This window comes from Lissotriton vulgaris, chromosome 1_1 (assembly GCF_964263255.1).
Source record: "Lissotriton vulgaris chromosome 1_1, aLisVul1.2, whole genome shotgun sequence".
Lineage (NCBI taxonomy): Eukaryota > Metazoa > Chordata > Amphibia > Caudata > Salamandridae > Lissotriton > Lissotriton vulgaris.
In genome coordinates this window covers 1,848,815,463-1,848,959,641 of record NC_141685.1, presented here as the reverse complement: position 1 = coordinate 1,848,959,641, position 144,179 = coordinate 1,848,815,463, and the positions used below count along the sequence as shown (strand labels likewise).

The following is a 144,179-nucleotide window of genomic DNA, read 5'->3' as shown; positions in this document are numbered from 1 at the left end:
CAAGTACCTGAAAAAAATCCAACAGTTTCATCACAAAAGAATGTTCATCAATTGTGCATACTTCACAATGAATAAAGCCCATGTAACAATTATGGACTCTTCTGTACAGGGCACACAATTATGCAACAGAAAGATATTCCATACGTGTGTAAACTTAATTAAATCCTTTTATTTTGATGAGAACTTTAAGTTGCACTGCAATGCCAATCAAGTGAGCTATTTTTGCAGGCTTCACATACACATTCTAATCATCCAAGTTTTCCACAGCAATCCAACTAAAAACATGTTACAGGCACTATAAATGTGCATATAAATTAAAGCTTTTCGCATTTCAAATTCTTTGCTAAGCCATTCTGCCTTGCTGCACAGGACTGACTTGAGCGCTGGTGGCTCCTGGTGCGACAATGTTTGTTGGAACCTCCCCATCCATGGTAGAGGTAGTGACTACCTCCACCACACATTCCCTCACTACCAACCTTAGCACAGCCGCTCAAGTCTTTATAACCACTCTCTTTCAGATGCATTTTATTATATAACTTCACTCATACCAGTGCAGGGTATCAGAGCACTTTGCATCACACACACATCTTACAAAAAGACAATCAATCATGCTAATCAGCATATAGGAAATGTTACCTAAGCCGGAGATATACAAGGTGTAGAAGGGACATGTCATCCATACTAGTAGGCAGTACATTTTGAGTGCTTGGTATGGAGAAGTACAAACTAAGAATTAAAAACGGAACACCATAGTGTGAAGTTGTCTTTAATAATCAGAATTGATTGCTACCCAAATGAACCCTTTTCGCAACATCAATCTATGCTCTAATCTATACTTTGCAGTGTGCATGCAGTTTTTTATGCCATTTAATAACTCACTGTTCTATATTAGGATTTTTAATTTATAAACTGCAAGTATCAAAAGGATGTCTCTAAGAAAAGCAGCAACCCACTGACCTATTTACAATATATGCACTTTGTGATCTGGATGGTACACATTTTTTGCAGCAGGCATTTTAATCGTATGTGCTATTTTATGATCCGGCAAAACCTCCCCTATACAAAACTCTGATCTTTCTCCAGGAAGAACATTAATCAACTGACTTAATTTGACATTTTTACTGTGCCTGGAAATTGCTGGACGCAAGGAATGTGGCACCCAGTGCCTTTAAAACCAAAAATAAACTTGCAAAAACTCCCTCAATACAAACTGAGATTTATTAATCTCTTGGAGGGCCGCTCAGTGCATTGAAAATTCCACAGCAAACCAACAACTTACAGGCAAAGAAGTCCGATCAAGACAAGAGATAGAGATATTAGTGATTTTGAAAGCGAGATAACAGCTCCATCTCACAGAATGACGGATGCTTTCATGATCACTAATGCATTTAAAAAGCCGCACAAGCCCCCGCAGCTGCGCTCCTATTACGGATAGGAATGCAGCAAGTGGTATGTGCAGGAACCACTTGCTGATTTCTGTGGAAGAGGAAGGCTTACTTTCAGCTCCACCGACATCGCTATTACCGCTGCTCCCCCTCAACAAGCATATGACAATTCTTGCGCCGCTCGATTTTTAAAAGTCCGGCGCGAAAATGGTCTCTGACGTCCAATGAAGTGTGTGCGTGCTTCACACAAATCACTTCCTGCTAAAGATAACATGGGTTGAGCATGCACCTTACAGGGAACACTGGTGGTGGGTATCATGTAAAGTATCCACATCGCAACTATATGCAACAAAGTAATCCACTATGGAATCCTCAGATGTTCACCCCACGTGGTGCAAAGAAACACCACACTCGTTTCTCCAAATGGCAAGTTTGTAAACTACAGCGCATGCAAACATATTTTCAACAGTAAGAAAAGAGAAAGCTAAACGTGAATGCCCCTATTTACAGATAGGCTACTTTAATGGTCATTTCCTGTATGGGATAATAGCAGGAGTGGCTCCTCAATAATGGCGGAGGAGCGACGCCCCACTGGTGTGTCATGTGGTACCCTGCAAACAAAGGGGTACTCGTAGATCTGCAGGGTAAACCTAGGGGGGGGGGGGGGGGGGTAACTCGGGGCACCCACCACAATGTAGATTAGAGATACAGCGGAACAGCATAAGAGGCACAACCACTTGTGTACTCTGTGTCATCGGTCACATGCCCTGACGTCACCCTTTATTAAATATTCCCCAGTCCATGCCCGGCCCAGGGAGTTGCGTGTACACAATGTATTGCAGTGGCCGGGTGGCTCACCACATCCCATCCAACCTCAGGATTTGAAAAAAATAAAAAAACACAAACAAAAATTGTTCACCCAACAAACACAGTCTCAGTCTTTCAACACGTCCCCACTCAGCTCAAGTACCTTCCGTCGGATGCTTCCCTGGCCATGCTTTCTCAGCCAAGTGCTTGGAGTAGGGTTGTTGCGGAAATCATAGCGATGGTGTCGGCCACGATCCTCTCCACTCTCGGCAATCGTTGGTCACTGGTGCAGCTGGAGGTAGACCCTCCTTGCCCAGTAACCCCACTCGGTCCATCTCTGTCCAGTGTCGCCTCCGCTGGGTGGCTACCTTCTCCAGATACCCCTGCTGCGTCATCTTCCCAGAGGCTCCTTTCAGGCTCCATGGCGGCCTCGCTAGGCCTCGGACATTTCTTGAACCAGGACATGTTGCGAGCCATGTGCTGAGTCCCTTTTTGGCCACCACAAGAGTTCCTTGGATTCTCACCACCTTCCACGGATCAGGTTCAAACGGTGTACGAAACTTGAATACAGGGTGTCTGTCTTTCCCCACCACATAATCTCCCACCTGGATGTCTACCAGCCTGACTCCTCTTTTCTGGCTGGCCCGATCGTTGTTCTTCTGTCGGCGGGCTTGAGACTGCTCCCCATCCAGACGGCAGGGGTCCAGGCACCACTACTTGGTATGCCCTCACGAACAGCTCGTTTCAGTAAAAGACTGTGTGGCGCACACTTAGTTGTGAAAAGAGGTGTTTCCCAGTAAGCTCTCAGAAACTGGTGCACTCCATTTTCCAGATTGGCCCCCTGAGCTTCTCCAATTCGCAGGGCTTTGTTCAGTATCCTCATAAATCGTTCTACATCACTGTTTGCTTGCGGCTACTGCTGCATTATCTTCCAATGCTTTACACCATACTGCTCTAGAAATTCATGAAACTCTTACCCCTGGAATGGCGGCCTGTTGTCCATCCGGAGTTCCCCCGGCAGCCCCGCAAAGGCAAAAGTATTTTCCAGGGCCAGTTGCAGGTGTTCAAAAGCTGTCAACGACACTAACTCCACTACGGGGAATTTCGAATGGCTGTCCACCAACACCGCCATTTGTCTGCCGTCCGAGAAGCTCCCAAAGTCCAAGCTTACTCGCTCCCACGGCGACATGCAGGGTCCATCCGTGATGATAGGTGCTTCTGGGGGGTCAGCCCCTGTTTTGATACACGCCAGGCACTTCCTCACTTTGTCTTCCACGAGCCTGTCCATCGCCAAGAACCATACCTTTGTCCTCAGGTGTACTTTGGTCTTCTATATTCCCTGGGGCCCTTCCTGCAACTTTTTCACAAAGCCTTCAGAGCCGTCATCTACTTCCGACCCTTGAACTCCGCTCGGAGCCATCGGGAGCCGCGAAAAATAGTCGGCAGGGTTACTCGCTCCTGGACGATACACCATCTCAAACCGGTACTCCTGGATCTGAACAGCCCACCTCTCAATTTGCGGGGGCCTATTCCTTGCCGTTCCCGCAAATAGGGGTACCAGTGGCTTGTGGTCCGTCACTACGGTGGATGAGTGCCCACATAGATATATATGAAAATGTTGACATGCCCAGCTGATGGCCAGGGCCTCCCTCTCCATCTGCTCAAATCGGGTCTCCACCGCTGTGAGCGCCCTGCTGGCATAGGCGATGGGCATCCACTCATCCTGGTCAGATCGCTGTAGGAGTACAGCCCCCAACCATACCGGGCTGGCATCCACAATCAGTTCCGTCGCTGCCCGCTCCCGGCTGAAAATGCGCCACCGTGGTCCCTTTTAGCAAAGCTCTTTTGACGTCAGCAAATGATTGAGCCTCCTTGTCTGTCCACTGCCACCCCGTGTCCTTCTTGGTGAGTTGCCTTAGTGGTTCCGAGATGGTAGCTAGCCATGGAATAAATCGGCCACAGTAGTTAGCCATTTCCAAAAAGCTCCTCACTTCAGATGGCGTCTGAGGGACTGCGGCTGTTCTGATCGCCTCCACCTTGGCTGGATCCACCTGCAGCCCTCGGGCGGAGAAGGGATATCCAAAGAACTCGACCTCTGTGGTGTAGAAGTCACATTTTGTCTGATGCAGCGTGAGACCTTGCTCTACCAGTCGCTGGAGAGTCGCCCTCAACCTCACGTGGTGTTCTTCCAACGACTTATAAAAGATGAGAATGTCATTGCTGATATTGATAACTCCCACCAGGCCAGACAGTGCCTCCTGCACAGCCTCTTGGAATACTTCTGCCGCCGAGGACACCCCAAAGCTTAATCATTTGAAACGTCACAATCCCACATGGTTAGAGAAAGTGGTTATGTACCTACTCTCTACCGCCAGCCTCAGTTGTTGGTATCTGGAATTCAAGTCCACTTTCGAGAACCACTGCGCCTCATTCAAGTCCGTCACAATCTCATCGATGGTTGGTGTTATATGTCTTTCTTGCCGGATGGCCTTGTTCGGGAGCCTCATGTCCAAGCACAGCCTAATGGCACCAGGTTGCTTCGGCTTGGTTCAAGTTCAAGTTCCAAAATTTGTATAGCGCACTACTCACCCAGAGGGTCTCAAGGCGCTTGAGGGAGGGGGGTGCTTTACTGATCGAAAATCCAAGTTTTTAGTTGCTTTCTGAAGGAGAGGTGGTTCTGTGTAAGGAGGAGGTGGGTTGGGAGAGAATTCCAGGTTTTGGCCGCTAAGTAGGAGAAGGATCTTCCCCCCAGGGCGGATCTATGGATGCGCGGAATTGCGGCGAGGGCTTGATTGGACGATCGTAGTTGGGAGGAGGGGGTGTAGAAGGACAGTCGCGTGTTGAGGCATTCGGGTCCTAGGTCGTAGAGGGCTTTATGTGCGTGGGTGAGGAGACAGAACATTATTCTCTTGTTGACGGGAAGCCAATGGAGGTCTTTCAGGTGGCCGGAAATGTGAGCTTGCCGAGGGATGTCTAATATAAGTCTGGCTGAGGCGTTTTGGATGCGTTGGAGTTTTTTCTGTAGTTTGGCTGTGGTTCCGGCGTAGAGGGTGTTTCCGTAATCCAGTCGGCTGGTGATCTGTGCGTGAGTGACCTTCTTTCTTGTTTTTTTTGAGCATGCGTAGGATGTTGAAGCAAGATGATGAGACGGCGTTGACTTGTCTGGTCATTGAAAGGGAGGAGTCCAGGAAGAAGCCCAGGTCACGTGCGTGATCCGTAGGTATGGGTGCGGTTCCCAGGGCCGGTGGCCACCATGAGTTGTCCCAGGCAGAGGGGGATGACCCTAAGATGGAGAGAGTATCCGTGAGTGCCTTGGGGCTGTTTTTAAATGGTTCCAGCTTAACAGCCTCAAGTGCAACTCAGACAAATCTGAGGTACTCTTCTTCGGTTGTCCATCTGATCCGGGTTGGCAGGAATGGAGGCCTGTCAATATGTTCCCCCATCGTGCTCGTCCCAGCTAGCTAAGAACTTGGGGATCAAGATGGATAATGGTCTGATGTTAAGATCTCAGATCCTTGGTCTCACGGGAACATGTTTTGGCCTCCTCAAGTTGCTCCGTAAGTTCCTACCTCTGCTCTCAGAGGAGCATAGGAAGACGACGGTACAGGCCTTAATTGGTTCAAGACTGGACTATTCCAACGTCCTCTACTTGGGCCTGCCGGAATATCTTTTGCAGCGGTTGCAGGTGGTCCAGAACTCGGCCGCACGGGCCATATATGGCCTGAAAAGGCGAGCCAGAGTTTCTGGCCTTCTGCAGTCGCTCCACTGGCTGCCTATCCGGAAGCAGATAGTTTTCAAGGCCTTGACCTTGGCCCACAAGGCTCTTCACGCCGTGGGAGCAAACTATCTCCAAAGGAGACTTGCCTTTTACCACCCGGCTCGATCTTTAAGATCTGAATCACTATTCCTTGCGGTGGTCCTGCGAGTAAAAAGGGCCCGCATTGGAGGCCGCTCCTTTAGGCTGTTAGCGCCACAGCTTTGGAATACTCTGCCTTTGGCATTACGTAGCACCGCCAATTTGCTAACCTTTAGGAAGGGCCTTAAAACTTGGCTTTTCGTCCTTTAGGCTGCTTTTCCTGTTTCTTTGTTTCTGCTGATCCGTTTTTATATCACTGTGTTGTGTTATTCTGCTACAGGTTTTTAATAAAAGCGCCGGGACACTCTTTGGAGTAGCCGCGCGCTATAAAAGACAAAATTAACATAACATAACATAACATAAGATGAGGACTTCCGTTTTGTCCGAGTTTAGTTTTAAACGGCTGTTCTTCATCTACTCGGCTACTTCTTTCATTCCTTCGTGTAAGTTGGTTTTGGCGGTGTTTGGGTCTTTGGTGAGGGAGAGGATCAGCTGGGTGTTGTCTGCGTAGGAGATGATGTTGAGGTTGTGTTGGCGCGCGATGGATGCGAGGGGACTCATGTATACATTGAAGAGGGTAGGACTGAGTGATGATCCTTGTGGTACGCCGCAGATGACTTTGGTGGCTTCTGATCTAAAAGGGGGAAGGCGGACTCTTTGGGTTCTTCCGGCGAGGAACGAGATGATCCAGTCCAATGCTTTTCCTTGTATTCCGACGTTGCTAAGGCATTGTATGAGGGTGCTATGACAGACTGTGTCGAAGGCTGCGGAGAGGTCAAGTAGGATGAGGGCGGCTGTTTCTCCGTTGTCCAGTAGAATTCGAATGTCGTCTGTTGCTGCGATGAGGGCAGTTTCGGTGCTGTGTTTGGCTCGGAAGCCGGATTGTGAGGGGTCGAGGGATTTATTGGATTCAAGGAAGGCGGCGAGCTGACTATTGACGGCTTTCTCAATGACTTTGACAGGGAAAGGGAGGAGCGAGATGGGGCGGTAGTTCGTAAGTTCAGTGGGGTCTGCTGTGGGTTTCTTCAGGAGGGCGCTGAGTTCGGCATGTTTCCAGCTTTCCGGGAAGGTAGCGGAGTTGAAGGAACAGTTGATGACATCGCGGAGATGGGGTGCGATGATGGAGTCTGCTTTGTTGAAAATGTGGTGGGGACATGGGTCGGTTGGCGATCCTGAGTGGATGGAGTTCATCAGGCGGATGGTGTCTTCGGTGGTGATTGGGTTCCAGGCGCAAAGGTTGTTAAAGTGTGGTTTTGGTTCGGAGGTGGGTGGAGTGGACTGGTCTTCGGACTGGTTTTCAAAGCTGTTATGTATTTTGGCGATTTTGTTGTGGAAGAATGAGGATAGAGAGTCGCAGAGGTCTTGGGAGGGAGTGATGTCGTTGGTGCCGGCGGTGCGGTTGGTAAATTCTTTGACGATGTTGAATAGTTCCTTGCTGTTATGGGCGTTGTTGTCAAGTCGATCCTTGAATGCAGATTTCTTGGTGGATCGGATCAGTTGGTGGTGTTTGCGGGTGGCGTTCTTGAAGGTGGCCAGGTTGTCAGTGGTTGGGTTTTTTCTCCAGGCTTTCTCGAGAGTACGACAGAACTTCTTGGATTTCTTAAGGTCATCGTTGAACCAGGGGGCTTTTTTGCTACCTTGCTTGATTAGATGGTTTTTCAAGGGTGCTACTTCATCGGCTCTGTGGGTGATCCATTGTGTGAGGTTGGTGGCTGCTTGGTTTGGGTCCGATGATTTGGCAGGGGGGTTTTGGTGAAGCGAAGTGAAGAGCTGGTCGGTGGGGATTTTGTTCCAATTTCTTCGAAGAATAGGTTGTGGGAGGTTGTGGGTCCTGGTCTTTTTGTCGTTGAAGTGAATGACCATGGGAGACACCCACGGCGTAGGGCCAGACACTTTCTCAATCACCCCCTCTTGTTCCAGCCGGTCCAGCTCCGCTTCCACCAAAGGTCTCAGATGGAACGGTACCCTTCGGTGACTAAGCTCAACAGGCTGGACGGACTCATCAATGGCAGCCGGACTTCCACTTTTTTTAGGCACCCCAGTCCTTGAAACAGCTGAGGGAACTCTTGAAGAATCCTGTCCGCCTGTGACGGATGTATATGCTTTGCAAACATCACCAATCCTAGGTCTTCGGCAGTGTGACAGCTGAGCAACAAACCTGCTTGTTCACAGGTGACATAGAACCCTGTCGCGGTAACTCTGTCTTTGTACTTCCCCTCTGCATGGATGACCCCCTGTAGTGAAATCTGAGTCGTACCACCAAACGTAAGAATTTTCGGCCCCATCAGCATCAGCCACGGCCTGGGGTTGAGTCTCTTGTACTGACTAGCATCCAGTATGTTGACTGATGCCCTTCTGTCAATTAGGGCTCATATACATGCCTTCCCTATCCACACTTGACAGTTTGGCGGTGGTCTTTTGGCAGTGTTCACCCCTCGGATGTGGGAGATTATAAAAAACATTCTCCTCATCGTCTGTGTCAGACGGTGGTTGCCCCCCGTTGTCCGCTTCTTCCTCCGCCGGCACCGTCTTGGCCGCATTCACGACCTTTTGTCCTGGGGGCTTGCTTCCACCTTGTTTCCCCCCACTCTGACATACCTTGGCAAAATGTCCATACTTATTGCATTTTAGGCACTGCCTCCCTTGTGCTGGACATACCCTTGGGGCATGTGCCCCATGCCGCAGTTCTAGCATTCACACCTCCAGCGCCAGTCCGCCTGCTTGGCACCGTTTCCATTTCCTCAGCCATACGACTTCTTGATCGCCTCGACCCTTTCCTCCTTGATCGGAGTTGGAAATACTGTCTGCCTCCACTCCACCCCCCCCGACTTCTTCTCCAGCGCCATCTCCATTTCGCCAGCCCGTGCATCTGCCAGCTCATGTGATCTCCCCAGAATTAAGATTTCACCCAACGTGATCCCTGGCTGGTGAAGGATTAACTTGCGCAACTCCGAGGACTTACAACCCGCAATCAACTGGTCTCTGGTCTCAAATGCCCGATCAGGCACGGTAAAGGTACTGGCTAGCTTTCGCAGCCTCGCGTAGTACATATCAATCGATTCCTCCTTCCATTGCTTCACTTGCTGCAGTTGGAAATGTTCATAATCCCGGTTAACTTGCGGATCAAAGTAGCGATTTAGGGCCTGTATCGCTTTGTCATAATTACTACTGTCCCCAGTGTCTGGCAGATCTTGGAATAGATCATACAGCTCATCGCCACCCATCAGCAACAGCAATGACCTCTTGACGGTGTTGTCCGTTTCCCGGGTGGCGACAAAGTAATTCTCCAGCTGCCCCAACCACTTATTCCAGCACGGTGCTGCCGTCGTGGGATCTGCTAACTGTCTGAACTCCGGAAGGTTCTTCATCGCCATGCGGCTCGGCCTCCCTCCTGTTGCCCCAGCCGCAGCTGTTCTCTCTGGCGAGTCAGGCATGGCTTCCGCCTCTCACACGCCACGCCTCCGAAATTGCTACTATGCCTCGATCTGCCACTATTCCTGCTAGGCCAGGCAGCTCCTCTTCTCTCGAGCACTCACACCCGTTGACCCCCTGCGGGTGCTATTCCCCGTGATCCAGGGTCCCTGTCGACCTCCATGCACCCCCCGGCTTCTTCCGCTCAGAGTGATCTTCAGCCACCAACTCCAACAAGGCCCGCCCACACGCAGGCCTTGAGATTGCTTGCGGAGTCTGATTCAACCCTGGTCGCCAATGTGGTACCCTGCTAACAGAGTAGTACTCTTAGATCTGCAGGGTAAAGCTGGGGGGGTAACTCGGGTGACCCACCACAATATAGACTAGAGATACAGCAGAACAGCATGAGAGGCACAACCACTTGTGTACTCTGTTTGTGCCATCTGTCACGTGCCCCGACGTCACCCTTTTTAAATACTCCCCGGTCCGCGCCCGGCCCAGGGAGTTGCGGTTACACAATGTATTGCAGTGGCCAGGTGGCTCACCACAAGTCAGTCAGCAGTCCAGCAAATGACTGTTGACTGACCAAACGAATGCCAGCAGTGTACGGCGGGCGGAGCATGGCACAGCAGGGTGGAGTGGTTAAGTGCAGTGTAAGTGCGCATGTTTGTTTGGCCGGCTGTCTTTGGCTGGCCAAACAGACATGCTTAGTTATGTTTCTCCAAACCAGCGGTGTTACACAGCAAGGTTGGAGAAACGTTACAGGCACATGGGCATGCCGCTCAGACCAAGCCTGGCGCTGATCTCATAGCAAAACAGCAGCGTCAGGAATGGGTGCAGAGTCTTGCCCCAGTGCATTCTAGGTCTATAGGAGAGCCAGAGAAAAGGACTGAGGCAACCGCTGCGTACTCAGGTAAGTTTCTTTTATGTAATTATTATTCCTACGTACTGCTCCCCACTTCACACACTCCTGCTTCAGTACTGCAGCAGCCACCACTGGTTGATGCAAAATGTAGTGCGTAAAGATGGTACGATAAATAAACATTAAGCAAAGAGGCTGCAAATATGCGCCTCCGTATTTCAGATGGGGAAAAGAGCTTTGGAATAATTATTTCCCAAAACATATACCGGGAACAGGAACTGAATCACTTTGCTGCAAAAGACAGCAGAAAGACCTTCCAATTGGAGTTTGATTCACCTACAAGTCATCGCCGATCACAGCCTGGTTTTACCCGTTAAGTTACCCTCCTTGGCCCACTATTAGCAGACAGCTGTCTGGGACTGAACAAAGAAAACATCCCTCTTTGCTTCATTGAAGGAGTCAGGATTATCGTACAACAACACATACAGATGATTGTAACACACTGTATTGGCTCTCTGGAACTGGTAGGTAACTTCAAGGCCTAGGTAAGCTACTATTGTCTGGCAAGCATGTAAGGGTCCAGTTTATATCATTCAATTCTTCTTGCTCCAGCTGAAGCCCTTTCCTGTGGCTAGAAAAATGCAGAATATCCAGAAAATGAAAGAAGCTGTTGCTCTTGCTGCAGAATATCAATGAACTAGATTCAACTGGGCAGTCAGTCAGTCAGTCAAAAATCTTTATTCGGCTAAATGACAGCCATAAAAGAACAAATACAATGTTAACAGTAATACACATAACATTTTAACTGACTCAGATGTAACCCAGGAATTCATTTTCCAACAATATTACAAAGTCGAACTGCAGCAGAGATATACTTATAAACCATGAGGCAAGTAAATTCATTGTTTAAAAGAAGTAAATGGCATAATGCAGGTTGACACTTTCTAATATTTAAAAATCTTTAAAGATACGTCTGGGGTTAAAATACAATTTACAAAAAAACAAAGTGCAAGGTGCTTTGTGCAGAAGTTGAGTTACATGGGCACAGGTCTAATTTGGCATCACAATATACATCGCGTTGGTATAAGACCAATAAATGAACGATACAAATCCTGAACCTGATCAGATAAAACATATTTGCTTGGTTAAAATGGAAATAAAGATAGGATTGAATTTGTGGGGAGCTAATTAACAATGAATGCTCCAAAACTCTTTTTTTACCAACTGTAGACTGTTCTTTCATGCTTCAAAAGTAGAAGAAAATCACTTTTAAGCTTAGCCTTAGGAATTACCGATATGTTTCCCGGGCGTTTAAAACAATCCTTTAATTCCAGCTTCTCCAATTGATCTTGCAGGTTAGAGAGCAAGGGGATTTTTTTAGCATGGTCCAATTTCAAGCAATCTAAAATTATGTCACGATTCAGAGCTGGTTCTTCTTGTACCCAAATGCTTCGCCAAAGCATCAATGGGGCTAATTGTATGCGAAAAGATAGTGGAGTGATGCCTAATTCATTATGACTCATAGTCGCAGGGGTGCTTTTGGGTAATGTCAGCACACGCTTTAGTGTTAAGTTCTCTACTCTTTGGAGGTCCGATATGTTTGAACAGCCCCAAAATCCAGCGCCATATGGTGTCACAGCGCAGGTTCGTGCATTATAAATGTCAACAATTACTTTTATGGGATGAGAGCCTAATTGTTTTATAAACCTAAAAATGGCCTCCATATTTTTGTTAAAACCCCCAATCCTGGCATTGACTAGGTGAAACCATGTATTTTTTACTTCATGTAAAAGGTTTTCATCCTAGGGGTGGAACCTTTCCTGCTACCAAGACATGTGACTTGCCACCATTTGTTTTTAGCCCAAGATCGCTCATAAATTCATTAAAACTGGTGAAAAGCCTTTGTAAACCCACCCTAGTTCTCGACATTAGGACACAATCATCCGCATATAGCAAGGCTGGTAAAATCCTGTGGCCTATTGTGGGGGGGGGGGTCAACATTTCCAATTCTGATGTGACTTTCTAGATCATTTATATATAAGCAGGATAGGAAGGGAAGGAGTACACATCCCTGTCGGACCCCACAGTCCATCTTTATGGGTCCAGTAAGCTTGTCAGTTGCTCCATACCCTGATGCATTGCAGCTAAAAAGTAGACGATTGAAGGGTTAATGCCCACAAGGAGCATTTTTTCCCAGTTTCCCCCTCAGCACCCAGTCAAAGACGGATATCAGGTCCATAAATCCCAAGTATAGGGACCCTGACTTGGCCATGGTGTATTTACAGATGACCAGGTGCAGGTTAAGGCACTGTTCTACAGTGCCCAGGCCTTTCCTGAACCCATACTGAACAGTGGAGAACTTCCCATTTTCTGTAACCAAAGTCTCCAGTCTCTCCAGTATTACTCGTCCCATATCTTGCAGGTGCTGTTGATTAAAGAAATTGTTCGATAGCATTTTGGGTCAGATCTGTCACCCTTTTGGAATATGGGAACTATTGTAACTGATCTCCATGACTCTGGTGGGCCCTGAGCTGCATGACATTGTAATATATTTGTTAATAGCGGGAGCCACAGGGGGATATTTGCTAAAAATAGGTTGGCAGGTATGCAGTCCGGCCCAGGGGCCTTATTCTTTACAGTTTGGCAAAGTGCCCTATTTACCTCATCTAGATTTGGGGGTTCCAAAGGGCAAACCTCATGTTGGAAGTGGGCAGCACAATATGTCTCCGTGCTGGTGCTATAGAGGCCGGAATAGTGTTTTACCAACAGTTCGGGCATCTTTACTCTGGGATGCCACATATAATTTGCCCCATGCCTCTTGCCTCATTTCCTTCTAACGTTTCTCCAGTGCGCATTTATAATCCATGCGCGCCTGTCTCACTCCCACCCTATCTCGTGGTTTGATTTTTAAAATCTTGATTAGTTTACTATGTAGTGCATTTGTCGTCTCAGTTATTGCATTATAAGATCTGATCATGGATGTAACACTGACTTTTTCATCCAGACAGTCCAGTACTTGCGCGAGATTACTCTTTATAATCTCTTCCAGAATGATATCAGGTTTGACAGTGGACCACTTCCGAGTTAACCCCTTATTTTTAGTATAGGATAAGGGTACTACCTTGACTGATGTGGTGGGAGGATCTAGTAGGATCGATATTGTAGTGTTAGTGGGTAATGATCACTAAAATGATTTTTGGATATGTTAAAAGCCATAGTTTCAGACTTAAAATGATAGACTCATATATGGATTTATCTTCTAAGGGTTTGGTTGCTCAATATCCATTTGATTCGGCTATGTGAATGTTGTCCTTCTGTATGAATGTAGCTCCCCAGAAGATCTTTTCCTTCTTCTTCTTCCTCTTCTTTCCCTACTCTTCTTCCTCTCTTTTTCTTTAACCTCCTTTCTGTTTCTCCTTCTTTTCTTCCTTTTTCTATCTTTTTCTCTCTGCTTTCTTCTTTTTCTCTATATTTTTCTTTCTTTGATAACCTATGGTGATGCCATTGTTTTGGTTCCCGGTTTTTTAGATTTCATTTTATATTTTATCTCAGATATCAACTTATGATGTATTCATACTTTTTATTTTCTCTTATGTATCACCTCTATACTATTCAAATGTTTATATACTCTTTTAAATTCTAATAAACTTATTGAACAGAAAAAAAATGATCTGACAAAATAATAAAATCAATCAGCGTTCCCTGACCTCATCCAACATATGTTACCACATCGGAGTTTAAAGGCTCAATGAAATCTAAGGTCAAGAAAAGTGAAAACTTTGACAATAAAAAATTGAAAGTGTTCCCACAAGTAGTGTGCTCAAAGTGATAACCGCCCACCATATCCCCTGTTAGATAATGGCAAGCCTCACGTTTAGACAATGATAACAATTTACAGTTAAAATCCCCCCCCCCCAAAATAGTACATAGTCCGTTGTTAACTTCTCAATGTGTTTCATAAGTGCAATTACGAATTCCTGGGTAATTGTAATATTTGCGCTGTTAAAATTATTATGATAAAAATGAATAACCACAAGGGTTAGGTTTCTCTTCAATATAATGTTTATGATCTGGAAATGTGGAGAATCCAGCTGTACTTTCCTAGCTCTGCCATTTAATGTTGTGGAAATCAGAGTTAGTAGGATGCCTTTATCATGTCCACCTACAGATGGTCTAGCCGATGTGTGAACAGAGTAAAAAGCATGTATGTAAGCTGATTCACGTATCCAGGTCTACTGTAAACAAATTATGCTAAATTTAGTAACAAACTCTACCCAGTCATTAATGCCTAATTTGTTTGACAACCCCGCCACATTCCAGAAGAGACTACCATATGTAGATGTAATGATATGTAAGGTACTTTTATTCTCTACACAGCCGGTATCTATTGCACAACCTTCTACTGTCATCATGTTAGTTATTACGGTAGGGTTCGCAGTACCAACTGGCTCAACAACAGGACATATTGGCACAGCATCGTATGTTCCATCATTAAACGGATTAGGGGAAATGGGCCTGAGTAGTATGTCGGGTTCAATACACATTCCTGATCGGGATGATATAAATTATTTAAGATTTGAACATTGGGGAAGGACTATGAGCTACTTGAGGGTACAAGACGAATATCTCTTCCCATGTCAGTTAAGGCTTGCAAGAGGGTTATATCTTGATCACCAGGCTCCCTAGGCAACTGACCATACAGTCAGTCCACTTGTTCTAGAGGACGAAAAGGAGTAAAAGTTGAAATCTTGAATGGGGGAAATATTTTAGTTTGGGAGTGTGCCTGGCTAATGCCCACATTTGACAACGGCCTGTAAAAGTAGCCTAGTGATACAGCTTTGATAGTTCCCCCCATGTTATTGATCCAAGAAAGTTTGTCCGTGAGCCAATGCACAAAGTCTTTATCACTGAAATTTAAGATAATGCAATCACCCATTTCCATTTTCGCCTGAGAGCCCAACCATGACACACGTTCTACATTGTTAATATTGCCATTTAAAATGTCGCAGCCTGGCCAGTCTAAAGTCTTCGCCAACCAGTACACCGTTTTGTTTTTAAGCTGTTTCCAATCTCTGTCTTATTGCGAGACAGAGGTGGGACTTTTTTAAGAACAACGACATAAGGTGCAGCTTCCGGGGGTAGATGGAGTGTTCTTAGACTCTTATTCACACCAGCTGAGAAAGTATTATGATTTCTGCCAGTGGGATTCGTATCGCTTCGTTCCATGTTTACTGATACAACTGGGCATTTCCATTGGCTGCTCTTGGAAAAGCGCTCCCCCATTCTATGGAGATTGAATAAGGAAGCGACTGCTGCAACAAAGTCCAATTAACAAGTTCAACCTGAACATTTTGCCATTTTACAGAAAAGGAAATTAAAGGAGGCCTTCTGCAATTTGAAAGTAAGGAATGGCATTGGGAAACTTTTCCTGAAGGTCTGCAGACCATTTACATCAACATAACAAAGTTACAGTATATTTTTAAGAAATAATTTATAGAGGCACAGGACAGGGTGCTAAGCATTTTCAAATAATCCAACAGAATAGGCCCCGATTCACAAAAGGAGTAAGTGAAGTTTTACTCCAGTAATACTACTTCATGTACTAAAAAATACAATTCATGAACATATGTCCAGAGATCTACAACTCATCTTTTCTGTATAGATATCTCTGCATTCAAGTGTAGAATGTACGAGCATATGTGGGAGGGACAAGAGTGGTACACAAATGGGGAATAATTACAAAACCTTCAAACATGCAAACAGTCACCCAAAGTCACAGATCTGGGTTTAATTAATCTTTTTTTTTTACTCACTATGCCACCCCAGTTTGCACCCTGCCATGCGCAAATCAGTGTTGACCCTATATGTCTGGTCCAAATTAAAATGGCCTGGTGAGCAAAAGAAACAATGAATTTAGGCCCAGGTCTCTGAAGTGAGGGTGGTTGTTTGACATTGTTCGGCATTCCGTTCATCAATTGTTATGTTTACATTTGTCATATGAGTGGGACGGGTATGCACAGACGTGGGCCCCATGCTCACCATGCCACTGGGGTCCAGCTAGACTGGCTGATGAGGGGTGCTACCCCAAAACCGGTCCAAGGAGGTTTGCTTCTGGTCCAGGGAGGACACCTGATCTGCCAGTTCGGGATGGACTGTTCTCATAGGGAGCAGTCAAGACTCATTTGCTTATGGCTGGGTCCAAACTTGAATGACATGGTGAGCAAAAAACAATAGATTTAGGCCCAGAACTCTGTACTGGGGGTGAATGCTTGACATTGTTCAGCATTTCGTCTATCAATTGTTCTTTTTGCTTTTAACTGTTGTGCATCCAAAAACTGGGGTGTTCTTGACATTCATAATGATATTGTGTTGAATATTCATATTGCAGTCTAAAACCGAAAGAATCTAATGCAAGGGTGGCTAGCCATGAAAAGGATTCACACCTTTTGGCAAAAAGATCACTCTGGTCCTCAACACCAGTCTGGAAATAAGGTGATGTAGGATGATTGCACAGAAGAGGCCTGTCGTTCACTTATGCAGTGGGCTGAAGTAACCATGATGAGGAAGAGAGTCTTTAGAGTCAGGAGACACAACAAGCAACTGTGCATCAGGTCGAAAGCACACAAGGAAAGTAAGGACTAACCTGAGATGGCATTGTGGTATCACAAATGGTTTGGGAAGAAACATATCAAACCATTTAATAGCATCATCACAACAGGTGATTTAAACAAAGACGGTGGGTCCAGTAAACATAGATATGCAGAAAGGGCTAACAGATAACATTTAATGGTGCCCACTGCATGTCCTTGCTGGGCCAATGGAAAGCAAAATAATCAAAGTTTAACCTGCAATGGCTCTATGTTGTTGTCACCATACTAGGCCACAAACTTAAAATCATTATTCAAGAGGGGAAAACGCAGCAAGGATAATATCCACAGCCTCCGGAAGTAGCTTGAACGTAGTCAGCTGCTGATGATCTATCTCCATGCAAAGAGGTCTAGATTACGCAGGCTCAGGTGCAGAATACTGCTTTGCTGCTGCAACTGAAGGTCCGGGTCCCACACTCTTCTTGCCCATTCCGGAGCAATGAGGATAACGTTGGCCCTGTTATTCCTGATCTTCTTCCTAACTCGATACAAGGGTAGACAGCGTATAATAGTACCAAGCTACACTCTAACTTGACTGGACCTCCGAGAGCGAGATTTCAAAGGAAGTTCATCACGCAAAAGTTGTGACACCTCACATTCTCGATTGTGGTGAAACGATCTAAGCAGGGTTCTCTCCATAGTTGGAAGATGTCATGTGCAATTTCAGGTTGTAGTCACCTTCATGATTCACCAGGCATCGTCATCTGTCATCAGAAGATCCTGCCAGGTGGGCCCTGACCAGTGATCTGCCTTAATAGTCCAGCCATCTTGTTCAAGTACCATGTAGCAGTGGTCTTGTCCATGATAACTTGCACCAGCCTCTCCTTGATGATGGCAGGAAGGGCTTCACCACCAGGAGTATGGCCCATAATCCCAACAGAATGATGTGGAGTTGGCTTTCCACTTATAGACCAGAGTCCTTTGATCTCCACCTCTGCCAGATGACCTCCCCAACCCAGCAACATAGAATCTGATTGCACAGTCAACTCTGGGTTTGGGAGAGGGGTCTGCCATTGGAAATGCAGTCATGCAGTCACCACAGCAGACCTCTTGCAGTTTCCACTGAAACCTGGATGGAATCCAACAGGTTCCCTTGGAGCTGTGCCCACTGAGACTTCAGAGCCCACTGAGACTACAGATAAAACTGCAGAGCACTCATGTCTCACCTGCAGTCGACATGCAGGATTAGGAAGTCAGAGTCACCCTCACTGAGACCCAGGACCGAGCCTGAAACCTGATAACCTAAATGTCCAGAACTTGTTATGACAAAAGGAACTGCCCAATAGAGCTTCTGCAAAGGAGTCAGGTGTGGCTTTGGCACATGATAATGAAACCCAACAATGTCAGGAGGTTCACAGTCATCTGCAGAGGGTCCATGACTGGCTGTGTCGAGAAAAACTTAAACAGCCAGTCACTGAGGTAGAGGAAAACCGCAATCACTGATCTCTGAAGATGTGCTTCGACCCCCATCAACACTTTTGTGAACACCCAAGGGGCACTGGAAAGGGTAAAGGAGAGCACAGCAAATTGGAAATGTGTCTGGCCTACCTTGAACTGTAGATAACGTCTGTGGGACTGCAGGCTGGGAATATGAAAATATGTATCCTGCAGGTCAAGAGCTACCATACAGTTGCCTGGATCCAAGGTAAACAAAACCTGAGCATCTTGAATTTGCCCTTCCAGAGGATGGCATTTAGAGGACGAAAACTTAAAATTAGGAAGGTGTGTGTTGCATCTGCCAACGTTCAAGGCACAGATCTTGGTGAGCTTAGAGGGCTAGAGCCATCAAAGGCCAGGTGCCATCCACCCAGGCATTAAGTCGATCGATCATGATCGGAGCCATGGAGTTATAGCTAGACTAGAAGTCTCTGAAATAAAACATGTCAGCCTCTGAGCCATAACTAAATGTATCCAAACCCGGTGCTGGGAAAAACAATCTAAGGTGGGGTCAGTGCCAATGCACATAGTGGACTAAGAGAGGAGTCACAATATACCATGGATCAAACATCCTTGAAGAAAAAAACTTGTAATGTCAAAAAGCAACATTAACTAGCAAGAGTATGAAAAGCATGTGTATGTACAGTCACACATGCTACAAACAAGGGAGTTGTTCAGTGTCTTACAATTCTTTAAGACACTATAATTTAGCTAGATGCCACACTTCATGGTACAGTAGATGAGTATCTTGTGTCAAGGATCCCACATCGTCTCAACACTTTGAGTCTCTTCCTTCCGGGAGAGAGCAGACTGAATGAGGATGCTATCGGTTATTAGTACATCTGTGTGGATAACATGCCATTGACCAAAACTAGCTGTTGAGGGTCCAGATGTTTTCTAGAGAGACTCTTTCCTTTGACACTGCGTTCTCCCACTCCTCTTGATGGTTGGAGATATTATTTTGGGAAGCAGATTGGGAGACCCTTTATTCTTTCCTATCCTCTCCCTTCATTGATTTTTCCAGTTCAGGAGAATTCAGTGCACATCATTATGCAAAACATGGCATTGAAACTGAATGCACCTGCAGAAGCGATCACAGATGACAATAGAAACAAAAAAGGTACATTTGGCCAGGACATAAAAAAGAGAAAACAGGTTACCGTTAGGACACTGCAGAGAATGGTGATTCTCCAATTACCTTACAGAGAGAATCTTGATTTCATTAAAGACAACCAAAGCTAACCTTTCATTGCTGCCCCACCATGCAGCGCTTTAAAAAATATACACTACAACATAAATAAAATATTTCATTCAAGAACTTTCAGACACAGTATATAACTCCATAACAACTAGATATCTTCCTCTTGAAGCTGCAATGAAAAACAACAAATTGGCTTGCTTTGGAAAACTTTATTGGTCTTTAAAAAAATGTATTAAGGTATTTTCCCCTTTTTTTGTACAGTGCACAACAAGTCATTAATAGAATACAGAATTAATAAAGAAAACAAAATATAATAAAGAACACAAAATATAATAAAGAAAACAAAATATAAACAAAGAAAATAAGACAGTGTTTGGACCAGAATACATAACTGTAGATGTACCTTGACATACATAAACCGAGGCAATTTGTAAGAGAAAAAGAACCACTTTTCTAAAAGTCTTAACCACACAGATTTGTTCCATTTTGCATTCAAATGAAAACACTATCTAGGATCGCCTTCCTTCCATCTTTTTATGGGTTCCCATATTTGTAGTCCTAGTTTCCTTCCCCTTTTGCCCCTCCTTGCATAGATTGCTTTCTTAAGGTTATCGGCCGATAGTAGTTTAGTCAGCCATTGGTGAATGGTCGGTGGTAGTCGATCAAGCCATGCCGATGTGATGCATAGCCGCAGAACTGCCATAGCTACAAAGATGAAATAGCCGTATTGTGCCTGCCTATCAACATAATTTACTCCAAGCATGATTATTGATGGTGTTAGAGTAATTTCTATTCTCAATGACCTTTTGAGAAATAACTCCATATCATCTTGTGTTGTTTGTAAATGAGTGCATGTAGCGAAGATGTGCACTATATCAGCCTCAAGGCTGTCACATCTGGGGCAGTTAATACCAGTTGTCCCTCCCCATTGCGCAATCCTTGCAGGCGTATAATATAATGAGTATTGTGTTTTATAATGCTGTGCCTGGAGGGCCGCTGAACATAGAATTTTCTGCCCCAGATCTAGTGACAGATGGAAACCTTCCTTCCCTATACCTAATGTAGGTGCCCATTTATCTTCCTATTTCTCCAGGTCATCTTGCTTATATTCAATCAATTTGTTATAGAATCTTTTTATTGTACAGTCTACTCCACCATGAATAATTTCCAAAATTGAATTCTTTCCAAACCCCGCCGGCCCTCCCTTTTTTGCCGCCATGAAACTTCTTATTTGTAAGAATTTTAAAAAGTGCCTTGAGTCTAAACAGTACACTGTCCGGATCTCAGAGAATTACATCATTCCCTGTGCCCCCATCATGTCTCCCAGCTTCAATATTCCTGGTCTCCCCCATTCGGGAAACAGAGCATCTGAAAATATATCCTGAAGAAGTGTAGGATTATTGATCAATCTGGTATACGCATTGAACCTACCCAGGCCAAACTTTTTTGTAAAGGCCTTCCAAATATTATGTGCTGCAATCACAGTTTTGAAATGAGTCCTTTTGAAGTAGCTAGGATCGGTGTATTTCAAAAAGGCGTTCTCTGCCTCAGCACCCAAAACCAGAGCATAAATGGCTATTGTTCCTAACTCATCCTGTCCTTCCACCTCCGCTCCCCCCCAGTAAGCATGCCATATATTGTAGGGCAGCTGCCGAATAGTACAGTTTTAAGTCAGGTAAGGCCCACCCTCCTCTCTCCCTAGGAAGTGCCATAAACTTCAGTGCTCTTCTAGTCTTACCATGTGCCCAAACAAATCTATTTATCATGTGTTCTAAGGTATTAAACCACTTTGCTTCGAACATCAACGGGATTGCCCTAAATAAGTAAAGAAATTTTGGGAAGAGGATCATCTTAACAATATTGGTATGCCCTACTATGGAGAGGTGAAAATGGAGGAGCCTGTCCAGATCTTTCTTGGCCTTGGTGATTATTGATATTATATTTACTTCCACTACGCTATCTCACTCCGTGGTGATCGTTACCCCTAGATATACTCCTGTTTGAGCCACACGGGGGTCGGAGCATTCTACGTTACCATTCTTAATGATTTGTGTCTTGGAGGTGTTCAAGGCATTTTTCCTGAGACCTGACCAAAATGCAGGGCTTCTATCTCCACCTCTCTTATAGCCTCTGTGGGATCTGGGGTGACGATCGCCACGTCATCAGCATATACCAAAATTTTGCAATGCCCCCTATTGGTATCTAATGGGGGGATATTATCATTCAGCTCCATTCTTCGTATTAGAGGGTCCATATACATGGCAAATAGAAGTGGAGAGCATGGACATCCCTGCCTTGTTCCTCGCTTGATCTGAAGTGGCAATGTGTATCCTGCATTTACTCGTATACGAGCTGTCGGGGCTGTATACAATACTTGCATTGCTTTGACGAAAACCTCCCCAATGCCGGCTCTTCTTAAAATAAACCACAGAAAGTCCCAGGAGACCCGATCAAAAGCCTTCTCCGCATCTAGCAGCATCACTGCCATCGGTCTACACCCATAGTTCTCAATAAGGTAGCCACCCGCTGTCTTTTGAGGCGATCATTCAGTCCACACCCGTTAAGCGTAACTATTCGAGTACCCATTTAGAAAACATCGGGTGACTGCCCTAACCAGTTTTCCAAACAAAATTTATTGATGTTTTTCCCTTCCTTAAATACTTCAATCGAGTGCGGTTCAGCACAAGAAGTGCTCTGTGTCCTCTAATTTGTGCCTCTTCACTGTATACCCAAGTGTTGTTCCGTTGTGCAGTGCCCTGTACCCATCCCCTCCCCTAACAACCCCCCTGAACCCCCTCCCTCATGACCCCCCCCCCCTTTACAGGCAAATAGGTCAATCCTGACCTATATGTGGCAGCTACAGCCCCAGGTAGTCCCACTCCCCTCCCTGATGCATCCTAGTACTATGCTGGTGCTGCTGCCAGTGCTTGACCGAATAACAGAACAATCATACTTGTTTATTTTAGTTCATTTCTCCTTATCACTACTGGTGAGCCTTTTGGCTTGTCTGCCTCAAAGCAACTGTCATGTTGTTTTGGCCCCTTTTTTCCTTTAACTCAGTTAAGTATGCCTGGGCCTTAATTTCAGAGAGAAAAACCCTAAACTACCCATTTACCACCAATTTAAGACAACATGGAAAGATTAGGAAGGCCTCGAACCCAAGTTCTGAAAAGGGGATATTAATTGCCTCATTCGCTGCCACCTCTCAACTGTGGTGTGGCAAAAGTCTGGGCGGGCAAAGAATGTTGTACCATTATAAGAACGTCTGGCCTCAGGTTTAGCCTAGTCCATGATGTCTTGTCTCACTAAGTAATTTCCCACATATACCAAAATAGCCCTAGGCTTGTCAGCTGTATACCCTTTCTTCTGAACAAGGGGAAACCGGTGGGCGCGCTATATTTCATTCTCCCAATTCCATACTGTTAACTCCGGAAAAGCCCCCCTAAGCAGAGCGATAACATATGCCTGCACATCCTGTCCTTCCTTCCCCTCTGCGACGCCACGCAGTCTAATGTCGTTCTGTCTTTGATGGTTCTCGAAGTCTTCGAGTTTCCATTGCACGTCAGCCGATATCTTTTCCTGATCTTGTTTAAATTCCTGCCACGAAACTTCATCTTCCAGTTTCCCTGTCCTTTCTTCCACCTCTGTGACTCTGGTTTTGTAGCGTAGTTCCTATTTTCCCATAGGCCCTGCGCATTGGAATAACATAAACAGTAGTATCGACGTAGAAGTGTGGATCTTCCAGGCCTCTACTGACTATGCTAAACTTAATTGGGTTTGTTACCAACTAGCTCAGAGGTCACTGGAAACTTTCTTGACTGAAATAGGAAGTGATCAGCTTCCCTGGCACAGACAAGAAGGGATTCAGTTTTCCAACAACCGTGCAACATGACAACTTTGCTCCTCAGATCAAGAGTCAATCTCTAGGGTCGTGTGAAACAATAGACAGTTATTTTACTCAGTCAGGTTGCTGCAGTTTACTTTCACAATATGTAGAGAACAGAGAGACGGGCGTTTGTCAATAAAGGGTTAACATTTATTGAACAGTCTTTCTTCTCGTACAAGAGAAATGTATTGCCACAATTGCAAGACTTGTTATTATAAAAAGTATGTACAGTAAGATAAGTATTGCGAAATAATACTGTAAAAGCATTGATATGGTTTCTTAGCCATACAATGGTTTAAAAGTAATAAAACATATAAACATTCATATATACATGAGGCTAAAATACTCAACTGGTGCTTCTAACTACGCCTACCCCAGTGTACCTGACCTAAGCCTAATACTTGGGAGGGGAGTAAGTAAGTAGCTTTAAGTTAAGTTGGTTTTGCCAAGGTTTGCTTCAAGAATTCTCTCTCAAGGGTTTAGTGAACACCATACCTCTGGAATAGAATGATGGAGGTCTGGTATCTCCCTCGGGACTCGATATCCCAGTCACCCGCAAGGGTAGACCAGAAACGCCAGAGCTGGATTTCTCTGCAGGAGAAAGGCAGCGTCTCTTCTTCAGCGTGTCGAGGAGGAGAAGGAGGGGGGACAGCGTCCGCGGGCAGCTTGCGTCTGCTGGTCTCTTTGCAGGGGACGGCTGTTCAGCTCCTAAGTTCACCACACCATCGTTCGCTAGTTAGCAGCGATAGCAATAGCGATAGCAGCTATGGTATCATCAGCATGACAGCTTCTTCAGCAGCAGCGAAGATAGCAGCGATGGCATTGAGGCAGCTAGCGTTTGCTTAAGGCAACGTTGGTAATATTTATACCTGAAAGGTGCCTTGTTTGACGTAATTTTGCTGGACATAAGACGTCAATAAAGATGTCACTTAGGAAGTTATCGTCTATCAGTGCTCATTAGAGTTCTATTACTAATCAAAACACAGCAAGCAGGGATTTCCAGGTTTGCTGAGTTTTTATCTTGTTGAAGAACTCAGAGTGTTAATCTAGGAATCTCAGATAGTGACTTCTGCTCTTTCATTGCACTAATTGGTTGCAAAGGAAGTGGCAGAGAAAGCTATCCTGGAATGTGGCTCTGTTCGTGTGAGGCCAGAGATGAGTTACTGAATATTGCACTCGAATGGTTATGCCAATATAGGGAATAAATGGATTTATAGCCGAATAGGGGCATAAGGTCACAGTATCGATCAGGATCCTAGATAAGCACGCAACACCCACTCCACGGATTCATGTCCATCAATATTACTAAAACTAGAGCAATAAGATGCATGTGTAACATTGCCCACCCCGAAATACATAAATGCATTCGAAATAGGCATATATTGTAATACGTGAAAATAAAGGTACTGTACGTTTTTGAAGCATAGAAATCATTCAAAAATTATTGCATATGAAATCAATGAACGATTATGCAAAAAGAATTACACATGAAATATCTCTGAAACAGAAGAAGGGCAAGATAAATCATCACATATAAATGCATTGCAATAAATGTGTGCTAGAGGCTTGTGTACGTTTTTTATGTCTCTAGATGTGTGTAGAAATAGAAGTTTGAAGCTTCTGTTCTCTAAGAATAGTTTTTACCTTAAGCAAAGAATTTTTCGTGCCAAAAAGGGTGAATATTAAAAAGTGTTCAATTCAAAAGAATTATTGCTTGAACGGGGAAAATAGAGTTCTAACGCTTTTTAGCAGTTTTTGTTGTTCAAAACTGAAGGCCGAATTCAGAGTTCATGGGAACGCTGTGTGTTGGAAAGCTTCTCCAAAGTTATTATTTCTGTTCCGGTGAGAACATCATATCAGACAGGCTCTCAAAGAATTGGTCTACAAAATCAGGTGACAGTTCGACCAAATTCGATAGTGCTGTAACTTGGCAAGTGTGAGAATGATTGCTGTCATCATAGTTGGGATCAGCAATGCTCACAGATGGTCGTACCTGGTTGATGTTGCTTTTGTCACTCCCTCCACTGTTACCACCTAGCCGTAGCACATGAGTCTCAACGAATGCCGTCATCAGGATTGGTAGCCGCTGGGGACAACACAATGCGTGAGCCGTTATCGGACTGAGCAAAGTATCGACGTCCATTGGTACTGCTGATGGAAGTGAAAGACAGATGTCCAGCACGCACTCATCTCCGCATAGCATACATCGAAGTACTGGTAAGATACAGTTCTGCCATATAGGTCTGAATGAAAGGAACCAGGTCATGTTTAGATCTCTCAGGGGGCGTGGCTTGGACGCCGATCGGGATGGCGGCGTGAGCCTGCAGCTCCGCGCAGGGTCCCGCTAATTCTCCTGAAATCAGCACCCGGAGCGACCCCTGGTCGGTGTGACTGGCCTACGAAGAGTTGGGGAGCCGCTGGGGAGCGGCGGAAAGCACTTTGGGGTTCGCTGGCCCCGTGGAGACCTCGTAAGACGACGGCCGAGGTGTTGCCTGGAGTGTGAAGAAAATGGCGGCGGCGCGGGCCGATGGCCTCGGAAACCGAAACTGAGCGGAATTGGCATCGACTGGCGGGGTGGCCCGCTTCTGCGAGATCGAAGCTGTGGGAGCTGTAGATGCGGTCCTGAAGGCGGGGAGTTTGGTGCCCAGCATTTGATCGGGTATTGGGGGCGACTGCTCATCTCTACTCCTTCTCCCCCTCCCCCTCCCTTCGGACCTGGCGGCAGTGAGGTGGACGGCGCTGGTCCTTCTGATCCTTGGAGTTGCGGGCATTGTGGTGGCACTCTGTCGCGATCATTGCTGAGACGTACGTCCCACTAGACAGTGGTTGTTGGGACTTGGCGAGGCCCTCTGCCCGTGACGGAGCAACCTAAGATGGCGGCTGCAGGGGGAGTGACCACCATGGAGCAGGGCCAGGAGGATGTGGCTGCACTATCCCAGGTTGGCGAGGTCCCCCCGCCGATGATGGACCAGGAGCAGAGGCTACATCGGCGCTTGGATGCCATACTGGATGCTATCACCTCGATCAAGGAGGCATTGCAGCAGGACATTGCGCAGGTCGCTACGGGGCTGGGGCTCCTGCGAGCGGATCATGCCAAGTTGGCGGATAAGGTTAAGGACCATGAACAGCTCTTATTGGACCTGAAACCGGCGGTGGTGACCGCCGAACACAAGATAACGGACATCCTGACCCGGCCGGACATGTTGGAACGACGAGCGGAGGATGCCGAAAGCCGCAACAGAAGGATCAACGTGCGGGTCGTAGGCCTGCCGGAGCGAATTGAGGGGGAGGATGCGGTGGCCTACATGGAGGAATGGTTCCGGACTGTGGTGGCACCGGAGGGACTTACTTCCTTCTTTACATTGGAACGAGCTCACAGGGTGCCGGCTCGCCCGCCAGCGCTTGGCCGCCCCCCCCGACCGATGGTGGTGAGGCTCCTTCATTATAAGGACCGGGACCTCCTAATCCAGAGAGCTCGGGCTTCGGGCCCATATGAGGTGGAAAACAGCAGGGTCACGATCTTCCCGGATTACACTCAGGCAGTCCAGAAGAATAGGGCATCGTTTCTGGCAGTGAAAAAAGAACTGAGGGAGGAGGGCATCCAGTACTCCTTGCTCTTCCCGGCCAAGCTGCGGATAATCCTGGATGGGGCCACGCACTTTTTTCAGACCCCGGATGAGACATGGCTGTGGTTGGAATCGTACCGAGCTGGCACGGACAGGAATCACAAAAGTCGGCGAGATCGGCCTAAACCGCCTCAGGTCCGGCAGTCGCAAAGGATCCGCTCCCGCAATAGGCGTCAGCGGGAGAAACGGGAGGCTCAAATGGCTGCAGACAAGAGAGAGGCGCTTGCAGCGACGGCGGCCATTACGAGATCGCAGCCGGAGAGTGAACTGGCAGAGACGGACTCTGGCGACGACGGCGGCAGGACCGGAGAGGAACTTTCGGAGGCGGAGAGCTCGAAGGGGCCGGTGGTCACCCCCCAGACGTCTGATGGGATTTTTCATGGCTGATTCTTTATTGGGACTTGGACACGATTTTTGGTAGGGTGGCATCCTGTTGGAGCTGGGTGGGTCGCCGGGTAGGGTGCCGCGTTGGCATGGCGGGATGGAGAGCGCGGGGCGCGGGCTCCGCTTGCCGGGGTCGGCGATAACTCACCCCCCCAGGGCCCTTAAGGCCTTCTGTGGTGGCGACCACAGGTTAGTCGGATGTGTGTTTGGTTTAAGGTTTGGATCGGGGCTGACACCAGGTTTGTGGGCTCTGTCCTGGGGAGAGAGGTTCGGGGAGTTTTCTTTTCAATAGTTTGTTTTGGGGGGGACAACTGCTATGGTGTGGGTATTGACTGGCTGCATTTGAACCGGATCGCTCTATGCTGGTATGGGGACGTTACCTAACTTGAAATGCCTGACGTGGAATGTCCGAGGGCTGCGAACTATGGTCAAACGCCACAAAGTGCATGCGTATTTGGTGAGGAGGGGGGTTCAGGTTGCCATGTTGCAGGAGACTCATTTAACGAAACAGGAATGTACCGCACTACAGAAGAGATGGCGGGGTCAGGTTTTTGGCACCACTTACTCAGCGTTTGCTAGAGGGGTACTGAAATGGGTGAGAGTGGGGATACCATTTCAGGTGCCGAATCAATTGGTGGATCCTGAGGGCAGATATGTGGCGGTGGAGGGGAGGTTATATGGTCGGGATGTGGTTCTCAGCTGTGTGTATGCTCCAAATATTGATCAGGCCCGCTTTTTCGATGGTTTATCCGGGTCCTTGGCCTCCTTCCTAGCGGGTCCGGTGATACTGGGGGGGGACTTTAATTCGATCACGGATGTGGCCTTAGACAGATCTCACCCTCCACTTGTCGACTCCCCGGTACGTAAGCTAGCCATGCATAGGAAGGATTGGCAAGATAGGTGGGGGCTGATGGATGTATGGCGGGAACACCACAGGGATGTTAGGGACTACTCCTTCTCAGCACTCCATGCTCTACATATTAGAATTGATTCGGTACTGTGTAGCGGGTCCCTGGCCCCACTGGTCTCTCATACGGAGTATCTGGCCAGAACCATCTCGGATCACAATCCTCTGCTGGTGCATGTCCAATGGCAGCGGGAGCGTTCCGCGATTCCAACATGGCGGCTCTGGCCCGACACGCTGGAGGACTCGGTGTTCAGTGAGGCAGTCCAACAGGGCATCGATCAGTATTTTAGTGAGAATGAGGGCACAGCTACATGCAGGTCCACTGAATGGGATGCGATGAAAGTGGTGGTGAGTGGTGTATGCTTGGGTAGGTTTTCGAATGCTCGATTGTCGGTGCTGAATGCGCTTGCCAGTGCGGAGGAGAAACTGAGGGAACTGGAGCGGCGTAGGCCGACCCGACCAGACTTACAGGCCCGGTTGCTGGAGGCAAAGGAGGTGGTAGCCACCGAAACGGAACGGTTACGGAGCTATGACTACAGACAATACGCCATTAGAGCGCATGCCAAAAGGGATAAGGTGGGAACGCTCCTGGCCAGGCTTGCTAATCCTGAACTTAGAGGCTGCCCGGTCCTAAGCATCAAAAATGCACTGGGGGAAATGGTGTATTCCCAATCGGCGGTGCTGAAGTGCTTTCGGGCCTACTATGCGGAGCTGTACGAGAGTCAGTTGGGAGTAGAGGCCCACGAAATCGCGGCGTATCTGGAGTCAAGGCAGCTTCCGGTCCTTGACGATGACGATGCAAAAAACTTAGATGGGCCTATCACGCTGGCCGAGATCAGGACGGCCATTAAGCACATGGCGCGGAATAAAACGCCCGGGGTGGAGGGTCTACCGATAGAGTTCTATCAGAAGTACGTTGATAGTTTAGCGCCCAGACTGCTGGTGGTGTATACGGAGGCTTACAGGTTGGGGGGTCTGCCCGGATCAATGAGGGAAGCACTGATAGTGCCGTTGCTAAAACCCGGCAGGGAAGCGACTGATGTGAGGTCCTACAGGCCATTTTCCATGCTGACGGTGGACTACAAGATATTGAGCCGGATCTTGGCCACCAGGTTGGCCCCACACATGACTGGCCTGGAGCACAGGGACCAGGCGGGGTTTATCCCCACGAGGAGCACGGCGTTAAATATTCGTCGCCTGGCTGGAATACTGGATGGTGCAGTGGATACGGACGGTGCCCAGGCGGTGTTGTCTGTAGACATTGAGAAGGCTTTTGGAATGGGTCTATCTGGATGAAGTGCTAGTGAGGTTTGGTATTGGTGAAGGGTTCCGCAGGTGGACGAAGGTGCTGTATTCTTCGGCAACGGCGCGAGTACGCCTGGGCAATTTGGTGTCCGCGGCTTATCCAGTTGGTAGGGGAACGCGACAGGGGTGCTCCCTTTCCCCTCTTTTGTTCGCACTGGCGATGGAACCCTTGGCGGTGCGTGCCAGGTCGGGAGACGGGTATGCAGGGATTGCAAGCGGTGGGCAGCTGCACCACATCTCACTGTACGCGGATGATCTGCTGCTATATATGGAGGACACGGAACGGGCTCTGGAAGGGGCGATGGAAATGCTGTCTGAGTTTGGCCGGTTGTCGGGCCTCAGGGTTAACTGGGTGAAGACCTGTGTCTTTCCGCTTCGAGCAGATGCGCCCTGCCCCGCACGTGACTTGGGGGTGGTCTGAGAGCCATCTTGCTTTACTTATTCGGGAGTCCGTATCTACCACGAGGCCGCAGACCTATTAGAGGGCAATATTGGACGGTGCGTACGGGCGCTGAGAGGTTGTATATCCTTTTGGGCATCCCTTCCCCTGACGGTGTTGGGTAGGATTGCTCTGTTGAAAATGGTAGCGCTTCCACGACTCCTGTATTATTTTCGGACGCTGCCCATTTGGATTCCTCAGAGGATCTTTAGGGACTTGCGGACGATGGTTATTGACTTCCTTTGGGGGCATGGCCGCCGTCGAGTGGCACTGAACACGTTGCTTCGCCCCAAGATTGAGGGGGGGGATGGCCGTCCCTGACTTTGAGTTGTATTACTTGGCGCAGCTTCAGGTTCTTACACAGCATGTGGCTAGGGTGTTCAGGGGGCCGGAGTGCGACCGAGAGTTGGGGATACAACGCCATGTACTTGCCTATATCGTTATGCAGCAGAAACTGGAGTTGCGAGGCCTCACTATGGAGGAGCGGACGCTCAGGTTATGCTGGCAGAGGAGTCTGAGGAGGGCGAAGGCGACGCGACCGTATGCACCGGAGATACCGATCGGCATGTTGACAGCACTACCGCATGGGGGCGATTGGTCTCCATTGTTGGAATGGGAGGAGTTGGGACTGCAAGTGGTAGGGGACCTGTATGTTGATGGGACCTTGGTGCCCTTCGGGGTACTACAGGAACAGTTTGGGCTGCCGGAGGGGGGCTTCCTCTTGCATGCGGCCGTGGTGGCGGCCATTCAGAAGCACTGGAGAGGGCGGCTCATCGAGCCGGACACGACCATGGCATGCCAGTACGTAGTGATGGCCGCCGGCACCTTTAAGGCGGTGACCTACCTCCATAATAGGATGCTGCATGAGGGGCTGGAACCGCTCCTGGGGCTGAAAGCGAAATGGGAGGCGAGCATAGGTAGGCCCATTCCGGACACGGTGTGGAGCCATATTCTTAAGCGTACGTGGAAGGGCACAAGGAACGCGCGCTTCCAGCAGGTGCATTTCTTTGTATTACATAGGGCCTACTTGACTCCGGAGAAGATCAGACGGTACTTCCAGGTGCAGGAAGCACGGTGTCCGGGGTGCTTGGCGACGGAGGCGGATATGGATCACCTGCTCTGGGGCTGTCCGAAATTGGAGGCTTACTGGGCGGAGGTAGGGGAACTTCTCAATGCAGTGACCGACAGGGAGGTGGAGTTTGATATGGCGGCGTGTTTGTTGCTCTGGTTCCCACACACCAAACACACTAAGGTGACGAGTAAGTTTATTGACCTAGGGCTGATACTGGCGCAGAGAGAGATAACCTGGCACTGGAAGTCCAGGGAGGGACCGTCTGTGAGGAGGTGGACGAATGACTTGCTGAGGTGGTCCGAGTGCGAGAGTGTGCTCCGAATGAGGCAGGCTGTCAAGCTTGATAATGAGAATCAGCGCGTGCATGGGAATTGATAGTGCAGGCCCTGCCTGATTCATTAGTGGAGGATGAGGACTGAATGGATAGGACTCGAGGACAACGCGAGGCTTACGAGTACAGAGGTATCATCGGATCTGTAGCGGGACCCATGCAAGAGTCAGGAATATGGCACACACCATTAGCGGTTGCTGGGGGGGTGGGACTGGGGGTCGTTTAGGGGCTGTTGAGGGGTGGGCTAGGTGCCGGGAGGCAGATTGGTTACGGCAGCGATTCTGGATTGGGACTGCTTACTGGGTCTGTGTAGCGTGGGTGGATAGCGGGAGGCGGCAGGGGCGCATGGGACGGACATGCTGAGGCCCTCGTAGGGAACAGGGAACGGGACAGCAGCGGCTTTGTAGCACTGGAATGTTAGACTAGGATGGCTGATGTTGGGGACAGGTTAGGGGTTGGGGGGTAAAATGCAGATACGTAAAGAGATTTCGACCATTGTCCCTCAGGGACGCTCACCATGATGTCTTGCTACTAATTGGGACGCTGTGCCGCCCGGCCTCCGGGATGCGGGCTGAATGGCTGTGTATGATCTGTGTTCTTACGATCGATGCGGGGGGACACCATGAGTGTACTGGTTGAGCAATTGTATGCAATGGTTTCTAATTCTGCAATAAAAACAAATTAAAAAAAATGTTTAGATCTCTCAGCCTGGCCAATCCAAGGACTCTAGTTATTCTGTCCCGGTAGCGCATTGCTAGGATTGTCTCCTCCATTCCCATGGGAGCTATGTCTGAGCTTTGGCTTGCCATAACGAAGCAGAAGGGTCAAAAATAAAATCCCTGCTACAAGTCCCAAAAATAGGGGTATGCCGCCAAAAACAGAGTGGACAAAATTTGGAACGATTCCCAGAATTGCTTGGAATGGTGTTAGCAGTCCCGTAAAAATCGTCTTAAATATGCCTGGGATGCCTGTGGCACTAGACATGTTAAGGAGTTGGCTAAGCATTTCTACGAAATGCACGGGGCAATTTGTTGATAAAAGTTCATGAACCTCCGTAGCTGTCCTTGCAACTAGAAGATCATACGTCTCTTTTGATGACGTTATGGGCACTGTTGTCTGCAAAAGCACAGACTTCATTTTGCTTAAAGTATCAATTCGTATAGAATAGAGATTCAGACGAGGCCAGTGGGAGTCTCTGTGTCTACAGACCCGCTCGGAAACAATGCTTGCATACAGCATTTGACCATGGATGTTACTCTTACTAGATAACTTTTCCCTGGCACAAGGCCACAACATCTGTGATCCGTTCTAAGAATGTAACTCCCGTTAGCAAGTTGCATAAAGAAGGGCTCTATCTGAGTTGCAGGTGTGACTAGCTGGTGGCATGAAAGGCTGTTAGAATTTCCTTCACAGGCTCCGTATAAATTAATACCCTGGCACAAAAGTATACCGCTTAGTGAATGTTTACAATTTTCACCACTAAGAAATACATTTTTGTCGCTGTCACTGTAGCATGAATGTGTGTATGGTAATTTCCATTCTGATTTTACATATCCTTTACCCAATCGTTCATACTGGCCAGTAGGTATGTATTCAAGGCACTTTTTAAATCGGAAAGTTGTTATCGGAATAGTGATAATTCCGTGTATTATCCATTCAATGACAGGACTCTCTGACATTGTCAATGGTAATCTCTCAAGTTTTTCGATGCTCAGGATTGTATAGTCTGCTCCTTTCTGTGCCAAACTGATTTGTTTATCAGTAAGGTTAAAAATGGAAAACAATGACGTTGTGTTGATTAAACGCCAAGGCACATAGCCTGAACGGAGATTTTGCAGTGTCCAGCCTAATTGTACAATAGAACGTAATTGAGATTGGCCATGCTGTAATATTAGCAAGTCCCTGTCTATTATGTCACAGGCAAAAGATACAATATTATCCAACGAATATATTCTGGAGGACAGAGTCATTAACCCATTGTCCACTACAGAAAGTGATTTTTCCAAATTAATACGATCAATTTCTCGTATTTTTTCTGCTGTTTCAATTTGTGTGACTTTCCAAGCCTCGTTGTACGCAGCATAGATACTGGTCGCTATGAAACGCTTTTGACGCTGTTTGCGTGGTCCAAGAATGAAATCGCGCAAATCAGCACCATCTTTTAGTAAAGACAAGTGTTGCTTAATTTCAGCCAGTGTGGATGTTCCTAGCCATTCTAGGCAGAGTTTCCCTACACTGTATGTCGTTACTATCCCTGGATGTTGTCTCTGGGAGTATCTAGGGTCTTGTCTGGTCATTTTTAACCCCTGTGTTTTATTCAGGAATCTATCTTGACAGTTGGTTGTGTCAGTAGGCCGGATTAACCACTTTTTCCAATCAGGATGTGTTCTGTTAAAATGTAAAATTTTAGTTACGTCTATCTCAATATCTGTTGTTACATTTTCAGGTATTGGTTTTGGAATAAACAGTTTGTTTAGGTCTTTGATCCTGCTAGGCCAAGACAGGATGTTTGGTGAATTGTGTCATTTAAAAACATAATTTGTTCTGGTATCATGCAGGTTCTGAATAGTGCTTCAAGGCCTTGTACCTGCCAATCTTTTGTACCCCAAATGGTTTTTGTTTCAATGTTATTTTTCTAATAATCAAAACCAAATGTCATCATTTTTTCATAAAATGCTTCTGAATATATCAATTTAGAATTTGTCAGCATTGTTTTCATTCCTGTTTTATCTAACAGTTTGTAATAAAACGTTTCTGCATCACTGGTGTTAAACCCTGAGAAGTATTTGAATTTCTCAAAAAATGCTTTAGAACTGCTTTTAGGTGGTGTAGCACAATGTTCCCATTGATTATACTTAAAAACATTTGTAGGCTGTGCAGATTTGTGCAAATAATGATCGCCATAATATGTGTAGCAGAATAATTGCTCATAACTAGATGAACCTTGTAAATAATCATGTTCTGTGAATCTAGCTGACATTACTAAATCAGACATCATGTCATTAATACTGTTAAAGTCCCAATCATCAGAGAATGTACTAACTTTTACAAAGTCACTTAAGGAAACCTTCAGTTGATGAGGATACTTCAGGATCTCGACCGGACCATAGATCTCATAGTCAGTTTTCTCCCATACTACCCCACCAGGTATTGGAATCGCTGTGACATTTACTATTGACAGTTCTCTTTTCTTCACATGGGATGATCTGTGTGGTTTGAGGACTAGGTTGATGTTCTGACTTGCTGTGTCCATTGTACTATATTTTCCCTCAATGAATTTTCCCAAACAAAGTACCATGATGAGCCAAAGCAGGAGGAAAAATACACCTAGACCGAACCAGAACTCTAACCAAGGGGAAATAAGGTAGATTTCCTTCAGTTGATGAAAGAGTTCCGTTGCTTTTTCTTTAAAAGTCATTTTTGTTTCTGGCATCACTTCGGGGTCGTTTTGATCTTCAGAGAAGTTGTCGAACTTGATGAAATAACCAGAGGCAGTTCTGTCAATTGTTGGGATTGTTCTTTCTGTCTCTCGGTAGCATTTTCTGATGCCACATTATTGTAGACTGGTGTTTCTTGACGAACTGTTTCAATCTGTGTCTCAAGAGGCACGAGTTCCATGGCATTATTGCATAGTCCTTCTCTGTGCACTGCAGGCTGATCGAATGTGATTAGTCTTTCAGTTTGAACCTCTTGGATTGTTGTAAGTTTGGGTATTCTGTTGTTTCTTGGGAGTCCACTGGGCCTACTGTTGATTATAGGCCACATGGTTGTGGTTTTACCAGGTCGATAGACACGACTCTGTTCTCCTTTTTACCAGCAAGGGGCGGTAGTACAACTGATCTTGTTCCGGTGACTGCCAAGACAGGTACTCCTTTTCTGTAAGAAGGCCCAAATTCCTTCTTCACCGCAATTTTTTCTCTGACTAGATCCCCAATCTTTGGAATCCAGACAGGCCTTGCTGGGGCTGTTGCTTGTGGTGCCTCGTCAGTGGTATCAGGCTGTTGCTTTAACTTTATGTTGCTTAAGGATTTTCTTGTTTCATTCAGTTCCTGTAAAACAGCCAAACGATCTTTGATGTCAAAGTCTGTTGTTTTATCTTGTACCACTGATACCTGACTATCTAAGTCCTGAATTGTCATTCTAATTCCGAACAATAGTTTTAGAGATTTTCTTGGCAAATTGTTAAGACTGGACTGGACACTTATTAGATGTTTGACCCACCCAGCGCCTGAACCTAATACCTTCGCTGTTATAGATCGCTTTATGTCTCGGTTTTTTCTTTCTACCACACTATTCCCTTCGGGGTGCTAGCCATGGCCTAATTATAAGCTCGAGAGCTGAAAGCAGGACCCTGGTCAGAATGGAACGTGGTAATTGCGTATGTGCCGATAAAGACTCGCAAATCTTTTATAACCGTTCCAGCGTCAGCCGAGCGCTGGAGACCTCATTTTTAAGTGTGTTTAGTCTTAACTTTTAATAGGACGCAGGATGACTTGCGGACATCATTACCCTTTCTATAAATGGTAACTGTGCAACAGGCAGGACCGGTTCATTACTGCGATCCCTATCACAGTCCGGACAGTTCTTTACATATATCTGATGTTGCACGCTCATCCCCGGCCACCAGTATACTGATTGCAATTCAGTCAGAGATTCCCTCATCTGAATGTGCCTTGGACCTTCACCCATGTGTGCGTCTGCTATTAATAATATTCTCCTGTTCATGTTTGGAATTACCCTATCCCCCACTCCAGGAATTCGTGCAAAAGGAACGGAGTTTGCATCGATTATGTATGCATAATTGAGTGGATAGTTCACGGGTAGTGCTGCACAGTCGCCTTTTACTGTTGTTTTTACAGCCAGCATGGTTTCCCCATCTATGTATTTTTCTGTACGCTTTTTTGTGGCTACGGAAGCCGGTTTAGTTGCTTCCGCTATGGCTGTATTAGCCAATGAATTCCCTGCAACGTGAACGCCATCACGTTGAAGACTCTGTGCGTGAATCACGTGAGTCTTTTGTAGTTCTTTGTGTAAAAGAGCTACCTGTTTCCAGAGCAATTTATGCTTTATTGTGGCACCTGTGTCATCTTTGTAGTCGTTTTCAATCCACCTCTGCAGTTTATTATTGTAAGAGTTGACGCAAAAATGAGAATCGCACACGATAAGTGTCGGGAATTCACGTTCTGCATTTTCGAGCGCCATCTTTAAAGACCTGATTTCAGCTCTTCGAACGAACAGTTTCTCAATGATTCAGTTTTTGTTACTTTCGGTCTGAATTAAGCATGGGCGAATTTTGCGGATCTCGCGTTCGCGAATTTTGCGGATTTGCGAACTCGCAATCCGCAAAATCCGCGAATTCCCGCGAATTTGCGGATTTTTTTTTTTGTGTTCGCCCGTGTTTCTGCCAGTTCGCGAGGGTTTTTACAATTTCGCAATTTGCGAACTTACCTGTTGGGTCGCAAGTTTTGCGAACTTGTTGTTTCTACGTGTCCAGCCTGTTTGGGACACTCTTCTTCATCACTGCCACTCTCTGTCACCACTGCCACTCTCTGACTACTCATGCCACCCTCTGGCCCACCCATGCCACCCTCTGTTTCATCACCACACCCTCTGGTTGTCCAGTGTACATTATTTTCGGCAAAGCAAAGCACACCTTCCCTGCCTCAAGTGACCTGAATTAATTTGGGGCTGATTAATGTGTCACAGAATATTTTTTTAGCTGGCACCTGCTTCCTTAGTGCGCCCTGATTAGTGATCTTTTGCACTTGCTAAGTGCTTTCATTGTTGCAAAATTAGTTACAACACCTGCCCTGCCCCAACTGACAATAATGAATTAGGGGCTGATTAATGGATTTTAACTTCCAGCCTGGCTCCTGCTTGTCTCCCTTAGCTGTAATTCAGGACCTTTGTGGCATATGTGTAACTATTCTGAGGTTCAGAGCAGGGTCACATAATAGTTGCAACTGGCAACTGAACTCTGGAGGGGCCCCTCAGGAAGCACTACAGGAAATGGCTACTAATGATGAGCCTGAACTTTTGAACCTGGCAAGTAGTTTCAGTTTTGCTAAGATCGTATTTCTGCAATTTAGCACTTATTCGCGGGGCGCGAAGTTGTACTGGGAAGCCGCGAACTCACGCGAACAGTGCGAGCAGTGCGAGCAAAATCCGCTGCTCGCGGATTTGCGGATTTTGCGGGAGATTCGCGAATCTCGCAGATTGCGGATTTCCCGAAAATCCGCAAAATCCGCGAGCGGAACGGATTTTCCGCCCATACCTAGTCTGAATTTACCGCACAGCCAACGACCTTTAACAATCGCACATGCTGCATCGTAGGATTTGCTCTCTACGTTGAACTGCTGTACAAATCTATCTGTATAGATTATACAGGCATATTGTGGGAGAGGCAGAAGTTCGATTGGCAGAGGATATTCTTCTTCATATTCTAAATCATTCAGTTCTTCGAATTGCGGGGCGAAATAGTATTTCACGTCTTCCGCTCCTAGAGAATCTACACACTGTATCCATTTCGGATCCAGTGACACTGTAGGCAGGTTTACTGGGCTGAATAGCACCTCGAAGGCGGATTCCGCTGTGAGGATATTAATCAGTTTGCCGTGTGCTAGTTCTCTTTCATTTGCTAATGCAATTTGCACTGCTTTCACAGTTCTTTCTGTGGGACTGAATGTTTTTTCTGCTTGTGTGTACAAGTGAGATTTGATTGAAATTGGTACCTGAATCCGCATCCTCCTGGGATGACTCGGATTACAAGATTGCGTGTGTTGTCACGTGTATCTAATTTAGTTTTAGCTAACATGTCTGTTTGCAGTGATCTCAAAATTTCTGTGTGTTTTTGAGTCCAATTGATTTGTTTAAAATCAGGTTTAATTAGTTCGTAGAGAGGTTTAACCCTCTCCGCGTAATTTAGAATGTAAGTTCTTCCGAAATTCAGAAAACCTAGTACGGATCGTAAATTCTTCAGCGTTTTTAGAGCTTGGAGTACAGCGCACTTCTCTAAGAAGTTGTCCGCTAGGCTTTTTCCTTCACTTGATAATTCGTATCCTAAAAATAATACTGTCAGATGGGCAAATCGAGACTTTTTAAAGTTGAATTTGTAACCCTCTGCTGCGAACCCAAGTATAATGGTGTTCACTCTTTTCAAGTGAGTATCCAAGTCGTCGTCTGTGAGATAGATATCATCTACGTAAGATAATGCCTCATCATCATATATTTGTAGTAACTCTGTTACCCTAGCTGAGAATAGTCCTGGGCTGTTCTTGAACCCCTGTGGGAGTCGACAGAATTTTTTCTGCGACCCAAATGCTGAGAAAGCGGTCAAATATCTGCTTTCTGGTGCAATGTTTTGACAAAAGAAACCATTAGATATGTCTAATGTTGTTTTATATTTTTTCCTAACTATGTTATTCATTAGGGCTGCACTATGCGAGTTTTGTACTGCAAATGTTTTACAACATGCATTAAGGTGTCTGTAGTCCAAAACTAGACGATATGAATTGTCTGGATTGGAGACAGGAAACAAAGGATTGTTCATTTGAGAGGTGCATGTTTCAATCACCCCCTGGTATTCAAGTTGATCTAAGATCTCCCTGACCTGTTTTTTAGCTTCTTGCTTAATGGGATACTGCCGTTGGGCAGTTGGTTCACTTTTTAATTGGATTTTGTGAGGAGGTGAGTCCTCATCCCATCCTACATGATTTTTATATAATGCCGGTGCCTGGGCCACTGCCCATTTCCTTGCATAAGTATATTTTTTGTGAATCGGAATGTGATTCGAGAAGGCAGGCATAATCACTTCTTCGCCACGAGGGCACTCCCTGACAAACTCTGGGGGCCAATCTTTTTCAGCTAACAGAATATCATAGCCTTTTGAGAGTTTATCCCAAAATAGACCCTTTATTTTCCTAGTCTTATCACCCTCTATACGCAATGGTATTTCGTATATTTTATGGGGCTCGCTAAGTCTGGAGTCGGCAGTTTCAACCTGAATGTATTCATTCGTGTCCACTGTCTCCAGATGACTCATCAGGATCTTGCGGGCTATACTGATTTCTGCTGCACTGTCCAACATTGTCAATGCCCACTCCCCGTTTTTCAACTGTGTCCTCAGTATTCTCGGCATGGTTGATTACTTTAATACTGGCTACCTTCTTTTTTGGAAATTGAGATTTTTTACTCTGAGCAGGTTCCTTGTCTTTGGACTTGGTGTGCTCTCCTGGGTCTGACCGTCCTCTTCTTTCCGATTTCTGCGAAAAAGATCGAGAGGGACGTGTATCAATACTTTGGTATCTATCAGGCTTTTTCAAATTATCCCTATTTCTAAGGTTATATCTTTTCTCAGAGGGCTCCCTCTGGGGAGACTGGTGTTCTCGAGTCGGAGTTCTTTCCCTCCGTCGAGGAGACCTTCCTCTGGACTGGAAAACTTTTTCCATGGGAGTGTATTGTTTATTTCCATCCCAGCTCTTTTTAGGAGTGTTTGAATTATTTTTAATAAATAATTTTTCAGGATTTTCGAGCAGTTGGGGCTTTACTGGTTTCCCACCCAAGCTGTCTCTACCTAATTCTTCATAGCATTTCTCTAGGATTCTGGCAAGCTCAACTGGCTGATCTGTTATATCTGTTTCCTTCAACTTCTGGCGGATCGCCACAGATGCTGCTTCTCCCTTTATGTTGGCTAATAATATAGCCGAGACCTGCTTGAAGTCTTTCAGTAATTTCATACCAAGAGTTAAAGCGGGCTCTGGACCGTATTCATTCTGAATCTGTTTTAGCACATCCAGTATTACCGCCATAGACGGAACACCGTGTGTTTTTGTGTAAATGGAAGCAAAGACTGTACCCCAAGTGTCGCAGTCCTCTATGTGTGGTGCGATTCCCATAGGAAGGCAGATGGTCAAGATTTTGTGTTTCTCAATAGGGGTAGTATCAGGAAATACTGCCTCTATTTGAGTGATTTTCTGTGCTAACCAGAAAGGAATTTGTTCCCGTTTTACGGGTGTTTTACCAAGACATGGCTGTATGTTCTGTGGTGTGATTTTATTAGTGTTCCCCTGATGAGGGGTCAGCTGTGGTACATTAACAGCTGGTTGGACTGTTGCAGTCCGCATTACATATTGGACTAATTGCCTATGTATTTTTATTAATGTTTTTAGCTGTACCAACAGCTCTTCTCTAGACATTTTTGCAATGTCCGGATGTGGTGTGTAGCTGGCTAGAACCGGCCACGTTGCTCCTGGTCTACCTAGTGGAGCGAGCCTGGTTATGTGATCATTGTGTTTTAGGGCGCCATTAAACCAGAGCAGGTGCTCTTGGAATTTTAGTGGGATTTCAGTCTCCTCGAAAGGAGCGTGCTCTTCCGGAGGTTTCTCTATTTTGTAATAGTGAAACTCTTTTGTTCTAGCGTTTGCCGCTGGAAAGTTTATCCATGAATAGAATACCTCTGTCTGCCGATACTCGTGAGCCTCTATCACGAAAATTACTGTACCACCTTGTGGTGTCAGTCCGTTTTCTATAAGTTTTAAAGTTATAGACTTTCTTAAGTGGACCGGGATGTCGATAGCATCCGGGTCAGTCTGTAGGAGACTCGAGTCTTCCTCTATTAGTAGGGTTGCCAGCCTAGCTGCTTCCCTTTCTTCTTCACTGTCTGACATTTTATAAATGCAGGCTTTGCAGAGTAGGTCTCCAAGGAGACAAAGATTAGGTGCACAATATTTTGGAACACTGTATCCTTCAACGTTTAATAAACCAGAGCTTTACATAGGAATCTCTTCCTACTAAGGTCGGGCGGATTTTAACCTTTCACCCACTCCAGACGTCTATTGGAGTATTTACGGGAGAAAGGGGTCTGTGTGAAATATGCACGACTGAGTTACTCTAATGTCTTGCGTTAGTTTATCGCCTTACCAAATGTTGGGCGCCATGTAGCGTAGTTCCTATTTTCCCAATAGGCCCGGCGCATTGGAATAACATAAACAGTAGTATCGACGTAGAAGTGCGGATCTTCCAGGCCTCTACTGACTATGCGAAACTTAATTGGGTTTGTTACCAACTAGCTCAGAGGTCACTGGAAGCTTTCTTGACTGAAATAGGAAGTGATCAGCTTCCCTGACACAGACAAGAAGGGATTCAGTTTTCCAACAACCGTACAACATGACAACTTTGCTCCTCAGATCAAGAGTCAATCTCTAGGGTCGTGTGAAACAATAGACAGTTATTTTACTCAGTCAGGTTGGTGCAGTTTACTTTCACAATATGTAGAGAACAGAAAGACGGGCGTTTGTCAATAAAGGGTTAACATTTATTGAACAGTCTCTCTTCTCGTACAAGAGAAATGTATTGCCACAATTGCAAGACTTGTTATTATAAAAAGTACGTACAGTAAGATAAGTATTGCGAAATAATACTGTAAAAGCATTGATATGGTTTCTTAGCCATACAATGGTTTAAAAGTAATAAAACATATATACATTCATATATACATTAGGCTAAAATATTCAACTGGTGCTTCTAACTACGCCTACCCCAGTGTACCTGACCTAAGCCTAATACTTGGGAGGGGAGTAAGTAAGTAGCTTTAAGTTAAGTTGGTTTTACCAAGGTTTGCTTCAAGTATTCTCTCTCAAGGGTTTAGTCAACACCATACCTCTGGAATAGAATGATGGAGGTCTGGTATCTCCCTCGGGACTCGATATCCCAGTCACCTGCAAGGGTAGACCAGAAACGCCGGAGCTGGATTTCTCTGCAGGAGAAAGGCAGCGTCTCTTCTTCAGCGCGTCGAGGAGAAGGAGGGAGGACAGCGTCCGCGGGCAGCTTGCATCTGCTGGGCTCTTTGCAGGGGACGGCTGTTCAGCTCCTAATTTCACCACACCATCGTTCGCTAGTTAGCAGCAATAGCGATAGCAGCTATGGTATCATAAGCATGACAGCTTCTTCAGCAGCAGCGAAGATAGCAGCGATGGCATTGAGGCAGCTAGCGTTTGCTTAAGGCAACGTTGGTAATATTTATACCTGAAAGGTGCCTTGTTTGACGTAGGTTTGCTGGACATAAGACGTCAATAAAGATGTCACTTAGGAAGTGATCGTCTATCAGTGCTCATTAGAGTTCTATTACTAATCAAAACACAGCAAGCGGGGATTTCCAGGTTTGCTGAGTTTTTATCTTGTTGAAGAACTCAGAGTGTTAACCTAGGAATCTCAGATAGTGACTTCTGCTCTGTCATTGCACTAATTGGTTGCAAAGGAAGTGGCAGAGAAAGCTATCCTGGAATGTGGCTCTGTTCGTGTGAGGCCAGAGATGAGTTACTGAATATTGCACTCAAACGGTTATGCCAATATAGGGAATAAATGGATTTATAGCCGAATAGGGGCATAAGATCACAGTATCTATCAGGATCCTAGATAAGCACGCAACAGTTTATTCACTTTCCTTAGTGATCCTTGTATTTTTTGGTTTGCTTGCTTGGCCCTCCGGCTTTCAGATCTGGCCTCCCTTTGCATTTGCTTTAACGTAGAATACAACAAGTCCATAGTGGTGGTCTGTGTTGGACTAGTGGAGTGGGAGTGATGTAAATTACTTCCTCCCCCTCCTGATACAACTGAGAGGTAGCAGAGTAGTTCCAGTCTAGCTTTTTAGCAACCTCTGGGTGTGACGGGCTCACTGTCACTTTTGACTTAGTGCGAGATCTACTTTTAGTATTTTTAGATTTTCGGTGAGTGTATGCTTTATGGACTGCTGTGCTTTCTACAGCAGATGAATCAGATTCCAGCACCAAGTCTCCTGTATAGCTCTTCTGCTGTCGACAGCGAGCCTGACTCGTCCTCACCATCGTCATCGTTTACTGAAAACAAACAGTCATCGCTAGGGGATCCCGGTATTATAGCTGCATGATCCGCTCTTTGCACGGGAGCTATATATTTAATATGAACCGCGAGGTTTTGCCTGTGGTTTTGACTATGGCTGTATTAGCCGTATTATCCTTTGGTCGTGTTGTTTGTTCCATATTTTTGGCCTCGCGAATATTAAACATCCCCTTAGCCTGCGTGGCTACACCTGTCTCAGAGATACTGTTCAATACCCCGGCTGTCCTATGAAGATCCTGCCCTTTGGAGCCCAGGCTGCTTGCATCCTGATTTGTCATAGTGCTGGGATCACAGATAATATCCTGGCCAGCACTGCTCGGGAGGTAACCTGAGCTCTGACCCCCCCACGCCCCCCCCCCACCGATGTTCTCCTTACCGCGTGTGCTAGTCTCGGCAGGGGGGGGGGGTGCAATTGCTAGTCCGGGCCCGCCCCAGGAGTTGCCATCACCCAGTGCCTGCGAGGCCTGCAGAGCCTCATGAATCTGCTGATCTAGCAGGGGATCTGCCAACCCGTCACACTGTGCTGCAGGCCGCTCCGCAGAGGAAACCACCAGCCGCGAGGTTCCCTCATCTGTCATCCTTACATCGGAATCCGTGTCAGTGGCCTGGATCTCTGTCTGGTCATCTGCGCTGCAATTGCTCGGGTCTCCTAGCCTACCAGAATTCCTGTGCGGGATGCAGATATTCCCAGAGACAGAGAGACAACACTGGATTCGGCGAGGGTGTAGCAGGAAAATACTCGTACAAGGTAGGCTGCCGCAGGGTATTTTCTTTAGCCGAATCTTCCCAGTTCTGGCGCGTCTTAGTACATTTTTTTCCGTTGGAGCCCTTATCCTTTTTCTCCTATGGTTTCTCAGTGTTGATACCTTCTCTGGCCTCATCGGAGTTTTTTCCAATGTATATCCGGGTTTGTACCGTTGATCTCAGATTAGTATTAAGAGCTGGCACACCGGGATCACTGAGTACAGCATTGTCTTTGTCTTTATCTTTTTGATCCTTCTGCAGCTTTGGGTGGGTGTTTAATTTGTCAGGATATTATGCTTCACGGAGCATGAAATGCTTCAGTTGCAAACCTATTGTGTGACTTGAAAGGGTCCTCTGCTGCACGGTGTTCAAACTTCTCTCAAACGGGAGCTATTTGATGTTGACTGTTCAAGGCTGTTGTGGGATGCGGTCAGGCATCGCATATATGATCACAGTAAGTTCCAGGGTTACTTGTTGTATGCAAGTATTGTTTCCACCGACCCACAGTCAGGGAGGCGCGGCTATGGCCTTCATTGAATGTTTCCCTTATACAGTTTCATTCTCTGAGCAGACTGAGAGCCATGCTTTTACAGAACAATGGGACGTTAACCTCAGCCCGCAAGACTTTTGATCTCCAGGGTACAAGGTCTCCAGCTGAGATACAGGCATTAGTCTGAACAAACTTCCCGCTCCATTTCGTGGAAATTGTTTATCGTATCTTTAACATGTCTGATACGAGTGGGATAGTGCACCTACTTAAGGGCATAGGCTCTGGACTATTGAGCACCTTTCAGACGATTTTTGGAGTAATTCCAAAATGTATACACTCTGTGTTGGAAAGCGTTTTTGGAAGGCTTCCGCTGGTCCTACTACTCATAGTGGGTATCCTGGTTTTAATTTTCCTGCTACACAATGGATGTCCCAGTTCCCACACAGATGGAAAAAGCACTCCTGGTGCGACAATGCTGTAAACACATGGTACTCTATCTGGGCACACCTGTGCTTCAGGAGCTAAGCGAGCATTGGTTCCGGTCAGATCAGTCTGCATCAGCCTGCACTGGCAAGATGCAGTCTGCATCAGACTGCATGTTGCCTGTGCTTCACTGCCTATTCTGTGGATATGGAGTGTTGGACATATGTCTAACACTTCCAACAGTTGCGCCACAAGACGTAGACTTACTGCTGGACCCCTCAACGTCCCACTTATTACAGTGTCCTCAGCGTATTCTCATGTTGATGTTGGCATTCTTAGAGCCACAGCTGGATGCTTCAGCTCCTGGTGGAATGGACACCGGCTCTGCGACAGGCTCACAGGTGTCAAGTGCTTCCGCAGAGACGGCTCTGGGAACCGGAAACAATAACATTTGCCCCACTGACCTGATCCGAGAGGTGTTACAGGGACTGTCGTCTGCGAAGGCAAGCAACAGTGATGTTGCGTCTTCCACACAAGACACAAACATCTGGCTCTCTGTGTGATGGGAACAATTCGGCCTTTTTCCTAAACAAGCCAAATTGGAATTCGGAAACATCATTTTGTTTTATTTTTCTCCTTGCTCTCACTGAGCATCATGGCTTTCGATGTGCTCAGTTGGTCTAAACAGTATATTGACTTTCTAGAGCTTTCTTTGAACATTTTTTTTATATATACCATGTTTTAAGATCTTTTTTACATTTAAGGTTTTTAATGGTTTTATGCTTCAGACAGTCATATTTTATCATTCATTTATCTTATCATCCTTCGGACAAGGAGTGGGTGTTATAAGCCGCAATATAGGCCTAGGTAGTTACACAACCTTTTACTTACATTTATACTACCTTACTCTACATAACAGTTCTGGCGCTGACCTTTTACTAGTTATGTGCCGAATATTTTTCGATTATTTCCTTTTCTATTGATCCATCAGCTATTGACAAGCCCCCTCTGCCTAAAAACGTCTGAGCACTGAATTGGAATCGGGTGGACCTCAACACTCTTCACTCCTCCTTGGCTGCCTCTCTCCCTGATTTATCTGACCTCCCTCTAGATCATCAAACTGAAGCCATTAACTCCTGGCTGTCTTCTTCCTGTGACCTGGTCGCCCCCTCAAGAGGGTTAAGGCTTGTCGCCTCCACAAAGCCAACAAATGGTTTTCTAGTGATCTTAAAGCCCTCAAACTGGCCCTCCGACAGTCAGAGTGCCAGTGGAGGCGCAACTCCTGCCCCCTTTTGAGGGACCGATATAGGTCTCTCCTTAACAGCTATAAAAGAGCTATTCTCTCAGCCAAATTGGAATATTTCTCGGCGAAAATTCTATTAGCGGCTAACAAATCTAAGGAGATCTTCTCCATTGTCCAGAACTTGGCTGCATCTGACAGTTAATCATAACCCTGCCCTTCCCAAGCTCTCTGCCTTTCTTTGAACAACTTCTTTCTTGAGAAGATAGCTAATATTAAACGGAACATTCCCCCACCATCTTCTCTCCCTCGCTCTGCCCCCATCCCCCCCTCTGCTCTCCTCCCTCAATTATTTTCCTCCCATTTCGAAGGAATCTTTCCTGTCTTTGCTCAGGAAGGTCAAGTCAGGTTCCCCTGCTGACTGTGGACCGGCTTGCATATTAAGGGAGCTACTTTCTGGTTGTCCCGACCCTCCTCTATCCCTTCTTAATGCATCCATCTCCCAGGGCATAGTTCGGTCCCGGTTCGAATCAGCCATAGTCATTCCTATTCTAGAAAAGTTTGAGTTATTGGCATTGTATATGACAATGCCAATAGTTATAACTTTTGCAAATGTGACACCTATAGCATTTGTAACGCAATATGTGTTGTACTTACGTGACTTAGATTTATTGATATTACCAATAATAATGGCTGTTAATATTTTTAATAATTAATACTTAAATAAAAGTTATTGCAATTGATTCGGTGGAAAGGTGAAGTGGGTCGTGTCCCCGAGTGATGTTGTGGTGTAATGACAATGCCTTATTTGGCAGTATTTGTTTCTTCAGTAATGAACCATTACCTCAGAAGCTACTGCTGTTTCTGTGCACACCTTAGGGACAGGGAGCTCGAACCAGGGCCTACTGCAGCTTACCCAACTCCTGACAATGGCCCAGACACCCCTCCCTCTGCACTTCCTCATTCCCCTGCAGCCACAAACTTCTTGCCAATTGGGGGACACCAGAGTCGCCGTTCTTTGGCTTTCTGTTTTCAAAGTAGTCAGACTGTCATCACCAGTTTTGATGCACTATCACCAGCTCTGCACGGCCCGCTCCTTTGGTACTCTGCCCGGTCACTCCCGGTATATTAGTGCCCGCTCTGACCACACTGTGCCGGTCCGGGCTTACCTTACGTCAGAATCCACAGTCCAAAGAACTCTCTCCATGTCCCCAAGTAGCCCGGCTCGCTGTCTTGACAACTTGCACCCACTAACCCGGCGTCATTGAAACATTTCCCAGAGCAACCGGCTCATGCCAGGGAGCAACTGCTGCCTTTAACCACGTGATGCGCGTGCACTGACGCGCATCACCAGTGATGGCGGGACGGGCCATAGCAAAGCAACTTCCACACACAGCAGCGAGCCCAAGGGATCACGAGCCCAAAACACACAGCATTAGTTTCAAATCGCAGTGTCGGAGGGGTGGTCGCTAAGCCTCACCTAGCAGTCTCTGGGCAGCTGAGACCTCGGGTGGCTGCGGTCTCCTCTCTGGGCTCCGGCAGAGGTCGGCTCCTTGTTTTGGCCGTGGGTGTGGTGAAGCAGCTGTCAGCCTGCGGGTGTCCCCAGCCCTCGTGGTCCGCTATTTGCTGGTCCGCCCGCTCTGGAGTCTGTTTGTCCTTTTCCCCGGGCGGACGCTGCACCGGGGGCGGGACCTGGCGGCGGAGTCCCGCCCTACACGGACTCCGAGAAAAGCCGGTCCTAAAGCTGCTGCCACTACGGGCCCCGACGATGAGAGAACCCTGAACCGCAACTTCCCCAAGCTCCGCTCCCCACCCCGCGGATAATTAGAACAAGCACGGAACTGCACCACAGAGGAGCCGGCGCGCGCACCAGAGGAGCGGGGGCAAGGGAGCGAGAAGACACCCTGAAATGAGGTAGGAGATGTGTGTGTAAGCGCCGGGGGCTCTGTGTGTGCGTGTGTGTATGCGCAGCATGGGGGTGGGTGTTTTGTATGTGTGTGTATGCGCGGCGGGGGGGTGGGCTGTATGATTTGATTTATCTATTTCTAGAGCGCACGAATGCCCGAAGGCGTCTTGGCGCTATGACATGCCCGTAGTCCTGAGCTGGTCTTAGGTTTATGCCGTGAACAACCATGTTTTGATTTGCTTTCTGAACAAGTCCAAAGATGGGCTGTTTTTTATATCTAATGGTAGTTGATTCCATGTCCTTGCTGCGTGAACGAGGAAACTTCTGCCCCCCCAGTTCGCTCGTTTGAACTTGGGAATTGCTATCAGTTTTTGTTGGCCAGATCTAAGTAGTCTGGATGGTTCGTATTTCCTCAACTGCGTCTTTATGAAAAGAGGTCCTTTGCCCTGCAGGGCCTTATAGGTCAAACATAGTGATTTAAATTTGACTCTTTTGGCGACTGGAAGCCAATGAAGTGATGCTAATTTATGGCTGACGGACTGAAACTTTGGTATGTCCAGGATCAGTCTTGCTGCTGCATTTTGAAGGCGCTGCATCTTATCTATGATTTTTGTTCTAGCTCCTGCATACAGTGCATTTCCGTAGTGTGTTGTGCATGTGTTGTGAAGAGCCTGCCGGAATCGGAGCGCGTGTTCATGCGCGCGACCTGATCCGATTCCGGCAGGCTGCGTGCGGGTAACAGTCTCTTGTCCGCTTTGCCTAGTCCTTGAAAGCAAAAAGGACTGAAAAGATTACAATAGACTCGCTCTCGCAATTGCAATTGCAGGCGCGAGACCTAAAAACCTGGCTCTAACCCTACTCCATTGCTAACTTTAGGCCCATCTCCCTGCTCCCCTACCTAAGCAATATCTTGGAGAGCCATATTACTACATGCCTATCGGCCTACATTGAGGACAACCATCTCTTGGCCTCTCATCAAGCGGGCTTTCGCCCGGTTCACTCGACCAAATCTGTGGTCCTCTCTGTTCTTGACGAGCTGAAGAGCAAGGCAGACTCTAACTCTCCTCAAGCCTTGGTGCTCCTTGACTTGTCCGCTGCGTTTGACATGGTCGACCATTCCATCCTTCTCAACCGTGTCAGGGCAGCGGGCATTCAGGGCACCACCATTTCCTGGCTCTCCTCATTCCTCCAAGACAGGACGCAGGCCGTCCGTCTTTCTGGTTTCTCTGCCCCTCCCCGTGTGGTACCCTGCGGGGTCCCCCAAGGTTCCTCCCTTTCCCCTCTTCTCTTTAATCTTTACATCTATCCCCTCATTATTTCTCTGCTTAGCATGAAGGTCTCAGTGTACAATTACGCCGATGACCTTCAGCTCGTTTTTGATCTTTCCCCCGCTCCCGATTCTCTTAATAAATTTCAATCCACACTTATTTTTATTTCTGAATGGATGAACCAAAACCACCTTAAGCTCAATCCGGACAAAACGGAGTTAGTCCTGACTGGTGGGGCCAATAGTCCTTGGACCTCTGCCTTTTGGTCTTCCACCTTCGTGCCCCCCCCCCCCGGTTCCCTCTGCATCAGCTAAAACCCTGGGCATCAAAATCAGCCAGGACCTTTCCATGCGTCCCCAGGTTAGCTCTGTTGTATCATCCTGCTTTCTGTCCCTTAGGATTATCCGTAAGATTTCTTGTTTCTTCTCCTCTGATGCCCTTAAAATTATTGTTTTGGCTATGATTCTCTCACGGCTGGACTATGGGAATTACTTGTACGTGGGCATCCCTGCCTACGAGCTGCGGCGCCTTCAGACCATACATAACCAGGCTGCCTGCCTTATCCATCGGCTTCCTAAGTCCCACCATATCACCCCCCTTCTCAAGTCCCTTCACTGGCTTCCCATTCTCCAGCGCACCCTCTTCAAGATGGGATGTTTAGTTTTTATGGCCCGTGCTTGTACCGCCCCTATCTTCATTAATTCATTGATTACCCACTACCTCCCCTGTCGCAATCTCCGCTCCTCCAGCCAGGCACTTCTCAATGTCCCCCGCTTCCGCAAGTCCAGAGTTGGTGGCACCAGGTTCTCCACTCTCGCCCCCCGCTTCTGGAACAGTCTCCCACCTACCATCAGGTCCATCACCGTTTATCTGCACTTCCGTAAGGCACTTAAAACCCACCTGTTTGCCCAAGCCTTCTCAACCCATTAATTCACTGGCGCCCCCATGCATCTGTCACTGTCAATCTCCTAGCGCCAGGAAGCCGCTTGGCCACAGTGCGCTTTACAAATAATTTCAACTTCAACTTATACTACCTTACTCTACATAACAGTTCTGGCGCTGACCTTTTACTAGTTATGTGCCGAATAAATGTTGTGTGGTTTTCTTCGAAAACTGGCCTCATTTATTATTCATGAGAATTCTTAGTATCACACCGCAGGATTACCTATCTTCTGTATAATAACTCTGTACAAAAGTCACCACTATCATCATCCTTTAACGACATGCCCACAGTACCATTTTAGGTAGACCCCCTGAGGGTACCTTTTGGGTATATAAGCATCACATCTTCACTGGGCAAACCAGAGGAGAAATATTCATGCTCACACGAGACACTGGAGTCTCTACACACAGAGCCCCCAGCACTCGGTGGTCTGACATCCCTTGCGGGGTGTCCAACTCAAGACCAAGACGGTGTCTTTCGTTCTTTCCCATTAGGTAATGGGGTAGGCTCTTTCCTTGGGAGATTCTTGGTTTCACACCTACAAACATGCTAGGTACACTTAGCTAGGGTTCACATCTTAGGAGTATGTTTGATTATTGCCATGTATCTATATGCCTGCATATATTCAGTTTTGCACCACAGTAGAATTCTCCCTTTTATTTACTCGGTTGGTACTTGCAATTATATATATCCGTTTCTGTCTAATGGTCGTCGTAGCACATGTATTTTATACTAGAATGGCGCTGATTCAATAAATGCTTATTGAAAACGTTCCCATTGTTTATTCTGAATATCTCTCTGAGATGTGAGCAAAAAGCACTGTACTGTTTCCACGATCCCTGAAGGATCAAGGGTTGTCATGTCCGATAGTTGCCAAGAACTACTTGCTCCTTGGTAAGGTTGAGGTGCTTACAATGGCACTGTGAGCTAGCTGGTCTAAAGGCTAACATATCCTCTGGGGGTGTCTGGAATCTGTCTGGAAACAAATCCCTTAGTTTATGTTGTCTAAACGCGCCAATCCTATGTATTTTTAGTAACTACAAGACACTAAAATTTCTGAATTTAAAGAGTAAAATTAACTAATTGAATGTCATACACCATAATGCAGTTCGCGGATCAGTGTAACAAATCCGACAGCATGTAAACCACCCTTGTAAAATGTTAAAGAGCTTTTCCCAGCAGAGGGGCTGTCAATCATTGTCTGAGCCTAAGGGGATTGCCCAAATCTTTCTTTGGTACTTAACTACTGCTACTAACGAGCAACATGTAAGCATCTCAGGGAATATTCTTCTCTGACAGGGGAAACTCATGCAACATATTTCTAGCACTGGCTGAGCAAGTACTTATAAGCTAAAACTTTAGAAATTGGAGGTGAATACGTGAATGAACTGCAAATAGCTTGATGCATTAAAGGGACATGTGTAATCTGCCCAGCAAATCTGCCCAGCCTACAGGACTCACATACATTAAGTTTGAACTTTCTTCCAGCATGTTGAACTTTTTTCAGTTTTACCTGCTCAAAGGTATCACAAAAGTGCATGATCTGTTGAAAAAGCGCAAGAGAATATTTGTCATCTTTGACCACAAAACAATGGCACTACAGGTTCATAGCAGTGTCTTTCATAAAGTATTAGATTTTGCAAGTGAACATAATGACTTCCAAGACTAAATGTGTATCAACGGAAATCAATTTCTCAAAAATTAGCACAATCTTTCCCAAATAGACATTATGTTTACAAATTAAACTGACAAATAGCTATTAGTGTAAAACCTCATTATGAGGCAACATTTTATTATTTGCTAAGCATAATAGCCACTTGGAAATAATTTCACACTGTGCAATTCTGCAAAGGCTCTTTACCTGGAAGCTCGTGGCTGAACACCACATTATCAATTTTGGCACGGTTTGGGTACGTTTCAAACAGGACTATTAACTCAAATGATGCAAGTTTAAAATATTGACTAGGAATCATGGTTAATAATACCTTCAAGATTAATTTACTTTTGTCAAAAAAGTAAATAGTCAGGACAATAAATTGATCAGTCTGATGCATATAGTTAATATAAGGTCAACTGATATAAAGTGGTAGCAATCCTATTTCAATGATGGACTAAATAATGAACAAATGTAATTCTTATTCCATGGCGAAAATCATATTCACTCCTCTAGTGGTTAGTCATTCATATTTGACATTCGCCAAACAAATGAAACACTTGCAAAAAGTAGCACAATATGCACTCTGGTGCACAGCACAAAAATGTGAATACCATCCTGCAATTTGAATACTTTGAAAAAGGGCTCCTCTTGATTTAATCGTTTGTTTCTTGCATCTAACTCGTGTGGTATAAAATGCACGGTATTTATAAAAATATATCATGAATGTTCTTTAGAAAGGAGCTAAACATTTGCAAAAGAAACTGTTTTTGCAACAGAAATGAACTGTGAATTCTTAAGAAAAATATACATCATCTTATATCGTTGGCAGCTTTTTAGAATGACCTCTATCACGTTCATCTGCACAATTTATAGCAGTGCACAAACTACAAACTTCTTAAGAGGTAAAAAAAAATTGCAGGAGCGTGGTTACTTTGGTAAGAAGGACACCAACTGTAACAACTTGACTTCTGATCTGCAATACAATATTACACTAGTCTGAAATGTACTCGAACAGCACACACAGAAATTGAACTATGCATTAGCGCTCAATGCACAGTAGCAAACATTAAAGGAGCACCTTTTCTGGAAAATGTTATCATTACATACAGTATTCTAGGAAACTGCTCCGTATAACAGGCTCTATGGTGATATTTGATCGGACAGTATTTGAGCTTTTTACAAGGTTAAACTTTAAATTGTACAGGCAGCAAAAAAACAGCAAATTTCAAGTTTCACAATTCCCTAAGCATAACTAAAGTTCATCTACTGATATGTTAAGTAGGAGAATTTGTTTGGCAATATAGTAGTTCAGGCTTCGTGAATAATTAAACCAATTTCAACTAAAAAGTAATATAGGATCTTCAAGCTCATAAAAAGGTACTGAGCTAGCTTGGCTTTCTCCCGAATCAGAATCATACGGAGTGTCTGGTAGCTCCATGAAAGTGTAAGCTAGCTGTTCATCTTCCATGTCCGATCGGGAGTAGCAGGGCATTTCACTATATGCTTCATCTTCAATGTTGTTGAAGTCCTGAGGGATATACAACATCTCTGGATAGTTCCTACTGACCAAATCACTAATGGTTTTCAAGGATACTTTTCTAAATGCCAATAAATGCATATGAGAAAATTTCGAATATTTGAGACGCTTAAATCCAAGGGACTCTATTGCAATCTTCCAGCTTTTCATCATCATTGCATGGCGGTTCTGGTTGGCGGAATCAGGAGTTATTATAAGTAGCAATCCGTTAAGTGCAAGAAGTTCATGTGCTTTTTTACAGCAAATCCAACGTTGGTAAGGTGCTGGAAAGTAAGAAAGAAGCAAGGAAAACACAACCACATGAAAAAGTTCTCCAGGAAGGGAATCAATGGGATTTTTCAATTGTTTGAGAAAAGCATCGACAGCATCTTGTGCAAGTTGAAGAGGCTGCTGCAGCTGCAGATTTAGGAAATCGCATTTGTAGACGCTCTAGGAAAAAAGAAGAAAAAAACTTTAGCCACTGTCCTAATTAGAATTCTTATGCATTTAATCAGCCCAAAAATAAATGGTGCTGCCATCAGCTACCTAAACCCAATCTAGCTAAGTTACTTAACTCATAAAGTAACAGTTACTCGCCACAGCAACTTTAACTCCTAGCGCAAAAATCCTGCTTTTCCAGAGTAATTTGACACCCTCCGAGCAAAAGTGCAACTTCAAAACAAGAAAAGAAAACCCTATGCACACATCTAAAATCAGATAATTCGTATATTGTAGGATATGGATAAGTTACTTACCTGTAATCCTAGTACTCTTCCAGGGGTATCCTCAACAAAGTCCTAAGCACTGAATATTCCTGCCCATGTGCGGGACCCCGGAAATATACAAAAATATATATGTAAAAACACATATCTAGCTCCAAATATATGTACGTACATATATTATTTTTCTCATACCAATGCAGCCCCAAACAGAGGCTAACACAATGTAAAACCTTGTACATGTACTGCAATTATAAAGGAAACAAAGAACAAATTAAATCAAATATCCTTTGAATTTTGTGTTTTAATGAGTAAAACCACTCATAACTCCTGAAAATTGCTCATAAAAAGACATTGTTAGCCTCAGGCTGCTTTGAAAAGCAATAACTATAATTGATGCATTTTCAACAAAAACTGGCACTGTGCCTTTAAGGCAGCCCTGACCCCAGGCTTCCCATCATGCCTCAGGGGTGACAGTTAGGTCGGTTGGTCTTTGCATAACCCTGATGTCAGGGCTAAATACGAATATAAAAACGTACAGCTCTCATTTACCTGGGGAGGCGGGTTGGTTGCTTATGACTTTGATGAGGATACTCCTGGAAGAGAACTAGGATTACAGGTAAGTAACTTATCCTTCTCTTCCAGGGGATCCTCATCAATAGTTATAAGCACCGAATAGAATAGCAAGCCCAACAACCACCTGCAGGTAAATGAGAAGTACATCTTCTACCTCAAAAGACCAAACATCACAGCCCAGACTGGCTGTTAAACAGATTCCGCAAGGAGGCTTCGCCTACTTGGGTATCTGCTCCCGTGTCAGAATCAAGACAATAATGTTTGGTAAATGTATGGACGGACAGCCAGGTTGCCGCCTTACAGATCTCAGACATGGGCACATTATTGAGAAAAGCCGCAGTCGCAACTCTTCCCCTGGTGGAATGCGCCTTGGGAGAAAACCCCAGGGGCTTTTGCGCTAGCTGGTAAGCAAGTTTAATACATGAAACGATCCATCTGGAAATGGAACGTTTTGTGGCAGCATGGCCTGTCCTGATCGATCCATAGTTAACGAAAAGATGATCAGAATGACGAATCACTTTAGACCTGTCAAGATAGAATTTTAAAACCCTTTTCAGGTCTAAAGAATGCAGAGCCCTCTCAGCTGGAGTAGAGGGGTTTGGAAAAAAAGGGGGCAGAGAAATGGTCTGATTTACATTAAAATCTGACACCACTTTAGGCAGAAAAAATGGATGCGTCCGCAGCACCACCCTATTCAAATGGAACACCGTGTAGGGTTCTGAGGCACAGAGGGCTTGAATCTCGCTCACTTTGCGAGCTGACGTGATAGCCACCAAAAAAGCCGCTTTCCATGAATGATGTTGTAAAGTAGCTTTGTGAATGGGTTCAAAAGGAGGACCCATTAACTTTGATAGCGCCAGGTTCAACACCCAGGGTGGAGAAGGAGGACGCACTGGAGGGTATACTTTTTTCAACCCTTGCAGGAAGTCCTTGACAGATGTTAGCTGGAAAAAAAGAGGTTTGAGAAGGTGACCGCCTATAAGCCGTTATGGCTGCTAGGTGCACCTTGATGGAATTAAATTTTAAACCTGCTTTAGCCAGATCAACAAATAAGGAAGAACTTCGTCTTCTTGACATTTTATCGGATCATGACTATTCTGTATACACCACATATAGAATCTCTTCAACTTCAGTTTCATCGCTTGCGCGAATCTTCAGGGCTAGGAATAACAAAACAGTCTCTTATATAATGGAGTATCTCAGACTTAACAAAGAGTGGGTGTACATTGTAATGAGATGCTCTATAAATGCTGACAAGTTCTTACAAAAATAGTACCCAGAGACACACAATGAACGCTCCGTGGCTCGCCAGTGTGCCCCAAATAATGAGTAAGGTGTCAGATCACTCTATAAGGTTAAAAACACCATGGTGTCTATTTAGACATGATCCGAAATCTTTCTATACTAACGTGCTCATATACTAAGAGAAATTCACAATTGTGAAGACAGTGGCTCTGTGTTCAGAAAAGTGAAGAAATCGCCTTAGGCGTGATCGAAGTATAAAAACAGTGGTGTGACAAGCAGTGACACGAGCATGTGGAGTGGCAAATCTGACCTGTAGTCTATCCGACACATACCTCAAACAACTACTGTATAAACTTTGAAGGTCTAAGGGGACAAAAGTGAAAAAAGATAGTAGAGAAAAGAGGAGGGAAAAAAAAACTTCAAAACACTTGGGAAGCCAAGCGTGTGCAATGCAGTTACTGCTCTCCAGCCACTATCATATGTCTGCCAGCTTTCTATTAGGTCAACGCCTCTCATCTCCATCTACTTAACTGCACAGAAAGAGAAACTGGGGCGAGAAAGGGAGCTAGTGATCCTTACCCCAAGGTAGTTGAAGGTGGAACCCGACTGCAAAGGCGTTTGGCCGAGGGTAAGTAGGTACCTAATATTTCTATTAGTTCTGAAAGCAATCAGCTTGGTCTTTTGCGTGCTAATTTCCGAACCCCTTGACATACAGAAGTCCTCGAATATGGTTAGAACAATTTGGAGGCCAAATGAAGTACTAGCGAGAAGGAGGAGGGTGTAATCCACGAAGAGGAGTGCAGGGATCTTAATTCCGCTCAGCTTTGGGACATCTGCCCTCTCAACATCGAGATAGTAGACAACCCATAGATGAATAAAGAGAACTGAGTGGGTGCGAGTACGCACCCATGGTACACGCCCCTTCTAATGGGAATATTATCTGTCAGTTTGCACTCAGGGCCCCATCTCAGGGCCTCACAAAGTTTGTTTGGTGAAGTCTGATAACAATGTTTAAGATATCAGAGGGAACGCCTAAATCACCAAGGACCACCCAGAGAGTAAACCTGGGGACCAGATCAAACAGCTTTAAGGTCTTCGTTTTTTAATATGGGGTTAACATGTCCCCTGGTCCAATTTGAAGGTCAGCCCCTTTAAGAATTTCCTTTGATAAGGAGTTGAATAGGGATCCAAACGTCGACACCGGATTTAAATAAATTGGATGGAATGGCATCATGTTCGGGCCTTCCCTCGTGGTAAATTATTAAATGCCAGAATTGAGTCAGGCAGAGAAAAGGACAGGTATTTACACGCCAAGGGAACAACCTGTAAAGAAACAAGAGCATGGTCATTAAGGGGATCAGAATAAATGGTTGAGAGGTGCTCTGTCTAGACTGTTGATGGTATGAAATGATCGGTCTGGGTGGTAGAACCAACATGACCATGCACAATTATCCGCCAGATTAACGCATCTTGCGTACCCTGGGCAGCATCAAGGAGGTCTTACCAAACCTATTCATCCAATTTGAATTGTTTAGCTTTGAGGATCCTCTAGTAGGATTGGAGAGCAGCAAGGACAGCAACTAGGCTTTGATCTTTAATCGTTCTTAACGGGGATGTCTTAGCATTACGGCAGTCCTTTTCATACAAACGAGACAATGTAGAAGGTTTATTCTGGAGGGATTTGGATAGTTTAAAAACAATCAAATCTTTAAGCGACTGATAAAAGAAAAATGAATAGCTAGAATCACTGTTAGGACAAGATAGAAAGTCATCATTAGCAAACTTGGCCAAGATAAGGAGTACACATTCCGGCAAAAGGTTGGAGTTGTTACGATAGTGGGAAATTTAAAGGCCCTCCTGGTATTAGAAACAGTTAGAAAAGGTGAAGACTGAGCTGAAGGGAGTGAAAGATCGCAAAGGAAGTCACTAGTCAGTATTAGTTCTAGGGCGTTGTGGTCACTCATCTCTAGGCGGAACTTTGAAATCACTAAGAGTCTGGTGTCAATGACAAGGAAATCAATATGTTATTTCATATTACCCTCCTTCAAGGTAAAAGCTTGAGCTTTATCAAACCCAAATATTCTGTTGTAAGCTCTAAGCCCATAAGAGAATGTCAAAGAAGCTAACCGTAGGGCTGCAGTAGACCAAACTTTTAGGGGGCCTGCTTCCAGAGATGGAATTCCCAAGGCTTCATCTTTGATTTCAATAATTAATGTTACAAATGTATAGGCTCGAAAGTGGTATTGACATTTCCCAATTAGAACGTAAACTCAGAATTAGGTTGCGAAGAGAGTAAGTTATCCACAATGACAAGAGTTGGCGATACCTTAATATTAGGGGTTGTATGATTACAGATATTCAATCATTGATAGAATGCCCTTTACAGGGCTATTAAGGCCTAAAAAATTAAGAGATAATATGTTAAACCTTTTGCATTGATAATGGAGCGAAATTTGTATCCATATAATCAATCCTTCCGAGAGCCTACCTTTGGAAGATAGTAAGACGTTATTACATAAGGAGAACCTCTTCTATGAAGTGGAGATGCCGCACAAAATTCCTGGATTAGGATGAAGTGAAAAGAATCCAAAAAAACATTCCAAGCAGGGTCCATGATTTTATAAGCGAACCCAACTACTTTACAAGAGAGCACTTGAATCGGTTTAATCAAGATCTGTACATCAAATGTTAACATTTCATAAGGAAGAATCAACAATAGTTTCAAGTGGAGTGGAGAAAAAACAAACTGAGTGTGAAGAGGGTTTAGTTTGAGGTAGTCAATCTATGGAATTAAAGGAACCGTTTGGGTTTGAGGAGATCAGAGGTCGCTTGACAATGACTGATCATTTTATGATGCTGATTAAATGTTTGGACATTGAGATGTGATTAAGTGGTTAAACAAGGTGCCAGAGTATAGAGGGCCCCAGCTGGAAACCACAGTGAAAACGAACAACTAGAAGTCAAGGGGAGTGGTTGGTGATCTAACCTAGCATTATGGGAAATGTTCAAGCTTGAATTGTATTAAGGATCCCATGGGAACTATTGATTGGGAGTCCATGCTAATCAAGGCTAGATAAGACATTCACTGCCAAGACCCAGGCAACTGCAATCCAGGGAAGAGTTTCTCATTGGCATCCTGTGCGCCCTAATGATGTCTGGGCAAATAACAGAAAGACTGGGTATAAAGCCAATAAATTACCTTATTAATAAGCACATTGTTGTTTTCAAAGGACCTTGGGCCCCGCTTTGGCACGTTGATCATGTACCATATGTCCTGGGCAGTTCTGCTGGGTTGGATTAGGTTTATGCGTCAATGGACAATGATCGCGCATGTGAAAAGAAGAGTGGGGCTTCACAACAAATGGCCTAACCAGTGGTACATCCAGGTTGGACTGAGAAAAGGGTAGGTCAGATTGCAAATAATTCTTTACTGGCAGGCCTATGAACTCTGGGGAGTGAAAAGCTCTAGCTACTATGCTGCAGATTTGGTAATCTAGTAGGACAAGCTTGAGGTAAAGTTATGTAAACTAATTCAGTTGTAGAAGTGTAACGTAACTGGTGCTAAGTAAAGCGCTCTGATACCCGATTTGGGTCAAGTTTGCACTATATAAAACTCCTGTAAAATAAAAAATAAAAAAGTAGGCTGTGGCAAACAAGTAGCCAGAGATGACCGACAGGAAGTATGGTTAGACATGACAACACCATTCATTCGAAGCAAGCCTAATGGATTTGACCTGGTCTGTCGCGAGTAATCTCAAAACCATAGATTTTAGGTTCGATATCTTTAAACATCTGCATGGTGTCTAGATGTTTTTGTACTGAGAAATGGTCAACAATAAGGAGTGCAAGATTACTGTCAGATTCAGGGGGGATTTAGGTGGTCTGTACCGTGGTCAACATCTAGCTCTTGATAAGCTGCGTATCTGTTGATGCATATGACTGGAGAACTGATAAGTGCAGGCCTGCATTAATTACAGGAGTTGAGGCAGTAGGAGCCAATGCACTATCAAGAGTACCTTTTGGGGGAGGAAGCAATGTACATATGGAAGGTAAAGCTGAGAAAGAGCCTTCATCAGACTTATAAAAAAAGCGGGAAATATCGGGAGATGCTTTTTACCATTTGCTCTCTCTAAAGAGAGATTCCACCTCATCAATCAAGGAGCAGAAAACACAAGAGAGGTAGTGGTGGATACAGGGTCGCACCTCACAATTGCTGGGTGTTGCAAAGTAACCTACACACAAACAAGTAGGTTTGGTGCCACTCAGGGTAAGATACCCCACTACCTAAAGTATCGATGATACAAGAAACAAAAGTGACTTGTGAAACGTTTGCAAAGAGACCCTGGCACTCACAATATTTAAAATTAGATTGAAAACAATAATTTGTCCATCTAACGAAAAGCACAAGGAGAAGAGATTCCTCCTAATACAGGAAATGCAGAAGATACTATCAACTAATCATTCATGAATTTATTTCATAATACAAAAAGTTGCAAGGACTAGAACATGACAGTTTATTATCACACTCATATATGTTTTTTTCATGATGTGAGTTGTATTCCAGTCCTTCTTGTGAAGAACACACAAAACAGCCAACGCGCGTTTCATCACCAAGTGACTTTCTGAAGGCTCCAAGTTTTCAAAATTTACACTAGGAAGTTGGACAGCTTAACTGACCTAATCGAAGAGATCCCTGTAAATCAGCATTCAGAGTTTAGCTGTGATAATGTCTTATTTCTCTTCGATCTCCGTTCCAGCTAATTATTTCAAAAAGACCTATACTCAAAAAGGATCGTATACAAGGGCTATGTAAAAAGCAAAATTCCTAGTGACTTTGTCAATAGTCAGTATGGCATCTAGGGCACTATGATACGATAGCAGAGACGGGAGGTGACGGTTTCTTTGGACGACAGATCAGCAAAAAATTAGGGACTTATCATAGTGCCCTAAATGCCGTACTGACTATCAACAACACGACTAGACATGTGGCTTTTGTGACAACACAAGTACGAAGGGGGTTCCCTGGCTCTTTCGGGCACAAGACGGCACCAGGCTTTGGCTATGCACGTCCTGCATCGCGGGTCAGAGTAACACGCCACATACGCTCAACTAGCAACAGCTGTCAGCAATGGAACGGGGCTCCTTCACCTGCCCCTGAGTGTTCTGGGACCTGGAGTCCCCCAGCTACAGTAACCAGCTGCTCAGTAAATATCACACAGGGTGGCCATCTTGGAATGGAATTGTGCATAGTACATCATTGTTGTTCAAATCCAAGATCGCTAACATGTTGCTACTAAACCTGGAGGCCACAGAGGAATGGAAAAACAATGAAACAGTATGAGCAATACCATTCCAAGATTGATACCTGGTTTAGAAACAAACTGCATGTGATGCAGTGCACTGCAGATTATGTGAGGAGCAAGCAAGTGACCTGGTAGCATCCTCGTGGAATCTGCTGGTGATCCATTAAAACAAAATTAAAAGAAGGGAAAGGGCACCTGCAAAAGGAGTACAACTAAAACTACACGAGTTGTGCGCCAGGACTAGCACTGAAGCACACTCAATTTTAGGTCGATGGAGGCATGCTATTAGGCTAAATGTGGTCACTTAAACAGCAAGAGAACCAATGGTTGAAGTGGGCTAACACTGCCCTATTCACATTCTACTTCACCCATAGTTTGTGAAAGGGGAAGACGAAAGTCAAATCTCTTGCCTCCTTATGGTAATTTGGGAACTTCTATAGAACAAAATAACTTTCAAAACGCAGTGTACTAACAATTCACTCCTAAAGGCCTATTGGCTTTAACATATGATTTTCACAAGAAAAAGGTCAGGTTTACTGACTTGGTCATAACGTTTCATGACAAACAAATCAGGCCTGTGGCATCTAATATAACTCTGATCAATGAAACAATTAGGCTTATAGCCTTTATCACTACCTTGTCACAGTTAAAACTCAAAACACACTGAGTTGAGCATGAGCGTTCCCACAAGGAATCCACCAAGAATACACAGTCATACAACTACAATTTTTTATGAAGTTACAGTTAGCAAAATAATACACAGACCCTCACAGGGATAATCAAAGTGCACATCTGCCAATGGGGTTAGGCAGTGGGAAGTAATCAACAAAACACCCCTGACTTCTACAGACATCTGTGAAATTCAGAGTAAAAAATTCCTGTCTACAGCAGGGACGTGTTATTATTTTAAAATCTGCTTGCCCAAAGGGAAACATGATTCAGAAATCTACATGCCCTTTAGAGAAATCCACTTGCCCTACTTAACACCTAAACCTTAATTGGGCCACAACAGACAAGTTCATAGCTTTTTAAAATCATTTTTAATTGCAAAAACATGTCTAGAGTTCGGACAGCTTGAGGTGGTCTGGGGGTGTGAAATGATACAATTTTGAACGTTCATTTATTTTTCAAGTTCACTCATTTTTACCCCTTTGCCCTGATACAGAGCTTCTATAGGCAGTGCAGAGGTGGAATGGAGCTACTTTATTAGAACTGGGACATTAACACACTTTTATAAAGGAAGAGGATTGAAACTTGGGACCAATAAATTACAAATAATCTCTGCATGTGGTGCAGTAACCCCTTTAAATACCACGCTAGCGCTGGAATTAGTGACCTTCATGAAAATACGTGGATCCGTCTAGTAGCTCTGAATTTGGTTCAAATAGTGGTACCACTCAAAAGCATATTACCTCTATAACTCTTGAAAGGTCACAGTCACAAGGCATCTAAATCACATTTTAACACACAATATGCAATTCAACTTTTTGAAATTTATCAATGTTTTGGGGGTGCAGTGAGGTAAAACCATAAAATATGTAGCTTATTTTGCCAGCAGAGATGACCAGGAAGTCAGGAGAAGGAATTTCTATAAGGAAGAAAGGTTCAGTCTCAGGAGATGTGCATTTCTTCTACACATACCTTTCCACTCGTATTAGCGGGAAGAAAGGAAGGCCAGTAGACATGGTAGATTAGTCTAGTCCAGTAAGCAAAGACACAATATTGAGTATCTCAAGTCTGCTCTATTTACAACCACCTGTTAGATCTTGTAAGACATATGGGATTCTTGACCAGTTGGTGCATATACGAGACATTCAAAGTACATGATGTAGGAGAAGAAACCTGCTTTCATGGTGAGGGGTCGACTGGCATATCTGAAAGAAATTGGGATTCTGGTTTTGGAGATCTACCTTCTCTCAGTCCTCATTTGCCTTGAATGAGAGAGCGATGTTGCTCCTAGATGCTTGGAGGTGCCCTACACCTAATGTTTTCATATCTCCGGAGTTATATGAATAGCTGGCAGTAAAGCTTTGCTCAAGGATGGAGCATGAAGGGAAGACAAATTTAGTGGAAGACCAAAAATACCAGCTCAGGGCGTGGCCAAGCACCGATCGAAGATGGCCACGTAAAGTGAGGGTCCGATACTCATCCCATCCCCACGTCTATCCGGAGGTAAAATCTGCCCCGTCTGAAATCGGCCCCGTGTGGTGGAAGAGTAGCGGTTCTCTACCAGCCCAACCTGGCTCGCCTCGCAAGTCGGACAAAAAAGATACAGTCCCCGGAGAGCTGCGGCCTGCTGCCGGATCGAATGCTGGGACGCATAGTGACTGGGGACGCCGGAAGAGAGACCCAACTGCACGGACGTTCTCCCGCAGTGGCGCCGTGTCCTGAAGGTGCTGCTGCGATTTAACCTGGTGCAGCGCTGCGGGGCAACGACTGAGGCCCAGATATTGCATCAGTGACCGGAGGCCCAAGAGACAGGTCCGGTGAGACAGGAGGGCACAGTTGTTAAAGCGGGCCCAAAGCACGACCGCCGTGAGTCTGCAAATGGCTGCGGCGTGCTACTAACATCGGCAAGTTCCGCTCTGCTCCCCTCGTCGGTAGCTGTTTATGCTGCATACGTTGGGCAGCATCGGCCTTGCGTGGCCCATTTATTGCTCACAAGTGACTTGGAGTGATCCCCTGAAGGCCCTGGGAGGGCTGTGAGATGGTTGATGGCCTTCCGTGACACACCCTGGGACCAATGCAGCTCCAAGCCGGCGAAGGGGTAAAAGATCTCCCAGGGGATCGGTGGAGGGTGCGCTGCGGATCACGATCGCTGATAACGCCCTCGGGGTCTGGATATACCTTGACGGCTTGTCCCAGGCTTTACCGCTGCCCTAGAGTACTAATTTGAGGGGCACCTCTCCCTGGTGGGTACCTGAATTGGTGCTGAATCGCCCAGTACCAGAGCTTTGAAATTGGTGCCCGTATCGGCTGGCTCCACTGTGTTGAGCTGAGAGAGTGGCACTTCACCCTGCCCAGAGTACACCGGGTCAGCTGGGAACATACACTGGCCATTACAATGGAGCGTGCCAAGGGATCGGGGGCCCGTGGGACGAAACTGGTGCAGGCCAACAAACTAGACAGATACACGGTTTCAAAAGACTCGAAGCAGAACCGGCTGTCTAGGGATGCCAACAAAGGGAGCCTGGGGGAAGAGGAGCACAAACTCTCGCTCCAGGATGTTATGGAGGCTATTACTGAAGCTAAAACCTTGTTGGAGCACAAAATGGGCACTATGGCGATCGGCATTAACCTTATTAGGGCCGATCTTGGGAAGCTCAATGAAAAGGTTAAATAGGTGGAAAACACGAGTTCCAGTCTGGTCGGCGATGTCACGCAGCTACAAACGGAAGTCCGCGAGATCCAAGAGTCTCGCAATCTCACGAACCTAAAGTTGGACGACTACAAAGGCCGTCTTCTGCGTAGTAACCTCCGCATTCTGGGTGTTCCGGAGATATCGGAGGGACAATCCCCTGATCTATTTGTTGAAGACCTCGTTCTTAATCAATCTGCAATCCAAAGGCCTCAGCAAATTCTTTGTTATCAAACGAGCTCACAGGGTCCCAGGTGCCTGTCCCAAACCGGGAGCTCCCCCGCGGCCCATGCTGGCTCGAGTCTTGAACTTTCGTGACAGAGATGTAATTCTCCAGAACTCTAGATCGAGAGCTCCCCTTCGTTAGGAAAATGCTGACATCTCCTTTTTTCTGGACTTCACACAGAGAGTGCAGAGGCAAAGGAGGTCATTCCTTCCTGTGAAGCGCGACCTCAGAAAGAGGGGTCTGAAATACTCTATGCTGTTCCAATCGCGCCTCCTAGTCGAGGGGGAGGGCAGAGCGTGGTTCTTCGATCAACCTGAAGCTGCAGCAAAATGACTTGAATATCGTGGAAGAAAGAGTCCGACCGATCACAGTGAAAGGGAGAGTACGGACATCCGACCTGCTTGAGAAGGGTGACTTGGCAGATAGCAGCATATGAACTGAGTAACAGGACTCTGAAGTGGGGTGGGCATGGGAGGGTGGTGTTTTTGTTTCTGACTGCTGGGGCCTGTGAAACCATATGGTTTCAGTTACTTGCCTTCAGGGGGCCCTACATGCGACATGGTCGGGGGTGGGGACACAGAGCACTTGACTTCCCCCTTTTTCTTCTTCTTTGAATTCTTTCCAGGGTCGACAGGCACTCTGCAAGTTTTTGATGGGCAGTTCTAGGCCCGGAGAGCAGGGCAGCAGGGTGGGGGGGTTGTTGAGAGGGGGTGTTCCGTTGTGCTTTTTCTTTGGTTTTGGGTATATTCATTGTACCAGCAACATTTATAGTTGTTTCCCTCGGAGGAGGTTGGTATACACAATGCTGCTCCTCATGGCTACACAGGGAGACGTAGGGATTAAAGTGTTAAGTTGGAATGTCAATGGGCTAGGGGACAAAAGTAAGCGTAGTGTTGTTCTTCAGTATATCAAGCGCCAGGACCCGTATGTCAAATTGCTTCAGGAAACCCATCTCATTGGTAACGCATGCAAAGACCTACATAGAGGGGGCTAACAATGTTGGATCATGCTGGGTTCACCTCCAGTTCGAGGAGGGTGGGTGTTATGGTGAGGAAATCCCTTCCCCTGGTGGTGCGGTCAACCTGGATAGATGATCAGGGATAGTATTTTGGGGTCTGGGGCACATGGGAGGGACGCCACATCACACTCATATCGGTTTATGTGAGGCCTGGTCTACAGGCCACCACCTTTAGGGATTTAGGGACCATATTGCTTACTATTCTGGAGAGTTTGTTGATACTGGGAGGAGCCCTCAACTCAGTAGTCTCGGGGGAGTTGGATCGACATCCCCACCCCTTACTTAGATATAGTATACCTATATCTATATATACATATAGACACATATACACCTACAAGTCACTCCTATGGCAGGCCTTAACAATCCTGGAGGGAGAGTGCTTGGTTTTATGTGAGAGGGTGCCCTAGCATGAGCTGAGCCCCTCTGCAGCTTTCGGAACCATCTCCTTATAGCTGTTCTATGATATAGCCACAACATATACTCTTAAGAGCATTATACTCCTCGCTCGTGATTAATGCCAACTTTGGTTTGGCTTTATCAAAACATGCTGTGTAAGGTGTCAAACACTTAGGAATACTACCCCCCCCCCCGCCAGTCCTGGCCGCGGGAGTAGCATTCCACCCTTCCAGAGGGAGAAGACATGTAGTTACTGGTTTACCCTGTTAAAGTTAAACAGAGCCTCAGCATCACAAAATGGATGCTGCTGCCACAGACACAAGTCTGGCCTCCTGTTGCTGGACGAAACTCCAGCAGGGGATGCCTGCACAATAGGTTTCCTGTCCAGGGAGGTGCCAGCACCTCCCCAGACAGGCTTTTGTGTATTGGGGCAGGGAGGGCTGCATTCAGTGAATGCTTTCCAGACACTGCCTGGGGCACACTAGGTGCTCCATGCATTTTCCAGTTCAAACCGTTTGCTGGGGCACTGTGCCCCAGCTCTGGTGCAAAACTGGACAAAGGGAAAGGGGTGTAACCACCCCCTTCCCAGGTCCCCCCATAGGAGGGACCTTAAGGGTAATCCAGTCCCTAAACTCAGTATAAGCATAGGAGCTGTGTCCTTAGGACTTTAGATTACCCTGGACGAAACTTTGAAACATAAATCCTGGACCTTCGACATTCCATTTCGACTGGAAGACAGCAGACTTCTCCCTTGTGGTCAAGAAGTGACCACCGTGTTTAAACAGGCACCAACAGCAACTTTGCCGGTCTGCATTTTCGAGGCTTCTGCCGGATCCCAAAGAATCTGCGACACAGGACACGGATTTCCAGACATCTGACCCCGACTTTCGATGCCAGCAAAGCTGAGACCCGTGGCAGACACGAGAGACGTGGGACCGGAGCTCCTGGACATCCTGCATTTTGCTGACTGCATCGACTCCCGAGGTAGCTCAGTTATGCATTGGGCTACGAGAAGCCCCAGACCCGAGCACCATTTGCACCGAAGCTCAGGCCTCCACGAGTGTCCCGCTCTTGCATTTCAGCTCGATGCGTCTTCCCGGGTCCTAGTCCGTTGGCTAGTGAGCCCCCTGAAGATTTCTTTTACAACTAACTTGCTTTCCTGGTTGCTCCAGGCTTGCTCCAACTTCCCTCCAAAGGAGAAGTTCCCCAGACCTTGCTGGTCTGCACCGAAGCCATTTTCGACATCCTGCGTGGGTTGCATTTGCCAAGGCTTGTTGGGTCCAGTCCGGATACAGACACCGCAGTCAACTAGATCCTTCGTGGGACAGCTCAAATCCAACTCCTGGTCGTCGTCGACACCTCCTGGTCCTCGTGTCTGAAGAGACAAACTTCACATCTTCACCTGAAATCACCCGACGTCTGGTGGCATCTTCCTATAGACGCCCTGGTCAGTAGCAAGTGACCCAGACTCTGTCCCTTCTGCTTTCAGGTTCTACAGATCTTCGATCCACCCTTGGATCCACCCGGACACTTTTCCTCTCGTCGCCTGCAGCACTTCTTTGCAGCTCTCCATTGAAAACTACGACAAAACCAGACACGAAAAGACACCTACCTATGCACCCACCTTCCCTGGGTGAGGTAACAAGAGTACTCCGGTGCTCCCGTGGGTCTTGACTCTCGACATGTCCTAGTTTAAAAGGGTTCCATCGTAGTCCATCCGGAAGTGTACTTAAATTGTATATTTGTAACTTCTACGTTTCCCATAGAAAGCCAATGGTAACCCGCGGCTGTGTTTAGACACTGCACGCATCTCCCGTGGGACTCCTACTTGTTTGTTTAGAGTAGCCCCAGCGATTCCACAGGCCCCAGGTCTGATTTCTAATTCTCTCGTGGTTCTTCTACCACTATTTTAGTATATGGTTTGTGAGGCCCCTAGGGCATAACGTATACTGTGCAACTTATCGTATATTAACTCAGTGACTTGTATTGTATTTTTACTTCTGACCTCATCAAGAGTGCAGAGGGGTTGTGTTTAGAATAAATACATATATATTTGATATATACCTTGTGTGGTGTCCTTTCATTTGGTACTCAAGGGATTATAATTGGTAAAACAACTTGCTTAATACGCTCTCTGAAGTCTTAGCCTGATGACTGCTGGTCCATGCTACCACTAGGATAGCTTTCTATAAGGTTGACTTTACAACCACCATCAATAAGGGTTGATTAGACTGGTGCAAGGTGCCCACTAGAACTAGTGAACATCATATGCCAGGCTAACTTCCACATTAAGCACCTAGCTAGTGGTATCTCCGACCACTCGCCAGTCTGGCTCCACATGGTTCTTAACTATAAACAGGTGGGACGGGTGGCCCCCATCATACCTGTGGTACTTTAGAGACCACAAAATTTGCAAAGTGCTCCTCGTGGCAATAGATAACTTCTTTATGGATAATGAGGGGTCCAATGACTCCCCGGAGGTTCTGTAGAAAGCTTTCAAGACGGTGATTCGGGATCCAGCCCTTTCCCTGATTTCGGGTAAGAAGAAAGATCGCTCTAGAGAGATTGTGACCATTGAGGCAGAAATTAGCCAACAAGAAGCTGACATGAATCGGAAGTCGTCCCGGGCAAGCTCCACTATTTGAAACTCCGACAGCAGGAATACAGAGCACTAGCAACTGACCAGGCGAAGGCCTTGGGAAGAGCGGTGCAGGGGCGGATATATGAAGTGAGAGACAAGGCCGGGAAATTACTAGCATGGTTGGATAAGAAGGAATGGGCAAGCCGTCTAGTGCCGGAACTTCACGGGGAGGGAGGCGGCCCCATTACAGACCCACAAGCCATTGTCGAAAAATTTGCTGCACATTATTGCACTGTTTACGCATCAGCAGCTCCCTATACAGTAGTGGATTCCAGCCGGATGCTAGGTGACATTACATTGCCCAAACTCCTGGCAGAGGACAGCAACTTTATTGACAGCGACATGTCCAATGATGAAATAGTGAAAGCGATAAGGTCCATCCGGTCGGGTAAGGCCATCGGCCCTAATGAGCTCCCAGTTGAATTATACAAACTTAAACCGGATAGGCTGGCCCCTCATCTCAGGGGTATGTATGAGGACTCCAGGGAAAAGGGGTTCCTACCAGTACACCAGAGGACAGCCACCATTATCACCATTCACAAGGAGGGGGAAGCCTAGAACTGACTGTGGGTCATACAGACCGATCTCCCTCCTGAATGCGGAGCCCAAGATTTTGGCTAAACTATTGGCCACCCGTCTTATCACAGTTATCAAAACTGTAGTCCATTCGGATCAATCTGGTTTTATTCCGCATCGTAATACAGCGCTTAACTTGCGAAGGGTGCATGGGGTACTGGGCAGAGCGGCTTCCATCCTAGAACCAGCTGTTCCCTAGATGCCACCATGGCTTTTGATACCATTGAATGGCCATATCTTTGGGCAATACTGGAAAGGTTCGGGTTTGTCCCAAACTTAATTCGATGGGTACAGCTCTAATATGCTAAACCACTAGCGCAAGTAGTGGCCAACAACAAGAAATCCGCCACCTTTGAGCTGGGCCGGAGGACCTGGCAAGGATGTCCATTGTCCCCCCTCCTGTTTGCCCTATCCTTGGAACCATTGGCGGCGTGGATAAGCAGAGACCCGATGATCCGGGCATGCGCTGGTACAGCTCTACTATATCCTGCTTTGCTTTACTTCTCCAAGACGGCCCTTGATTGAGGTTCTAGATATTCTTGCCATTTCTGGTAGGTTCTCCAGGTACTCTATTAATTGGGGTCAAACTCTGTGGTTTGTTTTGGCAGGGGAGCCACCGAGGGGATGCCCAATACAACTAGGTACGGATGGCTTTAAATATCTGATGATCTTTCTCTCCCTGAACTCAACACTCCCCTAGTCACAGAACTTACCACCCCCCACCCTCACCCCCCCCCCTCACCTCCCCCCCCAGGCTAGGCTGCATAAGGATATAAGCAACTGGAAATCACTTACGCTCTCCCTACTGGGAAAAGCGGCACTTTTTAAGAGGATGTCTTTGATTTGATTCTTATATGCCCTGCAGAATTCCCTAGACCCGGTCCCAGTGTCTTGCTTCGGGGAGGTGGAGGGTCTCCAGCGGGACTTGCTGTTAAGTGCAAAGCCATGTATTGCCCTCAAAAAGCTCACTTTGAATTGGTATGATGGGGGTATCAGCCTCCCTGATATTAAGAAGTATTATTGGGTGGCCCATCTGGCGGCCATAAACCATGGCACTTACACTTGCCCCGGGAACCTAGGTTATAACATGGATAGGTGGCTCCTATTGGGTGGGAACTATAATTGAGCTCTTTATTCCAGGCCGTGCCGCTTTGCTCTAACAGGTCCCACCAAACACTCAGTCCATGTTTGGCACACAGCCACTAAAGGTCTTGGTTGGAGTCGGAGGCTAACTCTCGCGACACCACTGTGGGACTCCGAACAACTGGGTAGCCTGTGGAAAAGCAAGGGATTCGACAAGTGGGACTTTCTAGGAATCTCGCAAGTAAGTGATCTTTGGGATAAAACTGATGTTAAACCATTCGCCACCTTACAGCAGCAATTCGAATTAACAAATTCGAAATTCTTCCGTTACACACAGGTTAGGCACGCTCTGCGTTCCCACCTGCAGCGCAGTAACATCCTTCCCATTGGAAGACAGAGTTTTAAATGGTTTTGTCCCTGATAACACCATATCATTAATATATAAGAAGTTAATAAAAAACATGCCATACCCCCTCCAGTCGCTTCAGGAGAAGTGGTCCAGTGATGGAATTGAGATCGACGACGAGGAATGGCACGAGGCCATGTCCTCTCCCAGAGTCGTGGCAATACCTGCACGCCTCCGACTTGTTCAACTCAAAATACTTCATAGGGTGTATGTGACTGATACCCAACTGGTATGGATGGGGAGAATAGATGGGGGGGGAACTGCAGACGTGGATGTGGCCAAACGGGCACCTTTATGCACGTAATTTTGGACTGTGATAGTACTCTATCTTACTGCCGTAAAGTACATGAGGATATTAACAATGTCCTGTCTACACAACTCAGCCTGAATGCTCGTAGATGTCTCTTGAATATTTGGGAGCCAAATGATTTGAATAATGGCTTGCTACAGTGGACCACTTTAGGGCTTATGCTTGCCAAGAGAAACATTGCTCAGAGGTGAGGGAGCGTCTCAGGATCCGGAGGTGGGCGACTGGGAGAAAGACTTAGACTGGTCAATGTTCAGAGAAAAAAACTGTATATGTTGCCAGTGGTTGCCTTAAGAAGTTGTCTTGTGTGTGGGGCATGTGGAATTTCTATTGTGGAGATATTGGTCAGCCACCTATCTCCCCCATTGAAGATGACCGCCCTACTGTCAACTTGTGATCACAGTATTACTCCTCTGTAATGTGATTGATATGCTGGTGCTAATCAATAAAAAGTTTTACAAAAAAAAAAACAGTTCCTTTGCCATAGAAAACATTCCCATTATTAATGTTGTCCAAAGTATGTGTAACGAATAAACGAGAATTCTTTTATTGACATATTGTACTAGGGGTGATTTTTACTTCCTTTTTTGGTCTTGTCTGCAGAGCACTTGCACTGAGCTTGTGAAATCTATTGTTTTTACTGTATCTTAAAAGGTACTTCAGTTCTTATTGGTCCGTGTGCTTACCAGTTTGCTTTCACGTTTCTGTTAATTGTAGCCTGTTCTCCCTTCTCGGTTTCTCCTATCAGTTTCGCAAGACCCAACTACTCATTCTCATCCGAGTCGGTCCTTCCATATGAATGCAGTGCCAGACAGGACCAGAGTCAGATCTAATAAAGAAGAGGTCTTTAGGCAGCAAGATGATCTATGCCTTTGTGGGTGGTATCAATAATGATACATTAAGTTGGGGCAGACTGTGGGAGTTTAAACAAACACTTAAGAAACGTAAACTCTTTCGAGCTTAACAAGTTGGAGTTTGAGTGTCCTGCACCATCAAGTGCTGCCATTTGAGTTTTGGCTCTGTAGTCTTTTAGTGCTGGGGTGGTTGCCTGGAGTGGAGAGATTTTTTTAAAATGTCAGCAGAGGTGTGCAGAATAATCAAGCGGTTTCTGAAAAACTGGGGCGACCGAGAAAGGGAGCTAGTGATCCTTACCCCAAGGTAGTCAAAGGTGGAACTCGAATGCAAAGGAGTTTGGCCGAGATTGAGCAGGTACCTAAGATTTCTATAAGGTCTGAAAACAATCAGCTTGATCTTCTGCGTGCTAATTTCTGAACCCCTTGACATACAGAAGTCCAAGAACTTGGTTAAAACAATTTGGAGGCCAAAAGTACAGGCGAGAAGGAGGGTGTAATCCACGAAGAGGAGTGCAGGGATCTTAATTCTGCTCACCTTCGAGACATCTGCCCTCTCAAAGTCGAGATAGTAGACAACCCCATTGATGAATAAAGAGAACATAGTGGGTTACTTGTACAGTGACATACACACGTAAAGCCATTCGAACAGCTACACAGCCACCTACACAGCTAATACAATCTTCATTTATTCTCATATACCGCCACTGACTGAGCTACACACACCCACACCTACACTCACTTACTCAGCAATACAGCCACCCAGACAATGAGTCATTTACCCATACAACTACTAGTACACCCAGTCACTCACCCGTACAACAAACTCAACCAGTCACTCACCCACTTACTCACACCCACTCAGTCATATGAATACTAACACATATACTCGCTCTTCTATACAGTCACTGATACAAGTACACACTCACCCATAAATTCACCGACATACTCACTCATGCATATAGTCAGACATACCCACTAACTCACCCATACAGATACTGACACAGCCTCCAACTCACACAGCCACTCCCTCAGCCTTAGAGGCACTAAGTAACTCACTACACCCACTAAGAAAACCATTCACTCACACATAGAACTACTCACAAGTATACTTTACCCATTTAGCTACACAGAAACCCACTCACTCAGTAAAACCGCTACTGAGACAGCCAGTCACTCAACTGAACAGCCACTCACACAACCACTCAGTTTACATACATCACAACCACAACTGGATTATGTCATCAGTCATTCACGGACTACATCATGAGTGATGTAATATGTGAGGTCATAAGCAGTCCATTGCGGAGGCATAAGTTATAGTTAGAAGAAAGTATGTAAGTGCCTCCACCTCCGTTTCTGTGTTGATAAAAAAAATGAGTGCTTCATGGTTTTAGGTAATAATGTTTTTTTTCATTTTGCTTTTGTTCATAGGTTTTAGGTGTTAATAATTTGTTCAAGATGTTACAAGGTACAGTTTGAAACTTTCAACAGCCAACATGCGTTTCGCCCTTACATGGTCATTCCGGCAAGGGCTTCCTCAAGGCTTTTAAAATAGTTAGCCTTTTCAGTTCTTAAATTTTCAATTGTATTGCAAATAGCTCTTATATTTTAGACAGTTTCATAAGTCAGACGTAAAAATGTAATTGCAGTCTGCTCAGCATCAGCTTTCTTAGTCAAATACAGATCCACAAATGTTGTCCAAAAGGTCCAGTAACACAAGACACAAGGCAGTAATACCCAGGAGGAGAACACTTGGACCTCTCTCCTGAAACTGCATAAGTTATAGTTAGAGCAGGCAACTATAAACTGCTGAATTTCTATGGTTTTGTGTGCATAAAATCAGTACCCAACTATAAAATCCTGTAACCTTTGTTTTTTTAAGTGAAATGTTTTATAATATGTTGTAAGTGACTGGACTGCTGCTTCAGGGGCTGGGGTCAATTATGGTTCTTTATCCTATATAGAATGTACAATGGGAAAAAACAACAAAATGCTTCCTTACCTCAACAGCAGGTACAATGTCAATTCCAACTGTTAAGAATTCCTCAAACTTCAAAAATGGATTAAAGCAGCTTCCAACATCTATTAATCGGATTTTGCCTGGAAGGTGTGTCAAACTAAAAAAAACATACATATACTTTATTTGTGCAGTTATGGTGTATGTGATTAGGTCATACTCACTTTGCAATTGAGAGAACGCAAGAATGACAGCAATAAAACAGTTCTACATTATTCAGTTAAAATAATATGACAAGATTTCCAAGTTTTCCCAATTGCCTACTTTCCCACACTGTGCCTTACTCGGATTTTATTTAGCCATGGTGATGTTACAAATAACAACATCCAAGGGGAAAACAGATTAAAAGTATTTTCATTACACAAAAATAAGCAAAAGGAAACATGTAATCTTGAAATTATAAAAAATTTACTATGAAAATGAATAATTTTCTAAACATGTGGTCATGTTTAACAATCTTGAATTTAGTTAACCTAATAAGGATATACTACTGGCAAGGTTATTTTTTGTTTTGAACAACAGTAGGATGACATTAAAAATGATGATATTTGTACAGATATTTTTCTGCACAGAATGTAGACTTCAAGAGCAAGAATCTCCTTCCCTGCATATTATGTACTAGGGACATGAACAGACTGGAATACAGAAAGAAAAAAAATCACATTTCAATGGAAAACTGAACTTTCCAAATGCAGGAGCATTTGGCAGAAAAAAAAGATCCATTGCCAAAAGGGCCCAATAATAAGGAAAACACGTGTAATGTTATGTTCTTAATTGAACTGTTGCTCACAATTGAAGAGCCCTATTTTAGATTAATTAAAAACTGAAAAGAAATGCTGCTGTCTGGAGCGTATACCCTCCTCTCCAGACACGAGCAGCCAACATGATAGCACACTAAGTTCTGGAAGCTTGCATAGCCTTCAATTGTTGCAACATTTTCAGTGGGTGCTTCTACTTACAGTATTCCGTGTCTTGTTGCTCAGTCTAAGATCTGATGTGACAGGAATAGTACTGAGTATACCACATAAATGGATATCATATTAGGCGGACTAGCAAGTTTAACAGAGTATATACTTTGATCCTAGTGGGGTTTCCAGAGTGTGTTATGAAGGAGTAGTTTCGGTCCTGTAACTCCAGTTCTGTAGTAGGGGTATCTCTGTTATAGTCATAATCTAGTGAATAGTCCCGCCCATGTGCGTGGACCCCGGCAATCAAAAATAATCTCTTAAGTTGTCAAATCATGCAGAAACTGCAAAGACACTTAAGAGAGATTTTAAAGACAAATAATGCAGCCTATATCCACAGGCTACACTGTCCAGATCTTCAACTAGAAATTCCACCAAACAACACCACACACAACACAGCCTGCCCAGTTTCTACCATACAGAAACTTGCCTCCACCAGTAAAAGACTCTGGAATGATAGAGAGGAAGGCATGGGCATTCAAGCCCTATAGGCTGCCATTATGTGGCTTAAATAGGATATTGTGCCTTTAAGAGAACTTTCCAGAACTTTCTCCCAGTATCCCAGAATGCATAGCAGGTCCCTCTTACTTTCAGTTCTTTTCTCCGGCTCCTGCTAACAGGACCCTGGCATTGAGCTCTCCCTTGTTTCAAGGGTTTGTTGGATTTTTGTCACTTTTTTGGATAAAAGTGTTTGAGTATATATTTCTTGGTGCTTCTCTTCTCTCCTGTGTGTTGGTTCAGGCTTTCTAGGGCTCTAAAATGCCTGGTCTTTTTGACAAATGCCCAGCATGTGGAAGGAAGAAGGCCAAGAGTGATCCACACGACGTCTGCATCGTCTGTCTCCCTGACACACATGTCCCTGAAGACTGTGACATCTGCCAGCAACTTTCAGCAAGGACCCTGATTGACAGGCTGAAGATTAGTGCATAGCAGGTCCTTCTTACTTTCAGTTCTTTTTGAAGGCGTAGCACGCCAGACCTGTAGCATTCCTTACATGAAGAAATATCTCCACCGGGGAGGAGGGCGGGCGCTTATGACTATAACAGAGATACCCCTACTACAGAACTGGAGTTACAGGACAGAAACTAGTCCTTCTGTAGTAGGGGATCTCTGTGTATAGTAATAATCTAGTGAATAGAATGGCAAGCCCATCCCCACACCAAAGCGGCGTGGAGAAAGAAATTAACACCACTATTGTGCGAACAAATTCCGCAGCGAAGCCTGTCCAACCTGAGCATTTGCCCTGGCATCAGTGTCCAGACAGTAATGCTTAGCAAAGGTATGAACCGACTTCCAAGTGCCTGCTTTGCAGATTTCAGCAATCGGCACGTTACGGAGCAAGGCTGTCGTGGCAGCTTTGCCCCTGGTGGAATGAGCCTTAGGCTTACCTCCTAAGGTCTTATTAGCTTTTTGGTAACACAATTGTATGCAGTACACAATCCACCTAGAAATGGACTGCAAGACCCGTCCTGACTGATCCATAATTGATAAACAACTGGTCAGACCTACGAATATCTTTGGTTTTATCCAGATAAAATTTCAACACCCTCCTAACATCCAGGGAATGGAGAGACCTTTCCGCTGGAGACGAAGGATTCTGAAAAAATGTAGGCAAAGTTATGGTCTGGTTGACATGAAAATCAGAAATAACCTTGGGAAGAAATTTAGGGTGAGTACGCATAACAACCTTAGCAGCATGAAATACAGTATAAGGTTCTTGGCAACACAACGCCTGAATTTTCCTCACCCTGCAGGCCGATGTAATGGCCACGAGGAACGCCGCCTACCAGGACAGGTGCTGCAACAAAGCCTTATGAATAGGTTCAAAAGGCTCCTTCATCAACCTGGACAGCACCACATTCAGTTCCCATGAAGGCGAAGGAAGCCTGACAGGAGGGAATACTTTCTTCAAGCCTTCCAAAAAATCTTTGATCACAGGGATCTGGAAGAAGGAAGTCTGTGAAGGGCATTTCCTGTAGGCAGTCAATGCAGCGAGATGAACCTTAATGGAATGAACATTAAGTCCAGACTGCGCCAAATGTAGAAGGTAAGGAAGGATGACATCTTCCTTGTACGTCGTCGGGTCATGGTTCTTAGACTGGTACCAGATACAGAACCTCTTCCACTTGTATGCATAGGAAGTCCGAGTGGAAGGTCTCTTAGACTCCTTCAGTATGTCCGTGCAATCATCGGGCAGATTCAGATGGCCATATATCTCAGGAGCCATGCCGCCAAACTCAAAGACGAGAGGTTGGGGTGTAACATCTGTCCCCCGAACTTCGTGAGAAGGTCCGGCCTGCACGGCAGCCGAATGTGAGGAAGGAGAGACCGGTGAAGCAGGTCCGTGAACCACCACTGCCTGGGCCATTCCGGGGCAATGAGTATCATCCGAGCCCTGGACCGGGCCAGCTTGATGAGCACCGCCGGAATCAGGGGAATGGGCGGAAAAGCGTACAGAAAGCTGTTCGACCAGTTGATCCATAACGCATTCCCAGCGTCCCCTGCTAGTAGTACCTGGAGGCGAAGTCTCGGCATTTGCTGTTTTCGGTGGTGGCGAACAGATCTACGTCTGGAGTTCCCCACCTTGCGAAGACCTCTCCTAGTACTTAGTCGTTTATGACCCATTCGCGGTTTTCCTGAACCATTCTGCTCAGTGCGTCCGCCTGAACATTCTGCACACCTGGCAGATGGGTAGCCGTTATCGCCAGTCCTCTGGCCAGAAGCCAGTGCCAGATCGTCTGCGCCTCCTGCGACAGAGTGCGTGATCTCGAGCCCCCCTGCTTGTTGAGGTAATACATCGTGGTGGTATTGTTCGTCTGTACAAGCAGAGAGTTGGTCTGAAAGGACGGAAGAAAGGCCTTCAGTGCCAAGTGACCAGCTCTGAGTTCCAGGAAATTGATGTGATACGTGGCCTCCATCGGGGACCACGTTCCTTGAATCTGTAGGTTTCCGGAGTGCGCTCCCCACCCCAGGAGAGAAGCATCCGTCACGACAGTCTGCGTGGGAATGTCCTTGTGGAAGGGAACCCCTCTGAGGAGATTCTCCGCTGAACACCACCACTTCAGAGACTGAAGACCATGCAGAGACAGTCGTATCTTGTCGTCCCAAGATCCTTTCCTCTGATACCACTGGTCTTCCAAGCACTCCTGCAGCGGTCTCATGTGCAGCCGTGCGTATGGCGTCAGGAAGATACAAGAGGCCATCGATCCCAGTAGAGAAGACACCGTCCTCACTATTGTAGAAGGAGTGGTCATAAGAGCCTGAGCCTTCCGAAGGAGTGATAATCGTCGCTCTTCCGAAGGAGACACGCTTGCTGACAGCGTATTGATGGAGGCTCCCAAGTACTGTATGCATTGGACCGGAGTCGGGACAGACTTGGACATGTTGATGTGCAACCCCAGCTTGTTCAAGAGAACGCACGTCTTCTGGAAGTGTGCTCGCGCTTCCGAGAAGGAGGATGCCTTGATCAACCAATCGTCCAGGTACGGGTAGACAAACACCTTGTTCTTCCGTAGTTGTGCTGCTACCACCGCCATGCACTTTGAGAATGTTCTCGGCGCAGACTTTAGTCCGAATGGGAGTACTGTGTATTGATAATGATTGGCGCTGACTTGGAACCGCAGGAACTTCCTGTGTTTGTGTGCAATGGGCACATGGAAGTGCGCATCCTATAGGTCTATAGCACATAGCCAATCTCCCTGTTGCAACTAAGGATAAATCTGATGCAACAACAGCATGCGAAACTTTTCCCTGCGAATCCATCTGTTTGCCTGTCGCAAGTCCAGAATGGGCCTGAACTCGTTCTTGTCCTTCTTGCGAACCAGGAGTACAGACCTCTTCCTCTCTGAGACAGAGGTACGTCTTCTATCGCCCTTTTCCTTAACAGGATATCTGCCTCCACCTGAAGCTCGTGCAGCTGAAACTGCGAGCTGACCGGTGGAATTGCTGGAGGCGGGCTGGTGAACCGAAACTGTATCCATTGCAAACAATATTCAGCACCCACTTGTCCAGAGTAATTTTTTTCCACTCTGCCAGAAAAAATTGAATGCTTCCCCCTACCGGAGTGGGTAACAGATCCGGGGGAAGTTAGTGCTCAGGGCCTAGACCCGGCCGGGCCTTTGGTCGCTGGAGCCGACTGCTGGCCTCCTCTGCCCTTCTGGCGTTTCTGGAACGGCTTACGGAACTGTTGATGTTGCTGCGACCGTCCCGAAGGTTGGCCACGTCCTCTGCCCACCGAACCGCCGTTGGAATGGGCGGTACGATTTATTCGCTTCTTTGGGCTTCTCCAGGCCCACAGCCGTGAGCGTTTCGGCCTCCGCCTTCATGCGGGCCATTTCGTCATATGCATCTTTCCCAAAAAGGGTCTGGCCAGAGAAAGGAAGGTTGGCTACCCTTTGCTGTGCGTCCGGTTTTAATGACGTAAGGCGGAGCCAGGCGTGACGTCGCTGGTTAACCCCATGGCAAAAACCATGTGCCGCTAATAGGGATGAGTCTGCTGCAGCGCTGAAAATCTGATTCGCTACCAGCATCCCTTCGTTCAGCACTTCCTGGAAGTCTTCCCGCTTCTCGCGAGGCAAGTGTTCTGCAAACTGCTGGAGGGAGTCCCAGAGGGCGCGGTCGTAGCGTCCCAACAAAGCTGTGGCTCTCGCCGCCTTCATAGAGGTCGCCGATGTTCCACATACTTTCCTTCCAGCTGAATCCATCCATTTAGGGGGAACCGTGGATGACGGGGTGGTGGCATGTTGTTTGCGGGCCGCCGTCACAATCACAGAATCCGGTGGAGATTCCGCCCTTAGAAAGGCCGGGTCCGAATCGGGAGCCCGGTATTTTTTCAGCAATCTCGATGGGGCCGCCTTAGTCACCGCAGGGGTGAGGTAAAGGTCCATGGCCGGTTCCTCCAGGCCTGGCACCAGAGGCAGCAGTGGACGAGACAGGTGTTTCTGGTGCAGTGTCTCGAAAATGACTGATGTATTAGGCGTGGGCACCGTCAAAGATATGCCCAATTTGGCAGCGCCTCTCAAAAGAACATCATGGAACGCCACCAGGTCATCAATCGGAGACACCCTCGTGCCCAGTGATCCCGACAAGGTCGGAAAGTAGTCCCTGAGGACCTCGTGCAAGAGCGAGATCTGTGCCTCCTATGGCGGTGTCTCGACCGCGTGGACTACCTTTGGCGCGATCGCTCCTTCCTCCTAGAGCGAGGGCATGATCTCCCGGCCCGTGGACGCTCCACAGGTTTCCATGGGGGCGTCTTCTTTGGTTCCTCCTGGGGTCTAGGTTTTGGGGGCCCCTTAGGAGGTGTCGACAGAGGAGGCAATGACGTCGACCTCGGCGGAGGGACCGGGGGTATCACCGACTGAGGGGCAGGCCCATGCGGTGGAAGTGGTGGTAGTGGCCGTCCTGGTGGAAGTGGAGGGTTGGTGGGAGGGTCCTCCTTAGGTACAGGAGGAGGGGGCGACCTAGGCCGAGTTGGTGTATACACCACCGAGTACATCGAGCCCGGTGACTCCTTCGGCGAAGGGGACTGTGACCCAGCCCTTTCAGCAGGCGATCGCTTTCTCTTGCGTCCTCCACTAGATCCAGCCTGACTTCTGGCGCCAGAACTCCTCTTTCGCAGTTTAGGAGAGGTGGAGCGACTCCTAGACGCCGATCTCGTCCTTCTCGACGGTGAGCGTCGCTTTTCCGGCGTCGAACGTGTCCTCCGCGACTCTGGCGTCGAACGCCGCCTCCGCGACGTCGACCTCTTCTTCCTCGACGTCGAACGCCGCCTCCGCGACGTCGACCTCTTCTTCCTCGACGCCGAACGCCGCCTCCGCGACGTTGACCGTTCCATTCTTGACGATGAGCATCGATTCCTCCTTCGAGGTCCTCGACGTCGAGGAGCCCCTCGACGCCGAGCGTTGTCTCGACTGCGACCGGCGGTGTCACCTCGACGGCGAGCGCCGATGCCTGTCGCTCAGTCTTCGACGTCGATAGGTCGACTCCGACGTAGAAGATGAAGATGCAGTCGACGGTGGTTTCGACAGCGGCCTATCCAGGCCCTTCGACGTTGAATCTTCACGCCGTCTCGACCCAGAGCCCCGGGGAGATGGGGAACACACCGTTGTCATCCCTTTCGACGTCGATGGAGACTGGGACCGTTTGCTGGCCTTCCTGCCTTTGGGGAGCCCCCCCAGAGGCCTCAGCAGAGGCAGAGGGAACCTTCCCAGCCTGCCCAGACCCACCTGCAGCCTGCAGTCGTCTCTCTTCAAGGCCTTGAAGCCTAATCTTCAGCCTGTCCATCAGTGTCCTTGCTGAAAGTTGCTGGCAGATGTCACAGTCTTCAGGGACATGTGTGTCAGGGAGACAGACGATGCAGACGTCGTGTGGATCACTCTTGGCCTTCTTCCTTCCACATGCTGGGCATTTGTCGAAAAGACCAGGCATTTTAGAGCCCTAAAAAGCCTGAACCAACACACAGGAGAGAAGAGAAGCACCAAGAAATATATACTCAAACACTTTTATCCAAAAAAGTGACAACAAACCCTTGAAACAAGGGAGAGCTCAATGCCAGGGTCCTGTTAGCAGGAGCCGGAAAAAAGAACTGAAAGTAAGAGGGACCTGCTATGCATTCTGGGATACTGGGAGAAAGTTCTGGAAAGTTCTCTTAAAGGCACAGTATCCTATTTAAGCCACATAATGGCAGCCTATAGGGCTTGAATGTCCATGCCTTCCTCTCTATCATTCCAGAGTCTTTTACTGGTGGAGGCAAGTTTCTCTATGGTAGAAACTGGGCAGGCTGTGTTGTGTGTGGTGTTGTTTGGTGGAATTTCTAGTTGAAGATCTGGACAGTGTAGCCTGTGGATATAGGCTGCATTATTTGTCTTTAAATTCTCTCTTAAGTGTCTTTGCAGTTTCCGCATGATTTGACAACTTAAGAGATTATTTTTGATTGCCGGGGTCCACGGACATGGGCGAGACTATTCACTAGATTATGACTATACACAGAGATCCCCTACTACAGAACACCCGTTTCCTATCCTGGCATATATATTTAAATCTTTAATTGAAAAAAAATTCTGGCACTGGTATTTTTCACGGGGAGAAATGAGGGAGGGCCCTTGCATAAGCCACTGTGCTTCACCACATTTATGTGCATTTGTAGTTGCTTTGTTTCATTTCCCACATATGACGAGTTCCTGAAACTGCACTTCAGCCATACAGGTAACAGTCCGTTGATCACTGTGAAAATAAATGGCTGTAGAGTGAAGGGCAGATCTTTAGCGATGTTGATCCTGTTACACCACCAATGAAACAACTTCTTGCATGCTGTTACATTTACTTTACTTTGAAGGACTCCCAACATTGCACCCATTGTACATCTAATTCTTCTTTTAGATGCACTAATGTAATGAAAATCATGACAACATTGTACCCAGCTTAAGACTCCAGGCTTTCTGTATGTGCTGAAAGAAACAGGAGGTGTTTTGGACGTGAGGTATGTGTTCGTCCAAAGGTAAAGCCTTGCCTTCCGTGGTATTCAAAACGGCACCCAAGAATTTTATTAGATAGCTTGAAAAAGAGGGCTTTGTTGGACTTGGAGCCAGTCGGAGTCTGTGGAAAAGCAGCCATCAAGCGTTGGGGGAGGATCGGAGCAATGCCATCTCAAGAGGCATAAACTTTGAAAAGATGCATGTGGAAGATTTTAATCTTGAAAACAGAACTACAAACTGGTAGTAGCCAGGGCCGGACTTGAAACCAAAACCGTCCACGGCAAAGTGCTCGGCCCTGTAAGAAAACCGCCCCCCCCCCCGGGACCCAAAACCGGCCCCCACCCTTGTGGCGCACCGGGGGATTGCCCGGTACCCGCAACGGCCAGTCCGGGCCCTGGTAGTAGCAATCTGCTACTTCAAAGTGGCTGTACTTCCTGTGCCTCGATTGTACTAGGATATGAAAGTATGAATCCTGCAAACCAAACAATGCTATGGGCTCCCCCTCCTGTATGAGCAACAGCATTTCTTGGTGGTAGACATTCCAGAGATTGATTTTTTCAAGGTAGTTGTCTAGATTATCCACCACTCTTCAGACTTATTTCTTTTTAACACAAGCATTTGCAATGAAATAGGTCTCGCATTAACGCAAGTTTAAGCTATTGGCATTGTAAATGACAATGCCTTTTATTTATAGTTTAGAATCAATCATTTTTATTACATGGTATCAGATCAAAAACACAGCTCATCTGCCTACATCCACTGACCGGCAGAGAGTTGCAGTACACAGCGTATAGGCCTACAGCCCGGAGGGCGACCCCGCAGAGAAGAGCTTCAGTCCATAGTGTTCATGGCAAAATATCACTAAGATACCATTTTTATAGAAATAAAAAAAGAACAAGAAAACAGACAAACACCCACTCCCTCCTCCACCCCCCAAAAACGCCCTCCTTTCCCACCCCATCCGCCTATACCCTCCCGCCCAAACCTCCCACGGCCGTCAGCAACCTCGCAAAGTAGTTCGAACTATGGTTGTGGCCCCAACTGGTTCCAGTGGAATAAGGTGTAGTATTTGTAGGTATTTTGGGCAAGTGGCCTCCCTCAGCTCCTTGGAGAGTTGCTGCAGGAATGGCCCCCATAGCTTCACATACTCCGCTCCCTTCCCATCCATACAAAGTGAAAGACGCTCCATCGCTAGGATATGCCAAAGTCTCCGGATCCAGTCACAAGCATTAGGGGCATTTGAGGAGCCCCACTGTGCTAAAAGGACCTGTTGCGCCGCAAGAAATGCGAACGCAATCCGTCTACCCCTCAGCGAGCGCAATGGGAAGAATTTGGGGTGGGGGAGTCCCAGCAGTGTGAGCTCAGGGGTCCGGGGCAGTGTAATTTGGAACGCTTCATCAATGTCATCAAGAACCACAGTCCAATATCGCACCAGTTTCGGGCAGTGCTATAACAGGTGTACCAGGGTGCTAGGAAGGCCACACCCCAGCCAGCAGAGGTCTGACTTAGTGCTATCCCAAGACTTGATGCTCGCCGGCGTATAGTACCAATAAGCGGCTATCTTATAGGCTGATTCCACACCCTCAGTATTAGAGGCCGCGTGATGTGCTCTATAGTAAACATGTTCCCATTCTTTGGGTGTCAGAGGACACCCCAGCTCAGTCTTCCACCGCACCTGTGCTTTTGTGCACTGCTTCATAGGGCGGGTAAGGATCATTGCGTACAGTGCAGATATGAGCTTACGGTCATCCTTCTTGCAAACTAGCCATTTTTCGAAAGTGGTTAAAGGGCGGGACATCAGGGCGTAGTTGCCAGGCTGGGTCACCCAATGTGTGAGCTGCGAGTAGTGAAAAACGTCAGACTCCGGTAAGTTAAAATATTCCTTGCGCAATTAGGAGAAGGGGATCACGCCATCTAGGTCAAATAGGGAGCCCACTCTCTTACAACCTTCCTCTCTCCAGCGATGAAAAACAGCGGATGCACACCCGCGCGGACACTAAGGATTATCTACAACAGGAGTCATAGGGGAGGGAAACGTGGTCCAGCCCCTGCGCAGAGCCAACAGATCCCACGCCTTAAGAGTCAGCGAGGTAACAGACGACGAATTGAGGCCCCATGCTCTGTGTTTGCAAGGAAGCCAAAGTTTCCGCCAAATATTGCAGCCAGACACTTTCTGATCTATAAAGTTCCAGTGTTTACTGGACAAGGGCCTATTCCACTCTGTGATATTTTGGAGACAAGTCGCTTGATAAGCACTCAACAGGGGGAAGCCCATCCTGCGTACTGCCTTCGTTGCGGTGATAAGTGCCAGCCCGAGCCTCGGTCTCTTGTTGCTCCACAAGAACTTATTAAGATGCTCTTGCAATTTCTGGAGAACGCCCGGCGGAGGACTTAATGGGACCATCTGAAATAGGTAGAGAATACACTGCAGCACAGTCGTCTTCACCACTGCTAACCTCCCGTACCAGGCCAAGTTGAGACGGGACCAGTCGGAGAGTGCTTTGGCAGTTTGGTCTACCAATAATCTATAAGTGAGGGAAATCATTTTGGCAATAGAAGTCAATTGAATACCCAGATATGTTATATCGGAGTGCACCCACTGAAAGGCAAAGTCCTGCTGGAGATCCCGGACTTCATTGTCAGGGATTGAAACATTAAGAATCTGCGATTTCGAGAAGTTCACTTTAAAGCCTGCCACCTTCCCGAATTCAAAAAGTTCTATCGCCAGATACCGCTACATGGAGTGGGGTTGAGTCAGCGATAGAATAACATCATCGGCATATAGACTTATTCTGTGGATGTCAGCGTCAAATTTAATTCCCACTATATCCGGATTTGATGGAATGCACTGAGCAAAAGGCTCAATATAGAGCGCAAAGAGTAACGGGGACAATGGTCACCCCTGCCGCGACCCTCTGGAGATGGGGAACAGGGAAGATCTACACCCGTTCACTCTCACCGCCGCCTTAGGGGCCACATAGAGACATTGAACACAGCGAACAAAGTTATCCCTGATACCATAGGCCAGCAAAGCCGTGAACAGATAGTCCCAGTCCACCCGGTCAAAGGCCTTCTCCGCGTCAATAGAGAGGAGAAAGGCCTGGGCTTGAGAACGGTGGACAAGGTCTATAAGATGAAGAATTTGCTCGGTATGGCCCCCTCCCTCTCGCATTGGAATAAATCCAGATTGGTCTAGATCAATGATACCATCCATCAGGAGGCTAAGACGCGTTGCGAGGATGCTCACAAAGAGTTTGGCGTCGATGTTTAGGAGGGAAATCGGCCGATAGAAACCACATTCTTTAGGATCCTTCCCAGGCAAAAGAATGACCGTAATCGCCACTATCGACATGAAGGGAGTTACCTCCCCAGTATCAAGGAACGAGTTGAAAAGACGCGTTAAAAGAGGAGCCAGCTCCACACAGTAAGTTTTAAAAACAGAGCCGAGAAGCCATCCGGCCCAGGGGATTTGGCTAGCTTTAGACACGCTACTGCTGATATGACCTCCTCTATGCGGATGGCAGCATCTAAAGTAGCAGCCGACAACTTAACCAGCGGCTGGATGTTACAGGATCGAGGTAACCACTCTTCTCTCCCGAACTTGATGTATCCCCACTATACAGGCACTGATAAAAGTGCCGGAAGGAATCCACAATAAGGGCAACCGTAGTGTGCTCAACCACCTGTGAATCTCTAATAGACTGAATAGCCGATAGCTTGGCCCGTGCTCGCAGCTTATGGGCCAACATCCTTCTCCCCCTTATCCACACTAAGGTCAAATTGGTGCCGCAAGAGGGAATGCTCCAAGTGTTTGAGCATGCGTTGTTTCGTCTCCAGCTCCCTCCAAACTCGCGGAGTCCCAGTCCGCTTGTGCGCTGCTCCTCCCCTTCTAATTCAGCACATTTAGCTTTGAGCAACCGCGCATATGATGCTGCCAGCGCAATATCGCCCCCCTCACCACTAGCTTCAAGGCTTCCCACACCGACACCAACAATGTACTCTCCCGGTAATTTTCTGCAAGGTAATTGGTAATAGTGTCCCGAATGCGGTCAACAACCGATTCAGAGTGCAGTAGGGAGTCGCGGAGACGCCAGCCAGGGGGCGGTGGGCCTTCCCCACAAAAAGAAAGCTGAACCGAGATGAGGGCATGATCCGAGAGGGAGCGCGGGGTAATAGTCGCCGCAGATAAGTAGGGGAGGAGAGAGGTTGTGGCTAAAAAGTGGTCAAGGCGAGCATAGGTTTAATGTACTGCAGAGTAATAAGTGTAGTCGAGCTCATCAGGGCGTTGCACATGCCACACATCATGCAATCCACCATCAAGCAGCCATGGCCTACCCCCCTGCGACAGCGCACCCGCCTGATGCGATCATTGCTCAGACCTTTCCTTCCCAGGATCCATCACCACATTCAGATCCCCACCAACCAGAATCGAGGCATCCGGAGATGTCTGAACCTCTGAAAGGGCTCTTGTCGTTCGTTCGGGGCATATATCTACCCTAACGTAAGCTGCGTGTCCCCGCACTGAACCCGGACCGCTAGGAACATACCCTTAATATCAGCCACTTAAGTAAGCACCTTGCAATGTGCACGAGCGCTAAAAAGAATTGCCACCCCATGTTTCTTAGCCGGACCCGAGGACCACAATTGTAAGGGGAAGCGCTTGTCCCTCATCCGCTTAGTATCCTTAGGGAGAAGATGCGTCTCCTGAAACAAAAACACATCGCCCCCTGCATTCTACAAGAGGGAAAGTATGATCGAGCGTTTTACCGGACTATTCAATCCCCTGACATTGAGACTCACAACCTAATTCTCTACCCATAATGCCCAGGGAATGAGTAGCAGCTAACTAGTCGCCCAAGGTCAGAGGCAAGTGAATGGCAAGAGATTTGCAGCCACAAACCATCCATCTGCCATACCTTCCGGAGAACTGATGCGGACCCCAAAACCCCAACATAAACCCCTTCCCTAAATCATAGTGCAGAAGAACAGAAAAAATAACGAAGATCAAAGGTCTTGTCCAAGGACAACAGTCTGTCGTGTGAATCAAACGATAAGGGGTACCAGGCACCATTCCAAGGAACGTACCGCACCTGATACAAGGCAAATCCACTGTACAAGAGTTGACTGATGGTACCACTTCTCAACAGAACAGTTTCCACCTCCGGCGCCGACAAAAAGCCCCCCTGCTGCAACTCGAACGAATCTCAAGGGGAGCCATTGTTATCAGTCACTTGCGCCGCGGATGTAACAGCCACTTCTCTTTTCATCAGGCTAGTGGACAAATCTGGTTTTAAAGGCTGGGGAGACCTCCCAACCCGCTGCCACTCAATGGAGCGCCTGCGCCATCTCGGAGGGGATCCCGCGGACCCCGGCTGAGGAGAGGGCCGCTCCCATCGCAGGACATCATATGCGACGGTCAAAAAACGAATCTGCAGAAGCTTGCCTTGAGGTTTAAAGATAAGGCGGAATGGTGGCCCCATGAGTAGAGGATGCCTTTCTCACGCAGATGGTTGGTGAGGCTTAAATTCTCGTTGCTTAACAAGAGTGGAGGCTGCTAGATCCTGGAAGAGCGCTGGCTGATGTCCCCGAAACTGCACAGAGTTGAGGTCACAGGCCTTGCGAAGGATTCGCTCCTTGAGCTGGAAGTCATGTAGACATACCAGAATGTCTGGAGGGGGAGCCTTAGCGCCTCTTGGTAAGCCGATCCGATGTACTTGTTCCATCTGTATTTCTAGTTCGTCCCCTTCCCCCAATATCAGCAGGAAAAGCGCACAAACATACGCACGAAGATCATCCCCTTCTCCCTTCCACGGCACCACTCAGATCTAATGTTGTTACGCCGAGACCGGTTTTGTAAGTCCTCAGCGTGGGCTTGGAGGTCTAGTTTTTGTTCCGTAAGGCGAATAACGTCTTGTTTGAGCTGGTGGAGATCATCCTCCCGGCCCAGGTAATGCTCCTCCAAGGTTGCCACCCGCTCACCAATGGCATCTACATCGGGCGGCACCTCACGCAGGGCAGAGGAAAGCTGGGAGCGAAGCTCCAAAATATCTTCTTTTAAAGCAGAGAATAACTCAAGCATAACAGCTTTGGTCGCTGGTACGTCGTTATCCTCCAGCTGCAGAGATTTAGCATCTGTGTGAGAAGTGGACTGTCCCGTCGATTTCTGCAGAGGTCCTTTAAAGGCTTGTCTTTCCTGTTCCTGGAAAAAGACATAACCGCTAATGCACAGGCCTGAAAACCGAGGTGTAGGGCTCAGACATAGGGGATAGCAGCCCACCAGGTAACCTTATCAATGTCCACTGCAGGCAGGGTCCAGACCTAGGAAAAGGACAAAACAGCAAGACCCCAGAGGTCAACAGCAGGCGGACAACTTGGCAATCAGGACATAGATCAGCCAGAGCCCTACGTGCAGTGTGAGGCACACAGTCAGGGCGAAGAAGGCGCCCTAAAAACCTCTTCCGCTACCAGAATTCTCCTTGTCGAGGCCTCACCACGTGTTTGGCCCAGTTGTCACGGCACGGGGGGAGGTAGGCGCCCGTCCACTACCAACTGCCACACCTCACCGCTCTCGCAGGGCGCTGGACTTCAAGCAAGATCACAGAGTAACTCAACACTCCCTCTCGTCTCCGCAGGCTGCATAAAGCACAGAACAGCGCAGAGCTGCATCGCCCGTCAACTCACGGGCCGAAAGTAGGCCCCCTGCACCCAACAGTAGAAGTCGTCCAGCCTTCAGTCCCTCTACAAGGCCAAACACAGTCAATCCCTCGGGGGGGGGCTGTCCACCACACCTGCAGCTCCTCAGACAACGCCACTGTGAGGGCCACCCCCAGCATGGGACCCACTCCCAGCCACCACTGCCCGGGGGAGACACTCAGGCTGTCGCAATGCACAATGCCAGATCCAGGCCCAGGCCTCCACCCCCGCCAGCTCACCACCACGCCTTGTTGTACCGTCCGCCAACATGCAGACCGATCAGAACCTCCAGGGGGCAGGGAGGTTCTGATCGGTCCCACAGCGGAGGGCACTCACCCCTGGCCGCAACCGCAGGGACCACCGAGCCACCGGCCAGCAACCGCCACCAGGAGGGGTACTGGGCACACCACTAGGCCCCGCTGTTCAATGCTGCAGGGCGCGGGAGTCACAGCAAGCCTGCCACGGCCGCCCAGGGCCTCTGTTCCCCCCAGCTGGGCAAGAGCACACCGTCCGTCGATATACGGACCGAAACCCGCAGTCCCAGGTCCGCTGCCCCTTCACCTTACTTGTCTGCGCGTGGGCCTTCTCCGCTCCACCTCTCAGCGCTTACAGGCCCCAGGCAAGACATATCCCCACAGGCACGGGGGGAGATAAATTGCTATACGCCCGTGACCTCGGCCTGAAGCACTTTCATTGGAAGGGGGGTGCCCGCTCCACACATCTCCAGGCTGCTCCTGCTCCCGGCTCTGACAGACACAGTCCGCTCCTCCTCTCAGGAGCACAAAATAGCTGCACTCCCAGTCTTGTACTAGGGCGTATTCCCAGCTCGCTCACCCCTCAGCAAAATTGGAAGACGCCTGCTCTCCCCAGATCAGCCCAGTACTCTGCCGAGTCGAGGTCCCAGACGGCAGTACCCCGCAACCAGGCTCGCCGGGCCACAGCAAGGCCAGGCCGGACGGCACGGGCAAAGACAGCCTTCGCGGGTCTGCGCTGACCCTCCACACCTCACCCTAGCACTCCTAGACCCCGGGCGCCATGGACCCACGCAGCCACAAAGCTGGAGTGAGTGCTGTCAAGTCGCCATGAGAGGGTTGCCTCTTCCACTCGCTGCTGGGTTTCACCTAATCCTGGCTCCTATGGGACACAGCCAGCTCTCCTTCACAGTCCTCATGGCCAGGGAGCAATCCCCCAAAGGCAGCTGCTCCGTAAATCAGACTTCAAGGCTGCCTGCCCTGCCACCACTCCGAGGCAGCCATCAGACACCTCCCGGATCAATCGGAGGCAGTTTGGGGCCAAAATCCCAGGCCGCGGCACCTTCCACTAGGCCCGCCGGGCCGCAGCAAGGCCGGGACCGGACGGCCGAGATAGCCAAGGGAACCTCCACCAATCACAGCAATATGCGCTCCGCCAATGCGTTCAATGTCCAGCACGGATGGGCAACAGGAGGGCAGATATACAACACTTACTGCATGTGGCAGTAAGCGTCCTACTCCGCCGCCATCTTAGCCACGGCCCCCTTTATTTAAAAACCAAAATATAAATAAAAGGTATTGTCATTTACAATGCCAATAGCTCAAACTTGCGTAAATGTGAGACATATTACATTGCAAATCATATTTTTACCTACCCATGTTGCAGGGTGCAGTACCATATATGGCCAAAAGAGGTCCCATGGGCCCTCTTTTGGCCACATATGGTACTGCACCCTGCAGAAGATGTGTTAAATCCACCCTATCCTTAATGCATTGCATGCAAGACAGTACCAGAAGTTATCAACTAGCAATGTCCATATATAAAATTAATAGCTTTGAAATGGGACACAATTATTATATTAATTCTAGATTGGATTCTACCATGTGTGGAGCTGATGAAGAGAAATTAATAGAAGGTCTCATATAAATGTGAGATGTGCTAGTGAGTAAAGTAACCACTGCCAGCCCTACAGAGGACAAAGTTTGTGTTTTGTCTGTAAACTCTTTAAGAAAGCAGTGCTCTGGGAGGCAAGATGGTGCCACTGGGTCGGACATATAAGCAGCAGCTCCCAGCCCCCCCCCCCCCCCCCCCATAAGTTAATACGGCTCCAAGTGCGTTTTTGTACAATACCTGCTCTCATGCTCCACTACCGTGTGTTTCTGGAGGCTTCCGAGGAGGCTGGTGATTATCCCCATTCTGATTTTGGGAGATTTGACTGGAGTGGTCTCTCGCTCGCAGCGCCGGTGGCTGTTGCTGGTTTCTGGTGGAGGTGTGGCCACTACATTCTTGGACGAGCCCTTTCTCATTATGCAGCCCAAATCAGCCAGAGGAGGAAAATCGAGTGCAGCCTCAGATGTGGCTGGACTAAGCAGAGGTGTCTCGGGGCTCGAAGTGCAGTTCAACGGTGCAGGCTTGCAAACTAGAGCACCCGGAAAAACTGACAAACTGAATAAACTGCATGGTGGTGAGCAGGAGGGGTGGGAGGATAAATCCCTGCGTTGCTTATGCCCGCCTATAGCAGGAAATCAATGCTTTCTCAGGAATCAATACGGGCATATTGGAAACAGCCTGAGTTATTCTTACAAGCTCAGAGTAGCGATTGCTCTTTGGTAAAAATATTGCCAGCTGACAGTTCAGCTCAGGAGGGTCAGAGACTATCGGAGAAACCCAAATAAAGCAAACCCAACTGGAACTCCAGGAAATGGGGGTGGTGGGGTTATACAGTATGTCGGGATTGGTGGAAAATCAAAGTATAGCTTCTTCATACCCTGGAATCATTAATTACATCTCCAAGTGGCATGCCGAGCCCCTGGAACCAATAATTGATGTACAATCAGGACTTCCCCAGAGTTTATCTGCAGGTGGAAGAACATCAAAGGCTGTCAGGGGAGGGGCAAATTCTTCTGGTAATCCACACGATGTCGGTAAAGAAAGTGACTTTCTTTCCCGAAATTTCTTTCGGGCCCTTCTGATTTGTCAGACGATGATGTCGATGTGGGCTCTAGAACACGCTCAGGAGGTGAATCGCCAGGTAGTGGCGGCAGCGAGCAGAGTAGTATGCAGCTTGAAGAGGATGTCAGTGGCAATTCGGATACCGGTCCGATGACTGTATGTAAAAACCAGGCACTACTAGAAAAAATGGGACAAATAGAGGATACAACCACCGTGTTATGGGATCACTCTCTTCCATTGGCGTTGGCGCTCAATAATGGGGCCACCTCTAATGCTACTGGGAAAGTTCCATTGGAAAAACCTGATGAAAAGATTTCCCTGGCTGTGATTCATCATGGACCACAGAACCGAGAATCGTATTGAAAGCAAGAAGACACAGGGTGCCTGTCGGAAACTGCAGAACATAGTTAGGCGGATTGACAAGTCTTGTATCAAATTCGCGGAAAGGATTCATGAAGCGGAAGCGCAGATATAGACCCTCGAGGATGATCTGGCAGCTTATAGATCTATAATTGAGGCCATACGGGCACACAAGGAGGACACGCATTGGAAACTTGCCGATCTTGAGAACCGTCTTCTGCTAAATAACTTAGTAATTTTGGGCATACCGGAGGTAAGAGAGGGGCAGGACATTCGGAAATTTGTGGTGGACCTATTTACTGAGGCCTTTCCTGGAGCTATCGATTTGGTTCTGGGACCAAGAATTCCAGCGAGCACACCGATTTCCGTTTAAACTGCAATCCGCTAGAGCCGGGCAAGCCGCTCTTAAGTCTAGGGCTATTTTGATTTGCTTAAACAACTTTCTGGCTCATCATGCTTTATATGATTTAACCCGTCCGGATAGGAAGCATGTAGGGAAGGGCGCTCAGTTTTTTGTTAGGCCTGATTTTAACCACTAAACGGTGGAAAAACGCTGGCAACTTCGCCAACTAATTGCACTTTTTGAAGCCGGGGCACAGGCATTTTTGTTAAATCCTGCAACGCTAAAAATAGTTTATAAAGAGCAGACACGCTTTTTCACTTCAGAGGTGCAAGCGAAGGAATATTTAGATTCATTGTAGGGGCTCTTTCATATGTAGGATTTTGCACCTTAGTATTACCAATATTCCTACTCATCGTTTAGATACTTTAAAGATCAATTTTTTTTGTCTTCTTTATTCTTTATTTTTGGAATAATGTATTAACTAGACCCGGAGGCTGGAGCTATTGAATTCGGTAGGGTATACAAATTGAGGGGGTGTACACCGGGTAGCATGGGAGCTTTCCAACTCACGGACTTATATCCTATTGTATCGCTTATGGGGAAGGGTGGGGGTGTAGTGGGAGTTGGGCAGGGGTGGTAAGAAGGGGGTGGGCGCTTGGGGGGGTTGCGGTGCAGAGGTGTGGTGATGAGGTGCGGGGGCTATCAGGGAGAAAAGGTCAATCCATAAAACGAGAAAGTCGGAGGATTCTATGTTGGTTCTCATGGGAGGTTACAAGAAGGGACAAGGCGATACTAAGGAGGAGCTACAAAGCCTACTGACCAATGAAAGCCACTATTTACACAGGACAGGAACAGGAGCCAATAAAAAAAATGCGGCAGAACGTTAAGTTTTGTTTTTGTTTGCAGTGAAATTATTAAATTTGCTTTGCACGATTGCCAATGGTATAAAAAAAAATCAAAAGTAAAAAACACACTAATTTTCAACACCAACAGGTCTAACTTGAACAAATTTGAGTCCTATTGCATTGGCAATACATTTGAGTCCTATTGCATTGGCAATGCAACTGGTCTTGCATTTGTTGGAGTTACTGGCATTATAAATTGCTTTTTTTTAGATAGATATTTTGCGTGGTGCAGTACTATATGTGGCCAAAAGAGGTCCCATGGAACTTCTTTTGCCCACATATGGTACTACCCCCTGCGGAAGATATGGTAAATCCACCCTACCCATAATACTTTGCATGCAAGACAGTACCACGAGTAAATACAACTAGCTATGTTCATAGATAAAATTAGTAGCTTTGAAATATTCCAAAAGAATTATTATATTAATTCTGAATTAGGCTCTACTCTGTGTGGAGTGGATGAAGGGAAATTAATAGATGGTCTCATATCAATGTGAGATGTTCTTGTGAGTGAAGTAAGCACGGCCAACCTAGCTTAGGACCAAGTGTGTGTCCTGCCCGAAGCCTCTTAAGAAAAGAGTCCCTTGAGGCTGTAATTAAGACCTATGGAGTAACAAGACATGTAACAGGGGTTGTCATTATGGGAGGTTCCAAGAAGAGACAAGGCGGTTGCTATAGAGGGACTACTAAGACTATTGACCAATGAAAAGCCACCATTTACAAAGGACAGGAGCCAATTAAAAAGATGGGCAGAAAGTGGATGGATCTTTATGCACATATCCTGAATACAGCAGGTCTACAAGAGACAGCGGAAGCGCTGCCTAGGCAAAACCCAAAAGAAATTTTTTTCTTGTATAAGCCCTTGCATCACTAAAATTGGAGATACACAAAAAGGATCTTTGTCTAGAAAGATTTTGATCCTGCCGGTGCGGGGAAGGAGCAAGTTATGGTTGGTGGGGGTGGTAGCACAAACTGAATATTTTTTAATAAATGTATGTTGTCACTCTAACGAGTCCAAATCCCACATGACACAAGTGAGATGGGAACATTCCTAAACAGGAAAAGACCCCCACTACTAAGCAGAGGCAAAGGAGACGACCATACTTATAATGTAAGAAGGATCAAGGTGTGTGAACTGCTGGCAAGTAGACTGGTAGTTAAAGTTACAAGAAAAGTGTTTTTCTTTTGACTTCTTCAATGCAATAAAGACTGCGAACATCAGAATGTTTTCTACTCATTACATATGTTACCAATGCAGATAAGATTAATCAGTTGGGTATTTAATCAGTCAATATGGGTATTCCCACATTCGTGACTTGTGTTGTAGATGATTGATAAGTAGAGAAGATGAAGGATGTAGCAGAGGGATTGGAGAATTCTTAGTGAGATTGGGGCCAATCAATCAGGGATTTATATAGCGTACTATTCACCCGTGAGGGTCTCAAGGCTCTGATTGGGGGATGGGCGGGGAGGGGGTCAGCTCCACGGTCATCCGAAGAGCCAGGTCTTAAGATCCTTTCTGAATAGGTGTTATGTCGGACTTCATCTGGTGCGGAGGGTGACTTTGTTCCTGGTCTTGGCCGCGATGTAAGAGAAGGATCTGCCACCCGTTCTGGCCCTGTGGATGCAGGGAACCACAGGGCCCGAACGGGTTAGCCCTTGCAGCAGTTGGGAGGCATTGTGCTCAACATGGTATACACCTCCGATGTCAAACCTGTAATTGTCTCTCAGTGGAGAGAAAGTGAACAAATGGAGAGGACGCATGATTCAGCTACTGCACTAAATTAAACATTTGACAAATTGGTTTGAATAGGGCTCTCAAGCAAGAGATGGGTGGTATTACACTGGAAACTAGGGTAATGAGGCTGTCGATTAGCTCAATACTTGCATGTCCAAAGACATTCTTCTGGACTTAGCATTTGCAAGATCTTTGGAACTCCCAGAATGTACGAGAATGAAATACCACTTGTAATACAAGCACAAAAGCTATTTCTACAACAAATAACCCTCTTAGAGAACATACCAACCTCAACAATCAAATGTAAAACAATTATGAACTCACATATCAATTTCCTGAAGGTGGCGAAGTTAGGAGCAAAAACCTAGCAAATAAATGTGAATCACGAGAGAAACATCATGCTTTTGCCAGGAAAACCAAGGACGTTGTCGAAATTTCTTCACATCCCGGTTAATTCTTTGAGAAGTAGCCAAAGCTCTTTAGAAAGTTAGAGATTAATTCATTTACACTGTGCTTTAAAAAAGCGAGGCAGTGAATTGGGTTGGAATTATTAGGAAGAATGTAGGATCTTAAGAAACAGGATACGGTAGCTAGAGCTTATGTAATTCACTGAGTTAGGCAGAGCAAAGGAGCGGCCTCAAATTGCTAATTTCCCATGGAATGGAACAAAAGCTACTGGAGAATGAACTGATTCTTTATGGTCGGGTAATAATGAAACACATCACTAGCTTAGAATCACAAATTTGACCAAATTAAAATATACATAAAACCTACAAATAAATACAGAAAACCACATAATAATACACAGAGAAACTTACAGTTAGTAAAGTTCAAGGAACCTCCAACTAAAATTAAAATCCTTGAGGATTTGCAATAGTGAACATATCGGATAGTTAAGTGACTGACCATCTAGTATCCAGTCACTGACTACCAGTGACTGTTAATTTACTGATCTATTAGAAATGTCCGATCTTACAGGAAGACAGGACTGCTGCCAGTGCTTGCTTTCAAACATGAAGGCACCCATGATCATACGAATACAATGCATTCTTATACAAAACATTTAAAAGTGATCTAGCTAAATCGCTATGCAAAATATTCAACTAAGTTCCACTTTTGAGTACAGTTATGAAAACAAAGTATAAATGTTCTTAAGTTTATTGCTAAGGCTGGTAAATCTCACCAGTAAACTTTTTAGTACACAAACAGAACCTAAAATGCAATAGCACCCATTTCAGCCAGTTTTCATTAATACCAATGCATGCTGAAACACATTTAACCATGTATAATTGTTGTATCTGATATGATTATCTTCCCTGGTGAAATACACTGAAACAGACTAACCCAACAGTAACTTTAAGTAGTATCTTCAAGTTACCGTGCAGCATCGCTCTCTTACACAGCATCCAACAGTAAAAACTATTCCCACTGTTTTCTGTTGCTCAGAGTGCCCTAAATTACCAGAACTATTATAAAACTGATGCATAATTGAGGTTAAAATACACAATACTATGCAAAGATGTCTTCACCGAGTGGGAGAGTATGCATATTGAATTTCACTGGGTAAGGAAGGAGCTGGATAGGTGTGAGTGTAGATTACTGAATTTGTGCGTGAAAGAACATGAGTGAGAAGTGCAGATTGTGAGTTTACAAGTGGGTTGATGTTAAAGACAGTAATATATTTATGCACTTCTGGTGTCTGAATAAGCGTGTGTGCATATAAGCAAATCTGTCATTTACAGAATGAAAGTCAATAAGAGAGCAAGCATGCCCGAGACACTAAGGGCCTAATTACGAGTGTGGTAGTCCTCGGACCACCAGACTAACAGGAGTGTGGCGGTCCAGCCACCACTGCACCGGCAGTCTCACCACCCAAATAAAACTTTAGCAGTCGGACCGCCATCGCACCCCCACAACATCCAGGGAACAGCCGGAACCTGGCAGTGGCGCTGCAGTCAGGGGCTCAGCAATATGCTGGTGGTGCAGCTGCGGCACTGGCATGCATATTACGAGTTTCATGACCGCCAGCACTCCATGAAAAGGCTGGTGATGCTGATACTAAGGGGGCCTTACAGGGACTCTATTGCCTATGTGCAAGGGGCTGCACGCAGAGGGGCACAGCGTGTGCCCGCCCTATGTACCAGTATTCCAGTTCCTACACAGCACTGACTTTACCATTCAAGCCGTGCATGAACTGTATTTGCCGTTCATACGGCGGTGCCCATATTCAGAGACACCACTGTTGGACAGTCAAAAGAAGCCCGTCAGAAATGTGGAAACTCGTAATCTGGCGAACGGTGCGCACACTGGTTTGTCGGTGTGGGAGCAGGCTGCCGGCATGGCGGTCTGCTCCCGCACTGTCAAACTCATACTCAGGCTCTGATTGTTTGAGTATACGAGGTCATTGAGAATTAATAGCTTAAAAACAAAGAGTGTTAGTTGAGGACAACAAAACATGTATCAAAGCACTTTTTAAGCATAGCACAAAATACATGAGGTGAAGTCTTTAAGTCTGGCAAAGATGGTGTTTGTCAAAGGTCATCAGGTTTGGAGTCTCACGAATTAAGTCCCTTACTAAATAACCTGTGAAGTCTTGGGAAGAGAGTTAAAAAAAAGTTGGTCGAAGAAACTCCTTTAAAGTCAATAGACATTTAAGAGTGGATTGTTATTACTTTGTAATAATGCCTATAGACGATTATTTTGGTATTTGGAATCTCACAGATTAGCATAGAAGGCAATGGTTATAGTGTTAGTTTCCTCCTGTGACAAACCGTGGTTATAGAAGAACTGCACTGTAATAATCCTGGTTTGCCACCTCTAATGTTGTCTCTTGTTATTTTAAGATTGTGTGGTCAATGGCTGCCTTGTGAAAAGCATAAGCTTTATACTGTAAGCCTGAGCTGGCTGTGGTGACAAACAATGATAACAGCTAAAGGCATGATTAGTTCCCTATGAAAATGAATTTCAGAAGCCATAGATCTTATCGGTTTACTATGTAAAGTTATGGCAAAGGCAGCAGGCATAACATAGAATCTATGCGACACATGTTAAAGCCAACAGACCTTTAAAAGTGGATTGTTTCTGTACAATGTTTAAGCGAGCAGTCGGGTATTTTGTTACATTAACTGACACAGATTACCTTTGTAGGGAAGGATTTTGGTTATCCCTTTGCCAAACCCTAGGGATAGAAAATTTGAAGTTTCAATCATTCTTGCTAGAATCTCTTTGGAACAACACTAGTTAGGTCAAAGTTTCAATACGAACAGTTTTTGGTTTGCCTTATAACTTTGGTTCCATCTGATGAATCTACACAAGCATCCACCATCTCTGCATGAACTGTTTCTGGTGTTCCTACTGCGGTGCCCATATTCAGAGACACCGCTGTTGGACAGTCAAAAGAAGCCCAGCAGACATGTGGAAACTCGTAATCTGGCGGACGATGCGCACACTGGTTTGGCAGTGAGGGAGCAGGCGGCCGGCATGGCGGTCTGCTCCCGCACTGTCAAACTCATAATCAGGCCCGAGTGTTTGAGTATATGAGGTCATTGAGAATTAATAGCTTAAGAATGGAGACTAGACTGGAGCCCCTGTAACTACCCCGAAGATATCTGACCCCTCTTCTTCTGCCAGTAATTGGTTACGGCAAGAAACTGTTCTAAAACCGGCACGAAGCGAATGCTTTCTTCACTAACCTGCCGTGGTTCTGCAGCACGGCTGCTGCGGGAACTGACGCTGGTTCTGACGGCTCTTACCGCCGGCCATCGAGTCTGCCGAGTCCGCCCGCGAACGAAGGGGCGGGGCACAGGTGAAGCGTCCCTGACCTCGCTGTGCAGAGTGGAGGCTCCGGAACAGGGCTGCGGGGATAGCGGGCTGTGGAGGCGCTGGCTCGGTGGGGACGAGATTAGGAGGAGACGTGGTGCGATGGCATCCAAGGTGAACACCGGAGGTAAAGCAGCCGAGAGAAAGAAGAAGGCTGGTGTCGAGACTGCTGTAGGCGAGGCTGATAACGGCCCAAAGGTACAAACACAAACACCCCTGGTAAGAAAGCAGGTTGCATCGAGGACAAGGCTGGCTACTGCTAACGCCCCTATCGCAGATTTTTTTACTAAGGCAGGAAAAGAGAAGGGGGCAAAGGCGATAGTACAAATCGGCGAGGGCCAGACTGAGCCAGTAGCAGGGGCAGAGGCAATTGAGGTAACCCCTACCTGGTGTACACGAAGCAGAGAACAACCTAGAGGCAGTAAAAATGGCATTTGCTTCTCCAGGGACTTGAAAAAAAAACCCGGGGAGGCGTAGAAGGGTCAGACGATGCTGATATGGAGGACTCAGCGCTGAACGCCTGTACCAACTTGGAAAGGGTCGAGGATTGTGACGCTAGGCAACAGGCACAAGGGGTTCTCAATGCCGGGACGACCCGGTCTACTAATGTAGGCACCCTAAGCTGCAAAGATCCTACTACGCTACAGGTGGATGCCCATGACCCGCAGGAATGCGACCTGGCTGACAACGGGGCAATCAAGGTGGGAGATCAGAACTATCAGGAACGCGATGTGGCAAACAACGTGCCCCAATTTGAAGCAGACAAAGGAAAGGAGAAAGGAAAGGAGAAAGACCCGAGCGACTGCTTTTACTTGGTATCGGAGGGAGGCGAATGGTCAGAAGATGATGAAGAAGACCATTGCTCCTTTCTGGAGGATAGTGACCCCGATCTGGAGAGTGACCCTGAGCACAAGTCCCCGGCAACGGCAGTCAAAACCCAAATCAGCTCAAAAGGACAGAAGCCCCCCCAAAGAGAGCTTAGCTGGGATCACCCCTCTGCAATGCCTCTGCAAGGGAGTCCCGGTGGGGTAGATGCCCAGATGTCGCTCTTGGAAATTATCCATCAGGAGATCCTCGCCCACAGAGAAGAAACTAGGCAGGACAGCCGAAAATCCCAAGCAGCTGTTAGGAAAATGCAGGGCGTTGTCAGGAAACTCTCTAAGGTCCGCACCAACCTGGGAGACCGGATCTCGGACCTGGAGGAGAGAGTAGTCTCAAAGGAGATGGAGGCTGCTGCTGCTACCAGCAAGGTTGATGCCCAGAGCTCCCAAGTCACGGACATTCAGTGGAAACTGGAGGACCTTGAGAATCGTCTGAGACGGAATAATCTCCGGATCCTTGGGGTGCCGGGGGGAGTCGAAGGAACCGATGAAAGAGCCTACATAATTAAGCTATTTGAGCAGGCCTTCCCCGAGCGCTCCGGCTGGTCCAAAAGAAATTCAGCGGGCACATCGTACCCCTTTAAACTGAACAAAAATGCGAAAGAAGGTGAAAAACCTAGGGCAATTTTAATTTACCTGGGCAACTTTGTGCTGAGTCAAGCAATTGCGGAAAAAGCCAGACCAGATGCCAAGAGGGTTATTGAAGGGATGGCATTTTTCGTCCATCCGGACTTCTGTCATATGACAGTTGAAAGACGCTGTAGACTCAGACAGCTGATTAAGCCATTCCAGGACAAAAAAATGCAGGCCTATCTGATTAATCTGGCTCAATTGAAAATAATTAAGGAAGGACACTATTCTTTGCATCAGAAATCAAAGCCAAGGAGTATCTAGAATCCCAGGGGAAGTAATGTAATGAACTCTAATATTTTCTGCATAGGTAATTGAAGCATCATACAAAAAGGCCCCTCGGGTCAGAGGACTTCGGATCACTATTAGTTTAGTTTAAGGGTCGTAAGGGGTATGGCGATGGATGATATCTGAATGTACTGTATTTTGCTCCACTGCTCCAACTGTGACCATCACGTGCACAGACTAGGTCTGAGCGCCTCACGAGTGAGGGTGCAGGGAATGGGAGGGGATGGGGCTTGGGCAGGGTGGGGACGAAGGGGGGGTGGGGGGGAGGGAGGCCAGTAAGGTCGTGGGGTGGACTGGGGGGCAAGGAAAAAAAAGCAAAAAATGAGATAACCTGGTGCATAGAGTTAAACAATAATGGTTTGTTAGTATCATTGAAAGTTGTAGTAGCAGTCAAAGAATGCTTAGAAGGCTTGACTCAGACATGACAAGCATTAGAATCTGTACAGTTAATGTGGGTGGGTTGAACGACTGGAGGAAGCGCCAGAGGCTGGGACACTTTACTAAGTACAATAACATCGATATTCTCTGTTTACAAGAGACCCATCTACCCTGGGCAAAAAGAAACCATATGAATATCACGGGGTATGAGCTGCTGGCTTGCTCATCCCAAACATCGACAATAAGGGGGTCGCTATCTTGGCAAGGCCCTCACTTGGGGGGGGGGGGCAAGCGCTTTAAGGCAGATAGCTCAGGGAGGTGGGTAGTAGTGGAGCTCAACATAGGCTATACCTTGTGTGTAGTTTACGGTTCCAACCAGGACGACCGAGAAATCTACGATTACTTGGAAGGAGAGTTAGCCAACTGGCCTACCCCTATCATAGTCTGCGGGGATCTAAACATCTCGGTTGACTGGAATACGGTGGCCGGTTATTCAGGACGTAAACCCAGAGTATATCGTGCACTGGATGCTCTGATAAATTCCCATGGGCTTATGGACGTCTGGGGGGCCAAGGAGCCATTGGACCCAGGCTATACATGTTTTTCTGGTCCTTCTCAACGATATTCTAAGCTCGAGTACTTCCTGATGTCCTCTCCAGAGATAAACAAGGTACATATTAAGAAACTACCGAAGTCAATTTCGGATCATAACCCTCTGATGTTGGTCTGTGAAGTGACTACGGTGGAGAGGTAGCACACTAGCTGGACATTTGAGAGGAAACTACTCTCAGATTCCAGGTTTGTGGAGCATATTAGAAAATGGGCGAGAGAATGTTATGATGCAAACCGCTACAGTACGACACGTAACGGCGTCTGGGAAGCATTCAAAGCCTCTTTCAGGGGCGAAACGATAAGCTGCTCAGCAAGGCTAAGGAGAGAGGATAAGAGAGAGATCGAGAACCTCATGGGCGAGCTAGTGGTAGCGGAAGAACAGCACATTAAAGACATCAGTCAAGGGGTAGATGATCAGGTAAACTTAAATAATATTACTACTACCAAAGCTGATCTCCAGAGAATATTAACACAGAAAGAAGTTAGCGAATATCAGGCTGCTAGGGCAAGTCGCTATGAAACAGGGGAGCAGGCAGGGAGGGCACTGGCCTTACGAGTAAAACAAGACAGGACTAAGAATACCATCTCTAGTATACAGGAAAATGGAAATGAGTATAGCAAGCCATCAGACATTCTAAGGATTTTAAGAACTTTTATCAAGCGTTGTACGACGACGAGGGAGGGCTGTGTGACCAAAACCCAGTATTTGAGGACGGGGGTCCAGGGCTGGATGAGCTGGCCAGGGAACATCTCGATAGAGACATGGCTCTGAGCGAAATAACTACAGCCCTGCAGGAGCTAGCTGCCGGCAAGGCGCAGGCCCAGACGGGATCCCCCTGGAGGCGTATAAATGCATGGAAAAAGAGATTGCCCCTATCCTGCTGGATCTATTTAACGGTATCTTGTGTACAGGCATAATACCGGACTCCTGGAAGGAGACCAATATCATCATCTTTCATAAGAAAGGGAAGCCCAAAGAACTGCTGGGGTCCTATCGCCCAATCTCGCTCATAAACGCGGACACAAAGCTATACTGCAAAGTCTGGGCCAACAGGTTGGGGGGGTCATAGGTCGTCTCCTCTCCCCGTGGCAGCATGAGTTCGTGCCGGGTAGAGGTACGACGGACCACACTAGTCGAGAAATAGCCTTATTTCATGCCCTTGGTGCTACTGGGAGGGAGATGGCCATTATCCTCCGACGCGGAGAAAGCTTTTGACCGCGTGGTCAGGGATTTTCTGTGGGTCATTCTGGCCGGTAGAGACTTCGGCAGTAAATTTATGAGGGCCATTAAAGCCATGTACGTTGATCCAGTGGCTAGGGTTCTTGTTCTGGGCCAGCGCTCAGACAAAATATTAATTAAGAGGGGGACGCGTCAGGGCTGTCCATGCTCTCCGATTCTGTTTTCCCTGTACATAGACCCCCTCATACAGAAAATTTTAGCCTCCCCTCAGATCAGTCCGGTGGTTTGTAACGGCTTTACCACGAAATTGCTGGCTTACGCCGACGATCTGGCAATAATAACTACGGATCCTCATCGAGCTATGCCTGTCTTATCACAACTAGCCAAGGAATTTGGGCACCATTCAGTCTATCCTTTAAATGAAGGGAAAACCCAGATCATATGCACTAACAACATCACTAAGACGGATCAAAGATTTGTAGATTCAGAGTATACTTAGGGGTTAGGGTTAATGCCTCAGTAGAGAAGATCATTGAAGAAAACTACCCACCCCTCATTGAATCAATCGAAACCGATTTGAAAAGAATCGATGTTTCACATCTCTTTGATCGGCAGGGTCAATGTCCTAAAAATGACTATGTTCCCCAAAGTGTTATATCTTTTCAGGGCCATCCCATTATTATTAGGAGACAGCCCGATTAGGAAAATAGAAGCCACTTTTGTAAGATTTGTCTGGCAATATGGTAAGATCAGGCGTTTGATCAATTTTTTGTCACTTCCACTGGCAAGAGGGGGATTGGCTATGCCAAATCTTAGACTATCATTACACCTGCTTACTTATACAAATGAATATATTGTTCCAACTCGATCCCACTCCTCAGGAAGATCTGGCCGGGAATCAGAGCCTCCCATCTATTTTCGAGCTGCTGTCGGGGAGGAAGGCCCTTGGGGTGTTGAATTGTGAAGTCGAGCGCAGATATTACAGGAAAGCCAGATATATGATTTTGGAAGGGGCCTGGGGAACATGGAAGGCCATTAGAAAAATTCTGAATATCCCCAAAATCAATGTCAATATGAATCTGTGGAAATCTAGCCTTCTCCCCCACCTAAGACAGAGTAATAATTCCATGGTTTGGAGGGAATGTGGGATAAGGTGTTTGGGAGATATTATGTCAGTTAATGAAATTCTTAGCTTTGATAGGGTGTCCCTCAAAGCCACTGGCTTTTATACGGGCAAATCGCTCAATCATTGTCGGTAATAAGACCAAGGTTCACGCTGCCTCCGGGCAACTCAATGGTTGACTATTTAATTGGGGGGGGTAAAAGATAAGAATAGTCTATAATCATCTTCTCCTTAGTCTGCAGGACGACTTGGAGAAAACTGAAACCTCTTTGGCACAGAAGTTGGGGGACCCTGATGTTGATTGATTTAGACCTTGCCCTGCTCTTAAATAAGAAAATATTTCGGTACTCAAACTTAAGGGCCCAACACTAGAAGACCCTGTTTAATCTTTATTATACCCCCGCGAAACTGTATGGATGGGGAGTAAGAGAAGATGATATATGCCCTAAATGCAATAGCGGCCCTGCAGATCTTTTTCACACTGCCCCAATCTTATTTTAATTCGTAGGGGAATAACTCTGTTTCTGGAGAGGCTGCTAGGTCACAACATCGATCTATCCCCTACCCTGATCTTAACAGGGACAGACGACAAGCTAAAGGCGGGGAGGGATGCTAAAGCCCTAGTCTTTATCTCGGTCGCTGTTTTGAGAATTCTAATCTCTGCAAGTTGGAAGGATACTACTGACCCCACGTTCCAGATGTGGCTTGCCAGACTCCTGGGCATGCACAATGTAGAGTCATGTATATACAAATTTAAAGGCAAAAAATCTAAAGAAATGGGCAGAACAATTTGGGCACCGCTAAAAGATTGGAGGGATTTAAAATATTTAATTTTACGATACATTTTTATTTGGGGTTATTGGTCTTACCTATCTCTCTTTTTATTGGTCTCCTTAGCATTTTAAACATGTATAAAATGTATATCCCTTGACTGTTTTATGCCAACTAAATTATGTCTATTAATAATATTGTATTTTCTATATTAGGTCTTTAATGAACTGTATTTGCATTGATTTATTGTTTGGCTTACAACGTGTCTCACAATAAATAAAAAAATAAAAAAAGAGAATTAATAGCTTAAAAACAAAGTGTGTTAGTTGAGGACAACAAAACTCGTCTCAAAGAACTTTTTCAGCATACCACAAAATACATATGAGGTGAAGTCTTTAAGTGTGGCAAAGATCGGGTTTGCCAAAGGTCATCCGTTTTGGAGTCTCACAAATTAAGTCCCTTACTAAATAACCTGTGAAGTCTTGGGAAGAGAGTTGAAAAAAGGTTGGTTGAAGAAAATTCCTTTAAAGTCAATAGACATTTAAGAGTGGATTGTTATTACTTTGTAATAATGCCTATATATGGTTATTTTGGTATTTGGAATCTCACAGATTAGTGTAGAAGGCAATGTTATAGTGTTAGTTTCCTCCTGTGACAAACCGTGGTTATAGAAGAAATGCACTGTAATAATCCTGGTTTGCCACCTGTAATGTTTTCTCTTTTGTTATTTTAAGATTGTGTGGTCAATGGCTGTCTTGTGAAAAGCATAAGCTTTATACTGTAAGCCTGAGCTGGATGTGGTGACAAACAATGATAACAGCTAAAGGCATGATTAGTTCCCTATGAAAATGTATTTCAGAAGCCATAGATCTTATCGGTTTTTAAAGTTATGGCAAAGGCAATAGTGTTAAAGCCAACAGACGTTTAAAAGTGGATTGTTTCTATACCATGTCAAAGCGAGCAGTCGGGTATTTTGTTACGTTAACTCTCACAGATTACCTTTGTAGGGAAGAATTTTGGTGTTGGTAATCCCTTTGACAAACCCTAGGGATAGAAAATTTGAAGTGCAATCATTCTTGCTAGAACCTCTTTGGAACAACACTATAGTTAGGTCAAAGTTTCAATATGAACAGTTTTTGGTTTGCCTAATAACTTTGAATCTACACAAGCTTCCACCATCTCTGTATGCAAAATTCAAACAAGATTTAGCCAAATATGGAAGTCAAAGATGGCACCTTCTTCACATAATGTTCGATTCACTTTCCTCAATAAACCACAGGCAGGCACATTTCATCTTAAATGCATACAAAGTGCTCCACCACATCCTTTTTACCACTTTTAGGATATTCATGGATTCTAGAGGCATATTCCGATGCTCATGCTGGATAAATTTGGCAGCTATGCTATTAAGGTCAGAGATACCACGTTCTAGTTTGTGGTTCCTGTGATAGGGGAGTCAGATCAGTGACCCACCAATGCCTTGACCACTGGGGTGGGTGGGGGAATTATTAAAATCATTCACATTTTCTCTTGCTACATCATTGATGATGACCTCTGGCAGAGGTGGGGTTGCCTTTCATTTGATGCTCCTTAAAAAGAGCAGCGTAGGAAATGCATTTAAAATAATTTCAAGAGTTCGAAACACTTTGGGGTCTATTATGATGGCTGGCGCACCGGGAGATGGAACTGCCCGCTATGTGTGTGGCGGTCCCGCATGTACAATTGGGATGCAACCGCCACACTGGCAGGCGCATCCCGCATTTTTTGCATTGCGGCGGGTGGTGCTGTCAGCACCACCCGCCACAATGCAAAAAGGCATCTGTGCATTTGCATGCACAACGTGGCAGGCACTGCACAGTGCCTGCCACGTCGTGCATGCAAATCCAGGGGGGTACCATAGGTACCCCCATGTGCCCGACCACCCACCCCAACATCCTGGGGGCCCGCAACAGGCCCCCAACTGCAAAAACCGCATGCCTTTCACAGAATAGCTGGTTCCCACAGCCATTGTAATATGGATGGCGGTGTATATCAAACAACGCCACCATATTCAACCCTTTTCCGCCCGGTCAACTGGTCGGAAAAGCAATAAGTCGGGGGGTAAATAGGAGGCGGGCGGGAGATTCTGTCAGGCGGATCGCCGCCATCCTGCGGGCGGTGGCGATCCGCCCAACATTGTAATAGTCCCTTACATTCCAGAAGAATGTTAAAGTAAATAGAAAGAAAATGGTAATTCAGGCAGGAATAGTTACATTTATGTGACTTGAAGGTTTTAGGAACAGTTTTTCTTTTGTTCCAGGATGCCATGGAGACAGGGCTGTACAGTGGTCATTAACATTAGAAAAGATCCTCAATTGAAGAATAGTCAGAACAATCTAAGAGTAAGGACCGATAAAAAGGGAAAATAATGGGGAAGAAGTTAGTAAAAAGAAACAGGCAAAAAAACTTACGTACGGAGAAGGAGAAGAGAGCGATGGGTGTGGCTTAGAGAAAGACAAAAGTGTGAGACAGCGCTCAACACATAGGTTTTAATTCAAGTTCAAGAACATGACTATAGCATCAAGATTTTTCAAGTCCACAGTTCCCATAATGGAGAAGTGTGGCTCAGGGGTTAGAGGCGGCAGACCTGGAGCTTGAGTTCGGCCCTGGACCAGGGTTCAATCCCCCGCGGACTCGTTAATTCTCGCTCCAGGGCCTTCTCGACTCACGGGTTCACACTCTGCGACTCTGGGCAATAGCTTGATTAATCTGCACAACGGCCCCTCGCGGTGGGATGCCTGGCTTTCACCTTGTGGATACCCTGCCAGGGTTATCTCACAGGGGAATACCAGGACGGGTTCCCTAAGCAAGCGCTGAGATGCCCCAGGGTAAGTCGTGCGCTATATAAGTTTCATTCATTTCATTTCATTTCATAATCTAGTTTTAATGTCAGCATTCTTTCTAAGAAAAACTGTATGTATGCAAGTTAATATTTTCCATCTGAAAGCCACGGTCTCTCCAAATGATTGATACCATCTAACACGCTTAATCAAAAGCACAATCAGAGAGTTTAAGATCTCCATTAGAGAGGATGAAGGTTCATATTTCATCATTTAAGATACAGCAACATATTTTGCAAAGGCAAATCAATTCGTGAAGAGATAAAAGAGCACACGACGTGAAGTAATATTTGCCCATAAATCACTTTTTAAAAAAGCAATATGTTTTGCAGCTTGCATGTGAGAAAACCATTCTTAAATTGAACAGAGACTCTAGGTAGATGTTTATGTCTAGACAGGTTAAAGGTACAGTATACTAAGTCCATTAACCTATTTCCAAGGTCAACACCAAGACAAAAGAGCACGGAACATGGTAGAAAAAAAGGTCATGGTAGAAAAAAGGTCATACTTAATATCACAATTATATAAATCACATTAACGCACTGCAAATCACAATATATATATATATATATATATAAAACTTTGTTGCTGATGTGTTTGTGCGCCTTTCTGATGGCTGCTTTTATTTGCTGCTTGTTCACTGTATTTGTATGTGCCTGCACGTTGTCCATTTTTGTATTTGTGTGCCATCAATGTGCGTTGTCGAGTGCCTGTTACACTGCCTCAGCGTAGTTGTTAGTTCGTGTTGAATGTAGAAATGTCAATTTTTGCCTGTGTGACTGTTTGCTTGTGCTTGTATTAATGTTATCAATTTCTCCTTTTCCTTGCTACTCTGGCTGCCTCGGTTTAGCCGTGTGACGGAGCAGTTATGTGTAACTCTGCAAGTGTTTACCTCAGCATTGAAATGTTCAGGTCCGGGCGTATCGTCCATATTTCAGTAATGTGCCGATTTTGTTCTCAACTTCCTGATATTGCAAGTCCGTCAGCGTACGTTGACGCATCGAATTATGACGCGTCCAATAACGCGAAGGCTGTTAGCCGCACCCCTTTTAATGTGAAAGTAAGTACGCGTATGGGCATATGACGAAACTTGTGGCTGAATTATTGTTTGGATGGTAATGTTAGTACGCGGCAGGCCATTTATCCGGCTATATTATTGATGCGCACGATATTGACGGCCACCATAGAATGTAGTTGTAGTGCACCATAACGCCACGACGCACACGATCTGACCACTGTAGTGAAGGTGGCGAAGTTTGAGGTCGCGCCATGCCCCCCAATAACGCCCACTGTTGTTTACACTGCCCAGAAGGGACTACTTTACCCCCCTATGTTCTTTTACCTTTCTAATGTATATGGTGCCCAGATGTATAGCCTATGTCCATCTGCTTTCACTCCCCTTTACAATGGTAAAGCATGGGCGAATTTTGCGAATCTGGCGTTCGTGAATTTGCGTATTTGCAAATTCGCAATCCGCAAAATCCGCGAACTCTCGCGAATTTGCGGATTTTTTTGTGTGTTCGCAAGGGTTTCTGCCAGTTCGCGAGGGTTTTGTACCAGTTCGCAATTGCGAACTTACTTGTTGGCTCGCAACGGTCGCGACTTTGTTGTTTCTACGTCTGGTTCATCATCACAGGTTCACAGCACCCTCTGTTTCACCACTGCCACCCTTTGCTTGACCCATGCCACCCTCTGGTACATCACTGCCACCCTCTGATTCATCACTGTAGTTTATGGGGGGAAAAGCAAGCACACATGCCCTGCTTCAACTGACATGAATTAATTTCTGGTTCATCACTGTAGATTAGGGGGGGAAAAGCAAGCACACCTGCCCTGCTTCAACTGACATGAATTTATTTGGGGTTGATTAATGTGTCACTGAATTTAAACTTCCTGTCTGGCACCTGCTTCCTTATTTGTAATTTGGTTTCTGTTGCAGTGCAATTTTTTTCCCCAGGACCTTTGTGGCCTACTTGTAGCTATTCTATGAGCCTGCTGTGAGGGTCAGAGCAGGGTCATAGAATAGTTGCAAGTAGGCAACTGAACTCTGGAGGGGCCCCTCAGGAAGCACTACAGGGAATGGTTACTAATGATGAGTTTGAACTTTTGCAACTACTGAGTGCTTTCAGTTTAGCAAAACTTGTTTTTCTGTGGGGCACTTCTTCCCTCCCACCCCCCCCCCTCCCCAAAATGGACTCTTTGCAAAAAAAAGTGCAGGCAAACGTCAACCTGAGGAGTTACTCTGATAAAAATCATCATTTTCAGAAGGTTTATGCTGCTTGCTGGTGGATTTCTTGTGCAGAATTGCAAATTTTGAAATTTCGAGAGTGCGAGATTGCTGCCCGCCGCATCTACATGTTCGCAATTGCGAACTCTCGCGATGAGTCGCCAAACTCCCGCGGGATCCCGCAGCAAGATCCAAAATGGCGCAGCACTCGCAAAATATCGAGAAAAACAACTCGGCAAACGCTGAATGACGGTAAGTGAACGCCGCACGCCGCAATATTGTATCACCAAGCAAAAAAATCCGCTGCGTGCGAATTTGCGGATCGGTAAATTCGCGAGAGTTCACGGATTGCGAATTTACAAAAAAATCCGCGAGCGGAACGGATTTTCCGCCCCTGCTTAACAATGGTGTATTAGGTGTTATGATTGGTGCTGTACTTCTTAAATTTACCCGCCTCAAAGGTTCCCAGTTCTCTCTTTATAATAGTAGTATAGAGTATAGATATATATATAAGATATATATTTCAAGATTATTAGCTCAAATTGTTTTGCACATGACAGTTTTAACATCACTTTACTACTTACAATTTACCAAACACAGCAATTGTATAGTTTTATGAAACTGTTCTGCATAACTGCTCTGCCAAACCTTGCATCAGCACTGGAGTTCAACTTCAGACATATATGCTTTGTGATGTGTAAACCGATCTATTTTTACCACAGAAAATCTCCTAGCGAAGTAGCAAACTTCATAGACTGGACATTCAACCATGGACAATTTCGCCACATTATAGGAATGTGCTATCAGTTTTACAGTCTGCTAGGAGATTTGACTTCTTCCTTCGGATTTGCTAATTTTGTATCGCAAATGTGCTTTATGGTAGTTCATGAAGGTTATCGAGCTTTCAGTGCAAGACTGGGGGATAGAGTATAGATGCAATTAAGAATCTTAAGCCACAAAATTCGCCTCAGCAGCAAAAAACTTTGTAAAACACTATTTAGATGCGAAGAAATTCATTGCACATTAAAGACACATTGCAGGAGAGAAAAAAATACTTCCATCAATCAAGTATTTTTCATTAAAAGAGGAAAACCAATGGGCTCAAGAAAAAGAGATCAACAAGATATCCAAAACAAAATGTATAAGTTATATATGATGTAGCAGACATACAATGAGCACAATCAGCCTCCAAGACCTTTATTGAAATCAGGACTAATACGAGGGCAAGTAAATGAGATCTTTATATCTATCTATTAGTAGGAGTTTTATACTTTTGGTCAAGTGTCAAAAAGTAAGACTTACCTAAACAATCAATTTAAAATTGCAGTCTATTTACAATGGAATAATTCCCTAACATTCCTTACAGAATTTGATAGGTTTCATTTTTTTGCCTCTGTGCTGTCACTAAATTATTTTTCTCTAAACAGTGGATGAATGTTTATCCCATTTTGAAAGTCAATAGCTCTAATCTAACATATAGCTGGGGGTTAATTCTTCAAGAAACAATCTGTAAATGCAGCTGCAGTTAGTTGCCAAGTTGCCAACTGTGGATTTGCAATGAAAACTTACATGAATCTGGAAAAGTACATAAAGTCAGACGACAAGAAGTTAAGCACTTACTCTAACGATCGGAGGTTCGAAATGATCAAATTATTGGGTACAACTCCATCACATTTTGCAGACTGTTGGCCGTTTAAGGCCAGAGCAGCACGTTCCGCTCGTCTCTCATCTTTTTCAAGTGCTTTTCTTTTGCCACCATTCAAAAAATATTCCTGGCAAACACTTAGAAAAGAAATACAACAAATTGCTTTCAAAATTCAACATTTTGTAACAATCGCATTATGAAATTATGTTCAATAAAATTCAAATAATGTATCATACTTGTAGGAATTACAGGACATAGATACAGTGATGAAATGTTTTCTGACCCGCTTTAAGCCTCTACATTTTTTTGACATCATATCATCTGGTTTTTGGATCTCTGCTGAGTCTCACTAATCAAGTGTCACTCCCTGTATGCTCTGTTAAAATGTCCTAACAACCAGTACCGGTCTCTTAAAATAAGGTCCACTGCTGCACAACTGGGGTAAGAAGCTGTGTTGGTTACTCATAATCGCCTGTGTTAAGGCTCAGTGAATGGGACTACTGTCTCACTTAGCCCTGTACTGGCACACAGGAAACTAGTCGCAGATGGAATCTTGAATAAAGTAGTTATGAAATCTACAGGCCTTACAATTTAATTGGGCATTCCATTTCATTCAGGCTATAGTGTCAGTCTGCAGTACTTCACTAAACGTCTGTAGTGCTTTAGTGCATTTACACTGTAGAAAGCTGCACCAGAACATAAATTTTACATTGGCTCAGCCTAGATACGTTTATCTTTCAAAAAGTTAAAAAAGATTCAGAGTGGAAATATAATATTCATTTGGTCATATTTGCACTCAGTAATGCCCCGTAGGTGTTACAGTAGTTTCCTCGAGGCAGCCCCTAATGAGATTAGGTCTTTGACCTTTCCTGTTTTGATAAGTTATTACTTTGCTACTCGAGGGAAGATCAAAGCCTTCCTGTAGGAAGATGGCTCTTTATATACTATACCAAAGTAATGTATAGCGTGCATAGAGTCATGGGGATCCCTAGAGGTATAGGAGAGGCTAAATTAGATAATCTTTTAATCAAGAGAGGGAGGGAGAAGCTGAGATTCATTTGGCTTCGGTCAGGTATACTTAATATCAAAGGATAATTAATCACAAGCAGGACTTGGTACAGGTAGGTAAAATGTATTTTCAATTGTAAAGATTTACACAGAAATGCAATTAGAAAAGGAGTTGTTTTTTTTTTTTTTTTACAGGAGTTTTATATAGCGCGAACTTGACCTGAATCGGGTATCAGAGCGCTTTTCATAGCACCAGTTACGTTACACAAGGACACATTCATTTTTGTAAGGCACGGGGAGATTAAGGGCCCAATGTAGGTGCCCTAATACCGGTCGGAAACGGACGAATCCGGCCGGTATTACGGTTTTCAGATGTAGGGCATGCATTTACAGAATCGGTATTTTACCGATTCTGTATTTACCGATCGGTAAATACAGACTCGGTAAAATACAGATTCTGTAAATGCAGATGTAGCTGGCACATGTCAGAGTGCCACAGGGCTTTAAGAATCGGTATTTTACCACCCAATCCAATTGGGTGGTAAAAATACCGAATACAGGTGTGCATGCACATCTGTGCTTGCACACCTGTGCAATGTGACACACAGACATGCCCTTAGGGCATGTCTGTGTGCCACATGGCACACAAGTCCGGAATTGGGGTGCAAGAGGGTGTCAAAGTGACACCCCCTGCACCCTTGCAAAAATCGGTATTTACCGAATCGGTAAATACCGATTCGGTAATGACCATTGATTCCTATGGGCTGCAATGCCCATAGGAATCAATGGGCTTTACCGATTCGGCATTTACAGAACCGGTAAATACCGAATCTTAACGATTCGGTATTTACCGAATCTGAAATACCTACATTTCTCCCCTTCTAATTTACCACTTCTTAAATACCGAATCGGTATGAATCGGTATTTTAGAAGTGGTAAATTAGAATTACCTACATCGGGCCCTAAGTGATTTACCCAGAATCGCAGGATGTTCAGGGTCATTGCTGAGATCGAACCCGGTTACCCAGATTCGAGGGGATTTGCAATCGGTACAGGTTTGTATATGCTTTAAAAAGTTTAAATTACATAGAAATTATTTTTGATTACATCGACTACTCTGGGTGATATGCCTAGATATCACACCGTGGATCCTACAATACAAGATAAGTAAGACTTTTTCTGTTTGAAGGTAGTTACTTTTTTCCTATACAAAAAAACAGGTCAACACAGACATTTTTACAGAAAACTTGTAACATTGGCTCCTATCGGAAAACGAGTGTTGACAGTTTACAGGAAAGTAAAAGACTTATAAGTATGGCTTTTGGGGGGGGGGGTTTGGACCAACGTTCCTCAAGGTCCAGTTAGGCACTCAAATTGCACCACCATTGGCACTGGGGCGGCAGGATGCAGAGTGCAAGGGCCCAAAGTTAGCCAATGGGGTTAAGGGGGCCTTTGGGCAGGGACTACTTCGAAGCAAGCCACTCATTTGTGGGAGCAAAGCTCCTGGGGTTAGGATCAGCACTGCCAGGGCTAACAATCAGCACAGGAACTGCACCACAAGAGGCAATGAGGTGGCCGGATGCAGTGTGCCAAAGAGACGTAGGGAGCCCAGTGGGTTGCAATGACAACCACCAGCTGGAGAAGTAAGTTGGGTTCTTGGGGGATGTCTGGACACTGTTAGTTGGGCCACTCAAGGCCATGGGGCGCCGTGTGCAGGGGTGTCTCTGGGCATCGGATTTTCTTACCAGCTTCAGTCGCAGTCAGGGGGGGCGGACACTTCAGGTTGAGGCTGCAGGTGTTGTCTTGAAGCTCGAGGCAGGTTGGGGATCACCAGATCCCACATCAGAATCACTGGGCTGCCTCCTCATGGTGTTGGGCCACTCTAACTCGGGCGTTGGATGCAAAGGGGTGCAGAACCGTGGAGCCGCCTGGATCCGGCTTCTGTATAGAAATTCTTTGCTGAGCAAATCCGTTGCTCACGGGTGACAGAGTCTTTAAGTTGAGTGCAGGGCACGTCCTCTAGGGGGCTGCTGGCTGCTAGACACGCCGGCGTTTCTGATGTAGTCAGGTCGCAGTTGTGTCAGGCTGGTAGGGCTGGGGCCAAAGCAATTGGTGTCATCTTCTTCCTGGTTCAGCGCGGCTCTTGGGTCCTTCTTTCTCGAATCTGAAGAGGCAAGGTTCAGGGTCGCCCCTAAATACTAAAATTAGTGGCATTTAAAGAGATGTGCAGGTCGGGACCAATGGGTCACTTCCTTTTGGCAGGTACACCCCCCATTATTTCAGCCTCCAGTGGGAGGGGAGCATGAGCTTCTCCCTACTGGGTTGGGTCCCCTCATCTTCAAGATGGAGGGGACTGATATGTGTGCTTCACCTCCCCTCCCACTCCACACCACTTGGAGTCAAGCTAGCCGGGCTGATGAGAGGTGTTACCTCTAAACCGGTCCGGTCCTCGGATGCTTGATTCCGTTCTGAGAAGGACATGGCTTTTGTAGTTCGGACTGGACTGTTCCCATGGGGCAACAGGGTCAGAGCTGATTTGCATATCGCCATTGTCTAACTCAGGGTGCTGTGGACTACAAAAAAACGATGGATTTGGGCCCAGATCTTTTGACTGGGGTGAATGTGTGACATTGATCCACATTCGGTCCATCACTTGTTGTTTTTGCAATTACCTCCCCTCCCGCACCTGAGGGGTGAGGTTGGCAAAGTTGGCCACACCTCTCAACTCGATTTTCCCACTCATTTTCCTGTCCAAAGTGAGGGTAGAACGGCTGGGAGTAACAAAGGGAATGGACAGCTTACAAAGGCGGCAGGCCTTTGAAGCTTCACCTTTAGTGCACCCAGCCCATCCTGAGGGAAAAGATATGACACCTCTGCCCCAGATGGGCTTTGTTTCTGTACCCAGAGAGTGGAGACTCTCTACCTAGGGGTCCAGAAAACTGTCTGGTGGTGGCAAATGGCAGGGAGCCATTCAGGAACCACACCAGGGCTGGTCGTATTTCAGAGTGCATCTTTAAGATGCCCTCTGATTCATTTTACATTAAATCCCACACAGGCCTCAGTGTGGATTTAAATGTGCTGAGAAGTTTGCTACCAAACGTCCCAGGTTTCAGAGAAACCCTAATGGAGCTGTGTAGTTCGTAATTAACACCTCCAAGAACATATACTCTTTATGGCTTTACTGAACTTATAATGCATAAGAATGGACTTTATCACTGTAGGGGTACAGTGCTCATGCAACTGTACCCTCACATGGGGGCTAGTGCACCCTGTTAGAGGGGTGGATTACATAGGCCCTAGGTAGAGGGATGTAGGCATGGCACACAGGGTGTGTGCCATCGACTCCTCACTTTCCTCTGCACCAAAACACAAAACCTGCAATGGCAGTGTTAGGGTGCAGGGTCCCTAAGGGTGGCACAATAGGTGCCGAAGCCTTTAGATGCCTTCCCTGGTAACAATGCCTTGGTACCTTTTTAAAAGGGGCTTACCTGTGGCCAGAAATGTTCCAATTGTGGGTACAAAGGTACAGTTTTGGGAAAGAACACAGGCCCTGGGAACTTGATTGCCAGGGACCCAGGACACAAAGTCAAAAGGTATCAGATGTCAGGCAAAAAGTGGAGGGGGTAACCATTCAGAAAGGGGCACTTTCCTTGACAACAGGATAATTAGGGGAGTAGCAGCCTGCTTGTTCTAAAGGAAGAAGGTGAGAGGCATGTCTGCATTAGCAAATTACTCACACTTGCTGCCAAGTTTAGTCATGCCGTACTCAAGAAAAACAATGAAAGGCAGTCTGTTGTATGACCCCATTTAAAAAGGGGGGTGGGCTTCCTTTTGACGCTTTAGAGGGAATGATCCAGCTTGTTGTGCTAGTTAGGGATGGAGCTAAAAGCATCTGAAGACCTGCGACTGGACCAAAGCTTGACTTTCGCCATTTTGAAAAATCCAAACAGTCTGTGCAGGGTGATGGATCAAGGCAGGAGTATGATGGTTCATCTCTATACAAAGCAGAGAACTTTCCACCTCCAAGTTTAAACCCTTACACAAGGGAAGCACTATTAGAAGCACTGAAACCTGCAGAAGACTAAGATGGATAGATCTACTTGGATGGACCCTTGTCTGGACTGGTGGGACACTTAGAACTCATACTGACTTGGACAAAGTCAACAATACTGTCCGACAAAGTAAAGACACATAACCAGGACAAGAAGTTCATTGAATAACAGGAAGAATGCCAAGGAAAATAGCATGACATATCGGACCCTGAAGCATTAATGTCCCATGCAGTTGAAGATGATGTTTGAGAGCAAATAACAGAGCTGATGGACGAATGCATGAGAAGTCGAATGACTCTCCAAACATGTAAAGTATTCTACATTGTAGATAGCAATCATTAAGAGGGAGACTACTCATGAAAGCGGATTCCTGGCAACATACCAGCAGGTACGACCAGTTTGTTTTGTGCTCTAACCTGCTTCTTTATAATTCTCAGACCCACTACCGAAGCTGCTTTTTTTCCAATTACCCATGCTCCACACTTTATTCCCATTAATTTTGTTAAATGTTTAAAAAGCCCTAAAAATATTGGTAAAACACATTTATTCTGGCTTCAAAAGAATGCCATAAGAAGCCACATCCCGTATGCAGAGGTCATTCACAAGGGCCTCTACAAAGAAGCATTGGCCACATGGCCGTAAAAGCGACGCAGCTGCCAAAGTAAAAGCGATCGCGCTAAGAAGCAGCAGCTGTTTGTGTGCGCGCGCACACAGTCTGCTCTTTTTCGAAGCACATACTCGTGCTTGTGGCGTGCCCCTGCGCGCTCCCGCAAGGTGTATGCCACCACAAGCACGAGTATGTGCTTCGAAAAAGAGCTGAACGCCGGCTAAAGGTCTCCTCTGCAGCGCATGCGCGCTGCATTGGCGAGACCTAAAAAGAAACCATGCTAAATGCCATGTCCTAAAAACAAAGTCTCCTGTAAGTATCCAGAGCCTATATACACACAGCAGGTTTTTGGAGAAAGTAAGCTGAGCAAATGGCAATGCTCTAGCCCTACGTTGTACCCAGAAACAACGGCATTTAGCAGAAACTGTGCACAGTTGGATTTGAGACCACAGGAGCTGGGCACAACACTTGGTCAAAGCCCACGCCAAGCACGCGGCAACACTGGGTTGAAAGAAAAACTTGTGCCTGATTTAATGCGTGCCCAGAGGTTTAGAGTTTCACTAGGGGCTAAAGTACATTATTACAAACCCATTACATTTGTTATAAAATAATTATTGAAATACCTCTATAAAGGCTTAGTTGACATGAAGTTGTGTTGATGATGTAAACCTAAAAACCAAAGAAATTAATAAATTAAGGAGAATTGAACAACCACAACTTCCTTATGTACTGCTCACGAACTTACACAGGATGCCCCACGTGGCATCATAAATGACGTCGGTGACCGAACATCACCACTAACCTCATAGATGACATCAATTAATTCATAAAATGGCATTACAGCTCGCGGCCATTGGTCAAAATCCGGCACCTTCCATGCAGGTACTGAAATTCGGCATGGCTCTGCAGAAAGGTGGCAAAGGAAGCAGGCGGCAGAGACCATTTCCTCTGTGCCTATTGGTCTCAGGGTAGCTAGTCTGTGCTTTACCTTAGCAACATCACATAGTAGAAATGAATTAAAAGGTCAGGGTCTACTCTGGTCATGCTCAGCAGGCTGGCGTTCATGGCCAAATCCAGTTCTCAAAGCCTCTATTCCACTTACTTCCTAGGCGCAATTTAGACTGCCCAGTGGGTTCACTTAGACCTGTTATGAGCAACCCATCTAATGGCCATTTGAAAAGCAATTGCAGCAATGCCCAGTGAGCTCTGTACATAAAGCACACCCTTCACATTAATAAACAGTAGAATAGTGTAATCAGCTAAAGCAGCCATTGTCTTTCACGTGGAATCCAAAAGCATGAAAGGAAAGGTACATTAAATCAAACTCATTGGTTACAAAAGATGCTTGATCCACTAGTGTATGTATCCTGGTATCAAAATCCGTAAAAGTTCTAGATGTCTGGAAGGAGACATTCCACAAGATAGCAGCAGTAGCTGCCTTGCCTTTGGGAGAATGGACATCGGGATTACCTTTAAGGTCCATTTGTTTAGTGATTCATTGTAATGGTGCAGAACACTAATCCTCCTGTTGTGGTCTGATTTGTAGAGAGCATAACAGTGCAAACAATCCCACAGTTGACAAATACCTGTAGGAATGTGTTCAGTTTTTTATCATAGAATGCAGTATATCAGAACTCTGAACCCTTTTCACTGGAAAAGAAGCAGTATAAAGAGAGACAGTTTCACTTGATGAGTGCTCGAGAATACTTTGCTGCAATACAACAGCTTGTAGGATTATTTGGTGCACAAAGCGACAAGCTCACTTGAACCTTCTGTCCGCATTTGCCTAGATAGAAAGAATTTCCATAACAAATGGCTGGGATTTGATTTGTGAATGGGTTCAAAAGGTGGGAAGAGGAGCATTCGTTTTAAGAGAGGGAAAGAATGTCTTCTAGTTAGGGACAAAAACATTCCCAAATAGATAAATACATTTAAAAAAAAAAAGGATGAGGTGTTAAAGGTGAGCACTGCTGAGCCACTACAGTCGCTGCCAATCTCTTCAATACAAAAAGCAGGTTTTTCATTTACTTTGCTCATTTACAATGTATTACCTGCGACACCATTCAATACGACCTTCGCCTTCACAAGTCTTCGCCCAGTGATTATCTGCCAGGTTCTTCATTGCAACTGCATATTCTGAAAGAGTTTCTTCATCATTGCAGTGCTCCCGCCAGATGGTGTCAAAATCTCCAACTAAAAAAAAGAGACAATATATAAATGTTGAGCAAATGTGTATTTCCAACAGATCTACATTACTTCCATAAGCAATAAACTATCAATTAAAATACAGATCACAGTACGGTTTTTCATCTAAAAATAAATATGGGTATCAATATTACCTATTAAACCTTTAGCCTCTGAGGCTTTTCTTCAGTTATGGAGTGCTTAAGCCTTTTGCCCCACAAAAGTAATCCAGGCCACTAAAGGAGAAACTAAAATAGACTTAAGGCCAGATGTACAAACATTAGGAATAATGATTTCCGAATTGCGATTCTCTCCAAAACACAATTAGGAAACTGGTATTCCTTATGTATGAAAACTCATCGATTTTCATTTAGGGATTCCTTGTGGGCAGCAAATCGACCTATCTTTTGAATGTTCATGAGGCAGGTGGCAGTTTGCGATCCATTAGGAATCACAGACATCATTTGGACATTCTGTTTGTAACCAAGACTTGGACTGATGCTGCCTCAGGTCCTAACCTGATAGAACCCATGCCCCCTGCTTTGTTCTTTACTCACTTCATGGCCCATTCAAAAGGGGAGGTGGGTTTGGCCATCATATACCGCAATTCATTCGCTACCTCCTTCCTAGCTGCACCCTCTTTGGTCTGTGAAGCTTTGTTATTCAATGTTCAACCTACAAGGGGATTCTGTTATAACGCTCCCAGGTAGAAGGTCCCCTTTTATCACTAATGTAAGTTCTCTCCTGGAAGATGGGATTTGTACAAGCAATTTCACCCTGTTGGGCTATTTTAATTTCCATCTGGAAGCCATAACAGACTCGGATTCTATGCGTCTCCTAGACGTGATAAACAGTTCAGGTTTAACACAACTGGTACAGTGACCCAGTCATGATGCAGGCCACACGCCAGATGGCATATTTTGAAATCACCAGCTCCTCACTTTTCAAGGATCATTGCCTCTTACGAGGTCCGACCACGCTGCGCTTCGGTTAAACCTGGCCCTTCCTCCCAACCCATCCACCACTAACATCATTTCCAAGCCAATCAAGCCTCGGTATTGGAACAAAATCGACCCTCTTCTTTTTCAGGAGCATCTTGCCTCTTCATAGCCCCTTTACTCTGACAATGTTAAGACTGCCTCCACAACCTTTACGGATTGGCTTCACGCAGCGGGTACTGCAGTCGGAGTCGCACCAGAGACAATTAAATATTCTCGTTGCCTTCTCCCCTCGGCACCATGGTACTCCGAGGACCTTCTAATACAAAAAAAATTGTAAGTGGCAAGGGAGCTTGGATGCAAAGCCTATGACAGTCTAGAGAAAGCCAGATATAAAACCTGCCTAGCTACCTACAAGGCCTTTTTAGTAATGGAAAAAGCTTCATATTTTACCAAACAAATACAGAGGGCTAAACATTCTTGTAAAGAACTGTTTAATACAGTAAGGAAATTACCAATTCCTAGACCGACCCAAGTCTCCAGCAATCAGTCATTGTGCGATATCATTGCTATGCATTTCCAGAATAAAAGTAGAACATATTTACTTTGGTGTTTACGGACATTCTTCCGAAGTCCTCCCAAGCCGAACAGGATCAGGTGATGATGACCTCCTTTCATCTCCTGTGACTGCATCCTCACAGGTAAGCCTGCATCCCCGCTGGATCCATGCCCATTATCTATCTTTAAATTGGTGCCTGAACTAATAGCTGACAACACTATGTTCAAAACTGGGTGTTTTCTGAAGGCCTGGAAAACAGCATTAATACTACCTTTGCTTAAGAAACCCAATCTTAACCCCAACGATCCTAAACATTTCTGGCCTATTTCCCGGCTTGCTTGGTCAGCAAAAATGGTCGAAAACCATAAATCCTAAACTTTATCCAGGACAATATTTTGTTAGCTGTAGCGCAATAAGACTTCAGAGGAGGCCACAGCATCGAATCGGCCTAGATGAAATCAGTTGAAGAAATCCGAGAGGCTTTAGATTCTGGAGGTAAAGCTTCCCTGATCTTATTGGATCTCTACACGGATTTCGATGCGGTCCACCATAACCTCCTGCTGGACTGCTTATCATCGATAGGAGTATAGGAGGTAGCCCTCACCCTGATGTGCGCTTTCCTTTCATACTCCCACACTGCGACACTGGAATCCCTTGTTTCTAAGCATTTTTCTCTTCCTTGTGGGGTCCCACAGGGCTCCTCTATCAGCTGATACTGTTTAATATTTATGTTACAGTGCTAGCAACTCTAATTAGATCCTTTGGGTATACCCTGACATAATACACTGAAAACACTCAGATCGTCGCCTCCGTGTCAAACCAAGATAATAACAATGGCAGTAAATTTCATAACTGAATGCTGCCCATCACCTCATGGATGAGCAACAACTGCCTAAAATGTAATTCTGACAAAAAAAGTTATTTTATTTGGCAATGATCCCTTCTTTAGGTCCCAGTCTTGGTGGCCAGCAGAATCGGGTCCACTTTTCGCTCCTGTTAAGAAAGCTAAAAACCTGGGAGTTATCATGGACAATAAACTTTCCTTTGGAGACCTAGTCGATTCCCTGACAGCCTCTACTTTCTTCATTCTTAGGATGATCAAAAAGATCCTACAATTTATTCCTGTAGAATCCCCAAAAACATTGGTGTCCTCCCTTACCCTATCAAGGCTGGATTATTGAAACGGTCTGCATCTTTACATGCAGCAGCAGCAACATCTCAATGAGCTACATGTGCTTAAAAATGCTGCAGCTACACTCCTCTCTGTTACTTCTAAATTCTTCTCTGTTAAATTAGTAATCCAAGAACTTCACTGGCTATCGGTCAGGAAGAGGATCAGGATAAAATCTTTGTGTACAGCCTTCAAGGTTCCTTATAATACGGGCCCTGCTCATTTTAGACAGACATTCATGTGGTGCATTCCCAGTAGACCTTTCCGGTCTTTTAGCACAAGAATCTTGAATGTTCCTAGATTTTAAAAAGTCGAATTGGGAAGGAAGACTTGTTATCATTGGCACAACCAAGGCATGGGACAAGCTGCCTCTTTTCATTTGTTCTGCTCCTGGCCTGCTCACAACCAGAAAGGGTCTGAAAACATAGCTATTCAGCAACTAGGCCTATCCCTCTGTTTCCTGATTCTTTGGTGCTAGCACCAGGACTCCTCCGTGCGCTTTAAAAAAGTATTTAACATTAATTAACAGCACAGGTATGGTGGCCTGCTGAGGTAAGCAGACCACCATTCCTGTGATTACTTTTTAATAAAGGCATCTTTTTTTTTCTTTTAAAGGAAAACGGGATCCATTGAAAAAGAAATATTGAAACCTTGAAGTTTCATTTTTTCAGAGTAGGCAATGGTCAGTGGGACCACACTGCCTGCTCTTAAAAAATATTATTATTTATACTCACAAGTGAAAGGGGCCCCTTAGGCACCCATTTTCTTTTGCAAATGGGTTACACCAGTTCTAAACTGGTGGTAAAGTATTACAGTTTTGCAACCGGAAGGCAGGCACAAAACAATAATACATACCATATCGATTCAATATTTGGGTGGGACACCCTTAAACAAGCCCCTTTCAAATAATGAATCTCAAATGCAAAATGTGATTTGGTAACTAATTACCTAATCACATTTTGTACATTTGAAAAAAAAAGTACTTTTCTGGTTCACTGTCCACATGTTTTTATTGAGAATGATGTGGTGATTATTGTTTCCTGTGATTATCTTTTGAATGAACGTGATAAATGATTACTGTAATCATTATGGTGACTAGAAACTTGAGTTTATAGTGATAGCATTAGATGCATCTGGTTATTTAACCACTTATATCCTTCATTGTTGGTTTGAATTATACCATTATTTCGTTTGCATTGCGGTAGCACTGAAGCATATCCAATTAGTCAGAAAAAACCTTGGCACACATTGGAAAACAGATGCCGAATGTCCCTGTTAGACCAAGGAAAAAGGAGGAGGTAGAAGCTGAGGTCCAACGGAAATGCTATACGCAGATGCACAATTCATAGAAAGAGAGCGGGTCTGGCCGGCCAGTGAGCAGAAGGGGAGAATAACATATGTGGCCTCAACAAAGAGGAACGGCTCCATGAAATTTCCATAACCACTTAAGGATATGAATAAACACATCACAGGAGGACCTTTTACAGACTACAGCTGGTGGAGCAATGAGTCACTGTGAGCTAAGGAGCCAATCCGACACAGCAGATGAGGTAAGATATCAGTTAATAAATGAAATTACTTTTGGGCTGGTTGCAACGACTGAAAATAAGACAGATGACTGCAATTTTTTGGACATTTAGAAGGTACTTAATCTGGAAGAACTTGAAGTTCTCATGAGTGGCCTTGGATAATTCTGGAATACCTGCCCAGTTCACCAGATCAAAAGCTATTCCGTATGAAGGAGTGTCGGCAGTTGTGTACATGAATGTGTTGGCCTCAGAAGAACTATGCATTGCTAGAAGTACCAAACAGAGCTGCCCACTTGTCGTTTCTTCTCTTCACTTTGTTTATAGGCAATTGGCCATGATGATGCTAGAGAACAAAGAAGTTGAACCCCAGGCACAGCCAAGATCGGTCTCTATGACGAGGACTTGGTGTTATACTTGGACCCAAATCAAATTAACTTAGAAAAAGCAATAAATACTATGGCTAGTTATAGTGTAGTCCCATCAAAAACACGGCACATCAAACTAGACAGTTTACCAGAATAGAAGGCACAATCCAGAACTGTGGTAAAAATTAAGCGTCTAAGGTACTGAATGGTCCAGAAAGAAGCAATCTCACTAATGTGCTTTTTCTTTCTTTATTCATGATTTTTTCTCCATGGGACAGTTTGGGGCAGGGGAGGAAGGGGAAATGGGGTGTTTGGGTTTATAAAAACTAAGTTGATTGACACAATATTCCTCATTGTCAAAGTTACTGTACTGATGTAAATTGAACTTATTTTCAGGAGTAATGACAATGTACTTGAACGTGCATTGTATCTTGCATTACTGTTTAATAAAATAGTCTGTAAGAAAAATATATTACTAGACCAAGCAGAACACCTAACTTCCTATGGTCTTTCAAAAATGACACGTGTTTCGGAGTATTTAAATACCTGTGAGTGATTCTCTCAATAGATCACGATAAACTGTATGATTTAAATTTTACACCACAACGCAATGCAAAAGACTAAAATACAGTTATACTCCTGGAGGAGACTACCTCCCATAATTGTGGGAATTAATAATCTTCTTAAGGTGTCAGTCAGTCAGTCTTACCAACATTCCTTTTCTAGTGATACCTGTATACGTATACACAATGGCAGAAAGATTAAACTGGGGTGGTAAGTCTCCTAAATCAGTAAATTACAACTAAGTCGCTCTCTGGTAGAAGGAAGATCTGCACTGCCAGATTTTGAATGATACTGTTTTGTGGATGCAGGAAGGTATTTTCAGCAACTGCTACTACCCAGGCCAGCTACTAGGCATAAAAACAGTTGGTTAAAATGAATGGAAGGAGAATACAAATTGCAAGGATTTCTACTTACATTTCAGAATGTTAAGGTTTGTTAAAACAAATAATCCTAATTTAATATGGTGGTGCAGCTCTGTAAAATATGGGAAGAATGCTAAAAGCTGCATGTGGAATAGACATATAAACATAATTACAGAAAAATCCTAAATACCCAAAACAAATTACAAGCATGGCACTCCAGCCTTGAATTGAAAGCAGCATAGTGACTTTGGGTCAACCAATACGGGGAGAAAAGTTTAAATCAATCGATGAGCTGCAAGTTGATTACAGTGTTCCTTCAAGCGCTTTTTTGCTTATCTCCATCTACAAAGTCGTGGGGGGGGGGGCGGGGGGCATGCTGAGGATTAGGGATTAGTTAAAATTCCTAAAGGATAATGTTATTAGAAATGAACGATAAGCTATATTTCCAATTTGTACCACAGTTTAGCATAGTGTACATCTCTATGCCTATGAGGCAGATGAGGGAAAATGGCTAAAGGCTGGCAGGTCGAGAGACCAGCTCAGATAAGGGGGGCATGTTTACCAATTAACATATAAAGCTTCAACTGGATCCAACTTGAAACAAAAAAATGTTGGAAGCCAGAGATAATTCATAAGGCTTACCCCATTCCAGCGAAAGATGCTCTTCGTGCCAAATTTATGGGAACATATATTCGATGAATGTCCTATGCTGAGAGGCTTCTGGTCAATGGTGTAAATGAATTTAAAGCACCAGAGAAATACTGTAAAGCACCAGAGAAATACTGTAAATAAGTTCATTAGGAAAACAGCTGTAACAGGTATCACCCTAATGAATATGAATGCAATGAGCTACAATTGAAACCTTTTCTTCCCCATGATGACCTCAAGACAGTAGTCCAATCCCTAGTTCTCTCTACAATGGACTAGGGGAACGCCACCCTAAAAAAGGACTCCAAAAGCTCACCTAGCCCCACTAAGGGTAGTGCTGAACATGGCCGCTCAACTCATATCTGGAGTAAAAAGATTTTAACACATCCCTCCAGCTCTCAACTCCCTCAACTGGCTTCCCGTAGAAGTGAGGTGTATTTACAAGCTGGCCTGCATCACACACAAAACCCTTTACTCTCCGGCCCTCAACTACCTGAACAACAAACTAGTAGGAGCAGGTCAATCCAGAACACTGAGAAGCTCCAACTCGTCCTCCTTCTTATTCCTCCGAAACTGAAAAAGTAAACCACCCAATACCGATTGTTTTCTGGCAACGCTCACCCCCGAAAGTTATCAGATGCAACCCCTCCTTCTCCTGTTTCAAAAAGGATCTGAAACTCCATCTCCTTAACAAATACTTTCCTGACTAACATCAACTAACCTAGACTTCAATTTCCAAGTTGACGCCTCTCTCTCTTGACATTCACAGATAGTTGGTGACCGGACTGAGTTAACCACCTTTTTATTTTTTGTTCTCTCCCCCTCCGATGCACTGTTTACTTATTTAACATGCTGTATTTTTTTTATCTCTGGTTTTGCTTCCTTAATGCCTGCCTACTATGTAATGCAATTTCCTTCTGTTTTTTTTACAGTGTGTATGTAAAGCGCTCTGATACCTATGGGTCAAGCTAGCTCTATATAAAACTTTTAAAATAAAAAAAGAAATAAAATACAATAACACTACGATACACTAGCATTTTGGTAGCAAGAATGTTGATTTCAGAACACTGGAAAAATAAACATCAGCCCACCTGTATGGAGTGGAAAGGTAATTATATAATGTTTCAGGGACAATTGTTTCACAAGTGCCACAATCTTAGATATAAATGACAAACAAGCATTGAAAATGCAATAGGTCTCGCCTTTTATCAAGTTAAAGCTATTTGCTTTGCTAATGGTATTGTATAGCAAAGCAAATGGCTTTAACTTAATGAAAGGCGAGACTTGTTGCATTTTTAATGCTGCTTTCATTTCTGCACTAGAAAAGACTGATGGATTCCTAAATTGGTAACATTTTAGAGGTTGAATGTCCACTAATCTGTGGAAGCTACAGTATATTAACTCCTGGTAGGGAAATTTACAAGACCCTGTGAATATCTCCAGATACTCATTAAAACATGCAGTGTTCTCTTTTGGGGAAAATATATGAAAAAAAAACTTTAGTGCATTTAAGGTGTGCAAGAAAATTTCCCTTGCATCAAATGTCTACCTCTCCATTACTGCTTGGTTTGCTTATCACAATGTTTGTTTACTAAAAATCACGTCACTCCTATCAAGAAAAGTGTCCCGCTGTTGAGTTTATTATTTTAGTGAACTAAAAATCTGAAACATCTAGTTTCCCAGAGCATAGTGTCATATTTTTTCTGAATTTGATAAAACATTTAGAAATGCTATTGTTTGGAGAGGCTCTCAAGTTCAGGACGTACGTTTCATATTTAAGAGTAAATACAAATCTGACATTCATAGGGTTGGTGTTTTGGCTGCCTCGGGCTTGAGATTTGATCACACATTTGTGCTAATCAATGTTCAGTGTAGATCGCCATGCCTTCAAAGTAAATGTACAAAAATCGTCTTCAACTGGGGAACATGCAAACTTTCATTTTTGTTGTATTCTTGGATATTTTCTGCTTACATTTAGGATGTCTGTCAACTTGCATTCTATGTATGGATCGTTCACTCTGCAGCGACCCAAAATGGTCAAACCAATTATTCTTAAAAGCATGCCTCTCAAATACAGAGATGCTATATGTTAGCTAGCTTTCATCCAGGTCCATCACCATTTCTGGTGGTGGCATGACACAAAAGATTTTATAATTTACAACTTTCACCGCAATGGGAACAAGACAAATGAAGATGCCACCTAAGCAGGCTAAGAAATAAGTTAAAAAGTTAACCTCCAGTGAGCCTTTTATCTTGGTGGCGGTTCATTTCTGCTCATGTTGAACGTCAGAAGCTAAACTGGAGGGTAAGCTACAACAGATGAACTGTGCCTCTACCCCTCTATCCAGGAGTTTATGGAGTTTAATTATTAGCCTCTTCAAGTCGATCTTGCTATGCTAGGACACTCCTATTTTGTACCATAATGTTGTGGTGTACACAGCAGGGCAGTGAACCTTGATGGTGAAGGACCTTAATGAGCATCTTGCTGCAATAAGGTCAGTTTTGACAGATTCATTTCAGAATTTGTGCTCGAATAAGAAGAATGTAGAAGACATTCAAGCAGGTTTATTCTTATTAGTTTGGTCTGGAGGGCAAGGTGTTCATTTAGCACATATAGTCAATTCCAATTAGTCTCTCAAACCTCCTCTCAGCAACAGAAAATATGTAGTGAACAGAAAAAAAGAACGTGGACTTGAAGGATAATGCAGGTCTAAAACACGTGTCAGGGTTGAGAGACCAGATTCCTGCAAATAAGTTTCTTAACACCAATCTATGCCCCATCCATTGATGCAGTTAATTTCTCATGCTTGTACCTGCTTTCTAATGTTAAACTCTTCGATGCTGATAACGAGCTCAGCTCGTCATCAGCTACGGCGCTCGTATGCTGATGACGAGCTGAGCTCATCATGTAAAGCGGGATTTTGAAATTTGCCGCACACAGCGGGAAAAGCCGCCGCAGCGATGCGGTTAAACTAGGCCTCGGTCCCTTAGCACTGGGCTCGGATGGGGGACTAGTGAAACCCGAAAAAACAAGGTAGGAAGGCGGCAAGAAGAACTACTATTGGCATAACATTCTTCTGCACACTCCTAAACAGCGATCAAAACAAGGCTGCTCTACAAACGGGACCACCATTTTCAAGAAGGCCAGAAGCAAGTCCAGGCTGCCTTGAGCACACAAGCACGTCAAGGACTGAGTCTAACGTGACATGTGTACGTGTCACATAGGCGGGACCGTGCCGGCTTCGTGAACGCTGCCTGACCACAAAAGAACCTTAAAGGCCCAGCATACCATTGGAACTGGCAACATACTTAAAAGAAAATATGCAAGTGTACTGAATATCCTAAATAAACGGCTTATTCTATCTGGCAAATCTATCAAGGGAACAGCCAACACTTTCATGACGTACACAACGTTCTACCTGACATGTATTTGTGCACACCTCGCTAGGCACAGGCTTCCCGTCAACTAATGGTGAGTAGGTACGGTAGGTTTATGTACAGTAAGCACTAAACACAGCGAGTTACTAACCACGGCTAGCCAGAGTCTTGGAACAGTCACTTGGTGCTTGGTTGCCCCTGGGCCTCCTCTCACAAAAGAAAAGGGTCATGAGTTCCCTGCAGCAGGGCCCTTGGGCAGCTGTGTACAATCCTCATGCCTCCCAGGATGCTACCGTTTTACACGCTTGCATTGTTGCGGGGGCTACTGTTCGCTAGGCTGACCTGCCTTTGTGCTTTAATGACATATGGACGGGCTTCGCAGAGCAATCAGCGGACAGACGCGCCCCACCTATTTGACCCGGCATTTTCTCCATTGTTGTGCATATTTTTGGGGACAGGCAAGGGGCCTGCCCAACTCAAGGAGGCAGCCCAGCTTGCGAGCTGGACAGTGTGGTCAAATACAGTCCAGCATGCACACTGCTAACACTTGGCCTGGCATTCTTTGGATGGTTTACGGACATGTGCTGCCCAGTTGGCGTGGGCGCAGAGCGGTACAATGCCCAGCTCTGTGCAGGCGCGCACACAACCTGTTGAGAGCTTGCAGTCCATAAGGGCAGCACAAAGCAGCTCTTGTATGAGGAACAAAAGAGTTCTTCCTACAACAGAGGCAATAACAGACGACTCCACTACATGGTGTGTGAAACAAAAATAACACAAATCAACATCTGTCTCTACAGCGGAGAGGTGCTGCGCTTCACAAGGCGCACACTTGATTTCGTTTAACTTTCTGAGCATGAACCACATCAGTTAAGACACCTGCAGGCCTCTGAGGGTTACACATACACACACATGCATGCGCGTCTCAGAGCGCGTGCATGGTCTTCACATTATTTTATACTTTGTGCCCGGCTGGGGGCACCATGGCAGAGAGAGCAGGGAACAGTTGTCAGTGTTGTGTGGTTACTCTGGGCCCCGAGGAATGCTGCTTTGATTACAACTCATGAATTCCTGTCGATGATAAGGGAGGTTTGGGGGAAATCGGCCAACCCTCCAGTTCAGGCCTCTACATTTATTGCAATTATCTGCATTTCTGCTACGGCCCGGGGGCTTCATGCAGCACACCCAAAAACAAAATGCACAGTAATTCTTTGGCAATGTAAAGAAACCTAGACCCAAAAAGATGACGCCAGGAGAAAACCCTTTGGACGCAGAGGCGGCTTGTTAACTGTAACTGGGCGCACTGAGCTTATTGTAAGCAGCAATGGAGAAAGTTTGTTTGCACAGGACACTTTCAGAGACAAAGCTAGCTCTTCTGCACTAACAGCAACTCAAACCTTACCAGTGATGGCCCTGAGGTTTAGAGAAGGCCTCTGTTGCAAGATTACTGCCACTGAGGCAGTCAAGCCATGTTTACAGTAACTCGTTTCTTGCCATTTATATAGGGCCCAGTTGTCCTCTGGTGTGGTATCGCGGCCCTATATGTATCTCCAGTGGGAAAGCAGGCCCCAACATACAAGGGATTCTTGGAAAACGTTAAACTCCATCTTATCAAAGTCCAGTCATGCACTGGCACTTTATTTATGCTACTATGGAGGCCGCCTGTAACATACATGATGTATGAGAGACCCCCAAACTCACCCTTTAACAGAATAATAGGAAACAGAGTTTGATGGAGGGAGAGCCTCTTATTTAGGCGCACAGATTAATTGAGCTGGGAACTATACTTGTATTTGTTCTTGGTGTTAACCCCTTCCACGCTCATGACGAGCTGGGCTCGTCATGGTGTAGCCTCCTCGCACGCTCATGACGAGCCCAGCTCGTCATGTAACATGGGTTTTTTAAAATCTCAGCATACGGCCGTAATTACTATCGCGCCCATGAGGTTAATGCATACAGAGGAAATACGTTTGACACGTTTAAGTTTATATTAAACAAAAAACATGTTAACATTTTAAAGATTTAAAGGAAAGCACAACATACGAGTTAAATAAAAAAAAGCCAAGACCCAAAATTGAGGTGCACTGGAAAGGATTCTGCGACCACGAACTGACGGACCGTGTACTTTATCCAGCCAAGCATCACTTCAAAAGGCCCAGCGACAGGCTACAAAGGACAGGAAGACTGGGCGGCCCGGACAGGCTCACTGAACCAGACTGCGCCGATGAGATCTTCACAGAGAACAATAATCTATTTAGTTGTTGGAAGGGTGTGGGGTGGGGGCTTGGACGTCTGTGTCGGAGACAGGAGAGCTGCATGGGAGCCGCGGACACTGCAGGGCTGACAGGTCTCCAGCCGGGACACACTCACGGGAGAGACTGTCCTGATCACTTCATCGAGATGGCGCATGGCTTGTGAGGGTAGGGTTCTGGCCTCAGGCATTCAAGCGCAACCAAAGGCCTTCTGGGAGCTGTACAGAGTACCCCAAAGAATAATTTACATTTTAGGAACATTACATTTTACACGCTGCACGTTACATAGCCTCTATGCGCTTGTTCACAACCATGTTAGTGCCACGACACATTCATCTTGCATTTAAACAGGACCAGAAACAAAAGCAAGCATTTTTAGAAGACAAGTAAAAAACCAAGCTGATCTACAAGTGTCGAGTAACCAAACGCACCCAGTGCGCCGCTTCTCCGCAAGTGTCCTAACACAGAGGGTACAGTGCCACAAAAGTCAGATACTGGAGAATACAGCATATTGTTTGGTCGCGCACACCCCTTGTGCAAGATTTGCACCACTGACAGACTAGGCTGTGTGAGTTCCAACAGCAGAACAAGAACAACGGCTCGCGTAGACGTTTCTCTTTTTCTGCTGTCCCACTTGGACGGCCTCTGCCTGCTTTCCTTCAGCTGCAAAAGGTTTATTATCTTTATGGGGCCATCTGTTTGACCCCCATAAAGATAAAAAACCTTTTGCAGCAGAAGGAAAGCAGGTCAGTCAGTCCAAGTGGGACGGCAAAAAGAGAGAAAAGTGTACGTCAGAGGATGCTTTTTCCCAATGGATGGCAACCATTTAGCAGAAACAGTGACGCGGCCAATGGGAAAGAGGGGCGGAGCTTAAAGCCCGCTAGTGAAAGCTCCTCAAGATCGTAACATCTCGCCAGCGAGACTGGGCATGCGCAGCCTTCGCAGGCGAAACCTAACACGTGGGATAGAGGGAAAAATATATACTCCATCTAAGAACATGTGGTGCACTTTTCACATACTGAATTAATTTGTAAAGGTGTGGGTTAGGGACAACTTAAAATGATCCAAGGGAAAAATAGATTTAAAGAATATCTACAGTAATATTGTTTTACAGACACCACTTCCTATACAGTACTACTGATTCTGTGGGAACTATTATATATTGTATGAAATGCAAGTATTAGTTGAGGGGTGATAATTGCCCACTTCAGGTAATAACCAAAATCTTTGTTAGGGTGAACCACTAAAGTACCCTAAATAAGTCTGAGCTCAACCCCCTGGTAGTAATGGCACAGGACAGGCAGGCTTAACTTAGAGGCAATATGTAGAGTTGTTATGCTATACTAAAACAGTAATAAAGTTGGAATGCAAATCAATAAAAATCTTAAAACAAATTTAGACAAGCACAAGCAACGAGGGGGCAGGGGAGCAAGCACAACGAACGAGGGGGCAAAATAATCATATGTTCAAATCCTTGTAGTCCTTCAATACTTTTACTTAAACATTAGGAAGTGTCATGAAAATGGCCCCAGCTATAGCAAAACCTTCATCAACAACCATAACTTGTTCCTTGCTGACAGGGTTCAAAACAATATGCAAATTCTTTCGATCCCCCACCCAAGTAGAAACAGGTCTTTGTAGTGACGTTCAACTTTTTATAAGCACATCTGTTTTAAGCACAAATTTAAACCATCTATATTCTAACATATCAATCCTATATGCCCCTCCGGATGGATATCAGTTGCAAATGACGCATTTCTAACTTAGTCTACAAATTTGTTCTTCCAAACAACCTTGTTGACAATTGAATAACGTGGTCATAAATTAGTACAATATCTGTAAGCTAATAAATATTAATTCAGTGCTCAGGCTTGTTTTTTACCGCACTGGAACTCGCATTCCTTTATGTTAAAGACCAAATTGCCTTTCACTTTCCTGACATGACATTCTTCTTCATGACACTACCAAGCACAAGCAATGAGGGGGGGGGGGGGGGGGGGCAGGACAGCAAGCACAGCGAACGAGGGGGCTGGACAGCAAGCACAAGCACCGAGGGGGGTGGGGGGGGGCAGGACAGCAAGCACAACCGAGGGAGGGCAGGACAGCAAGCAAAACCAACGAGGGGGGGCAGGACAGCAAGCACAAGCAACGAGGGGGGGCAGGACAGCAAGCACAAGCAACGAGGGGGGGCAGGACAGCAAGCACGAGCAACGAGGGAGGGCAGGACAGCAAGCACGAGCAACGAGGGAGCAGGACAGCAAGCACGAGCAACGAGGGGGCAGGACAGCAAGCACGAGCAACGAGGGGGCAGGACAGCAAGCACGAGCAACAAGGAGGGGCAGGAAAGCAAGCACAAGCAACGAAGGGGGGGGCAGGACAGCAAGCACAGCCAACGAGCGGGGGCAGGACAGCAAGCACAGCCAACGAGGGGGCAGGACAGCAAGCACAGGCCACGAGGGGGCAGGACAGCAAGCACAAGCAACAGGGGGGGGGGCAGGACAGCAAGCACAAGCAACGAGGGGGGGCAGGACAGCAAGCACAAGCAACGAGGGGGGCAGGACAGCAAGCACAAGCAACTTGGGGGGGGCAGGACAGCAAGCACAAGCAACGAGGGGGGGCAGGACAGCAAGCACGAGCAACGAGGGAGCAGGACAGCAAGCAAGAGCAACGAGGGGGCAAGACAGCAAGCACAAGCAACAAGGAGGGGCAGGACAGCAAGCACAAGCAACAAGGGGGGGCAGGACAGCAAGCACAAGCAACAAGTAGGGGACAGGACAGCAAGCACAAGCAACGAGGGGGGGGGCAGGACAGCAAGCACAGCCAACGAGGGGGCAGGGGAGCAAGCACGAGCAACGAGGGGGCAGGACAGCAAGCACAAGCAACAGGGGGGGGGGCAGGACAGCAAGCACAAGCAACGAGGGGGGGCAGGACAGCAAGCACAAGCAACGAGGGGGGGCAGGACAGCAAGCACAAGCAACGAGGGGGGCAGGACAGCAAGCACAAGCAACTTGGGGGGGGCAGGACAGCAAGCACAAGCAACGAGGGGGGGCAGGACAGCAAGCACGAGCAACGAGGGAGCAGGACAGCAAGCAAGAGCAACGAGGGGGCAAGACAGCAAGCACAAGCAACAAGGAGGGGCAGGACAGCAAGCACAAGCAACAAGGGGGGGCAGGACAGCAAGCACAAGCAACAAGGAGGGCCACTACAGCAAGCACAAGCAACGAGGGGGGGGGGGGGGCAGGACAGCAAGCACAAGCACCGAGGGGGACAGGACAGCAAGCACAAGCAACGAGGGGGGGCAGGACAGCAAGCACAAGCAACGAGGGGGGGCAGGACAGCAAGCACAAGCAACAAGGAGGGTCAGGACAGCAAGCACAAACAACAAGGAGGGTCAGGACAGCAAGCACAAACAACAAGGAGGGTCAGGACAGCAAGCACGAGCAGCGAGGGGTGGCGGGACCGCAAGCACAAGCAACGAGGGGGGGGGCAGGATAGCAAGCAAGAGCAACAAAGGGGAGGACAGCAAGCACGAGTAACGAGGGGGCAGGACAGCAAGCACTCACCGGAGGACTCTGCAGCTTCTCGACTTCTTCCAGTGGCAGTCGGGCAGAAATGGCGTCAGAAAAGCGCTGACATTTTCGCATTCGGGGGCATGGTTTTTGCTGTTGAGTGACGGATGATGTCACTGAGAGAAAAACTGCAAAATAACACGCCCCCGAATCCGAAAAAGACGGGGCTTGAACGGAGTGACGCCCCTCTCCTCCAATGGCTGGCCTCCGTTTAGGACGCCAGCCAATGGAGAAGAGAGGCGGGTTCAAGCCCCACTCTAGAACACATTAAATCTCGGAGCGAGACTGTGCAAGCGCAGCCTATGGTCAGAGACCTAAAAACTGAGTAACATTTAAAAAACAAAATGACACCTAAATGATAAAAATTCAATATGGGAGAAATGTAGATGCAAATTTGAAGTTTGCCCCCAATGTCATATGAAGAAAACCTGTGGACCTGTTAAGCAGGTCTTGACACTCCAGCAGGATCTGACACTGATGTCAGCAAAAGCCCCCGCCATGATGGAGGCCGGTGAGGCGGTGGGAGGAGACCATAAAAGGGTGCAGACATGGGTTTTACCTACCAATGCTTGTGACAGGGTAGACCTCTTTGAAATTAATCAAGTCCTTGGGTCCAGCCACAAGCCATCCTGTCATGGGCACAACACCGCCTCCCCACATCCGAGGCGTTTTGTCTCTGTCCTGGGAGCATGTTCACAACTCATTCACGCCCACTTAAATTCTGATTACTGGCTGGTAGAGGGGAGAGAGCAAAATTCAGGATTGAGCATCCAAAGCCTTCAGGAAGGGTGAATGTGACTTTTTAAAAAGTCATCCTTCCAAAATATAATATGTATGTATTAAAATGTTGACTTCACCAGTGAATTGTGCTTGTAATATAGGTTTCAAAAAGTTCAAAAATTAAACTAGTAGCTATTTCCTACATGGAGATAATCCCTATCAAACCTAATAATGCATGCTTATGCTTTCCTGTGGATCAAACACCCAATCCTTCTAGTGAAAAAAGCTTTAAGGGCATTTTCACTTTAAAGACATGTTTAGAATTAAACTTTTACATGTCCTACTTTTACTGTCTTAATTGCAGGCTTACGTGGGACTTAAAAATATTCAAAAGGAGGATTTTAGGTCTATCAAACGGATTTATTTTGACAGGCCCTGTTTGCAGTTAAAACCTGCACAGCCAGGCTACCGGTGGCAAGACTACATTGGCATGGTAAGAGGATGGCACAAAGGGTGCTGCAGTCAACTTGTGACATTTAACTTACAGGCCCTGGGTATACCTTGGTACCATATACTATGGATATATAGGTAAATTAAATAAACCAATCAAGTGTATAGCAATTTCATCATGTCAAAAGGAGGGGGCAAGAACACTTACTAGTGATTAAAAGGGGTAAATGCAGGATTCTATAGCCAGCAAAAAAAGGGTTCCACAAAAGCCAAAACAAATCCAAGGAGACCCTACAAAAAGGGCACATTTTCCATCATAGCACCCCCCTCTCTGAGCCAAAATCTAGTGTAGCCTAATCAATACTCACAGAACAGAGCAATCGGATTGGCTGGTCGCAACAGGAACATAAATACTGCTGCCACCATTTCAGGACTTTGGTACCGCAGTACCAAACATTTTAGAAACATTAAGAATCTGTGGTGAGGTCAGTGGGTTGTTGGCTACCTGCAGTGGGTTGTCCAAGCACGGTGGGGGGTTGGCTGTCCAAGAGGGATTGGCCCATTGCCGATGGCCAGGCCCTGCAGCAAACCCCACACACCGCAGAGAGGTACGCTCAGTGAGGGAGTTGGGTGAATATGATCAAAAACCTCAGAAATTCATTCATGAAATGTTAAATGATATTCTCATGGAACATCACTGATCACATTATCCAAAGAACATAACCATTTGCTGTAAGCTTTTCATATTGGAATCTATTAATCAAGACACACTTTTCAATAACATCTGTAGTACTAATGGGTTTATCATTTCACAACAAGGGGAATAAGCAGAACATTAAGCATATCCGTGAAAACAATCTAATTAAGTTGATATAATGCCCTTTTTTCCTGATATTGAGGTTTGTAAGAAATGTAGTGGCTCTTTAGACATTAATGCTATCAGCAACATATTAAACCTTAAATACAGTTCAAAACCACAGTTTGGTTCATATTTACTTTAATGAAACGTTAAGTATCTCAACTCACATCAAATGTTAAGGCAACAACTGCACTTCAATATATTAGTTAATTATAAGGCATACACTTCCATACTGTGAGACGTACCCATACACTATATATACAGCAAGAGTTCAGGTTTTTCACTGAACTTTTGAAAATATATATCTGTACTTTATACAACTCCAATTTTAATAGAACTATCCCATAGTACTACATGACAACTATTTAACATCTGCAGACAGGAGATTAACGTATTGTATGTAGAAGCTTTAGGTTTTCTTGCATAATTTAGTAACAGGCCTAAGAATTAAGGCACTACCTATTTGACAAGTACAACTGCGACTCACACTAGATGTGCTCAGCATCTACCTTGCTTTAGTGAAGTACTGGTTGCACTCAAAATGTCACTGGTAGGTAAAATGTGCATCTTGTAACATATACCATACTGAATGCAGTAGACTAGTCTTCAGTACTAAACTGTTTCTATTTGCTGAGCAGTAGCTTGGATGAGGTCATCAATGATGTAACTTAAACAAGTCATGAGTGGAGTAACATTTGAGGTTATAAGCAGTGCACGGTGGAGGCATAAATCATAATTAGGTCAGTAAAGTATAACTGGTGAAGTTCAGTGTTTTTATGGATTTTGGAGAAAAAAAAATTATTATTTCCTAACCTAACTACAACTCCACTTTAACCTTTGACGCTTGCAGTAATTATTTTTAAACAAAAACATGTGCTAATAAACAATACTCTACCTATTTGTTGATATATACATACACTTTGTTTACCAAACAATCCTAAAAATGTGGCACTCACCCAAAAAAATCTAACTTAATCCATCTTAAAACATCAGCGGTAGCACAATAGGCGGATAATTCTTAAGGAAAATTATGCCATGACAACGATAAATCTAGACTTGCAAAACTGCGCATAATACAGAAAATGGCGACTTTAATGATGAAAAATAAAAGTACACTTCAGAAAAATCGGGTGCTCCGACACTTCTAAATTGTATGTCTGTTTTTTAGATATTAATAGTATTTGGTACATACGTGCAGATCTATATATTATGTATGGTGTAATGTGCAGTTATCTCACTTTTCGGTAGAAATCGGCCTGTACTCAAATAAGCGGGGAAACGGGTAGGATAACAAAACTGCGACAGCACTTCCTTCACACACACAACTGTAAAGAACCTCGGGAATTTAAATTCTCCCCATCAAACACCACACACGCACAGTATTTTAGGACACTAATACAACATGGTGTTGTAGTTTTGACTTGTATAGAAGCTCAACAAAAGTCTGCTTGATATCAGACATATATTCTGTGAAATGTTCCGATGGCTGGGCTAGCCTAAAGGGACATTACCTTGGTTGTGTTGCGTACAATAAAGTTCAGCATATTTCCCTACTACTGGTCCTGCCTGCCTATATATGTCGCTTACTTCCTCTAACCCAGACATCTCCTCCCCTGACCCTCAGAAACAATATGTTCTCATCAGATCTAGTAACATCAACCTCTTCGCTCACTGCATTCAGATCCACCAACTCTTCTCCGCGAATTCTTAGTCACAATCTCCTGATCACAGTCCAACCCCTTACCTTCACGGTATTTCTTGCGCAGACGGCGGTGGACACTCTTTACTACCCCGGATAGCTTCTCCTGCTCCAGCTTTCGTTGTCGATGAGGAGGAGCATCTGCCCACGCAGCAGGGGGCCCTATACTACTAGAGCCCCAGGTGGATTGAGGTTGTACGGCCCGCTCCATGGTTCAGGGTGCTGAGTGAGACCACGCCTCCTCCACAGAGCAGCGCCTGGGCTTCCGGCAGGTACTACGTCACTTGTTAAAACAACGCTCATAGGCTGCAACACTAGGAAGCTGGGCGGAAACGGAGAAGGGTCTGAGCCAATTGAAAATGTGAGGGACCACTGTCTCCAAGGCGGATTTTGGCTCGGTCAATTGTCATGTATATATAATAATGCTATTTACTGGTAGTTAGCTGACCAAGCCCAATAAATAGGCGTCAGAGGAGACGACCGACGGAGACAGGGTAAATAGACGAATGGGGCAGCTCGTAATCGCGCTTTGCTAAAATCGGGAATTATTGTTTCTATAACCTTGTGCAACAACTGCCCGCCCCTACTCCACTCAGCTTTTGTGTCAGCAAATCATCCAGAATGATATCCGAGCGGCACACGGAGCAGCCTTTTTTTCTGAAAAAAAAAATCGCGTTGCTAAAATGCAACTGCCTCTCGGAAACTTCCGAAGTGTAGACCTTCCAGAACAGCAAGGATGAGGAGAACATTAGGCCTTGCTGCAATTAAAACAAAAATTGTCAGCCATTAAGTACACCTATACCACCTTCAAGCAAAGCGAACCTAAATAATGCACACATTTTACCTACATCTAAAACATGATTGTGAATTTGCCACCCTTTATCTAAAACTACGTTTTATTCACCAAGTGCAATATTGAAAATTTAAAAAATGTATTATTGAAACCGTTTATTTAGCAGACATCTGTGAGGGTTAGGGGGTTGTAATGATAGTTTAAGACCAAAAGGACGAATTTGTAATGGGCATGGTCACAAGTGTAACATACAGGGCCGGCGCTAGGCGTGGGCAGCTGCCGAGCGCCTCTCAGCCTACCAGCATGGGGCATACACTGGTGGTCTGGTATTATGTTTATTAACCCAGTGCTTTCTTCTAATGTATTGCACACGCGCTATGTTCTCTGCACGCGCGACCTGCCGGTGCATTGTGACGTCAGGGTGTTCTACCTGACCACCGGCAGGTTGACAGTTAAGATATGACAGTTGCTATTGAGTGGTGATTGCATCTAGACGTGCCTTTGGTGTCAGGACTTTACTTCAATAAAGAGCTTACTACTTACCTGCGTTACTGGTCAACTTTACAAGTTGGCAACGAGACGGGGATCCTGACACCACGAAGAACCCACCAGAAGCCATCTAATCTGTTGCTGGGTACGTCTTGGACTGCGACGATTACCATCTCATCTTCGTTCCGCTAATAAGAAGTGGCGATTGCGGAATCTCCAGGAGTACAGCTGATCCTCCACGCTGTAATTGCGTGTGGTATTGAAGTCGCAGATCGTTCAGGCGACGTTACTGTGTACGTGTTCACCATAAGAACATTCCTGGAGGCGCAATTTTGGGAGGTCGCTCTGTACACCGTTATTTACGGGTGAGTTGGATATGTCCAGCTGTTTGTGTAGCCCTGCGCGCTGACTGGGTTTACAAAAGTCTCACCCCTCCGGGACGTGTGAAGAAATTGAGAAGGATGTTTGACTGAGCTCTGGTGCTTGAGGGGATCACCACTGGGAGGTTTCTTGACTCTCGAGCCACCGCATGCAGAGTTGTTTAGAATTGTTTCCTGTTTGTCCCCCTCATCGTCTGGCCGGTTTAATATTCTGCGGATGTGATGAGGCACGCTAGTTGTGTGGAGATTCTTCCTCCCGCGTGATGACGCCAACGTATGCCTGAAGAGATCGGTTTGGAGCGGATGCATTGAAGTTGCTGGCTTCGTGGTTTAACGACTTTGCATCTGGGTTTCGGGGCGTGTGCCGCTTCCCTGCAAAACTACACAACGCATCCAGAGAAGAAGGTTCCTGTCAGGTTGTGTGTGACGTCAGTGGAATGCAGCGTACAACGACGTAGGGCAGCCATCTTGAAAAAAAAAGAAGTCGGAAACTGCATTTCGTGCTTGTCATTTTCACGGTGATACGCACACCAAACAACACTGCAAATCGTCTATTTCTAGCGCGACTAGTGTTTAAAGGACCTTAATAAACACTAGTAGACTAGGGTTTTGGAATTCGCGTGTTGCGCTAAGCGGTGACATGCACACCTTTAAAGTATGTTTTTGGAAAATTAAATGTATTAGTTCTTAAACACATACGGAGTCAACAAAGATTGGAACAATAAAAACAATAGTTGGATAGCTACAGTTTCATGGATATAATCTAAAAGGAAAGTTCAAAAACAGTATTGTACTTAAAGGTCTGAAATAGTATTTACAAGAAAGGAAATATCATTTTTTTTTAAAAAGCTGTCATAAATTGAAAATAAAAAAAGTATTGGCTATGGCTTCAGGTAATGTTTGGAATTTATCTCCACCCTTACCTTTCATACCCTCTACAGGAGATGATGCCCTTAAATGGGAAGAGTGGAGGGAGTACTTTGAAAACTATTTATCCACTTTTGAGGCGGAGGAGGAATTGGCCCCAGAGAAGAAAATGAAAATTCTTCTTCATTGTTTAGGTGCAAAGACTATGAAAATTTACAATCGCATCAACAAAAAAGCTAGGCCAGGTGATGTATATACTATTACATTAGAAGATTTGACAATGTATTTCAAACCTACCATTTCTATTTCTGTCAACAGATTCAAGTTTTTTCAACGCAAGCAAGCACCAGAAGAGTCTGTAGAAGATTATGTTGCTGCGTTGAAAAATTTGGCACTAACTTGTAGATTTGGGGCATTACATGACGAGCTGGTTCGTGACCAGGTCGTTATGACATCCTCAAATAAACTTGTCCAGGAGGAGCTGTGGGCTAAGGGAGAATTACCGTTGGAAGAGGTAGTAGAAATTGTTAAATGTACTGAATTAACAGGAAGGTGTGCAAAGGCTGTTTTAGAAGAAGAAAAATCCTCTACAGAGGACAAATCTATGGTGGCAAAAGTCATTAGTTCTAGGAAAGCTAATAGTAAGCCTAATACCGGTTATGTACAGAAAAGAGATTCAAGCCATAAAGCTAAACTTTCAGATGACAGGAAATGTTATAGATGTGGCAGTAGATACCATTTAGCCAATGACAGATCATGTCCAGCGGTGAGACAAAAATGTTCTAATTGTGGTATGGTAGGACATTTCAGTGCCATGTGTCCAAAGAAACAAAAAGGGGGCAGAAATGTAAAAGCTGTTTTTTATGAAGAAGAAGGAAAATTTAGATCTTCAGATGAAGATGATATGAACTTATTTGTGTTGAATGTGGAAGATGGTGTAAAGAAAAAGAAGAAACCGATATGTGACAAGAACATTGGCGGGGTGGACATGTCAATTGTGGCTGATTCAGGCTCGCCATATACAATAGTAAATGAAGAAGTATGGTTAGAGAAATGTGTTCCTGTCATTGGAAAAAAATTAAAGAACCCAGATATTTTCCCAAAGTCATTTAATTATGAACCTATTGAAATGCTAGGTTACAGAGAACTACAGTTCCAATTTAAATCCCGCCAAACAGTTGGCAAACTGTATGTCTCCAAGGTGGGTCCATCAGTGTTAGGGTGGATTGACCAAGGAGAATTAGGTATAATTCTGGATCCAAACAGTCCGGATCCCGTCCTCATCTTACAAACAGAGGAAGAATGTAATAACTTCTTTAATAAAAGGTATCCTAAGGTGTTTTCAGAGAACATTGGGAAACTTAAAGGTTTTGTCCATGAAATTAAACTGAAAAATGATGCTGTTCCTTGTATACACAAGTCCAGAAACATACCGTTTTTCATCATTGGTGAGGTGGAAAATGAATTAAAAAAATTACAGAAGGAGGGCATCATTGAGCCGGTTGAATCAGCAGAGTGGGTTTCGCCTTTGGTTATCGCGAAGAAGCCTAATGGCAAGCTCCGTCTATGCATTGATCTACACCATCTTAATAAAAACATCCCGGTGGATCAATTCCCTTTGCCAAAAATTAGTGAGATGCTGTCCCTTACTAATGGTGCTAAATGGTTTTCAACCATAGATCTAAGCTCTGCCTACCACCACATGGCTTTGCATCCTAAAAGCAGAAGCCTTACTACATTTATAACCCCGCTGGGGTGTTTCAGGTTTAAGAGAGTACCTTTTGGACTGGCCTCTGCTGCGGCCATGTTTCAGAGATTGATGAGTGAACTCTTCATAGGGGAAAAAAAATCTTAATTTTCCAAGATGACATCATGGTAACAGGCAAAAGCAGAGGTGAACATAATGCCAAACTTAACAGAGTCCTAGGGTTGCTAGAACATCATGGGCTTACAACTGATCTGCGCAAATGCAAATTTGCTGCAAATAAAGTCACCTATTTGGGGCATGAGATTGATGGAAATGGCATAAAACCTAAAAAAGAGCTGCTTTTGGCAATTAGGGAAGCCCCCTCACCCAATAATAAGGAGCAGGTCAGAGCATTCCTAGGGCTCTCAATTTTATGCTAAATTTGTAAAGAACTTCTCTTCAAAAACCTTGCATTTAAGAGAACTCATAAAGCAGAAGAATAAATTTGAGTGGAATGCTACTTGTGAAGAAGCATTTAACAGGATAAAAGAGGACATCTGTGAGGCCCCACCTCTTCAAGGGTTTAACCCCAATTTAAAAAGCATAGTGACCACTGATGCAAGCAACAAGGGGTTGGGAGCTGTACTCTCACAGATAAATGGAGAAGGTAAAGAGGTCACCGTTGCTTTTGCCTCGCGTTCAATCACACCAACAGAAGGAAGATATTCTGTGATTGAGAGGGAGGCACTAGCATGTGCATGGGCTTTGAACCATTTTAGACAATACATTTGGGGATACAAAATCACCCTTAGAAGTGATCACAAACCCTTAGTAAAAGTGCTTTCCACAAAGGGTCTTCAAGTTGCTTCCCCCCGT

General features: G+C 45.7%; 1 protein-coding gene across 2 annotated transcripts; it reads right to left on the bottom strand.

Annotated features, from left to right (window-relative positions):
- Positions 1–52,201: 52,201 nt before the first annotated feature.
- Positions 52,202–139,354, bottom strand: SAMTOR (S-adenosylmethionine sensor upstream of mTORC1). Of its 2 annotated transcripts, XM_086919334.1 has the most exons (5): positions 139,133–139,354; positions 119,895–120,036; positions 112,152–112,313; positions 74,328–74,442; positions 52,202–54,067 (listed from the first exon to the last, which is right to left on the bottom strand). In XM_086919334.1, the coding sequence occupies exons 1-5, from the start codon at positions 139,296–139,298 to the stop codon at positions 53,438–53,440; spliced, it is 1,215 nt and encodes a 404-aa protein (XP_086775460.1). In that variant the 5' UTR covers positions 139,299–139,354; the 3' UTR covers positions 52,202–53,437. The 2 variants fall into 2 exon arrangements, with proteins under 2 accessions (XP_086775460.1, XP_086775462.1); XM_086919336.1 differs by lacking the exon at positions 112,152–112,313 and having other exon boundaries at positions 139,133–139,342.
- Positions 139,355–144,179: the final 4,825 nt, after the last annotated feature.

Bases quoted from the DNA above. Each gene is read 5' to 3' on its own strand.
- SAMTOR (XM_086919334.1), bottom strand. From the start codon at position 139,298: ATGGAGCGGGCCGTACAACCTCAATCCACCTGGGGCTCTAGTAGTATA. The intron at 120,037-139,132 runs GTAAGGGGTTGG...TCTTTTTTTTAG, and splicing joins GCGCAAGAAATACCGTGAAG to TTGGAGATTTTGACACCATC. The intron at 54,068-74,327 runs GTAAGGAAGCAT...CTTTTTTCCTAG, and splicing joins ACATTGTACCTGCTGTTGAG to AGCGTCTACAAATGCGATTT.